Source organism: Dendrobates tinctorius, unplaced genomic scaffold (genome assembly GCF_039654945.1).
Source record: "Dendrobates tinctorius isolate UK_male_01 unplaced genomic scaffold, ASM3965494v1 ptg000058l, whole genome shotgun sequence".
Taxonomy (NCBI): domain Eukaryota; kingdom Metazoa; phylum Chordata; class Amphibia; order Anura; family Dendrobatidae; genus Dendrobates; species Dendrobates tinctorius.
The window spans coordinates 21,156,201-21,300,379 of NW_027361726.1; the positions used below are offsets into that span (position 1 = coordinate 21,156,201).

Here is a 144,179-nt window from a genome sequence, read left to right on the forward strand (position 1 = left end):
TGTAATAGTTGGGGACCCTGTTGGATGTTTTGCCTTAAGGTCTGGAAGCTTTAAATTATGCCGCTGGTAGGAAGATCACCAAGGCTTTAGATCTCACACGGGAAGGGCAAAGCATCCACGTCTTCAGGGAGGGCAGACCACAAAACTATCGTATATTGCACACATTAGGAGGGTAAATAACAGACTGCATCTGTGCAAAATGGAAAAAAAAGCAGATTGTGCAGGGAAAACAGAAATCATATAACAATTCTGCAACTTTCTAATAATTTTACTTATTACCATTTTAAGCTGTTTACATCCAGATGCTGAAAGCCCACCTTTACGTAATTGTACTCACAGCTGAGGATTTGTTACAATTGTATTCAGCCTAGGCAATCCACTGTGAGAAAAGCAGTTTGCAGCGACAGATGCGGTTTGTATGGAGTCAGGGAGTCACATAGGTTTGTATTAGTACTGTATACATAAAACCACAATACCTTTTTGCTTCACTTCGTATTTTAGATGTATGGGAACAATGAGAACTCAGCTTTCCTGGAATCAGACAGGACTAGCAATACTTAAATCTAATGGTTTTCTTTATGTTCATGTTTTCCGAATATAGATTGTAAAACAAACACTAAAACGAAGTGTCAAAGATAACAAGATAACACTGGAGAGATCATGTAGATCCCACTGCTGCCACCAGTTTGTCAGGAAATGAGTTGAAACTCCGCTGCCTCCAATCGTCAGGGAAATCATGCCATACAGTGAGCATATGGTATATACACCTCTGATTCCACCTCATGGAATATATATATACCCCGATACGGTCACTGCTAACTCCACAGTAACAAAAAGAACTACTCACTGCCGCCAAAAATTGTTTATACAGGCCTATTCAGGTAGCATATGGCTTCAGGGGTGCGGTGTATAGAACAAGAGGAACAGAGCTATTACATTTTATATATTTAACCCCAAAAGGTAGGCAGTGTTTATACAAAATATACAAAGATGTTACAAAATGGGGAAAAAACAATATGGTGTATATAATTACATAAAATAAAAAGGATAGCAAAAGATAAAGTACTAAACATGATGTCACGGAAATGTCTCAGAGCTTAGCGGAGAAAGGTACTACAAGGAAAACAGACAGAACCCACAGCTGTCACGATGTCTGGGATTCTGTGATGGACAGCTCTGTCATCGTATCCTGCGCTGGGGCGTGCTGGGCTGTTGGTGGTTTGATTGACAGCTCGGTTGACCTATCTGACTGGAAGGTGCAGAGATTTCCACAGGTGCTCCATGTTCTTGGTAATTGATCTGTTATTTAGGTGAGCTGTCTGACCCAGATCACTGCCAGTCAAAGCTTGTTCTAAGCCTGTGCGCTCTGGTGCTCGCCTGTACCCTGTGCTGTAAGTTCGAATCGGCTTCTGCTGCTGACCTTTGGACCGTGTTTAAACTACCCGTTTGTCATTGCCTCTTTGCATCTGATATTCTTCTGCTGACCTTTGGACCGTGTTCAGACTACCCGTTTGCTATTGCCCCTTTGCATCTGATATTCTGTTGCTGACCTTTGGACCGTGTTTGCTATTGCCCCTTTGCATCTGATATTCTGCTGCTGACCTTTGGACCGCGTTCAGACTACCCGTTTGCTATTGCCCCTTTGCATCTAATATTCCGTTGCTGACCTTTGGACCGTGTTCAGACTACCTGTTTGCTATTGCCCCTTTGCATCTGATATTCCGTTGCTGACCTTTGGACCGTGTTTGCTATTGCCCCTTTGCATCTGATATTCTGCTGCTGACCTTTGGACCGTGTTCAGACTACCAGTTTGCTATTGCCCCTTTGCATCTGATATTCCATTGCTGACCTTTGGACCATGTTCAGACTACCCGTTTGTTATTGCCCATCTGCTATTTCTCTGGTATTCTGAACCTGGCATGTGACCTGACCTACCACTTTGTATTTTCCCTTGGTTTACTACGTGATCTTTTGGTATTGACCCCGGAACGTCTGACACTGCTGATTCACGGCCTAGCCGTGGGTTGTGACTAGCGTCACAACAGAAAGCTGCAACATCAGGACTGACAAAATATTAAAAACTAAATTCTGCTTTATATTAGATCAAGGTTACGTCCTCATACCTCCCCTTGGTGAGCTCATATGTGGGATGATTGTGGGATGCGCTGTCTCTTCGAATTTTATGAGATCCTTGACCTTTAGGATATCTTCGCTCTTGGAGGTCCCAGGTGGTAGATATTGTTGTCAGGTTTCCTAATGCGATGAAACATGGCATATATAGCATCATCCATCAGGTCTATATTAAGTTGGAGGGGTTAGAATAGCCTTTCGGTGATGTGAGTGAATGCTTCATGTCCGTTCCTTTACTATGATGCCAAAAATATATCTCCCATAAATATTGAATCAATGCAAACCCCAATATTTATTGCTGACCACTGGTTCCAAAAGGTCTGCGAACAGCCTCTGAGTAAACAAATCCGCATCTTGGTGGCTGGTTCTCAGAGCAGCTCTCCCGTTGTAATTACCTATTCACTGCAGTGGGTCCCTGCTTCAATGGAAGTTGTAGCGTCAGCTCTTTCTCAATTCACCAGTTATAATTAATCCCATGTTTAATGTGAGGGTGATATGTCCAGTCTCAAATGTCTTTTTGTATTTTAATTTTTCTCTGACATGAAGCAAAATGAAAACGAATCAGTCTGTGAAGACTGCGTGTGCGATCGAGAAGGACGTGTAATTTATGAGAGATAATGAGGATGTCGCCTGCAGAACATTTGCCTGGTAAATTATATAATTAGATCACACGGTGTAACATTGGATTTACCACCATGACAACATGCAGAAGGTGGTGGGGGGGTAATACATGTGATGTGCCGCAGCTTCATCACACCTGCCCAACTCAATTCATCTAATTCACTGTGTAGAGAAGAAACCGCCAAGATCTGCTTATACAGGGCTCGGAAATTATGCTTAGACCAAGGTCACACGTAGCAGATTGTGCTGGGCTTTTCCTTGAGGTTTTTATAGCTTTTCTTTTCTAAATAAATGCTTCTAACAAATATTCGCTGTAACTCACCCCCTGCCCACTTGTCTCCTCCAAAAGACTCCTCTATTTCCTGTCCCAGGATCTTCTGTCTCCCTTTTCACCTCCATACCTTTTTAACCCTTCTAGATTTTTTTTTTTCTGCCACTTTCCTCCGCTGCACAGCACCTCTCCTCTTCTGATACTTTCCTCGGTTGCGCGCCGTTTCTCCTGGTACTTTCCTTTCCTCCGCAGCACCTCCTATTCTGATTCTTTTCTTGGCACCGACCATCAAAGGCTCCATGTTTATTGTATTCGCTAGTAAATACAGTGGGAGCGGAGCTGCTGCCAGCAATAATCAGCAGAGAGTTCTGGGAGGATGTCTATTGGCGGATCACCAGCCTGATGGTCTGAGAACCAACGGGTCGCGGGGATCCGCGGACTGCCAATGCACTTATTATCTGTCTATAAATAAAAATGTAAAAGTATTTGCGCTAGTGATACCCACAAGAATAATGTTTCTCACTCATAAAAACCGGCTAGTGGTCATTTGCCAAATGTGAATAGTGTCTCTCCCTAAGGATTGTAGAGTGATTGACAGACAACTAAATAAAATAATGTTACTGACCTCCCTTATTATCTGAGAGGGTATAATAAAAAAAAATGCGCTAGTGATGCAAATAAACAAATAGAATAAATAAAATAACTAACTACAAGGAAGTGAGTAACTGTCTATAAGATATAACCGCTCCCTTAGGCACACATGAATATACTTCTCACTAAAAAGCAGAGAGAGTGATACTAACCGTCCAAGTAACTGTTCATACTATGCGCGGTATCATCGGTCTTGGATTCCGCACATGTAGACTTTTCTCCTGATTCACTTTCATATAGTCCAATGCTGGTGTGTTTCTCAATGCCGAAAGTAGTGTGGATGAAAAAAAGTCACGGGCAAAATTGGGTAAATTCCAGGAGAATCCAGGTTGATCACCTCTGATGTTGTCCAAGTGATGGCGGGCGATGCTCCGGCCGGTAGCAATCGCCCTGTTCACAGTCCTGTCAGTTTTTTCCAAGCCGATCACGTGTCTCAACACGTGACTGTGACGTCACGCAAGGTCCTGGTTCCTTGCCGGCTCCAACCGTGTCTCCCACTGCTTGCCCCTCCAATAACGGGCGGGTGAACAGGGCGATTGCTACCGGCCGGAGCATCGCCCGCCATCACTTGGACAACCCAATTTTGCCCGTGACTTTTTTTCATCCACGCTACTTTCAGCATTGAGAAACACACCAGCATTGGACTATATGAAAGTGAATCAGGAGAAAAGTCTACATGTGCGGAATCCAAGGCCGATGATACCGCGCATAGTATGAACAGTTACTTGGACGGTTAGTATCACTCTCTCTGCTTTTTTGTGAGAAGTATATTCATGTGTGCCTAATTTTACATACCTATAGGAGAGGGAGCGGTTATATCTTATAGACAGTTACTCACTTCCTTGTAGTTAGTTATTTTATTTATTCTATTTGTTTATTTGCATCACTAGCGCATTTTTTTTATTATACCCTCTCAGATAATAAGGGAGGTCAGTAACATTATTTTATTTAGTTGTCTGTCAATCACTCTACAATCCTTAGGGAGAGACACTATTCACATTTGGCAAATGACCACTAGCCGGTTTTTATGAGTGAGAAACATTATTCTTGTGGGTATCACTAGCGCAAATACTTTTACATTTTTAATTGTTTTATTATTCAGACAAAAAGGTGGTATTGTCTGTTAATTTGCAGCTGTTATACCCCTACGCAGCGCCACTGGTTTTTATATAAATCTGTCTTTTTTATTGACTAGTGAATCTCAATCAGTAACTCACAGAGACACATAGCAGAATAATACCAACATACATCACAGTACCTAATCCTCTCCTGTGTGATACTGTCTGCTGAGCTATGTATCTAATCCTATCCTGTGTGATACTGTCTGCTGAGCTATGTATCTAATCCTATCCTGTGTGATACTGTCTGCTGAGCTATGTATCTAATCCTATCCTGTGTGATACTGTCTGCTGAGCTGTGCATCTAATCCTATCCTGTGTGATACTGTCTGCTGAGCCATGTATCTAATCCTATCCTGTGTGATACTGTCTGCTGAGCTATGTATCTAATCCTATCCTATGTGATAGTCTGCTGAGCCGTGTATCTAATCCTATCCCGTGTGACACTGTCTGCTGAGCTAAGTATCTAATCCTATCCTGTGTGATACTGTCTGCTGAGCCGTGTATCTAATCCTCTCCTGTGTGATACTGTCTGCTGAGCTAAGTATCTAATCCTATCCTGTGTGATACTGTCTGCTGAGCCGTGTATCTAATCCTATCCTGTGTGATACTGTCTGCTGAGCCGTGTATCTAATCCTCTCCTGTGTGATACTGTCTGCTGAGCTAAGTATCCAATCCTATCCTGTGTGATACTGTCTGCTGAGCCGTGTATCTAATCCTATCCTGTGTGATACTGTCTGCTGAGTCGTGTATCTAATCTTATCCTGTGTGATACTGACTGCTGAGCCGTGTTTCTAATCCTATCCTGCTGTGTGATACTGTCTGCTGAGTTGTGTATCTAATCTTATCCTGTGTGATACTGACTGCTGAGCCGTGTATCTAATCCTATCCTGTGTGATACTGTCTGCTGAGTTGTGTATCTAATCTTATCCTGTGTGATACTGACTGCTGAGCCGTGTATCTAATCCTATCCTGTGATACTGTCTGCTGAGCCGTGTATCTAATCCTATCCTGTGTGATACTGTCTGCTGAGCTGTGTATCTAATCCTCTCCTGTGTGATACTGTCTGCTGAGCTGTGCATCTAATCCTATCCTGTGTGATACTGTCTGCTGAGCTAAGTATCTAATCCTATCCTGTGTGATACTGTCTGCTGAGCCGTGTATCTAATCCTATCCTGTGTGATACTGTCTGCTGAGCTGTTTATCTAATCCTATCCTGTGTAATGTCTGCTGAGCTGTGTATCTAATCCTATCCTGTGTGATACTGATTGCTGAGCCGTGTATCTAATAGTATCATGTGTGATACTGACTGATGAGCTGTGTATCTAATCCTATCCTGTGTGATACTGTCTGCTGAGCCATGTATCTAATCCTATCCTGTGTGATACTGTCTGCTGAGCCATGTATCTAATCCTATCCTGTGTGATACTGTCTGCTGAGCCGTGTATCTAATAGTATTATGTGTGATACTGTCTGCTGAGCCGTGTATCTAATCGTATCATGTGTGATACTGACTGCTGAGCTGTGTATCTAATCCTATCCTGAGTGATACTGACTGCTGAGCTGTGTATCTAATCATCTCCTGTGTGATACTGTCTGCTGAGCCGTGTATATAATAGTATCATGTGTGATATTGTCTGCTGAGCTGTGTGTCTAATCCTCTCCTGTGTGATACTGACTGCTGAGCCGTGTATCTAATCCTCTCCTGTGTGATACTGTCTGCTGAGCCGTGTATCTAATCCTATCCTGTGTGATACTGTCTGCTGAGCCGTGTATCTAATAGTATCATGTGTGATACTGTCTGCTGAGCCGTGTATCTAATCCTATCCTGTGTGATACTGTCTGCTGAGCCGTGTATCTAATCCTATCCTGTGTGATACTGTCTGCTGAGCCGTGTATCTAATGCTATCCTGTGTGATACTGACTGCTGAGCCGTGTATCTAATCCTATCCTGTGTGATACCGACTGCTGAGCCGTGCATCTAATCCTATACTGTGTGATACTGTCTGCTGAGCCGTGTATCTAATCCTATCCTGTGTGATACTGACTGCTGAGCCGTGTATCTAATCCTATCCTGTGTGATACTGTCTGCTGAGCTGTGTATCTAATCCTCTCCTGTGTGATACTGTCTGCTGAGCTGTGCATCTAATCCTATCCTGTGTGATACTGTCTGCTGAGCTAAGTATCTAATCCTATCCTGTGTGATACTGTCTGCTGAGCCGTGTATCTAATCCTATCCTGTGTGATACTGTCTGCTGAGCTGTTTATCTAATCCTATCCTGTGTAATGTCTGCTGAGCTGTGTATCTAATCCTATCCTGTGTGATACTGATTGCTGAGCCGTGTATCTAATAGTATCATGTGTGATACTGACTGATGAGCTGTGTATCTAATCCTATCCTGTGTGATACTGTCTGCTGAGCCATGTATCTAATCCTATCCTGTGTGATACTGTCTGCTGAGCCGTGTATCTAATAGTATTATGTGTGATACTGTCTGCTGAGCCGTGTATCTAATCGTATCATGTGTGATACTGACTGCTGAGCTGTGTATCTAATCCTATCCTGAGTGATACTGACTGCTGAGCTGTGTATCTAATCATCTCCTGTGTGATACTGTCTGCTGAGCCGTGTATATAATAGTATCATGTGTGATATTGTCTGCTGAGCTGTGTGTCTAATCCTATCCTGTGTGATACTGACTGCTGAGCCGTGTATCTAATCCTCTCCTGTGTGATACTGTCTGCTGAGCCGTGTATCTAATCCTATCCTGTGTGATACTGTCTGCTGAGCCGTGTATCTAATAGTATCATGTGTGATACTGTCTGCTGAGCCGTGTATCTAATCCTATCCTGTGTGATACTGTCTGCTGAGCCGTGTATCTAATCCTATCCTGTGTGATACTGTCTGCTGAGCCGTGTATCTAATGCTATCCTGTGTGATACTGACTGCTGAGCCGTGTATCTAATCCTATCCTGTGTGATACCGACTGCTGAGCCGTGCATCTAATCCTATACTGTGTGATACTGTCTGCTGAGCCGTGTATCTAATCCTATCCTGTGTGATACTGACTGCTGAGCCGTGTATTTAATCCTATCCTGTGTGATACCACTTAAGAAAACGATAACCGTAATAATCCCTTAGAGACAGAGATGAGACGAGTGTGGATGAGATACATATAATTGGGGCTGCGGTACATACACTATAGTGAATATGGCCTATACAGTTCTCTGACATTAGATCTCTTCCCGCAGTGATCTCCTGGATCCTCCACATTAGATCCGCGGTGATCCTTCACCTTCCGTCTTGTATGATGTCATCGTGCTGTGTCACTGGTGACCGTGGCTGTTCTCCCTCTAGTGTTTCGGCTGCTCTGGGAGGTGGCACAGAATCCACGCTGCCGGGGACAAGAGGCCGAGGGACAAAACTGAAAACCCCACAATGGTTTCCTGCAAGAACAAGAGCAGATGTTTTTCATACGTAGTAATGAGCGTGCGAGCGATCACTGGGTCTGCGGACAGGCCGGAGCGAGCGGTGCTGGGAGTCACTCACACGTTAGCAGCCATAGTAACCTCACCGGCTAATTTTAACTTTTTTTTTTTTTTAATATTCACTGACAGAAAGCAGAATGTTTCCCATCACTAAAGAGTTATTGCATAAAGTCTAAGAAAAAGTGTAAGAGCCTTTCATGTGTCTATGGACGGTCAGAGATTGTGGAGTACAGCGCATCACAATCTCCACTAGCCTCATAGACATGAAGACAGCAGCCATGGACAGATTTATTTTCGTCAGCATTCTACCAGCACAATAGGTGCTGAAACTGAATTCCCTTTCTAGCATGCATTGCTCCTGCCACTGTCCAGTGGCTTGCCTGCTACTAACTGAAAGCTGCCTCTTTTTGCCTTTTCTGTATGCAGTATGACAGACAGGAGATCAAGGGCAGGAAGATCAACACCTGCCCATTTCCTATAGAGAAAGCCTGGCCATAACTTTCTGCAGGACAAACCCCTCCCCTACTTCCTGTACACTAGAGAAACAAAGTCCCGCACTTTACTCCTTATACAGAGGAAGTCCCGCCCCAATCTCCTTATAAAGAGGAAGTCCTGCCCCATCTCCTTATACAGAGGAAGTCCTGCCCCATCTCCTTATACAGAGGAAGTCCTGCCCCATCTCCTTATAAAGAGGAAGTTTCGCCCCATCTCCTTATACAGAGGAAGTCCTGCCCCATCTCCTTATACAGAGGAAGTCCTGCCCCATCTTCTTATAAAGAGGAAGTTTCGCCCCATCTCCTTATACAGAGGAAGTCCTGCCCCATCTCCTTATAAAGAAGTTTCGCCCCATCTCCTTATACAGAGGAAGTCCTGCCCCATCTCCGTATACAGAGGAAGTCCTGCCCCATCTCCTTATACAGAGGAAGTCCTGCCCCATCTTATAAAGAGGAAGTTTCGCCCCATCTCCTTATACAGAGGAAGTCCTGCCCCATCTCCGTATACAGAGGAAGTCCTGCCCCATCTTCTTATAAAGAGGAAGTTTCGCCCCATCTCCTTATACAGAGGAAGTCCTGCCCCATCTCCTTATACAGAGGAAGTCCTGCCCCATCTTCTTATAAAGAGGAAGTTTCGCCCCATCTCCTTATACAGAGGAAGTCCTGCCCAATCTTCTTATAAAGAGGAAGTTTCGCCCCATCTCCTTATACAGAGGAAGTCCTGCCCCAACTCCTTTATAAAGAGGCAAAGTCCTGCCCCCTACTCATTATTACTATGAAGTCCAGCCCCTTCTCCTTATACAGAATCAAAGTCCCACCCGTACTCTTTATACAGAGAAAGTCTGGCCCCTAATCCTAGAACAGAGGAAAAAATTACGCCCCACTCCTTATACACAGGAAAAATTCCAGCCGCAATTCCTTACACAGGAAAAAACTCCTATCCTTTCTCCTTATACAGAAAACAAAAAGTCAGGCCCCTACTCCTTACGCAGACAAAAGGTCCAGCCTCTTCTCCTTACCCCAGGTGAAAAGGCCTGCCACCACGCCTTATACTCCAAAGCCCCGCCTAATAGTGACAAAGCCCCGTATCCTGTAATCCATCTTTGTGTCTCAGCTGCAGCAACATCACTCTAAACTACACAGAAGAGCGACACCTAGTGGTTGACACTTTGGAGGGATTTTTATTCTTCGATGCCTCCGCTGTGAGCTAATCTGGATAGTTTAAAACCATTGATCAATGACCATTGAAGACATAGTGAATTTCTGGGGGAGTCTCTAGAAATATCATTTGCATCCTGCGACAAGATGACAATTTCAGCCACATTTTACAGAAAAATCACAGATTACATCACCCCCACCAGAGAAATCCTAAAATACGGGAATTTCCACTAGAAAAAAGAAACGCAAATGTCTTGCATAACAAAGACTGTGTATATCACAGGAGTGCAGGTATATACAGTGGGGCAAAAAAGTATTTAGTCAGTCAGCAATAGTGCAAGTTCCACCACTTAAAAAGATGAGAGGCGTCTGTAATTTACATCATAGGTAGACCTCAACTATGGGAGACAAACTGAGAAAAAAAAATCCACAAAATCACATTGTCTGTTTTTTTTTCATTTTATTTGCATATTATGGTGGAAAATAAGTATTTGGTCAGAAACAAAATTTCATCTCAATACTTTGTGATATATCCTTTGTTGGCAATGACAGAGGTCAAACGTTTTCTGTAAGTCTTCACAAGGTTGCCACACACTGTTGTTGGTATGTTGGCCCATTCCTCCATGCAGATCTCCTCTAGAGCAGTGATGTTTTTGGCTTTTCGCTTGGCAACATGGACTTTCAACTCCCTCCAAAGGTTTTCTATAGGGTTGAGATCTGGAGACTGGCTAGGCCACTCCAGGACCTTGAAATGCTTCTTACGAAGCCACTCCTTCGTTGCCCTGGCGGTGTGCTTTGGATCATTGTCATGTTGAAAGACCCAGCCACGTTTCATCTTCAATGCCCTTGCTGATGGAAGGAGGTTTGCACTCAAAATCTCACGATACATGGCCCCATTCATTCTTTCATGTACCCGGATCAGTCGTCCTGGCCCCTTTGCAGAGAAACAGCCCCAAAGCATGATGTTTCCACCACCATGCTTTACAGTAGGTATGGTGTTTGATGGATGCAACTCAGTATTCTTTTTCCTCCAAACACGACAAGTTGTGTTTCTACCAAACAGTTCCAGTTTGGTTTCCTCAGACCATAAGACATTCTCCCAAAACTCCTCTGGATCATCCAAATGCTCTCTAGCAAACTTCAGACGGGCCCGGACATGTACAGGCTTAAGCAGTGGGACACGTCTGGCACTGCAGGATCTGAGTCCATGGTGGCGTAGTGTGTTACTTATGGTAGGCCTTGTTACATTGGTCCCAGCTCTCTGCAGTTCATTCACTAGGTCCCCCCGCGTGGTTCTGGGATTTTTGCTCACCGTTCTTGTGATCATTCTGACCCCACGGGGTGGGATTTTGCGTGGAGCATCAGATCGAGGGAGATTATCAGTGGTCTTGTATGTCTTCCATATTCTAATTATTGCTCCCACAGTTGATTTCTTCACTCCAAGCTGGTTGGCTATTGCAGATTCAGTCTTCCCAGCCTGGTGCAGGGCTACAATTTTGTTTCTGGTGTCCTTTGACAGCTCTTTGGTCTTCACCATAGTGGAGTTTGGAGTCAGACTGTTTGAGGGTGTGCACAGGTGTCTTTTTATACTGATAACAAGTTTAAACAGGTGCCATTACTGCAGGTAATGAGTGGAGGAAAGAGGAGACTCTTAAAGAAGAAGTTACAGGTCTGTGAGAGCCAGAAATCTTGATTGCTTGTTTCTGACCAAATACTTATTTTCCACCATAATATGCAAATAAAATGAAAAAAAAACAGACAATGTGATTTTGTGGATTTTTTTTTCTCAGTTTGTCTCCCATAGTTGAGGTCTACCTATGATGTAAATTACAGACGCCTCTCATCTTTTTAAGTGGTGGAACTTGCACTATTGCTGACTGACTAAATATTTTTTTGCCCCACTGTAGCTATATGTAGCAGGGCCTGTGTATATTCATAGGTGTGTGGGAATATAACTATACAGCTCTGGCAAAAATTACGAGACCACTGCAAAATCTTCAGTTTGATTTTCCTCTTTATAGGTATATTTTTGAGTAAAATGTAAATTGCTCTTTTATTCTATAAACTGCTGACAACATGTCTTTGAATTTCCAAGCACTAAATTTTGTATTTGTTTTCTGAAAATGAGAAATGGTTAAAATAACAAAAAATGCAGTGCTGGCAGACCTCAAATAATGCTAAGAAAACAAGTTCATAATCAATTAGAAACAACAATACTAATGTTTTAACTCAGGAAGAGTTCATAAATCAATATTTTGTGGAATAACCATGATATTTAATCACAGCTTTCATGCGTCTTGGCATGCTTTCCACCAGTCTTTCATACAGCAGTTCTTTGTTTGATGGCTTGTGACTATCCATCTTCCTCTTGATTACATTCCAGAGGTTTTCAATGGGGTTCAGGTCTGGAGATTGGGCTGGCCATGACGGGGATTTGATGTTGTGGTCCTTCATCCACACATTGACTGACCTAGCTGTGTGGCATGGCGCATTGACCTGCTGGAAAAACCAGTCCTCAGAGCTGGGGAACATTGCCTGAGCAGAAGGAATCAACTGTTTTCCAGGATAACCTTGTATGCGGCTTGATTCATACGTCCTTCGCAAAGATTAACCTGCTCAATTCCAGCCTTGCTGAAGCATCCCCAGATTGTCACTGATCCTCCATCAAATTTCACAGTGGATGCAAGACACTGTGGTTTGTACACCTCTCCAGGTCTCTGTCTAACCGTTATACAACCAGGTGTTGGGTAAAGCTGAAAATTATATTCATCAGAGAAGATTACCTTACTTCAGTCCTCTATGGTCCAATCCTTATGGTCTCTGGCAAACTTCAGCCTGGCTCTCCTTTGCTTCTCATTGATGAAAGGCTTTTTTCTAGCTTTACATGAGCCGGTTACGAACTGTTCTTGCCGTGCACTTCACCCCAGCTGCCATTTGCCATTCCTTTTGTAGGTCACTTGATGTCATCCTGCAGTTGCTGAGTGACATTCGAATAAGATGACAGTCATCCCAGTCAATGGAGAATTGTTTTTGCTATCTTCCGTTCTGTAGCATTGTTGTCCCCAATGTCTACTGCTTGACCTTGTTGTAATGGACTGCCGTCTTTGGCTAGTTTCACATTAGCGGTTTTTTTGCGCAGCGCATTGGGCGCATAAAAAACGCAAAGAAAACGCAAAACAAATGCGTGTTTTTTTAACGTCATGCGCACGCTGATGCGTCAAAAAAACGCAGCGTTGCTTGCGTTTTACATGCGTTTTTGCATGCGTTTGCGTTTTTTATGCACATGCGTTTTTAGGTGTGACATTTTTTCCATTGTCTAGAGAACATTCTAGACTTGTTTCACTCAAAAACGCATGCGCAAAAAAACGCAACCGTGCGCAAGACCATGCGCACGCATGCTTTCCCATAGACTTCAATGTGTTGTTTTTGCGCATTCCGTGCGCAAGCGTTTTTTTGCCGAGACAGGGCGCACCAAAAAATGCAACATGTTGCGCCTGGCGCGAAAGACAAAAAAACGCATGCGCACAAAAACGCACGTGTGCGCAAGACCATGCGCACGTCATGTTAAACATAGGTGCGCACGATGCGCTGCGCACAAAAGCGCAAATGTGAAACCAGCCTTAGAAATTTTAAGGATGGAGGCAACATGACGCTCACTGTATCCCTCTGCTAGTAAAGCCAGAATTGAGCCCTTCTTTTCCTCACTCAAGACTTTTTTTTTCAGCTCCTGTGGCATGGTTAAAAGTTATTTTTTCATTCCTATTACTTTTGGGATATTACTAGCACATGTTTTGCCATCCAGCTTGTCCTATTGCAAGAGGATTGTGAACAAAATAAGACTTGGTTCAGGTGATCACCGAAAGTAGCATGAGGTGTACTCTGGTTGGAATTCAACTGACACTGGAATGGAATGGCTGTCAGACATGTAGAGAAGCTGATTTTTAAAAAACTGTGCAGTGGTCTCTTAATTTTTGCCAGAACTGTATGTAGCAGAGCCGGTGTATATCACAGGAGTGTGGGAATACAAATATTTGTAGCAGAGCTGGTGTATATCACAGGTGTGCGGGTATATAACTATATGTAGTAGAGCCGGGGCCGGTGTACAGTATATCACAGGTATGTGGGTATATATTGTAGGGATTCGACTCGCTCAGGTGCAGCGGGAGACAGTCAAGAGGCAGGTTCCTTTAAAATTCATGCGGTTTATTTGTGTCATAAACCATAAATCAGCATATCACAAAAATAGCCTCTAGCTTAGGCAAAAAAGAACATAAAAATGTCCATTACTTCAGGCTCAGTCCTGGAGCCTCAGCAAACACAGGAGGCTTATCCCTCCTCACATACAGCCAATATACACAGGCCTCACCGGGTCAGCAGCCTCAGCACATGGTCTTCAGGAAGGTAGCACACCTTCCTCCACAGAGGCCGGCCGGGACCTTCCACATGTGACCGGACCTCAGGTACCTTATATGGTCCATAACCACACCCACAGGTGATCACATGGCTATGACCTCACTAAAGGTTCTATTACACACACAGCCACACACAGGCTTCCCTGACACATTGTAACGGAAACGTCAGCAGTACCTCTGCTGATCAATACACATATTCAAGCTTCCATCACAAGGCCACCTATGGTCTTGGGATACATAATGGTCATTCAGCATCCTATACCCATTACCACAATGGATATGCCTGTAGACCCGTCCTGGGACACCCACACAGCGCCCCCTAGCGGACATAGTGGTCACTACACCACAATATCTATATGTAGCAGGGCCGGTGTATATCACAGGTGTGCGGGTAGATAACTATATGTAGTAGAGCCGTTGTATATCACGTGTGTGGGAATATAACGATATGTAGCAGGGCCGGTGTATATCACAGGTGTGTGGGTATATAACTATATGTAGTAGAGCCAGGGCCGGTATATATCACAGGTGTGTGGGTATATAACTATATGTAGCAGAGCCGGTGTATATCACAGGTGTGTGGGTATATAACTACATGTAGCAGGGCCAGTGTATATCGCATGTGTGTGGGTATATAACTTTATGTAGCAGGGCCGAGTTTGTCAGTCTCATATCTCAAAGTGTCACCTGTGCTTTTACAGAGGACTGCAAGCAAGCCTGAAGAAACTTATGGATGTGTCAAGCAGTAATGTCAAGCAGCAATTTCAGCTCTGCTACACCTATAAAGAATATGGAGAGATACTCACAAATAGTCCGACCTCCTTCTTGGGGGGCTTGGTGTGGTACCTGCCAGGAGTCTTTGGAGAGATGGACGACCACCATGGCCCCCTCAGGATGGCCCTGTAGACCCCGGTGGACATGGTGCTGTCACTGGTGGCGGGTCCCTGTGTGATGTGACTTCCTAGAGATGTGGGAAATAGAAGGAAGGAGCAGAAGCTCGGCCCCTCCTCGCCAGACCCCACTGACCGGAGACTTTGATCATCCGGTGATTGACACTAATAATAATCTCATTCATTATGTCATTGTGCGATGCTGGAGAGGAGATAAAAGCCCTCTGTGCCGGGGGGCAGCAGCTGCCCCCAACGTGGATATTAATTAAACGGCCGCTGCAGTCCTATGTAAATCTCCATGTAACTTCTCAAACTGACTTTGCCAAACCTTGTGGTATTAAGCGTTACCAAGTAATAATTGTGCAGTTATCAATGAGGAAAACAGCGAATGTTCATCAGGACGACGGATTCACAGTAATGATCCCAGAGATTCTCCGCGTCTGAAAGAAGAGATGTGTGACACTGCGCGGTTTCCAACACCGCTGCTTGCTGACAATGGCCAGCACCTGACCCAGCGGCAGTTTTCGTATATTCGGGGATGACGTACTAAGCCCTGCAAGTATTAGGAGGCATGAATTTTACTCTAGAGCGCAAAACTTATCAGGGGGCTCTGATATTTGATGCTGATGGTTAGCGATGTATTTACATGGTTTTTTGTGTTCATTTTTCTCCAAAGTTTTATGCATCACAGGACAGGGGATTAATGTGGGGTCCAACGTCTAGAAACCCCAGTGATCGTGAGGACGGAGGTCCCAAAGTCGTGAGACCCCCTGCTCCAGTAGTTGCTTCTCCAGCCTCCCAAAAGAAGGGACTTTGGGACCCCCGTTCTTGGGATTGGTGGGGACTCAATAAGTCAGACTCTTATCACTTATGCTGTGTATACTATATACTGGGTATGTACTGCCTCTATGTACCAGACTGGACATATGCTGCCCCTATATACTGGACTGGGCATGTGCTGCCCCATAGGAAGTCGCCCAATCTACGGCAGGCTAGAGGGGCACAGAACGAGGTCCTGGGGGCAGCTAGGACTTAATAGCACCTAGCAGCGGACCCCCATTAGACGACACATTGCATACAAACGATCTGTGCAGCCGACTCTAAATATGATTATTTACAAGAAATGGAAGCAGCTGTTTGGCAGCGATCGCTTTCCATGACCTCGGACGCGTTACCAGATGGAGCCGAGATGGGGAACATTCTGCACATTTCTGGTCCCTTCATGTAACCACAATGGGCAAGAGAACAGACTGAGCGATGCGCTGCTCCAACTCTGCTACATGCCGTCCCACACAATGTCTTAAAGGGCCACGTACCCTATAGCCGGCACTGACAGGGTATGATCCTGTCACATATGATGTAATGTCTCAGCCCCACAGATATGAGACATAAAGCACTGATTATGGGGGGAATAATTGATCTGTAATAGGAACACTGCTTTTCTCCTGAAATGGCTGATAACAGAGAACAACAGACACAGCAAACTGTCTTGCACTGTAAAGACCCTGAGCAGATTTATCCATTGCCTGGTGTCCGATCAAACTCCCATAGCTCAAAAGGTTATGATGGGAGTGATAATCCCACAATTGAACAAAGTGAATTCATAGAGGAATATTAAGGGAGCGACACCTGGTGGACAATAACTAAACCACAGCATCAAAGGATTAGATACACGGCTTAGCAGACAGTATCACATAGGAGATTATTAGCTATACAGCTCAGTAGACAGTATATAACACAGAGTAGGATTAGATACACGGCTCAGCAGACAGTATCACACAAGATAGGATTAGATACACGGCTCAGCAGACAGTATCACACAGGAGAGGATTAGCTACACGGCTCAGCAGTCAGTATCACACAGGATAGGATTAGATACAGAGCTCAGCAGAAAGTATCACACAAGAGAGGATTAGATACACGGCTCAGCAGACAGTATCACACAGGATAGGATTAGATACATGGCTCAGCAGACAGTATCACACAGGATAGGATTAGATACACGGCTCAGCAGTCAGTATCACACAGGATAGGATTAGATACACAGCTCAGCAGTCTGTATCACACAGGATAGGATTAGATACACGGCTCAGCAGACAGTATCACACAGGATAAAATTAGATACATGGCTCAGCAGACAGTATCACACAGGATAGGATTAGATACACGGCTCAGCAGACAATATCACACAAGAGAGGATTAGATACACGGCTCAGCACACAGTATCACACAGGATAGGATTAGATACACGGCTCAGCAGTCAGTATCACACAGGATAGGATTAGATACACGGCTCAGCAGACTGTATCACACAAGAGAGGATTAGATACACGGCTCAGCACACAGTATCACACAGGATAGGATTAGATACACTGCTCAGCAGTCAGTATCACACAGGATAGGATTAGATACACGGCGTCAGTGGACAATATCACACAGGAGAGGATTAGATACACGGCTCAGCAGTCAGTATCACACAGGATAGGATTAGATACACAGCTCAGCAGACAGTATCACACTGGATAGGATTAGATACACGGCTCAGCAGACAGTATCACACAGGAGTGGATTAGATACACGGCTCAGAAGACAGTATCACACAGGATAGGAATAGATACACTGCTCAGCAGTCAGTATCACACAGGATAGGATTAGATACACAGCTCAGCAGACAGTATCACACAGGAGAGGATTAGATACACGGCTCAGCAGTCAGTATCACACAGGATAGAATTAGATACACGGCTCAGTGGACAATATCACACAGGAGAGGATTAGATACAAGGTTCAGCAGACATTATCATACAGGATAGGATTAGATACACTGCTCAGCAGACAGTATCACACGGGATAGGATTAGATACACGGCTCAGCACACAGTATCACACAGGAGAGGATTAGATACACGGCTCAACAGACATCACACAGGATAGGATTAGATACACAGCTCAGCAGAAAGTATCACACAAGAGAGGATTAGATACACGGCTCAGCAGACAGTATCACACAGGATAGGATTAGATACACGGCTCAACAGACATCACACAGGATAGGATTAGATACACGGCTCAGCAGACTGTATCACACAAGATAGGATTAGATACACAGCTCAGCAGAAAGTATCACACAAGAGGATTAGATACACGGCTCAGCAGACAGTATCACACAGGAGAGGATTAGATACACGGCTCAGCACACAGTATCACACAGGATAGGATTAGATACACGGCTCAGCAATCAGTATCACACAGGATAGGATTAGATACACGGCTCAGCACACAGTATCACACAGGATAGGATTAGATACACAGCTCAGCAGTCAGTATCACACAGGATAGGATTAGATACACAGCTCAGCAGTCAGTATCACACAGGATAAGATTAGATACACAGCTCATCAGACAGTATCACACAGGATAGGATTAGATACACAGCTCATCAGACAGTATCACACAGGATAGGATTAGATACACAGCTCATCAGACAGTATCACACAGGATAGGATTAGATACACAGCTCATCAGACAGTATCACACAGGATAGGGCTAGATTGATACTCTGCGTTCCATAGATCTGTCCGGAGACGCACAGGTGACGTCACGCTGTGTCACGTGTTTCCTTGGCTGGTGACGTTGTAGAGGGAGGGGGAAGAGACAAGATGGCGGCGGCGGGGCTCTGAGGCGGAGTGGGAGTTCCGGGCCGCTATCACTGGGATAATGGCTCTGACAGAGCTTAGGAGACCAACGGGAGAAGTCGGGAGCTGCTGAGCCAGCAGGAGGTGAGTGTCTAAGGCGGAGGCCAGGCTGGGGCTGGAGGAACAGGTGAAGGAATGAGGGAGGCCTGTGTGAGGGGATCTGTCACCGACTGCGGTCCTGAGGCGAAGAGACCCGGAACACTGCTGTGTGTACTGTAGACTACACCCTCTGTGTGTATATACTGCTCCCCCACCCATGTATATTGTTCCCACTGTTACTGTACACTGAACCACACACACACACACACACACACACACACACACACACACACACACACACACACACACACACGTGTGTACCGTCCTCCCTCCCACCCCACACGTGTATATCGTGTGCCGCCGGCCCCCCCCTGCGCGTGGATATCGTGTGCCGCCGGCCCCCCCCCTGCGCGTGGATATCGTGTGCCGCCGGCCCCCCCCTGCGCGTGGATATCGTGTGCCGCCGCCCCCCCCCCTGCGCGTGGATATCGTGTGCCGCCGGCCCCCCCCTGCGCGTGGATATCGTGTGCCGCCGGCCCCCCCCTGCGCGTGGATATCGTGTGCCGCCGGCCCCCCCCTGCGCGTGGATATCGTGTGCCGCCGGCCCCCCCCTGCGCGTGGATATCGTGTGCCGCCGGCCCCCCCCTGCGCGTGGATATCGTGTGCCGCCGGCCCCCCCCTGCGCGTGGATATCGTGTGCCGCCGGCCCCCCCCTGCGCGTGGATATCGTGTGCCGCCGGCCCCCCCCTGCGCGTGGATATCGTGTGCCGCCGGCCCCCCCCCTGCGCGTGGATATCGTGTGCCGCCGGCCCCCCCCCTGCGCGTGGATATCGTGTGCCGCCGGCCCCCCCCTGCGCGTGGATATCGTGTGCCGCCGGCCCCCCCCTGCGCGTGGATATCGTGTGCCGCCGGCCCCCCCCCTGCGCGTGGATATCGTGTGCCGCCCCGCCCGCCCCCCCCCCCCCCCCCGTGTATACTGTATGCTTCTGATGGAAATGCTCAACATGTGCTCATGCTCCTGCATAGGTTTGGGGATCCGTGCTGGAAGCGAAGTAGTAATAATCTTCCATTTAAAGGAATTGTGCTGTATCCACATGGGGCGTAATTGCAACAAAATCTATTGCAGGTTTGCAGCCAAGTCTTCTTATGTTACTTGCAGATTTTGCTGCAGATTCCTTCCTGCTCATAACAGGAAGGTTCACATGTCGCGCATTTAGTGCAGAATTTTCTGCATTACTTGTTTTTCTGCAGATTGTGTGCAGATTCTCTGTAGATTTCACCCTTTGTCACAGCAAAGGTTAAAATCTGCAATGTATTTGGCACATATAGGGGTTGGACAAAATAATGGAAGCATCAACAAAAGTTAGTTTAATATGGTGTAGGTCCACCTTTTGCGGCGATTACAGCCTCCATTCTCCGAGGTATAGATTCATACAAGATGTGAATTGTTTCCAAAGGAACTGTAGCCCATTCTTCAGTTAAAACACCCTCCAGTTCTTTGAGCGACGATGGCGGCGGAAATCGACGTCTAACGAATCTCTAAAATCAACCATTAATGCTCAATAATGTTGAGGTCTGGGGATTGTGGGGGCCAGATGAGATGCTCAACTTCATTACAATGTTCCTCGTGCCATGCTTTAATGATTCTAGCTGTATGAATTGGTGCATTATCTCCCTGAAAGATGGCGTTCCCCTCCGGGAACAGTGCTTGAACCATAGGATTCAATTGGTCACCCAAAATGCCTAAATAATCTCGGCTGTTAATTCTTCCATGAAGGGATATCATTGGCCCGGTGGATCAACATGAAATAGCACCCCAGATCATCACAGAACCTCTGCCATGTTTTACGGTTGGGAGAAGGCAGTCTGGATGGAATGCTTCTTTCGGCTGTCTCCAAACGTACACACGGCCGGAGGTCGGAAATAGGTTAAACGATGATTCGTCTGAGAATATCACATGTTTCCACTGCTCGAGGGACCAATTCTGGAGGTTTCTACACCACTCTAAACGCTTGGAAACATTTGTCATTGAGAGCAGCGGTTTTCTAATTGCAGCTCTTCCGTGGAATCCTGATTTGTGCAGCTCCCGACGAACAGTTTTCGTGGAAACTAGGTTCTGTAGGTGTTCATTGAGCTCAGCAGTGATTTTCGGAGCCGTGGTCTTGCGTTTCTCTCTCACAATTCGCTTTAGAGTCCGACGTTCTCGGTCAACTTCGACTTTTGGCCGGACCTACGGACGTTTTTCCTTCTCTTTCAAACGCTGTCATTACTTTGGAGACAGTACCTCTTGACACGCCAAGCATTCGGGCACTTTCTGTTACACTAGCGCCTGCCATACGAGCACCAACAATTTGGCCTCTTTGAAAATCCGAGAGGTCTGCCATTGGTATCAGGTTCTCATCAATGTTCTTACAATTCTGCAAAACAAACAGTTAATTTACATACACATATCACATAACACAAATAATCAACTACAAAACATTACCATATGTCACGGTTTGCATGTTTATAACATGTTCGTAGATTATGATGCCAAAACGTTAGGTCTTTCCATTATTTTGTCCAACCCCTGTAGAATTGACAGTGTAGAAGATAAAATATCTGCACCACAGGTCATTCATTCTCTGCACAATTTGTTGCATCGATGAAGTGTAGTGGTTGTATTCACTCTTTTCTGGTCATTTTGCTACAAATTTCCATCTATGTGAAACTGGGAAAAGGTCCCTGTCTGATGTTTACTGCCCCCAATACTGGCTCCGCTCATAGTGTTAAGGTACTGTCATACTTAGCGATGTACCAGCGATCCCGACCAGCGATATGACGTGGTCAGGATCGCTGGTACATCGCTAAGTGGTCGCTAGTGAGCTGCCACACAGGCAGATCTCACCAGCGACATCGCTGGGGACGGTGGTCGCTACTTACCTGTCAGACGCGGCGATCCTGCGTCCTCCCGCCCGGCTCCATGCGTCGCTCAACGTCACAGCAGGAAGCTGACGACGAGAAACGGTCCAGGATGTTCTCGCGCGATCAGCGATAACCAGCGGGGGAGCGGTCGGAGGTAAGTATCAGACACAGCGATATCGCTAGCAATATTGCTATAACGTCACAAGTTATAGCGATATTGCTAGCGATATCGCTTAGTGTGACAGTACCTTTAGGATAAGGTGTAATCTCTCCATAAATGTGGAGTGCAACAGATGTCACTGTCGGTCTTTTTCCATTGTTACTTCCTCACTGATCGGAAACAAATGATCCAGAATTATTGCTTCATTTACCGAGACATGACTGTGCCGTATTGTTTATGGGTAATGCTTTTCTTATAGATTTGCATTTGTAATAATCAGTGTACATCATCTATGTCAGTGAGGTGCCAGCGCCAAATCTGGAGGACGCTGGGTACTGTCAATTACCATGGACCTTCACCTCAACATATGATATCCTATTTTTGTAAATTAAAGAAGCAGATGTTTATCATCAGTCACATATATTTCTGATCCTGAGTTATATCCTGTATTATACTCCAGAGCTGCACTCACTCTTCTGCTGGTGCAGTCACTGTGTATATACATTACTGATCCTGTACTGATCCTGATTTACATCCTGTATTATACTCCAGAGCTGGACTCACTATTCTGCTGGTGCAGTCACTGTGTACATACATTACATTACTGATCCTGAGTTACATCCTATATAAGGGTATGTGTCCACGGTCCGGATATGCAGCGCTATGGACGCAGCGGAAACCCGGCTTCACCCAAAGCTCTGCCCCCTGTTGTACGTGCAGTGATTCTGCATGTGCTCATTGAACACATGCGGAATTAACACATCCTATTCATAGACTGTTATTTATCTTGCGGAGACAGAGCGTCTCTGCAAGATAGACATGCTGCGGTCTATAAAAACGCGCCGCATGTCCGGTTACGCAGGTCTGCCACCTGCGTGTTTGCACGCATAGTGGAGATGGGATTTCATAAAATCCCATCCACTATGATGTAACATCTGGACGCTGCGGATTGGACGCTGCAGCTGAATACTGAAGGAATACCCTTAGGGTACCGTTACACATAGCGATGCACCAGCGATCCCGACAACGATATGGATCGCTGGTGCATCGCTAAGTGGTCACTAATAAGCTGCCACACAGGCAGATCTCACCAGCGACATCGCTGGGGTCGGGGGTCGCTACTTACCTGTCAGACGCGGCGATCCTGACGTTCTCCCGCCCGCGTCCATGCCTCGCTCGTCGGCGACACAGGAAGTGGCCGACGAGAAATGATCCAGGACCTTCTCGCGCTACCAACGATGAGCTGCGGGGAAGCCGGTCGGAGGTAAGTATCACATGCAGCGATATCGCTAGCAATATCGCTGCAACGTCACAAAATCGGTGACTTTACAGCGATATTGCTAGCGATATCGCAGTGTGCAACGGGGGCTTTAGGGTATGTTTCCACTGTCAGGATTGGCTCAGTATTTGCTCAGGATTTGATGCAGGTGAAATCTGCATCTGAGGTCACTTGCAGGTCACCTGTGTTTTTTATGCGGATTTTCATTCTTTTTTTTTTCATGCGGATTTGTATGTGTTGTTGTAAGCTAAATGAAGATATAAAAAAAAAAATTGTGATGTAATTTCCTTGTCCAACGTCTTCTTTTACATAGTCCATTGAAGAATAATGTTACACACACAGATATATAGATGGATGATAGATAATAGATCGATAGATAATACCAAGCTCGATATTTAGTAGCAAACATAATAAAATGGTACATAGAGTTAGGCCGGGATCACACATGTGAGAAATGCGGACAAGTCTTGCATCTTAATACTCGGCACTGCCGCCGGTACTAAGGAGCGGAGCGTGCGGCTGCATGTATCTCTATACAGCTGAACGCTCCGGTCCGAGTGCCGGGTATTGAGGTGCAAGACTTGCGTTAGTTTCTTGCAAGTGTGATCCCGGCCTTAAATGTAATATCTGTTTTATTTAAAAAAAAAAAAATGTCGTGGGCTCCCGTGCAATTTTCGGCACCAGACAGAAAGCCGGCGACTGGGGGACAATGTTTATAGCCTGGGAATCTGGTAATACCCATGGATCTTCCCAGGCTATGAATATCAGCCTGCAGCTGTATACTTTGCCTTTACTGGCTATTAAATTAGGAGGGGCCCCAAAAATTATGTAGCATCCCCCTATAACTAATAGCCAGAAAAGGCTATGCAGACAGCTGCAGGCTGATATTAATAGCCTTGGAAGGGGCCATGGATATTGGCTGCCCCCTGGCTACAAATACCAGCCTGCAGCCACCCCAGAAATGGTGCATCTCTAAGATATGCCAATTCCGGCACTTAGCCTCTCTTCCCACTGCCGTGTAGCGGTGGCGTATGGGGTAATAAGGGGTTAATGTCACCTTGCTATTGTAAGGCGACATTAAGCCCAGTTAGTAATGGAGAGGCATCAATAAGACACCTTTCCATTACTAATCCTAAAGTTTGTAAAGGGTTAAATAAACACACGCATGCAGAATAAAGTATTTTAATGAAACAAAACACCACACAGTTTTCCCATTTTATTATACTCTTAATCCATGCGAAGCCCTCGATCTCCTGAAAAAAAAATAAGCACAAATATTTCCTGTTCCGACGTAGTCCTTAATAATGAGTGTCCCAAGACAAGTCCAGCTCTGCTACATCTCGATGCATTACATCCAGACATATAGCAGACCTTGTAGATGTCCACTGGAGATCTCTGGTGATCACCTACACTCTGGTTCTTGTGGTCAGCTGACCGTGAGAACTAGCCCAGTGTGACCAGAGATAACCCCCTGGTCACGTGCATGGCAATTCTTATGTAAATTAGTAGACATGCGTAGTAAGCTGAGTTTTCGCAGTTATTACGCATGTGACTAATCATTAGATGCGGTTTTACCCTCCACTATGTTATAACATCTGGACGCTGCGGGTTTGACGATGTGGATGTACGCAGTGTCAAACCTGCAGCGTTTACTGACCGTGGAAACACAGTCTTATACTCCAGAGCTGCACTTACTGTTCTGTTGGTGCAGTCGCTGTGTACATACATTACATTACTCATCCTGAGTTACATCCTGTATTATACCCCAGAGCTGCACTCACTATTCTGCTGGTACGATTACTGTGTACATGCATTACTGATCAAGAGTTACATCCTGTATTATACTCCAGAGCTGCACTCACTATTCTGCTGGTGCAGTCACTGTGTACATACATTACATTACTGATCCTGAGTTACATCCTGTATTATACTCCAGAGCTGCACTCACTATTCTGCTGGTGCAGTCACTGTGTACATACATTACATTACTGATCCTGAGTTACATCCTGTATTATACTCCAGAGCTGCACTCACTATTCTGCTGGTGTAGTCACTGTGTACATGCATTACATTACTGATCCTGAGTTACATCCTGTATTATACTCCAGAGCTGCTCTCACTATTCTGCTGGTGCAGTCACTGTGTACATACATTACTGATCCTGAGTTACATCCTGTATTATACTCCAGAGCTGCACTCACTATTCTGGTGGTGCAGTCACTGTGTACATACATTACATTACTGATCCTGAGTTACATCCTGTATTATACCCCAGAGCTGCACTCACTATTCTGCTGGTACGGTTACTGTGTACATGCATTACTGATCCTGAGTTACATCCTGTATTATACTCCAGAGCTGCACTCACTATTCTGCTCAGATATGTTGAGATCTGGTTATGTGCAGGGTATTGTTTTTTCACTTTTTGCATGTTCTTTTCTTGCTCAGGTGATATCACTCATAGTGAAAATAACAGCATGGTCACATTTGGTCCCTAAGTAATTTTTACTCCTGGATTGGGGCGGTTGTGACCCGGCAATTTGACATCTTGGCTGCATCTTGTATCTTCGGTTTCCTGTTTACATGAGATAAGATGAACGATGCGCAGTCAGGAATGTAATGGAGGAGAGGTGCCGGACGCTGCATTGTCATGTGATACCTGGTGTGGGGTCACTGTGTGCGGTGGATGAATCTGCTGCTGATCTGCATGTCGCCAGCTGAATGTACTTTCGCATGTTCCCCTTTATATATGAACTAGCTGAAAAGCCGGGCATAGTAACTAACTACCAGGCTGTGGAGTCGGTAAGCCAAACCTGTGACTCCGACTCCTCAATTTCCCTTACACCGACTCCACGACTCCGACTCCCACATATATTGCTTATATTTAAGTGAAAAATTTATTGTAGTACAATGTGAACATCAGACATTTAATCATTTCTATGATCCAATAATCAAGATATTTAGAACATAATATCTATTTATTGGAATACAAGTTTAGAACACAAAACTGTAATAAATTGTAAATATGTAATACACTGTATACATTTACATGTATACGGTACAGACCAAAGTTTGGACACAACTTCTCATTCAAAGAGTTTTCTTTATTTTCATGACTATGAAAATTGTAGATTCATTCTGAAGGCATCAAAACAATGAATTAACACATGTGGAATTATATAATTATAGTGTGAAACCACTGAAAATATGTCTTATATTCTAGATTCTTCAAAGTAGCCACCTTTTGCTTTGATTACTGCTTTGCACACTCTTGGCATTCTCTTGATGAGCTTCAAGTGGTAGTCACCAGAAATGGTCTTCCAACAGTCTTGAAGGAGTTCCCAGAGATGCTTAGCACTTGTTGGCCCTTTTGCCTTCTCTCTGCGATCCAGCTCACCCCAAACCATCTCGATTGGGTTCAGGTCTGGTGACTGTGGAGGCCAGGTCATCTGGCGTAGCACCCCATCACTCTCCTTCTTGGTCAAATAGCCCTTACACAGCCTGGAGGTGTGTTTGAGGCCCATTGTCCTGTTGAAAAATAAATGATGGTCCAACTAAACACAAACCGGATGGAATAGCATGCCGCTGCAAGATGCTGTGGTAGCCATGCTGGTTCAGTATGCCTTCAATTTTGAACAAATCCCCAACAGTGTCACCAGCAAAGCACCCCCACACCATCACACCTCCTCCTCCATGCTTCACGGTGGGAACCAGGCATGTAGAGTCCATCCGTTCACCTTTTCTGCGTCGCGCAAAGACGTGGTTGGAACCAAAGATCTCAAATTTGGACTCATCAGACCAAAGCACAGATTTCCACTGGTCTAATGTCCATTCCTTGTGTTCTCTAGCCCAAACAAGTCTCTTCTGCTTGTTGCCTGTCCTTAGCAGTGGTTTCCTAGCAGCTATTTTACCATGAAGGCCTGCTGCACAAAGTCTTCTCTTAACAGTTGTTGTAGAGATGTGTCTGCTGCTAGAACTCTGTGTGGCATTGACCTGGTCTCTAATCTGAGCTGCTGTTAACCTGAGATTTCTGAGGCTGGTGACTAGGATGAATTTATCCTCCGCAGCAGAGGTGACTCTTGGTCTTCCTTTCCTGGGGCGGTCCTCATGTGAGACAGTTTCTTTGTAGCGCTTGATGGTTTTTGCCACTGCACTTGGGGACACTTTCAAAGTTTTCCCAATTTTTCAGACTGACTAACCTTCATTTCTTAAAGTAATGATGGCCACTAGTTTTTCTTTACACAGCTGCTTTGTTCTTGACATAATACAAATTCTAACAGTCTATTCAGTAGGACTATCACCTGTGTATCCACCAGACTTCTGCACAACACAACTGATGGTCCCAACCTCATTTATAAGGCAAGAAATCCCACTTATTAAACCTGACAGGGCACACCTGTGAAGTGAAAACCATTTCCGGTGACTACCTCTTGAAGCTCATCAAGAGAATGCCAAGAGTGTGCAAAGCAGAAATCAAAGCAAAAGGTGGCTACTTTGAAGAACCTAGAATATAAGACATACAGTATTTTCAGTTGTTTCACACTTTTTTGTTAATTATATAATTCCACATGTGTTAATTCATAGTTTTGATGCCTTCAGAGTGAATCTACAATTTTCATAGTCATGAAAATAAAGAAAACGCTTTGATTGAGAAGGTGTGTCCAAACTTTTGGTCTGTACTGTGTGTGTGTGTATGTGTGTATATATATATATATATATATATATATATATATATATATATATACACACACTATGACTTATCTCAGCTAAGATAAAGCCTAGATCCTCAGGCTACATTCACACTATGGGTGTAGCCGGGATCAAACCTGGGGGGGCAGAATTTCATACTGCACACCTCAGCTGCTGCAGAACCTCATACTTCACACCCCTACACTTGAAAATAAAGCCTGCACCTTAAGAAGATGTGGTGATGAATGCAGTCTATTTATTCCAACTATCAGTTGATGCTGATATTACTGAAGACGAGTAATGCCTGTCCTGGGCGTCCTTTTGGGCAGCTATGAGGTGTACCTGACTGGTGCTAAAAAAAGAGTGTTAGTCTGTGTGCTATCTGGCTTTCATTCTTTTTGGTATAGATATGATATGGTTAGACAGATATGGATATATAGATAGAGCAGATTTCTAATCTGCTCTGCTATTGAAAGCATTATCTATGAGCTCAAAAACCTTTCAGGTGATGCGGTTTTTTAAAAAGCTGATCTGCTTTTGCAACTGAAAAACATATCCTCAAAAAACGCAGGAAAAACGCTGTGTGTGAATGTAGCCTTAGATCAGGAATAGAACAGTCATTTATAGGACATTTCATAACTTTCCCAAATTCCTATGAAAAAATATTCAGCATATTCTGCATTGAACTACTGTACCCAATTTATTATATATTTTAGGAGTCGGTCCATTTTATACCGACACCGACTCCAACTCCACGACTCCGACTCCATAACCCTGCTAACTACGGTTTGTTATAACAATTTATCAAATTATAATACCATATTTTTCGGACCATAAAACGCACCCCAATTTTCAGAAGGAAAATAGGTAAAAAAATAATATTTCAAATGGGGTCCGTCTTACAGTCCGAATTCAGCTTACCTGGGAAGGGATTCGGCACAGGTGGAGGAGTGGTCACCAGGGCTGTGGAGTCGGTAAGCCAAACCTGTGACTCCGACTCCTCAATTTCCCTTACACCGACTCCGACTCCGACTCCCACACATATTGCTTATATTTAAGTGAAAAATTTATTGTAGTACAATGTGAACCTCAGACATTTAATCATTTTTATGATCCAATAATCAAGATATTTAGATAGAACAGAATATATATTGGTGTACTACCCGGTTTTCATTCTTTTTGGTACAGATACGATATGGATAGACAGATATGGATAAATGGATAGATAGAGCAGATTTCTAATCTGCTTTTGCTATTGAAAACATTATCTATGAGCTCAAAAACCTTTCAGGTGATGCAGTTTTTTAAAAAGATGATCAGCTTTTGCAGCTGAAAAACGTATCCTCAAAAAACACAGGAAAAACGCTGTGTGTGAATGTAGCCTTAGATCAGGAATATAACAGCCATTTATAGGACATTTCATAACTTTCCCGAACTCCTATGAAAAAATATTCAGCACATCCTGCATTGAATTACTGTACTCAATTTATTATATATTTTAGGAGTCGGAGTCGGTCCATTTTATACCGACTCCAACTCCAACTCCGACTCCACCAAAATGAGCACCGACTCCGACTCCACAGCCCTGGTGGTCACAGGGGTCATTCAGTGGTCCAGGCTCGTGCGGTGGCGGCTCTGTGCTGGGGCAGGTTGGCTGTGCTGGAGCAACTGGGCTGGGGCAGCTGTGCTGGGGCTGGAGCACCTGAGCTTGGGGCAGGTGAGCTCTGTGGGGTGAGGGTGGCGGCTCTCTGTGCTCCAGTGCATGGGCGGCGGCTCCGCCGCCATTTCCTCCAAGCCCAGAGGCCCCCGCACATCCCTTGCTGGCCGCCGCCATGTTGCGGTGGCCTCCGGGAACATGGACGCCGGGAAGACGCTAGAAAGTGATGTCCCCCAACCCCGCCCCCCCCCCCCCCCCAGGACAATAAAATAAAGTACTAAAAATAATTTATAAAAAATCCCTTTTTGGGAAAAAAACCCAAAAAAAATCAATAAGGCTGTGTACCCACGTTGCAGAGATGCTGCGAAAATTTCCGTAGCATTTCCGCAACTCCCGCCGCGGGAAAAACGCATGCAAATTCACATGCGTTTTTCACGCAATTTTCGCATGCGGAATTCAAGCGCATTCCAAGTTATTTGAAGCATCGCTTGGAATGTGATTGACAGGTTGGTCACACTTGTCAAACATAGTATTTGACTATTGTGACCAACTTTTTACTATTGAGGCTGCCTATGCGGCATCAATAGTAAAAGATAGAATGTTAAAAAAAAAAAAATTGTGATATTCTCACACGCAGCGTTCCCGATCCTCGCGATGCTCTCGTTCCCAGCGATGCCTTGCAAGAACTTTGAAGACGTAGCGGTCTCGCGAGACCGCTACGTCATCACAGGTTCTTGCTGCAAGGCATTACTGGGAACGGGAGTTGGTGGGAGCATCAGTAAAGGGGGTTTTACACTAAGCGATATCGCTAGCAATATCGCTATGTGTGATACTTACCAGCGACCGGCTCCCCCGCTGTCCATCGCTGATCGCGCGAGAATGTCCGGCTCCATTTCTCGTCGGGCGCTTCCTGCTGAGACTTCCTGCTGTGACGACGAGCGACGCTGGACGCGGGCGGGAGGACGCAGGATCGCTGTGTGTGAATGGTAAGTATCGTGCGCTGCGTCGCTGCTGCATCGCTGTGAGATCTTTCTGTATGAAAGCTCACTAGCGATCATTTAGCGATGCACCAGCGATCCTGACCGGGTCGGATCGCTGGTTGGATCGCTGGTGCATCGCTAAATGTAAAAGGCTGCGCGGGACGCCGGAAGGTGAATATAACCTGATTTTAATTCTTTTTTTTTTTTTTCTACAGGGATATGGTACCCAGGGCCTGGAGGACAGTCTCCTCTCCTCCGGACCGTGGGTACCATCTGCACATGATCTGCTCACTTTGCGCATAGTGGGCGTAGCCACATGTGGAAAGTAAGTGGATCAGTGCATTCCTATGGGTGCGGAATCGCCGCGATTCAGCAAAAAGAATGAGCATACTGCGTTTTTTTCTGTAATGCGATTCTGCCGCGGAAAAAAAACGCAGCATTAGCACAGCATGTGCGGAATGCATGGGGTGCGTTCTGTATGTGTTTTTGCAGAGAAAAACGCATATAATCCGCAACGTGTGTACACAACCTAAAAGTACACCTATTTTGTATCGCCGCGTCCGTAACGACCCACCCTACAAAAATGTCCCACTAGTTAACCCCTTTAGTGAACCCCTTAAAAAATAAAAAACAAAGAAAAAAACAATGCTTTCTCATCATACCGCCGAACAAAGTGGAATAACACGCGATCAAAAAGACATACCGTATATACTCGTGTATAAGCCGAGATTTTCAGCCCATTTTTTTGGGGCTGAAAGTCCCTCTCTCGGCTTATACACGAGTCATATACCGGGGGGGGGGAGCGGGGGTGTAAGATCATACTCATCCTTCTCTGCAGCTCCCCTGCTTGTTCCATGTTGTCAGCCCTGCTCTCTTTCTGCTTCAGCGGTCAAATGGTACCCACTCATTAAATATGCCTATATTTAATGAGCGGGTACCACGTGACCGCTGAAGCAGGAAGAGAGCAGCGCTGACAACATGGAACAAGCAGGGGAGCTGCAGAGACAAGCGCCAGGAACGCTGTCTTGCGTCCTCTGCAGTGACATTCAGGTCAGAGGGCGCGATCGCGCCCTCTGCCTGCACAGTCACTGCAGAGCCCGCAACGCTGATGAGCAGGGGGCAGCGACGGAGGTGAGTATACAGGGTTTTCTTTTTGTTTTTTTTTGTAACGGAGGCAGCGGCAGCAGAAGCAACATGATGGGGCCACTCACTGTGCACCCTTGGCTTAAGGTACTGTCACACTTAGCGATGCACCAGCGATCCCAACCAGCGGTATGACGCGGTCAGGATCGCTGGTGCATCGCCAAGTGGTCGCTAGTGAGCTGCCACACAGGCAGATCTCACCAGCGACATAGCAGGGGTCGGGGGTCGCTACTTACCTGTCAGACGAGGCGATCCTGACGTCCTCCCGCCCGCGTCGCTCGTCGGCGCCACAGGAAGCTGACGACGAGAAACGGTCCAGGTAAGTATCAGACATAGCGATATCGCTAGCAATATCACTATAACGTCACAAAGCCAGTGACGTTATAGCGATATTGCTAGCGATATCGCTTAGTGTGACAGGCCCTTTATACGCGAGTCAATAAGTTTTCCTAGTTTTTTGTGACAAAATTAGGGGGGTCGGCTTATACAGGCATATATACGGTATATAAATAAACGTGGTACCTCTGAAAACGGCATCTTGTCCCGCAAAAAACGAGCCATCATACAGCATCATCAGCAAAAAAATAAAAAAGTTATAGTTCGCAGAATAAAGCGATGCAAAAATATTTTTTTAGATAAAATTGTTTTCATGGCATAAAAGCGCCAGAACATAGAAAAAACGACACAAATGAGGTATCACTGTAATCGTACTGAACCGAAGAATAAAACCGCTTTATCAATTTTACCACATGCGGAATGGTGTAAACACACCCCCCAAAAGAAATTCATGAAATTATGGTTTTTGTTCATTCTGCGTCCCAAAAATCGGAATAAAAAGCGATTAAAAAAAAAAGTCACATGCCCGAAAATGGTACCAATAAAAAACATCAACTTGTCAGTTGTCACGCAAAAAATAAGACCTCACATGACTCGGTGGGTCAAAATATGGAAAAATTATAGCTCTCAAATGTGGTGATGCAAAAATTATTTTTACAATAAAAAGCGTCTTTTAGCGTTTGGCATCTGCCAAACCTAAAAACCCGCTAAAAATAGTAAATCTAACCCCCCTTTATCACCCTAAGTTAGGGAAAAATATTAAAATTAAAAAAAAATGTATTTATTTCCGTTTTCCCATTAGGGGTGTTGGGGTTAGGGTTGGAGTTAGAATTGGGGGGTTTCCACTGTTTAGGCACATCAGGGGTTCTCCAAATGCAACATGGTGTCTGATCTCAATTCCAGCCAATTCTGGGTCGAAAAAGTCAAATGGTGCTCCTTCCCTTCCAAGCTCTGCCATGCGCCCAAACAATGTTTTACCCCCACATATGGGGTATCAGCCTACTCAGGATAAATTCCACAACTTTTGGGGTCCAATTTCTCCTGTTACCCTTGGAAATATAAAAAATTGGGGCAAAAAAAAATAATTTTTGTGGAAAAAAATGATTTTTTAATGGGTCTACGCTATAAACTTCTGTGAAGCACTTGGGGGTTCAAAGTGCACACCACACATCTAGATAAGTTCCTTGGGGGCGTCTAGTTTCCAAAATGGGGTCACTTGTGGGGGGGGTTTCCACAGTTTAGGCACATCAGGGGCTCTCCAAAGGCAACATGACACCTGCAGACCATTCCATCAAAGTCTGCATTCCAAAACGTCACTACACTGTGTTCCAAATTATTATGCAAATGATATTTTTCTCTGATTTTCCTAAATAGTCGGTACAAATGACAGTCAGTCTAATAAAAGTCATCACCCGTTAGAGTATGCATAGAATTTTATTGAAGAAACCTCCCAATGATAACAGTATAATCTCCAAAATGAATAAAAACTCAAATTGCACTGTTCCAAATTATTATGCACAGTAGAATTTCTAAACATTTGATATGTTTTAAGGAACTGAAAATGCTCATTTGTGGAATTTGCAGCATTAGGAGGTCACATTGACCGAACAAAAAAGCTATATAACTCCAAAACATCCTAACAGGCCAAGTTACATGTTGACATAGGAACCCTTCTTTGATATCACCTTCACAATTCTTGCATCCATTGAACTTGTGAATTTTTTGGAGAGTTTCTGCTTGTATTTCTTTGCATGAAGTCAGAATAGCCTCCCAGAGCTGCTGTTTTGATGTGAACTGCCTTCCACCCTCATAGATCTTTTGCTTGATGATACTCCAAAGGTTCTCTATAGGGTTGAGGTCAGGGAAAGATGGTGGCCACACCATGAGTTTATCTCCTTTTATGCCCATAGCAGTCAATGACTCAGAGGTATTCTTTGCAGCATGACATGGTGCAGTGTCATGCATGAAGAGGATTTTGCTCCTGAAGGCACATTTCTGCTTTTTATACCATGGAAGACAGCTGTCAGTCAGAAACTCTATATACTTTGCAGAGGTCATATTCACACCTTCAGGAACCTTAAAGAGCCCTACCAGCTGTTTCCCCATGATTCAGGCCCAAAACATGACTCCTCCACCTCCTTGCTGACGTCGCAGCATTGTTGGGACATAGTGGCCATCCACCAACCATCCACTACTCCATCCATCTGGACCATCCAGGGTTGCTCGACACTCATCAGTAAACAAGACGGTTTGAAAATTAGTCTTCATGTATGTCTGGGCCCACTGCAACCATTTCTGCTTGTGAACACTGTTTAGGAGTGGCCGAATAGTAGGTTTATGCAGCACAGCAAGCCTTTGAAGGATCTTACACCTTGAGGTTCGAGGGACTCCAGAGGCACCAGCAGCTTCAAATATCTGTTTGCTGGTTTGTAATGGCTTTTTAGCAGCTGCTCTCTTAATCCGATGAACTTGCCTGGCAGAAACCTTCCTCATTCTGCCTTTATCAGCACAAACATGTCTGTGCTCAGAATCAGCCACAAATCTCTTAACAGTACGATGATCACATTTAAGTTTTTGGGAAATATCTAATGTTTTCATCTCATGACCAAGGCATTGCACTATTTGATGCTTTTCAGCAGCAGAGAGATCCGTTTTCTTTCCTAAATTCCTTGAAACCTGTGCCCTGCTTAATAATGTGGAACATCATTCTTAAGTAGTTTTCCTTTAATTGAGCTCATCTTGTAAACTAATTATCACAGGCATTTGAGATTGATTTCAGTGATCCAAAGAGCCCTGATACATAATAGCATCTAAGTTTATTTGAAAAACAAAAAATTACATCTTTATGACACTTAAATCCAGTTTGCATAATAATTTGGAACGCAGTGTACTTCCCTTCCGAGCCCCGACGTGTGCCCATACAGTAGTTTTCTACCACATATGGGATATCAGCGTACTGTGAACAAATTGGACAACCACTTTTGGGGTCCAATTTCTCCTGCTACCCTTGGGAAAATAAAAAAATTGGGGACTAAAAGATTGTTTGTTTAAAATATATGATTTTTTAATTTTACGGGTGTACATTATAAACTTCTGTGAAGCCTTTGGGGGTTCAAAGTTCTCACTACATATCTAGATAAGTTCCTTGGGGGGGTCTAGTTTCCAAAATGGGGTCACTTGTGGGGGGTTACCACTGTTTAGGCCATCAGGGGCTCTCCAAATGTGACATGGCGTCAGATGTGAATTCCAGCCAATTTTGCGTTGAAAAAGTCAAACGGCGCTCCTTCCCTTCCGAGCTCTGCCATGCGCCCAAACAGTGGTTCCCCCCCACATATCAGGTATCGGCGTACTCAGGACAAATTGCACAATAACTTTTGCAGTCCAATTTCTCCTGCTACCCTTGGTAAAATAAAAAAAATTGGACCTAAAGTAATTTTTTTGTGAAAAAGTTAAATGCTCATTTTTTTTAAGCATCCAAAAAATTCCTGTGAAGCACCTGAAGGGTTAATTAACTTCTTGAATGTGGTTTTGAGCACCTTGAGGGCTGCAGTTTTTAGAATGGTGTCACTTTTGGGTATTTTCTATCATATAGACCCCTCAAAGTGACTTCAAATGTGATGTGGTCCCTAAATAAGTGTAAAAATGAGAAATCACTGGTCAACTTTTAACCCTTATAACTTCCTAAAAAAAAAAAAAAAGAAAAAATTTTTTGGTTCCAAAGTTGTGCTGATGTAAAGTAAACATGTGGGAGATATGTTACTTAAGTTTTTTTGTGTGCCATATCTCTATGATTTAAGGGCATAAAAATTCAAAGTTGGAAAACTGCGAAATTTTCTCCAAATTTCCGTTTGTTTTTTACACAAATAAACACCAGTTATATGAATGAAATTTTTTTCACTAACATGAAGTACAATATGTCACGAGAAAACAGTGTCAGAATCACCGGGATCCATGGAAGCGTTCCAGAGTTATTACCTCATAAAGGGACAGTGGTCAGAATTGGAAAAATTGGCCCTATCATTAACGTGAAAACCACCCTTGGTGGTAAAGGGGTTAAGAGGGGCCTGGGGTTAGAACCAGAGTGCTGAGTGGAATTGCCCTAACTTCCATACCGGGGATCCCTTTAAGAGAGCCTGGGAACAGAGCCAGAGTGCTGAGTGGATTTGCCCTGACTTGCATACCAATGATCATTTTAAGAGAGACCTGAGGACAGTACCAGAGCACTTGAAGGAAATTGCCCTAACTTCTATGCTGGGGATTCCTTTAAGAGAGGCCTGGTGTCAGGGCAAATCCATCCAGCGCTTTGGTTCTGATTTCCATACCAATGATCCCTTTAATATAATCCTGGGGTCAGAACCAGAGCGCTGAGGCATTTGCCCTAACTTCCATACCGGAGATCCCTTTAAGAGAGGCCTGGGGTCAGTATCAAAGCACAGAGTGGATTTGCCCTCACTTCCGTACCAGGGATCCCTTTAAGAGGGGCCTGGGATCAGAACCAGAGCGCTTAGTGGAATTGCCCTAACTTCCATACCAATGATCCCTTTTAAGGCTAATTTTCACATTAGCGATTTTTTTTTTTTTTTGGCGAAGCACATAGTGCGCAATAGAAACGCATGCAAAAAAAACGCATCATGCGTTTTTGCATGCGTTTGCATTTTTATGCGCATTCGTTCTCTAGGGGTTAAAACCAGTGTCTAAACATTTTTACGCCACAAACGCATGTCCATGCGCACGCCTGCATTCCCATAGACTGTAATGCGTTATTTTGTCGCATTCCGTGTGCAAGCAGGTTGCGTCTAGCTTGTCTAGGCGCACACCTTTAAAAAAAAACGCATGCACACGAAAACGCATGCAAATGCGTGCAAACGCAAGACCATGCGCACGCCATGTCAAACATAGGAATGCATGCGCATGGACGCGCAAGATGCTCTGCTCAAAAAAATGCTAATGTGAAACCAGCCTCAGAGACCCTGGGGTCAGAACCACAGAGCTGAGTGGAACGGTCCTAACTTCCATAACGGGGTTCCTTTTAAGAGAGGCTTGGGGTCAAAACCAAAGCGCTGGATAGCATAGTAACATAGTTATTAAGGTTGAAGGGAGACTTTAAGTCCATCTAGTTCAACCCATATCCTATCCTAACTTGCCCTAACATGTTGATGCAGAGGAAGGCAAAAAAAACCCATGTGGCAAACAGTAAGCTTCACATTGGGGAAAAAATTCCTTCCTGACTCCACATACGGCAATCAGACTTGCTCCCTGGATCAACGCAATATTAAGGAAACTAGTGTATATACCCTGTAATATTATACTTTTCAAGAAAGGCATCCAGTCCCTTGTTAAATTTTAGTAGGGAATCACTCATTACAACATCATATGGCAGAGAGTTCCATAGTCTCACTGCTCTTACAGTAAAGAATCCGCGTCTGTGAGTATGCTTAAACCTTCCTTCCTCCAGACGTAGAGGATGCCCCCTTGTCCCCGTCACAGGTCTAAGAGTAAAAAGATCATTAGAAAGCTCTTGGTATTGTCCCCGCATATATTTATACATTGTAATAAGATCACCCCTAAGGCCTCTTTCACACATCAGGTTTTCGCCTTCAGGCGCGATCCGGCGCTTTTGACAGAAACCGGATCCGGCGAAATGCAATGCCGGATCCGGTTTCCCCCCCATTGACTTGCATTTGCGCCGGATCGCGCCGGATGGCCATGAGTTTCATCCGGTTTTCGCCGGATCCGGCAATGTGTCGCAATGTGTCGCGATCCGGCGTCTGGAAAAAACGTCTACTGTAACGTTTTTTGTCTCCGGCGAAAAAGCCGTACCCGCCGGATCCGGCGCGTCCGGCTTTTCCACACAATGAAAGCCTATGAGCGCCGCAATGCGCCGGATCCGGCGAAAGCCGGATCCGGTTTTTTTGGTCTGAGCATGCTCAGTAGCTCTGCCCACAAGACATATATAAAAGCAAGACAGTGGGACCCACAGCCACACCCAACATGCCACCCAAGACAGCAACCAGGCGCAGGAGAAGGCAGCAGACATCTGCAGCAGGAGCACCATCAGCACCACCCCAAATGGAGCAGCATGCTGAACGGGAGGGGAGTCCAGAAGCAGATGAGAGACGGTAATTATCAAATCCCCCATTCCTCCAAACTAGGGCCATGGAATATCAAGATATTCATTGGCCCTTTGTTTCTCTTTATTCAACAGCCGCCAAACAGATGCAGCAGCAGCAGAAATGGCATCACTGGCAGCAGCAATACCCACAGCCATGGAGTCTGGCCATCAACAGGACAGCACATCTTCTTCTGGGAGCCCTCCCTCGCATCGTCAGCGTTTGACGGTAAGTTTTTATTTCCAAAATCCATCATCTCTGTAATATATGTCTATTCATTGCCTTTTATTTCAAAACAGGAATCACAAGATGAAGAGGAGCTCCCAGAAGAAGAAGGAAGGGGTGGACAGACACCTGGAGTGGGCTCACAATTGGTAAGTTTTTTGCATCAAACGCAGAAACACAACATCACACTACACACAACACATAGAAAACAATGTTCTGCAGACCACACACAGCAAACAAATGCCTACATCCAAAGACATAACATTTTTTGTTTTCTTCTCTAGTCTTCCCAATCTGGTGCTCGGCCAAGAGGTCCTCGCAGTGCCTCCCAGGGTCGTCGGCGACAGCAACGCGGCGGTCACCAGCGTGTAAGTATAAATATTTTTGCTTTGTTTTTTTGCACTTTTTATTTCATTTCTTTTGTGGAGGCTAATTATGTTATTTTTGTCTTTTTCTTTAACAGCCTTCACAGCGTGCTCCCGACTCTGACGGTGAGGATGGAGGGATTGATGTGGACCGCCTCATCGATCTCGTCAGAGAAAGGGAGCCGCTCTGGAATATGGCTGACCGCCGCCACGCTGACCTGATCATTACCCGACGACTCTGGGAGGAAATCTGTTCTCTCCTTGTGGGCCGCTGGGAGGACCTCGAAGCTCGGGCCCAGATTAAAGAGCGTAAGTATATACAGTAACGGTTGCTTGATGTAACCAGTGTTTCCCGAACTACAGTCCTCGTGGTCCCCACGGATCATGTGTTCAGGATTTCTATTTACTATGGAAATCCTGAAAACATGACCCCTGGGGACCATGAGGACTGGAGTTTGTGAAACACTGATGTTGTATACTAACCACTCCTTTCTCGTTTCAGGGAACAGAATTGTGAATCGGTGGCGGTCTGTGAGGGATCGTTTCAAGAAGGAGTTCAATAAAGAGATGCGGGCCCCGAGTGGATCTGGAGGACGCAGGAGCAAGTACAAGTACGCACAAGCCCTGTCGTTCCTCCGGGAAACAATGCTCACCAGAAGGTAAATATTACACACCACATGTGAAAAAAATGTTAGATGTAACTTTTTTTTTTCAGCCAGGGCCATACCATGTCAGTATTTTAATTGTTTTTTTTTCTCTTTATTACACAGCACGGTGAGCAGCACTCGGGAGCCTGCACGATTGGACCCTTCTGAGGCGATCCCTGAGGAGACCGGCACCGAGGGACACTTCGACCGCCCCGGTACATCTGCACCTTCCCAGCCTTCCCACACATTCGACCCATCTGTCCCATCCACCAGCACAGGAGCATCGTGGCCGTCTACATTACATGAAGCTGCTGTTGAGGAGATCGCTTTCCCTTTACCCCACCCTTCTGCCCCTGCCGCCTCTAGTACACCTGCGGGTAATGGGCGGCAGCGGGAGAGGGGTCAGGAAAAGAGTTATGCGCAAGAGTTATTGCATCTGAATGCATCTTTCCAGAACTGTCTCAAAGTCTTGTCAGAGCAAATCTCCGCAGGCTTTCAGCAGATCAACTCCAGCATTCTGGAGGTGAAGACACTTCTGCAAACCATGCATTCAGAAGCAAGATCTTCGCCAAACCACACCTTTTTCAGGTCTGTTGTGGAGCGCAAGGCAACACTATCTCCTACCCAGCAGATGCATGTAATGCATTCGTGCCACGGTGCTCTACAGCAGGTTACCTCCCAACCTCCACCTCCCACCACTGTAGTTCCTCCACCTGCACCCCCTCCAGCCACTTTCCATCCTCCCCCTCCTATTACATCTGCACCCCCTCCAGCCACTTTCCATCCTCCCCCTCCTATTACATCTGCACCCCCTCCAGCCACTTTCCATCCTCCCCCTCCTATTACATACCAGCAACCTCCCCAGTACCAGTCATCTCCCCTCTCCCAGCAACCTGCCCCGTATGAAACTCCTTCCCCGTACCAAACTCCTTCCCCGTACCAAACTCCTTCCCCGTACCAAACTCCTTCCCCACACAACTTTCCATCAACATCATCTGCTCCTACAGTCCCTGCCCAACCCTCCACTCCACCGACCACCACCTCTTCTGCCTCCCACATGTCCACCCATTCTGTAGCTTTTTCCACACCTTCACCTCTAACTGTTCCTTCCCCACCACGATCCCAGTCCTCTCTCCACACACCCAGTGTCGAAGTGTCCCGCAGCCCCTCCAGCAGTATTTCCACCCCACAGTACACAGATTTGTAATCTTTTTTTGTTGTAATAAAAATGCCCATTGGGTTTAAAACCTTTATTAAAAAAGTTTTTTGCACTTTAAAAACATAAAAAAAAAAAAAATTTAAATAAAAGTTAAATTATCGTTTCACAATGGTTGTCTGTCATTTCTTTCTGCGGCGAACTATGTTTTAAAAAAAGGTTAAATACAGGGTATTTCAAAGGTAAAAAGGTATTCAAAACCAGGTATATAACTGTGGGTAAATTTTAGCTTTTTGCCACAGTTGTGTTCCTGGTTGTGTTTGAAGCAAAGTATTTCACCTAAAAAGTTGTGTTTATTGTTGGTGATTTCCTAACAATGTACACAACTTTTGTTAAAAGGTGAAATACTTTGCATAAAACACAACCAGGTACACACCTGTGGCCTAAAGCTAAAATTAGTAAGACCATGACAAGATAGCCAACTTTGGTTGGCAAAGGTATATACTGTTGGTCCAGAAGGTACACAAGTTTAGGGCACAAATCTTTCACACTCTGTCATCCCAGTGTACTCTTCCTTGAGGTGACATAAAGTATAGTGGAAAATTGTCCCTGAAACCGTCACAGAACTTCTAGTGGTAATATTTCCAATGACAACATCCATCTTCGCCAGTAACTTGCTCTTCTCTCCAACCTGCACTTTCTTCTCTACAACCTGTCAAAGAAGGGCTGTAGGAACATGCTATATCTAGTTTTCCAGTAGCCAATCCCGTTCGGAAGGCCACAAGGGTCAATTTTAAAAACCGGATCCGGCGTAATCCGTCGAAAAACGGATAGAAAAACGGATGAACCGGATGAGACGGATCCGGTTTTGTCTGTCAAGAAAAAGACGGATCCGGCAGAAAACCGGATCCGGCACATCAGGTTTTACTAAACATTTGCCGGATCCGGCGTTCCGGCACGACGCCGGATCGCGCCTGACGCCGAAAACCTGATGTGTGAAAGTAGCCTAAGCCTTCGATTCTCCAAACTAAATAACCCCAAATGTAATAACCTGTCTTGGTATTGCACACCCCCTAGTTCCCTAATAACCTTGGTCGCTCTTCTCTGCACCCGCTCCAGTTCAGCTACGTCTTTCTTATACACCGGAGACCAGAACTGTACACAGTATTCTAAGTGTGGTCGCACTAGTGACTTATATAGAGGTAAAATTATGTTCTCCTCATGAGCATCTATGCCTCTTTTAATGCATCCCATTATTTTATTGCCTTTGCAGCAGCTGCCTGACACTGGCCGCTAAATGTGAGTTTGTCGTCCACCCATACACCCAGGTCTTTTTCAGTGACTGTTTTGCCCAGTGTTTTATAATTAAGCACATAATTATACATCTTGTTCGTTCTACCCAAGTGCCTGACCTTACATTTATCCCCATTAAAGCTCATTTGCCATTTATCAGCCCAAGCTTCTATACATAAATCCTCCTGTAATATAAAATTGTCCTAGTGTCATCTGCAAATATTGAAATTCCACTTGCTATGCCCCCTACAAGGTCATTAATAAATATGTTAAAAAGAAGCGGGCCCAAAACTGACCCCTGTGGTACCCCACTGCTAACCGTGACCCAGTCTGAGTGTGCTCCATTAATAACCACCCTTTGTTTCCTATCCCTGAGCCAGCTCTTAACCCACCTACACATATTTTCCCCTATCCCCATTGTTCTCATTTTATTATTATTATTATTATTATTATTATTATTATTTATTGTTATAGCGCCATTTATTCCATGGCGCTTTACATGTACGGAGGAGTATACATAAAAACAAGTACAATAATCTTAAACAATACAAGTCATAACTGGTACAGTAGGAGAGAGGACCCTGCCCGCGAGGGCTCACAATCTTCAAGGGATGGGTGATAATACAGTAGGTGAGGGTAGAGCTGGTCGTGCAGCGGTTTGGTCGATCGGTGGTTACTGCAGGTTGTAGGCTTGTCGGAAGAGGTGGGTCTTCAGGCTCTTTTTGAAGGTTTCGATGGTAGGTGAGAGTCTGATATGTTGTGGTAGAGAGTTCCAGAGTAGGGGTGATGCGCACGAGAAATCTTGTATGCGATTGTGGGAAGAGGAGATAAGAGGGGAGTAGAGAAGGAGATCTTGTGAGGATCGGAGGTTGCGTGCAGGAAAGTACCGGGAGACGAGGTCACATGTATGGAGGAGACAGGTTGTGGATGGCTTTGTATGTCATGGTTAGGGTTTTGTAATGGAGTCTCTGGGCAATTGGGAGCCAGTGAAGGGATTGACAGAGGGGAGAAGCTGGGGAATAGCGGGGGGACAGGTGGATTAGTCGGGCAGCAGAGTTTAGAATAGATTGGAGGGGTGCGAGAGTGTTTGAGGGGAGGCCACAGAGCATGAGGTTGCAGTAGTCAAGGCGAGAGATGATGAGGGCATGGACTAGGGTTTTTGCAGATTCTTGGGTGAGGAATGAACGGATTCGTGAAATATTTTTGAGTTGAAGTCGGCAGGAAGTGGAAAGGGCTTGGATATGTGGTTTGAAGGAGAGATCAGCGTCAAGGATTACTCCGAGGCAGCGAGCTTGTGGGACTGGGGAGAGTGGGCAGTCATTTACTGTAATTGATAGGTTCGTAGGGGGGTCACGTGAGATGGGGGAAAGATGATGAATTCTGTTTTGTCCATGTTGAGTTTCAGAAATCTAGCGGAGAAGAAGGATGAAATAGTGGACAGACATTGAGGGATTCTGTTTAGTAGGGAGGTGATATCTGGTCCAGAGATGTAGATCTGTGTGTCATCAGCGTAAAGATGATACTGAAAGCCATGAGATTCGATGACCTGTCCCAGGCCAAAGGTGTAAATAGAGAACAGCAGGGGCCTAAGGACTGAACCTTGTGGGACTCCGACAGATAGGGGGCGAGGTGAGGAGGTGGTGTGTGAGTGGGAGACGCTGAATGTCCGGTCTGTTAGGTATGATGAGATCCAGGATAGGGCCAAGTCTGTGATGCCGAGGGATGAGAGGGTCTGTAATAATAGGGAATGGTCCACTGTGTCAAAGGCAGCCGACAGGTCCAGGAGGAGGAGGACAGAGTAGTGTCGCTTGCTCTTGGCGGTTAAGAGGTCATTGGTGACCTTAGTAAGGGCAGTTTCAGTGGAGTGGTGTGACCGGAAGCCAGATTGTAAGCGGTCGAAGAGGGAGCAAGAAGAGAGATGGGAGGACAGTTCAAGGTAGACGTGTTGTTCCAGTAGCTTGGAGGCGTAGGGGAGAAGTGATATAGGGCGATAGCTAGATACAGAGGATGGGTCAAGAGAGGGCTTTTTGAGGATAGGTGTGATGGAGGCATGTTTAAAGCTTGAGGGGAAAACACCAGTTGTTAGTGATAGGTTGAAGAGATGGGTTAGGGTTGGGATGAAGACTGTGGTGAGGTTTGGTATGAAGTGGGATCGGATTGGGTCGAGTGCACAGGTGGTGAGATGTGATCTTGAGAGTAGAGTGGAGAGTCGATCTTCTGTAATGGTGGAGAAGTTGGTTTTGAAGGTGGAGGGCTGGGAAGTCAGGAGGAAGGGCTCTGGGGGGTTGTTGACCAAAACTGTCCCTGATATCAATTTTCTGCTTGAAAAATGAGGCAAAGTCTTCAGCTGAGATGAGTGGGGAGGGAGGAGGTGCTGGGGGGGCGGAGGAGAGAATTGAAGGTGTTGAATAACTGTTTAGGGTTGTGAGACAGGGAGGATATGAGAGATGAGAAGTAGGTTTGTTTAGCTGTGGCGAGTGTGGTCTTGAAAGTAGTGAGGGACTGTTTGAATGCGATGAAGTGCTCGTTGGAGTGGGATCTTTTCCATCTGCGCTCAGCAGCCCTGGAAGCTCGCCTCAGCTCTTTGGTCAGGCTGGTGTGCCAGGGCTGTCTGTTGATTTTGCGAGTTTTGGTATGTGTAAGTGGGGCAGCGGATTCCAAAGCTACAGCTATTGTGGTGTTATATAGAGCAGCAGCGTCATCTGCATTGTGTAAGGAACTTATATCTGTGAGAGGGAGGAGGGATTCAGAGAATGAGTGTAGGTCAAGGTGTTTAAGATTCCTGCGAGGGTGTGAAAGTTTGTGGGGTGGGGATTGTAGACATGGAGTGAAGAGGGAAGAGAATGTGAGCAGGTTGTGGTCAGAGAGAGGAAGAGGTGAGTTAGAGAGGTTAGATAGGGAGCAGAGGCGGGTGAAGATGAGGTCCAGTGTGTGGCCATCTTTATGGGTGGATGTAGAAGACCATTGAGTGAGGCCGAAGGAGGAAGTGAGAGATAGAAGTTTAGTGGCAGCTGAGAGGGAAGTGTCAATGGGGATGTTGAAGTCGCCCATGATGATAGTAGGGATGTCCGCGGAAAGGAAATGAAGTAACCAGGTGGTGAAGTGGTCAAAGAAGGTGGTGGCTCGCCCTGGGGGGCGGTAGATGATAGCCAGTTGGAGGGGGAGTAGATGCGCACAGAGTGCACCTCAAAGGAAGGGAGGGTAACAGAGGGTGGCAGTGGGATTGGGGTGAAGGAGCAGGTATCTGACAGGAGAAAACCAACTCCTCCGCCATGTTTGCTGCAGGGGCGGGGGGTGTGAGAAAGGTGGAAGCCGCCATACGAAAGTGCAGCAGGAGAGGCTGTGTCAGAAGGGGTGAGCCAGGTTTCGGTGATGGCGAGGAAGGAAAGTTTGGTAGTGACAAAAAGATCATGGATGTAGGAAAGCTTGTTGCAGACAGAGCGAGCGTTCCACAGAGCTCCTGTTAGTGGGACTGGGGAAGCGGGGGCTGGGTGAATGGGTATAAGGTTGGAGAGGTTACGGAAGGTTGTGAGAGAGCGTGGATGGGAGGTAGAAATGACTGTGGGAATGTGGTGAGGAGGACCAGGATTTGGAGAGATATCACCAGCAGTGAGAAGGAGCAGAGAAAGTGTTAGCAGGTGGGAGCAGGAGAGGGCATGAGGGGGCTGTCTGTGTTTGGAGACAGAGGATTGTATGTTAAGGAACAGTTTTGAGGCGGAGGTGAGGTGGATGGGGAGGATTGAAGAAGAGATGAACAGTTCCTTACTAGGAGTAGGGATTAGGGGAATTAGCAGAAAGTGAAGGATTATTGGGGTGAAAATGAAAACAAACAGAAACATTGTTTACAGTGACTGTACAGTTACCTTCAGTTCCCTTCTGGTTCAATTCTGGTTTTAATTCTTAAATTAATCTTCACACTTCTAGAACACACTTATAGGAAATCACACTGCAGACTGAAGTCTTTATGCAGACTTGTGCTCTGCAATATAATATATATTTTATGTATCAACCTTTTGTGTGGCACCGTATCAAAAGCTTTTGAAAAGTCCATGTACACCACGTCCACTGCATTGGATAGATTTGCCCTGACTTCCATACCGGAGATCCCTTTAAGAGGGAAGATGTGCCTATGGGATGGAGGATGTGTGATGTGTATGTGGGCATGGGATGGGGGGATTCATTTCTGTCATGTGTTCTCTGCAACTTTCTGGGGCAGACAATGGCTGGAGCTTATGTTCTCGGGGATGCTAGATTTCTCCCAGTGTCTGCAGAGGTGTTGTCGTGGAGAGGGAAACTGTTGTTCATAGCAACCAATCACAGCTCAGCTTCTTTTAAATGGCTCTGGTGCAATGAAAGATGCTTAGGGATTGGTTGCAAGGAAAACTGTTGCTCATAGCAACCAATCACAGCTTAGCTTCTTTTAAACAGCTCTGGTGAAATGAAAGATGCTTCGTGATTGGTTGGTGATACACACATACATACACATATACATTTTTATATATATAGATGACTTACATGAGCTGTAGGAGAGGAGCCTCGTGGCGTTAGCGGCCATCTTTATCACCCTACCGATATAATAATTTACAAGATCATGGACTGGGCCTGTTTGCGGTGTCCCTTGTTCAGGGCTGTGGAGTCGGAGTCGGTATAAAATGGACAGACGCCGACTCCTAAAATATATAATAAATTGGGTACAGTAGTTCAATGAAGAATGTGCTGAATATTTTTTCATAGGAATTTGGGAAAGTTATGAAATGTCCTGTAAATGGCAGTTCTATTCCTGATCTAAGGCTACATTCACACACAGCAAATGTGAGGATACGTTTTTCAGCTGCAAAAGGAGATCAGCTTTTTAAAAACCGCATCACCTGAAAGGTTTTTGAGCTCATAGATAATGTTTTCAGTAGCAAAAGCAGATTAGAAAAACGCCACACAAACTGACATGCTCATTCAGCCCAAAAACGGATCCTCACAAAACAATGTGTCTGAATGTCATATCTTGAAACCCATTGACTTTGCTGGATGCCCAGAGTTACTCCATTTTACTGCAAAAAACGGATCCGCAAAAACGCTGTGTGAATCATGGCCGTAGTCAGGGAGGGCAGGGGGGGCAGATGCCCCCCCCCCCAGAAGCAGGGGCACGCACCTATCAAAACTCGTATGCTGCAGTGCTCCCGTCCTGCACCGGCTCCAGACTGCAGGGGGCAATCTCCTCTTCTCTGTCCTGTCTTCTGCTGTCTTCACCAGAGAGAGGAGGGGGAGGGGTGCCTGCCCTGCACAGGATCCGATTCCTGTGCCCCGAGCTGGAGAAAGTGAGAAAGTTGTGCACACGCTGCAGCTGGCAATAAGAGATAGTCTGCAAGAGGGACATGCTGGAAATCTGATTGGAAAAGTGAGGAAATTGGTTATTGCTGCCAGAACCCCTAAAATTGATTCCATCTTGAAGAGATGTGCTGGGAAAGGGGCAATTGTCGATCAAGCCACTCGGTGGGGCAGCACTTATTTAATGATTGAGCGATTGCTTGAATTAAAACCATTTCTTATCGATATGGCGAATCCTCAGGTAACCCTAAATGAAGGTCAATGGACACAGGTGGCTGAATTGAAGGAATTGCTTAATCACCAATTTACCATGACTAAAAAATTACAAGCTGAGGATTTAACTCCTGGCATTTTCATAAGTGAGTGGAAGAACTTGCTATTTTGCCTGTCCCAAAGAGGAGATTTAATCACAGATGGCATTTCTGCTTCAATGAAACGGAGAGAGACACAGCTATTGGAAAATAAAAATTTTCTGGCAGCTGTTTATGTGGACCCAAGTCATCGTATACTGCTTGATGATCAACAGCTTACTAAAGGAAAAGAAGCTCTGACTGAGGTAGCAGTTAGGATGAGTGGCCTACAGGAGGACTGCCAGGCGCAAGAGGACTTGGGTCCTGACAGTGCTACTGCTGCCATATCTTCATCCTCATCAGATGAGGAGTTTGATTTTGACAAGTATTTGGATGACATGGAGCAGGCAAAGCGTTGACGCAAGGAAAAAGATTTCACTCCGTCTCATAGCAAGCAGATTGACCATATTTCAGCAAAATGTTTCACTTGCTCTCAAAGAAAGAGAAAAATTCAAGCGTTCATCAAAACTGACTGTGCATGAGGCAATTCCTTTATACCCGGAAATTGTTAGAGATGTTCCCATGTGGTTACGGCTTTGCCTCCAACCCAAGTTGGTGTAGAGAGGGTGTTCCCTAGCCTTAAAGGGGTTGTCTACTAATTTTTATTAACCCCCCCCCATTGTATCCCCCCGGGGCCCCTAATGAATATTGTCATTACCTTGTGCTGCCAATACTGCCTGTGAGCGGCGCTATGCAGGCAGCTGAGTCCGGGTCACGTGACCCCCCCCCCCCCCAGGCTGCAGCAGCTGCTCATATCCGCCGACGTCACGTCAAATTGCCGACTCTGAAAACTGTCGTGACGTCAATAGCTGGCGTGCCCCAGCCTCTGCACACTGCTGTCACTCATCAATAGTGACAGCAGTCTGTGGGCGGAGCTGCACCGCACGTCACAGGCAGCCCCGTCGCTCTGTCTGCACTCTGCAGCATCTCTCCTCTCTGCATCCAGAGTGATGGGGCTGTGTGCCGGGGGCTGTGTGTTTGTGGGCTGTTTGCGGGGGAGCTGTGCTGTCTGCGAGGGGGGGGGGGCTCTGCTGGTGTGTGTGTGTGTGTGTCTGTATGCAGGCATCGTCTGATGGGACTATAAGTCACATCGGGCTATGCCTGCTACCTTGACAGTGAGTGACACATTAGCCAATGATGGGACAGTAGTAGTCCCATCATCCGGCTAATGTGTTGAATGTAAAAAAAAAAAACACATATAGAACATACATATAACATATACAGAACATGCATAACATATACAGAACATGCATAACATATACAGAACATGCATAACATATACAGAACATGCATAACATATACAGAACATGCATGACATATACAGAACATGCATGACATATACAGAACATGCATGACATATACAGAACATGCATGACATATACAGAACATGCATGACATATACAGAACATGCATAACATATACAGAACATGCATAACATATACAGAACATGCATAACATATACAGAACATATACAGACCATACATATAACATACCGAACATACAGACCATACATATAACATACAGAACATATACATATAACATACAGAACATGCATAACATACATATAACATACAGAACATATACAGAACATGCATAACATACAGACCACACATATAACATACATATCACATACAACAAACAGAACATAAGACGCACTATGATGGCCACAAAGTAAGCTCTCCATAAAGAAGCGAACCACAAAATTATATGAAAATTGTTTTTATTAGCAAAATCATATACATTAAAAGGGCCACATACCCATAATTACAAAAATACCCCAAAGAGGGGACTACAGCATTATTTTACTAATATATTGCACAGGTAAAAAAAAATGTTGATATTCTGAGGGTATGTCCCATATCAATCCATAGCACAACACCATATATTCATATGTAAAATCTCGGCTTATATTCGAGTAATGAATAATGATGACGTGCCAGACAGTAGCAAGCAGCAATGGACCCGGATAGGCGAGTATCGCTATACTTACCGGTCCTGGCACGGTCTCTGCAGCCCCCAGCTTCTCCCCGATCTCCCTTCCTGCCTTCAGCGGTCACGTGGTACCGCTCATTACACCTCATGAGTATGTGCATATTCATGAGTGTAATGAGAGGTACCATGTGGCCGCTGAAGGAAGGAAGGGAGATCGCAGAGAAGCTGGGGGCTGCAGAGACCGTGCCAGGATGGGTAAGTATGACCTAACACCCCCGCCCCCCTGGTGTATATGGCTCGAATATAAGCCGAGAGGGGGGGGGGCAAACGATACATGAAGACTGACTTCCAAACTGATTTGTTCACCGATGAGTGCCGTGCAACGCTCGATGGTCCAGATGGATGGAGTGGAGGATGTCTGGTTGATGGACACCCCATGAAAACACAGCTAAGGCGCCAACAAGGAGGAGGTGGAGTAATGTTTTGGGCTGGAATCATGGGGAGAGAGATTGTCGGCCCCTTTAGGATCCCTGAAGGGGTAAAGATGAACTCCATAATGTATGTGGAGTTTCTAAAACAGCACTTCCTGCCATGGTTCAAGAGGAAGAACCGTGCTTTCCGCAGCAAGATCATTTTCATGCATGATAATGCACCGTCTCATGCTGCAAATAACACATCTGCATCTCTGGCTGCAATGGGCATGAAAGAGGACAAACTTATGGTGTGGCCACCATCTTCCCCTGACCTCAACCCCATTGAGAACCTCTGGAGCATCATCAAAAGGAGTGTCTATGATGGCGGGAGGCCGTTCACATCTAAGCAACAGCTCTGGGAGGGTATTCTGTCCACATGCAAAACAATTGAAGCACAAACCATCCAAAAACTGACAAATTCAATGGACGAGAGAGTTCAGAAGCTTCTTTCCAACAAGGGGTCCTATGTGCAAATGTAACATCACCTAGAATAAAGTTTTGACTTGAAAACTGTTTGATTTCATTTTGTAATAAGTTGATAATGCTTATAATTTCACAATTGACCATTTTTTGTTCAAAATAAAAATAAAAAGGTTGAAAACTCTGCTGTGCATAATAATTTGGAACATGCATTTTGAGTGTTTCTTATTTTTAAAAATATACTGTTTTCATAGGCAGTTTGTTCAAAAACAATGCAATTATACTAGAATAGTAGATGACTGGAAAATAACAATGACTGCATGCAATTCATATAGGTAATTTAGAGAAAATATGAGGAAATATTTTTTGCATAATATATATATATTGTAATCGATATTACATAGTGTATTACATATTTACAATTTTAGTTTTGTGTTCTAAAGTTGTATTCCAATAAATATATATTATGGTGTATCTAAATATCATGATTATTGTATCATAAAAATGATTAAATATCTGATGTTCACATTGCACTACAATACATTTTTAACTTAAATATAAGTAATATCGGACCCAAAGAGTGGTCGTAAATGGCTGCATATCCAGTTGGAAGAATGTCTCAAGTGGGGTACCACAGAGCTCTGTCCTGGGCCCTGTATTGTTCAACATCTTTATCAATGATTTAGATGAAGGAATTGAGGGTAAACTGATTAAATTTGCTGATGACACAAAGCTAGGAGGGATAGCTAATACTAGAGAAGAGAGAGAGAGGATTCAAAAAGATATAAATAAACTGGGCAGTGGGCAGCAACTAACAGAATAGTTTTTAACAGGGAAAAATGTAAAGTACTACATCTGGGCAATAAAAATGAAAAAAGCATATACAGAATGGGAGGAATAGGGCTAAGCAACAGCACATGTGAAAAAGACTTGGGTATACTAATAGATCACAGACTGAATATGAGTCAACAGTGTGATGCAGCAGCAAAAAAGGCAAATGCAATTCTAGGATGTATTAACAGAAGCATACAGTCTAGATCACGTGAAGTCATTATTTCCCTCTACTCCTCTTTGGTCAGACCTCATCTGGAATATTGTGTCCAGTTTTGGGCACCACATTTTAAAAAAGACATCAACAAACTGGAGCAAGTTCAGAAAAGAGCGACCAGAATGGTGACCGGTCTGCAAACCCTGTCTTATGAGGAAAGGTTGCAGGATTTGCGATTGTTTAGTTTGCAAAAGAGAAGACTGAGAGGAGACTTAATAGCTGTCTACAAATATCTAAAGGGCTGTCACATTGTAGAAGGATCAACTTTATTCTCATTTGCACAAGGAAAGACTAGAAGCAATGGGATGAAACTGAATGGGAGTAGACACAGATTAGATATTAGAAAAAACTTTTTGACAGTTAGTGATCAATGAGTGGAACAAGCTGCCACGAGAAGTGGTGAGTTCTCCTTCAATGGAAGTCTTCAAACAGAGGCTGGACAGACATCTGACTGGGATGATTTAGCGAATCCTGCTTTGAGCAGGGGGTTGGACCAGATGGCCCAGGAGGTCCCTTCCAACTCTAAAATTCTATGATTCAATATATGTCGGAGTCGTGGAGATGGAGTCGGAGTCTGTGTAAGGGAAATTGAGGAGTCGGAGTCGCAGGTTTGGCTTACCGACTCCACAGCCCTGTCCTTGTTGTCCTGTAATTTCGCAGCGTCCAACCCACAGCATCCAAATGTTACAGCATAGTAGATGGCATTTCAAGAAATCCCATGCCCAGTATGTGTGCACTGACGCTGCGGCGCGTTTTTCCAGACCACAGCATGTCAATTTACCTTGCGGATGCTTCTTCTCTGCTTCACTAGGTCACATCAATTGTTCTTGTAAAGGGAATCTGTCACCCATTTTTTCGAGTATCGGCATCGCCATCAGGGGCTTATCTACAGCATTCTGTAATGCTGTAGATAAGCCCCTGATGTAACCTGAAAGAGAAGAAAAATGAGTTATATTATACTCATCCAGGGGTGGTCCGGGACCGGTTTTTGTCCGATGGGTGTCACGGTCCTGTCCGGCGCCTCCCATCTTCTAACGGTGACGTCCTCTTCCTTCCTTCCCGTCGTGGCTCCTGCGCAGGCGTACTTTATCCTGCCCTATTGAGGGCAGAGCAGAGTCCTGCAATGCGCAGGCGCCAGACCTCTCCCGGCGCCTGCGCACTGCAGTACTCTGCCCTCAACAGGGCAGAGCAGTGCCCCTGTGCATGAGCCACAACGGGAAGGAAGAGGACGTCACCGTTAGAAGATGGGAGGCGCCAGACCGCGACACCCATTGGACCAAAACCGGACCCGAACCGCCCCTGGGTGAGTATAATCTAACTCACTTTTCTTATCTTTCAGGTTACATCGGGGGCTTATCTACAGCATTACAGAATGCTGTAGGTAAGCCCCTGATGGCGGTGCTGGCAGCTGATACTCGAAAAAAATGGGTGACAGATTCCCTTTAAATGGAGTTTGTAGTTGATTTATTCCTGTGTCCTATTTCGTCAGAGGCCCAAGAGCTGCTTTCTCACCCATGCTCTACACTGCAGCTCTGCTTGTTCAGGATGACTGATGTGCAGAAGCTCAGTAGGGAAAAAATAGTAAAGAATTTGTGCCGGTCATGATTCATAAGTTACACACTGAAGTGGAGACAGAAGGCCCCAGATGTCCCACCATGCTTAGTTTGGAGTGATGGCACTTATAGTGTTAAAGCGAGGTCCATCAGGCATATATATCACATTGGTGGTGAGAAGCTGATGAGTCCGTGATGTTTCCGGTAGTGAGAAATGAGACTGTGGATAAGCGGCAACAGATGAGTCTTGCGGGTGCTCGTCTCTCGTCCCTTAGGGAATGTTCCCACGGTCAGTAAACGCTGCGGGTTGGATGCTGTGCACATCCGCAGCATCCAGATGTTACAGCATAAGTGGATGGGATTTCAAGAAATCCCATCTCCACTATGCGTGCTCTGACACCCTCAGCTTCCCTGTGGAGACGGACATGAGGCGCATCTTTTTAGACTGCAGCATGTCTTTTTATCTTGCGGAGACACGATAAATATTACCCGTACAATGCTTTGGACACGGTGATTCCTCACGGTTCAATGAACACATGCAGAATCGCCTGCGATCATAAACCGGCAGCGCTTTGGACACAGCGGTCATGTGCTGCGTCCAAAGCTCCGCTGGTTACTGTCGTGTGGATGTAGCCTTAAATTATGAATATGATTGTGCAGCCAACGAGGGAGCAGCTCAGAATAAACCAGCTGCCCAGAGTGGACGCCATCTACTCTGTTCACATCTAAAGCACATGTTGGGTTACCAGTGAGCAGTGCATCGTGGGTACTCATTGAGACCTCAGGCTTTGGCCAACCAGCAGAATTCTGAATGCAGCTCTGGATGTAACTAGAGACTGCAGGTTGGAAAAGATTTGCCAGGTTTCGTGGTCTGGAAGCTGGAGATTAATCGGTCTGAGAGTTGTATGTAATTAGCTTTTTGTGAGTTATCGCAGCTTCTCTTGCCAGATTTAAAGGGATTTGTTAATTTTAAAAAAAGGGGGAAAATAAGTAAGAAATGTCCAACTTACGCTATGTGCCCACGTAGCGATTTTTAAGCGTTTTTGCCGCGATTTTCGGCGCGAAAACGCTTAAAAATCGTGTACAGAACGCCCCCCATGCATTCCTATGGCATTCCGCACATGCTGTGCTAATACTGCGCTTTTCTCCGCGGCGGAATCGCATCGCGGAAAAAATCGCAGCATGCTCATTCTTTTGTGCGGAATCGCAAAGAATTGCCGCGATTCCGCACCCATAGGAATGCATGAGAATCGCTTACTTCCCGCATGTGGCTATGCCCACCATGCGGGAAGTTAAGCGTCTCATGTGCGGTTGGTACCCACGGTGTGGAGGAGAGGAGACTGTCCTCCAGGCCCTGGGTACCATACCCCTGTAAAAAAAAAGAATAAAAAATAAAAAATCGGGATATATTTACCTTCCGATGTCCCGCGCTGCATTCCCGGCCTAGCGTTCCCAGTAATGCTTCAAATTGCTTGGAAAGTGCTTGAATATCGCACGCGAAAATCGCGGCAAAATCGCGATCATAATCGCGGTGAAATCGCGCGGAAAAAACGCACGATTTCTGGGAAGGAGTCCGGTTTTTAGTGAGCGTTTAAAAACGCTACGTGGGCACATAGCCTTAAAGGGTCGTTTGTATCTTAGTAAATGTTAGCATGCTGCTGGGATATGCTCACATAGTCGCTGATGGTTTGACTTCTGAGACTTCCAAAGTTCCAGAGAATGAAGGGGCCACAGCTCATCTGGAGATCTTATAAATCAGATTCCCAGCAATCAATGCTTTAAATCGCTTGGAAAGTGCTTGAATATCGCACACGAAAATCGCGGTAAAGCCACGCGATTTATGGGAAGGAGTCCTGTTTTCAGTATCCGGATTTAAACGCAACGTGGACACATAGCCTAATAGTGAATTTTGGAGAATATTTTTTGTACTTCATGTTAAGTTTTCAGATCTCTGCTTACTGTTAGTGAATATGGAGAAATTTATTACGTTCTGAGACCGGTTGTAATCTATTACTTCCTACAGCTGGGAATTTGTTGCATGTGATGAACGTGCTTGAATAAGAGATTCTGAGCATGCTCAGGTGCTAGCCGAGTGTCTTCAGCGTGCTTGAAAAATACGTTAAGCGTCCCTGCGACTGCACGTCTTTGAGCTGTTCGACAGCCGCATCACATGCAAGGATGTCCTGTTTGTTAGGCAATGCCTGCATGTGTTGCGGCCATCGAACAATCGTGAGATGTGCAACTGTGGGGACGCGAACATATTTTTCAAGCACGCCGAACACATTCGAGCATGCTCAGATAACACCTTATCCAATCATGTTCGTTCATCACTATGTGCTACATATTCGTTTAATCCAAGCAAATGTCTCACCGACCTGATCGCCCGCCCCTCTGCTTACCTATTTTATTAAGCTTAAATTGCTCACATGAAAGCAGCAGCCACTTGCCTTTCTTAGATCGCCTGCAGCGGTCACACATGTTCTGTGGACACAATCACATCAAGATAACAGCAGGACTACAGAAGTATGTTTGTTTGTTTTTTTTTTGTTTTTTTTTCTCCTTTCCCCCTTCTCTCTTTGCGCAGTTCCCTTTATTCTGAATCTTGGAAAACCTTAAAGCTCAGGATATATTTGCTAGACGCTGAATATTTTCTCTGAGATCTATAGCAGACGTGTAGAATTGGAGCTGTGCACGTTTGTTTTTTCTTTCTTGTGTTCTTTCATATGTTCTCCAGATGCTCTGAAAGTTTAAGTACGGAGACTCTTTTCAGCTAATTATTGTTTTGGGATGTCTGTTTAGACTCTGTTCACATCTGTGCTGGAGGAACTTTTGCATAATCCACCTGAGTTGCAGGACAATCTTGTGCAGCGTGCTGATTATTCTCATAACAGAAAGTTGTCCGGTGCCATTCGGTGGGGTCTGTCTGAAGCCCCCTGGTGACTGATCAGGCTCTGGCAGTTCACACGGGGTGGTAATAAGACTTGTTTCTTTTTCTTAAAGGGCCCTTTCACTTCTGGACTAAGGCCCCTTTATATTTAGCGATGCACCAGCGATCCCGACCACGATATGACCTGGTCAGGATCGCTGGTGCATCGCTAAATGGTCGCTAGTGAGCTGCCACACAGGCAGATCTCACAGCGATGCAGCAGCGGTCGTTACTTACCTTTAAGACGCGGCGATCCTGACGTCCTCCCGCCTGCGTCCACGCGTTGCCCGACGAGAAATGGAGCTGCGCGATCAGCGACAGACAGCGGGGGAGCCGGTCGGAGGTAAGTATCACACATAGCGATATCGCTAGCAATATCGCTAGCAATATCGCTGCTGCGTCACAAAATCGGTGGTGCTTTAGCGATATTGCTAGCGATATTGCTATGTGTAAAACCCCCTTAAGTGCACACGGCACATTTCACCCTTTGCATCCAGGTCAGATTATGCCGCTAATTTGTTTTGCAGCGGCGCATACCTAAGATTAATCCTTCCTCTGTAACATTCTGCAGAGTCTGTCTGAGTACTCTGTGTGCATATACCTTTAATATCTAGAGCTTCAAATAAATGAACAATGAGGAGGAAAGTAACAAACCGGCACATCCTGCTCCGCAACTAGACAATGCTCGCATTCATGCGGAGTCAGACCAGAGCCGTGATGAGTATCTATAAAAGCTCCAATGCATCCAGCGTTTTAGCTCCGATGAGTCTGTCTCCAGTGTGTCCGGCGTCTGTCTCCAATATGTCAAAAGAAAAAAGAAATCTGTGTTGCAAACCCCTCCTGTATCGTATCCACAGGCCATATTTAGAACAATGCAGATCATGCAGTCTGATCACACAGGCATAAGACACTCTGTAATATATGTGTGCAGTCATTACTCTGAATAGGAGCTGTTGACACAAAATGGAATGATTTTGTAAATATTAATTTCAAATTTTAGTTGCAGAAGTATTCACACCCCCTATTGCATAGCATTTTGTTTAAATTAGATAATTTCAATGGCGGCCATCTGATAGTTACGGGGGCATACTGACTCTTGGATGAGCTTATTCTTATGTGGGGTGGGGGGATGTGAGTCAAGAGAGCTGCCAAACTAGCCTTTCCCAGTAATGGGGGGTCCTAATGCCCCTTGTGGGCAGTCGATCATACTACTGCTCCACTCACAAAGGACTTTCGGGGGCCCCATCAATCGTACCTGTAGTGGTGATAGGATTATTAACTATCCTGTGATTGTCAGGTCCTACCTGTGGGGGCCCCAATTAATCCTTAAAATTGAGGCACCTCAGCTTTCATGCTTCCTCTTCGGAGCAGCTCCAGACCTCCTTGTTGTGCAGAAATCTGTATCCGACCCCACTCCCTGCACAATGTTTGACCTTAACACCATTATACAGGGAAATTCTAGCGCTAAATCCCTTTTTGTCAGGACCTGTAGGGGGTCAGTGAGGTCCTAGCAATGTGCTATCACTTCTCAATCTGAGAAGACCCCTTTGCCCTTGCAGATGTGATTTTGTTCTCATAGTTGTTTTTTCTTTCCAGACATGGATCATCATCTCACAAGAGAACCTGGGATTCAGAATTACACAGCGATGTGGGATAAAACTTTGGATAGCGGTCAGGCAAGATGTCTGAGTGACTGACGACATGGGTGTGAATGCTTCAAGCTACCCCCACTCGTGTTCCCCGAGGGTAGGGGGAAACTCGCAGACACAGCAGACCTTTATAGGTAAAGTATTGCCAGACTATTCTATTACTTACAACTGCTATCCTGTGTGGGGAGTGTGATTCTCCCTGTATGATGCCAGGGCTTGAAATTTCTGAAGTTTTTACTTAAATGTGTAAAAATCTGCACTTGAATTACTGCTTTTACAACACAAAAGGCTTAACACAAAAATGTCCAGAAAATGACATAAATGGCACTTCAAAGTCAAATGTAATCACACCTTTTGGTACCACATAATATCAAAATCGTGAGATCCATAGGAAAATATTAAAATAATGAAACTTTATTGCTAATACATTAAAAAAATTGTTAAAATACAGCAAAGTGCCTCATAGGGGAGGTCCACAATAATAAATAGGCTAGATTAACTACGGAACCGTATGTCACTATAGATCAGGTAAAATGAAAGTGCAGAGGACTATGAAAGGTGAGGAATTCAAAAGGATGCAAATCCACATAACGGGGGAAGGAGAAATGAAGCAAAGCCTAAAACTTCTCACCATAAATAATCCCAAATACCAGCCATCAAAACCTCAAACAAAGTCATAACGCTGCCAAATAGATGTCAATCCCCACAGCTAAAAGTATCAATTCAGTCATGGTGGGAGTATAAAAATATCAGACAAATGGTGCCAAAGTACAATACCTGAGATAAGTAGAAACGTGGACTCTTCACATCTCGACGCGCGCTTCGCTGCTATCTTCTTCCGCTCCCAGACTGAATTGATAACAGTGACAAATAGATGTCAAAAGTATCAATTCAGTCTGGGGGCGAAAGAAGTCAGCGGCGAAACGCGTGTCGAGGTGTGAGGAGTCCACGCTTCTACTTATCTCAGGTATTGTACAGTCATAACGCTGCCAAATAGATGTCAATCCCCACAGCCAAAAGTATCAATTCAGTCATGGTGGGAATATAAAAATATCAGACAAATGGTGCCAGTTTGAGGTTTTGATGGCTATTATTTGGGATTATTTATAGTGAGGAGTTTTAGGATTTGTTCCATGTCTCCTCCCCCCCCTCTTATGTGGATGTGCATCCTTTTGAATTCCTCACCATTCATAGACCTCTGCACTTTCATTTTACCTGATCTATAGTGACATATGGTTCCCTAGTTATTTTAGTCTATTTATTTTATTGTGGACCTCCCCTACGAGGCACACTGCTGGATTTTAACAAGTTTTTAATGTATTATCAATAAAGTTTCATTACCTTAATAATTTCCTATGGATCGCTTCATGATTTTGGTATATGTGGTACCAAAAGGTGTGATTACTTTAAAAGGGTTGTCACAAACTAGCCAGTGATGATCACTGGGTGTCCGACCGATTCCAAGAACTGGGCTATGTCTGAACAGGGGCATGTTTGTCTACTTCGGCTGAGCCAGCGCCCACTTCTCAGCTTCAGAGTATGAGGGTCCTGTGCATAGCTGATAACTTGCAAAGTTAATATAGACTTTTTTTTTTTTTGTTGTTGCTATTGTTTTTTTTTTTTCCTCTCTGCTGCTTCTCGTTTATTTTATTCACCTTCTTGTGAGTGGGTTTTTCGTGACTAATCACTTTCACATCGGGAGGCCTGTGGGACCAATGATAATGCATCTCCTTATATCCGGCCAAGACACATCTGTCGTATTCATAAACTTATTCCATGTGTATACGTCCCGGTTGATATGTGAGGATGTGATGTCATCGGCACCACCCATTGGGGCATCGCCGATTATATTGGGATGTGCCGTAATAACTGGGAAGTGCAGCAAACACCCTTTAAAGCGACTGTCCATAAAATACAGCACATATACATCATCTACACAGAGAATTCTAGAAGCAATATGCAGTATAATGGGGGCAAAATAAGACTGCCTTCAAAACATCTTACTAATGTCTCCTCCTTTCCCTTTTTTTCTTAGGAACTTCCTCTTACTCTCACCAAGGTTATGGCTACGATTCCAAGTTATACAGCCTTGAACATGGCCATGAAAAGCCACAAGACAAGAAAAAGAAAACCTCTGGCCTCGCCACACTCAAAAAGAAATTCATCAAGCGGCGGAAGTCGAGTAGGTCGGCAGATCACGCCAAGCAGATGAGAGAACTGCTGTCCGGCTGGGACGTCCGAGATGTCAACGCTCTCGTGGAGGAATATGAGGGGACGGCTGCCTTAAAGGAACTCTCTCTGCAAGCTAACGTGTCCCGTCCAGAGACTCGGACTTTACAGAAAGATATGGCCGACTTGTATGAGTACAAGTATTGTACGGATGTGGATCTGATATTCCAGGATACTTGCTTTCCTGTGCACCGTGCCATACTGGCAGCCAGGTGTCCTTTCTTTAAGAAGCTGCTGTCGTCGTCTCCGGAGTACGGGGCGGAAATCATCATGGATATCAATACCGCGGGTATCGACATGTTGATGTTCTCCGCCCTTTTACACTATCTGTATACAGGGGAGTTTGGCATTGAGGACTCCAGGTTCCAGAATGTGGATATTCTCGTACAACTCAGTGAGGAATTCGGTACCCCAAACTCGCTGGACTTTGACATGCGTGGGCTCTTTGACTACATGTGCTACTATGATGCGGTGCTCAGCTTCTCCTCTGACTCCGAGCTGGTGGAACAGTATGGGGCTCAGAGCTGCTTGGAGGAGGAGCTGCAAGCCCACAAAGCCATCCTTTCTGCGCGTTCTCCGTTCTTCCGCAACCTACTGCAAAGGCGAATACGGACTGGGGAGGAGATTACCGACCGTACATTAAGGACTCCAACCAGAATCATTCTAGATGAATCCATAATACCAAAAAAATATGCAAAAGTCATTTTGCATTGCATGTACACAGACGTTGTGGATCTGTCCTACGTCTTGCACTGTAGCCCATCCATCGGGAGCCTGAGCGAAGTGCAGGCTCTGGTAGCAGGAAAGCCAAATATGACCCGGCAAGAGGAAGCAATGGAGCTCTACCACATAGCACTGTTCCTGGAGTTTAATATGCTCGCACAAGGTGGGTACATGAGAACAGCTGTTCACAAAATGATCGGCTACCGAGCGTACACATGGTGTGATGCAAAAAGCCAAATCTACCCCAGAAAGTTGCTAATGTATAACCTAAAATGAATCAATGCATATGTCTGCAGCGCAAAACATAAAGTGCCAGATTGACTATGGCCCAGCTATAGTGATGGATTAATAGTGAGTTCTGCTCTGAAGTGTAATGCAGGATGTAACTCAGGATCAGTAATGTATGTAAACAGTGACTGCACCAGCAGAATAGTGAGTGCAGCTCTGGAGTATAATACAGGATGCAACTTAGGATCCATACGCCGTAGCTCTGCCATATACTAAGGATCCATGGTATTGCAATGATAATACGGAAGCGTTCTGAAGACCCTGCTGGGCGCCGGCTCTTTCTCCGGGGTCTGTACAGGCGGTGAGCACATATGGGACTGATTAACTTGTAATAGACAGACCACAGAAGGAGACGGACAAATAAACAGATGTCTGCTTCTGAATTCTTGTATGTTCGGTCTGGGCTTTTCTTGTGTTTTTAGCTCATTCAGTATTTCCTATGTCCTCCTGAAAATCCTCCTGTTGCACGTTCACTATAAACATCCAGCTTTCCATGTATAACCCTGACTATGCTCCTTTTATGATGTTTATGTTCTTTCAGATCTTTATTTTTCTGGTTTTTTTGCTTTTTCTCTGCACATATTCAGGGGCTGAAACTCTGATGTAGGTGATATAACACAATTACAGCTCATAACCAGTCTGAAAATTCAGAGGCTAGTGCAATGAACCTGGTCTCATAAGTGTTTAAATGCAGCAAGCTGAGATCCGGGCTCCTGTTCGCGGCTCACGTTTCGAGCCTGCGTCCTGACTGCTGCAGTCTGTACTAAGATTGTGTCTTCCCTTGTACCGATCGGTGTTGATTGATCTCCTGCTCTGCAGCTGAGGGTGAAGCATCAAGTAACTGGTTATTTGTGGGGCCTAGGGGGACGATGGGAAAATACTGGGGGCCTAAGGGGGGGAGTGACAGGGAGATTCTCTGGGCCTTTGGGGGGATACGGGGGAGACTCTTTGGGGGGGAGGGGGATTGTCTTGGGGGGGGCAGTGGGGCGAGATTCTGAGGGCCTAAGGGGAGGAAACTGGAGTTTCTATGGGCCTGGGGTGGGGCAGCAATGGGGAGATTCATATGGCCTAAGGGGGTGACGGGAGAGATTCTGATGTCCTAAAGGGGAGAGACTGGGAGATTCTCAAGGCCTGGGGAGGGGGCGATGGGGAGATTCTCGGGGCCTAGGGGGATAACAGGAAGATTCTGTGGGCTTAGGAGGGCGACAATGAAATTCTTAGGTCCTATGGAGAGACAGCAAGATTCTGGTGGTCTATGACGGCGAAGAGGATATTCTCTGTGCCTAGGTGGGGGACTGGGATATTCTGGGGTCCTTAGGGGCCGATGGCAAGATTATCTGTGCCTGGGGGGTGACTATGAGATTCTCAGGGCTTAGGGGTCGACGAGGAGATTCTGGGGTCCTGGGGGGACAACTGAGAGATTCTGAGGGCTTAGGGGGTGATAGGGAATTGATGGCTGCAGGGGGGGGGGGATGATGTGGGCATTTTGGCCGTAGGGGAAGGCGCAGGAGCAAGTGAGAGCAACTGAGGCATTCTAGGGGCAGGGGAGGATGGCGGGGGGAGAGTCTCGGGGCAGAGGAGGGTGATACAGACATTTTGAGGTCAGGGAAAGGCGATTGGAGGATTCTGAAGCCAGGGCAGGGTGATGCAGGGATTTGGGGTCAAAGGAGGGTGACGGGGCATTGTGGGAGTAGAAGACAGTAGGTTAGTCTGGCCACAGGTTATTGTACTTTCCCTCTCCAGAAGACATGCATGTTCAGCCATATTGAGCGTCCTTGAGTATGGGGAAGTCGGTAGAGGGTGGTGTAAGTCACGATTGTGGTTCCGGATGAAGTTTGGCCATTTGTCTTCTGTATTATGGGACACTATTACCTTGATTGACCCATCAGTCTTTCACCTATCTTTCAGGCTGCGAAGATATCATAGCGGAAAGCGTCTCTCTAGACAACTTAATTGCCATCTTGAAGTGGAGCTCGCAGCCCTACGGCTCCCGCTGGGTATACCGCCAGGCGCTGCACTTCCTGTGTGAGGAGTTCAGCCAAGTCATGACCTCAGACGTCTTCTACGAGCTGAATAAGGAGCACCTGCTGAGCGTCATCCAGTCCGACTATCTGCAGGTACCGCTGCTGCCCTGTGACAGTCCGATATCAAGCTGACAATTCAGATGCTGCTTAAAAGGGTTGTACCATACATGCGAGTGAGCACTCAGTCATAGGATAGAGGATGACCTGCTGACCCACACCTACCCAGAGAACGGGGTCTCCAGCAGTCGGCCATCCTCACCAGTCCTGCAAGATGTTCTGCTGAATTTCTGCTAATATATTGCAAGCGATTCCAGCAGAGCGTTCATTGTAAGTCGCTTATTACTGTGACCCTTCTGACAGCTTTTTATTTTGTTTAATTTGTGTTTTGAAGTCAAGTGAGCAAGATATTCTGAAATATCTCATCAAGTGGGGAGAATATCAGCTAATGAAGAGGATAGCGGATCGAGGTAAGATCACAAAAAAAACACAAGCGCTTCATAAAACCTTCCTACACGGAGACATTTTGTTGCAAGAGATTGCATTTATAGCGGTACACCCAATATTGCAGGTTATCACCTACCCCAAGACCTGCATTCTGTGAGCCCCCCCTTCCCCGGAGATCAGAAAGTCATCAATCATCCTGTGAATCGGTGATAACTTGTAATGTTGGGACTAACATGAGATATATCCGTGCATCCATGCTGGGGTCTGCAAGTGTGGAGGGGGGCTCAGGAGCTGCGTTCTCTCCACACGTGACAGATGCCGCCTTCCGGGAGTGCAAGGGTTAACAATTTAGCTTCACCTTGTCTTTTTATGTATTATTTTTGGTTAATCTATCATGATTTTTGTATGAGGTATTTTTAGAATTTTAATGCCCTCCTTAATGCACGTGACAGATGCCGCCTTCCGGGAGTGCAAGGGTTAACAATTTAGCTTCACCTTGTCTTTTTATGTATTATTTTTGGTTAATCTATGATGATTTTTGTATGAGGTATTTTTAGAATTTTAAAGCCCTCCTTAATGCATTAAGAAAAAATTGTTCCTTTAATTTCAGAGCCAAATCTGCTTAGTGGCACGGCGCACAGTGTGAACAAGCGCGGAGTGAAGCGCAGGGATCTGGATGTGGAGGAGCTGAGGGAGATCTTGTCACCTCTGCTGCCGTTCGTCCGCATTGAGCACATCTTGCCCATGAACAGCGACGTGTTGAGCGACCCCGTGAGTATCTTACATGAGCTTAGTTTTAGTAGTTCGGTTATTTGCAGAATTTTTCAGAAAATTGCTCAGAACTGGGTGTCACACCCACCAAAGCGCATGTCCTGTGCAGAATTAAGTACACCTCTAACATCTTGCACTAGACGCCACCTTAGTGGGAGCTTTATTTTGTCGTCACCCATGAGAGCAGCTCAAGAATTTATTTTAGGGGAGACAACATTTAATATGTGAATTTGTAACTTGAGCTTTTGCGTTTGTAGATGAAGCGGGGTCTGATCAGCACTCCTCCTGCAGATATGTTACCAACATCTGAGAGCGGCAAGTCAAACTCTTGGTTACGCCAAAAGAATGCCGGCATTTACGTCAGGCCCAGACTGTTCTCGCCATATGTGGAGGAAGCGAAGGTAACACCGGGGCTCACATAGCCCTGACCCTCATTTATGGCTTGTCAGCTGCTTGGGCTGGCAGCCCCCCAAGGGATAAGCCATTCATTGTGAAGACCTTGAGAACCCTTTTTATTGGGAAAAAGCCTTTAATCTGTGCAGAAAAAATAAATCTTCTTTCCTCATTTTTTTTTTTCTTCCTCCTCTCAGTCCGTGCTGGATGAAATGATGGTGGAGCAGACAGATCTGGTTCGTTTGAGGATGGTGCGAATGTCCAACGTTCCCGACACATTGTACATGGTGAACAATGCCGTGCCGCAGTGCTGTCACATGATCAACCACCAGCAAATGAGCAGCAGCCAAGCGAGTCCTCCCACCGTCGTAGCAAATGAAATACCAGGTGATTGATGCTCTTATAATGGGGTTTTTTGGGATGTCTTTATGTTCTCTTTACGTTTTCCCATTCCCATAAACAAAGTGGTGGATTAATTGGTTTGTATGTAAAGGGTTACTCCTTTACAAAAGAAAAAAAAAATCAAGCTTTCTCCTGTCCACAAATTTGGGGACAGCTTGAAGGTCCAACACCTGGACTCTTGCCGATCTTCAGATCAGGGTTCTCTACAGCACCATACTAAGACATGTGCGCCCTCTGTTCCATTCATTGTCCATGGTGCTGCAGAGCACAGCACTTTGCTATTTCCATCAGTCCCATAGACAGTGAATGGTGTGGAGGCTGCGCATGGGCACCTCTGTTCCATTCAGGATTGGGCTGCAGAGCCCTGTTCTAAAGATCATTGGGGTTCCAGTTGTCGCCTTCCCCTAGCGATCAGCGAGAATTATCCTCTTCATAGCAAAAAAAACTTCTAAGATAGAAGAAACACACAATATTCAGGACTGACAGATTCTGCTTGATGATTGGCTAGTTCCTCCTCTGCTGGTGGTGAAGGAGATGATCCGACGGCTGCAGGAACTTCGCCACACGGAGCAAGTCCAGCGCGCGTACGCCTTAAACTGCGGAGAAGGTGCTACTGTCAGCTACGAGATCCAGATTCGAGTCTTGAGGGAGTTCGGGTTGTCAGATTCTGCAGCCGAGCTGTTACAGGTAAGTGACTTTGGATGGCATTTGTATTTTGCGCTGTATGACTTTTCCTGTGTCCCTGGCTTCTGAATATTTACAGTATTTACAGTCCATATTCTCCTTTTTTTTTTCTTTACAGAATCCTCACAAGTTCTTCCCAGATGAAAGGTTTGGTGATGAAAGCCCACTTCTGACCCTGCGCCAGTCTGGAAGATGTAGGATCAACAGCACCCCCGCTACGGAAACCATGTTTACAGACATAGACTCTTATGTGGCCTTCCATCCTCCGTTGCCCCCTCCGCCGCCCCCTTATCACCCGCCAGCTACACCCATTCACAATCAATTCAAGGTGGGCTGGAAGCACAGAGTGCCTAGCCAACACCCTGCCCGCTCCTTCTCCTACCCCTGCAACCACACAGTGTTCCACTCCAGGACCATCCCTAAAGCCACCCCACCTTCCTACCTACCTGGTGTCAAAACTGTTCCCCCTGATTGCACTAACAATACTGGATTTGGAAGACAGACGGTAGCAGCAGCTGCAGCAGCCGCCCTGGCAGCGGAGCAGCAAGCGGTGAGTCCATGTTATCTGGGCATTATTCAGTGGTTCCTCCCTCTTGTGTATTATTGGGTGCTTTTTTTTTTGTTTTGTTTTTGGATATACTTTTTAAAAATATATATTTTTTGGAGACTCCATCTATGCAACTACAGTGAGCAGTTTTAATAGAGCGACTGTAGAGCATGAGCGACACCACATTATATGGAGGTCTTGGAAACAGGCAGTCGCTGCAAGTTGTGCAGATGAGGGGGTACGGTGGGCTGAAAACCCCAATTGTAATGATCAGTCGGTACCAGTGATGAGGACGTCACCTGTCCTGTGCATAAATGTCTGTCATTTATCAGAAAGCCTCTTATAGATTGTCTTATTATATTATTTTATACAAAAGAGCCAAAAATGATACTTTTCAGACCACTGCTGTCTCGCTGCATCACTGCCTGTGTCCCCCACCAATGTCCTACCTTTCTTCGATCAGGGGATAACCCATGACTCCTGCAGCCATGAATGCAGACCGGGCAGTGGTGCGGTGGAACTGCTTGATCCCATATCAACTTTTTCTTTTTTGTATGTAGACCTAAAATTCCAGTCAGTAGGGACCAAGGCAGCTCCCAACTTGCATAAAGTCAAAATGTGCATTTGAGAGATTGCAGCTGAAGTCATCTTGCAAACGGCCCAATGTTAGAATTAATTCTATCTGTAATCAGCTTTATTTCTTCTCTTTAGCAGTGCGGTGAACCGGTTCTAAATGAATTCATGCCAGATATAGCAATGGGTGTCTCCTCCATGTCCCTGAAGGATCGGAGGATGCCGGAGGTGACCATGGACGCCCAGCTGAGCCAGCAAGTAACGGACATGATGCCGCTTCACCCCCAGCACCACGCCTGCATCCCCAGCCGACACGTGCACACATCACGCAAGAAACAGACTGCAGAACAGAAAATAGATTCCCGCGAAAGTCAACCGGAGTACCCCGACTTCTACAACTTCTCCAACTCCGCCTGCCGGCCGTCCACTCCGGTCCCCAGCAGACATTCCCCTTTGGCCACACAGGGCGTTTATTTCGGCCCGGATTTGTACAGTCACAGCAAACCACCTCCAAGTGGATTAAAACCCTCCTATCTCTCGAACCAGATGTCTCCAAAAAAGCAAGACGACTCCAGGAGAGATTACCTATTCTCCCAGGACAGTCACCCGCACAGGCAAAAGAATGAACCTTTACACCTTGATGTCTTAGAACAGCCTCCTCAAAGACTTGACCTTGCCCTCGCCGCCCAGGAGGGCACCAGCCACGGTTCTCACCACAGCCGGGGGCGTACAAAAATGGAATCGGACCTGACCTACGGCCTGACCTCTAGCAGACCCTCACACTCTGCCTACAGCTCCGACCGACAGGACGAGCGCGTGTTCAGGAGGACCGCAGACAGCGACCAGAGGGGCGCCGACCTAGAGCGAGAGGACACCATGGGCAGGGAGCGACGGTCTCCCAATAAGCCGGACTTTCTCTACAAGAAATCTGCTCTCTGAGGAAAACCTAAAAAGAAAAAAAAAAAAAAAAAAAAAAAAAATGAAATCACCTCTCAACATAATCTCTGTGCCTAAAACTTGTGGAGTACAACATTTTTCTGAGCCGTGTGAATCTATGCTTTACTGGGGACATAACCCGGCCGGCGTTGTTTTTCTGCGCTGTGCCACGGCGGCTGCATGGTCCATGGTGGCTTCTTTTTATATACATTGAACGTTTCTCTTTTGTTTGCACCTTGCTTTTATTTGCAGTTTTTTTGCACCTGAATATGTTCTTTGCCTCTTCTAATTTGCAGCGCGCCGGTTACTTACGGGAACAAGTTTTTGTATGATTTTTTTTTTAATTTCTTGTCTTGGGTTCAGTGGATTTCACTAACGATATTTTAATACGAGACAGAAAAGCATTTATTTTGTAGTAATGAAGCGATCCAAAGAAGCACACGTAGGGTTCTGTGTCTTCGTGCCGAGGGTGAGATACGTTCTGATGTCTTCCTTTTTTGGCGTTAGAATCGCATTTTGTCCCTTTGCTCACGTCTTCATCTTTTGTCACGTCTGAGCAGGAAGCCATTCCTGTTGGCATACATGGAGTAGCAGGGCTGAGGTTGTCATTTGCTTCTCCAATATTGGGTTATTTTTGTACATGGACATTTCTTGACCTCCTGATACAAACAATAGTTATTTTACCTGGTTGGACGGTCCTTTTTGTAGATTGTAATCCCACAAACTCTTGATACTTGCTACAATTCAATTCTGTGTCCTAAAATCCCAGCGCCCAATGACAATGTTAGCTCTGCTACATCTGCACAGTACTTTGTCCTAACCGATAGGATATAGGGTTTGCAGATGTGTAGTGGCAGCATATAACATGCATTTTTTTTTTTTACAGTATTGACAGTAAATTTCAAGCATTATCAATTTATTACAAACCATATGGTGCTACTGTGGCATCAGTAACCTCTGTAGCCAAGTCCTCTGATTGTAGAGAATGGGTCGATTGCTTTCATACAAGGCGCTGCTGGGCTCTTTGGTAGCGTGGACGGACGTCCAGGATTTGAAGATTTGATTTCTTTGTTGCAGGCTTATGCCATGTTGATCCTTGGGGGTGAGGATTTCTAGAAGGGGGTGTCCTCGTCTGGTTCAGCTGAAGTTTTGGTGACTTTTTACAGCAGCGATTTGTGCAGTATGCCGGGGTCGCAATACTCGTTGGAAATTCTGTTCCTTAGAGGCGGTCAGGACTGATTGCTGAGGCCACAGGATGCTACTTTGGCAGGAGTGGTGCAGATGTATCGGATCAGCTGTAGGTGCTTTAAAGAGATTGTTCAGTCTTTTTCTGCAGCTTTCTCATACACCTACTCCTTTTACCAAGATCTCTGCTTGCAAATTTTTTTATTTTTTTTTTTCTCATCCAGAGGCACCAAAACTGCACTGAAAATCCAGTGTGTGTGAATTCACCCCTACAGAGATCACACTTCTTGCTGCAATTACGATTGTATCCGGTCCAGACAATCCTCTGTGAGCTGAAGTCATCGTCTGCACAAATCTCTCCTGATTTTACTCCCGATGCAATGTACAAGCCCAGACTTCTGTTTTTCCTTCTACTTAGATGGTATACAATTTGCGGCAAATCCTCCTCTGTGAGAAGTATTATATCTATAAGCGCTTTCTGGATATTCGCAAGAATTACAGTCACTGTCGGCAAGCGGAGATCTTGGTGGGGAACGAACCGTAACACAAGGGGCAGATTTATTAAGTTGGAACTTTTCTACAATTGTAATAGTATTGATGAAGACAGAAAATGCAACGATCAGGAGATTTGCACCAAAAGTGTTAATGTTTTTAGCATAAAGTTTTTTTTCAATATCTGCGTTGTCAGCTGCACCTCTTCCCTGATGATTTGCAACCACTTTTTTTTTTTTTTGTCGTAAAGTGCTGGATAAATGTAACCCATGTTAAAGTTTCAGGAGCTGTCGGCTGTGTTGCGATATTGCTCTTGGACCAGGGGCAGGCGACTCTTCTAGTAACACAGTGGCCATTGCCACACCCCTCCAGATCGCCATCTGTTAAACATCTATGTTGCATGTGTCCTAGGGGCCCCGTCATCCCATGGGATCCCCCCATATTGGCAGCAGCTGCCGCATTTCCTACCTCCGATGAGCTGTAAGGGTACAGTCTGTTTTCTGTATATTCTTTGTTATCCAAGGACAAGCTGGGGGAGGTCAGACCCCTCGGCTCCCGTAGCAATACGATTCGGGAAAGTAGCAGCCGCCTCTTGTATGTAGTCCTGTCCCTGGACCAGATCCACAGCTCCCACATGTCCATCACCTGCCTCAGTACTGATCGAGATATACCTCAGTGTCAGCTCCTGCGACCTGTTAGCAGAGCAGGGGTCTCTATCCGGGGGGGGATACGGTAACCTTAATTGTGGTCCATGCCGCCTCCTGGAGCGATGGCCACAGTGCATGTGTATGTATGCAGCCTGTTGATAATTCCCAGTGTGCCTGCCTGTCTAAACCAGTGCACGTATTCCGCCTCATGACAGGGTCTTCTATGAGTTATTGGGTCATCAAGCAGGATCTATGGACGTCTTATGGTAGGACGAGGGTCTTGGGTTGACTAAGTTGGGGTGAAGCAAACGTTCCCTATCTGGAGATTATATATGATTTCCCCTCATTCCAAAAGTCTTTTTTTTTTTTCTTTTTTTTTTTACATGCCATTTTAAAGGGGCAGCTGGTCACCTCTTCTCTGCCAGGAGGGACGTGTGCCCCTGACCTGTCATTAGTTGTCTTTAGTAAATACTTGCATGAAATCGCAATTCATGTTTTCTTAGAACTATGCATCATGTCCGTCCCTCTGTTCCTCCTGGAAATATATGAATTTCCAGCAGGAATAACAGAGGAACAGTTCCAGCATTGATATTTCATGAGATATTAAAACTATTTACTAAATCGGACATGTCAGGAGATCCGACAGGAGTCTAATGAGGAGCTCTTGTGGAATAATAGAAGTTTCTCAGTGTTGGAGGATTTGTTACATCCGAGCAAAGTCGTGTATAATCAGTTGGGCCTTGTTCACACATAGCTGTACGCTTTCTCCCCTGTATGGACCAAATCCAGTGTCCAGAGCGAGTGCATCCTAGGCTGCCAATCCATGTGGCTTTAGTGGCTCCTGTCCATGATGCAAGACCCAGATGTACACCCCTCCTGTTCCCGCTCCGTGTGGTGCTCCTCTAAGGGTACGTGCACACGCTGCGGAATCCGCTGCGGATTAATCCGCACGGATTTTGCAAAAACCGCAGATAATCCGCAGGTCAAACGACCTGCGGTTTTGCCTGCGGTTTGGTCCTGCGGATTCACCATCTCCACAATGGTGGAGATAGGAACCCGCAGCGGTTTCCGCAGAAAGAATTGACATGTCAATTCTTTCTGCGGATTCAAAACCGCAGCAAATCCGTACGAATTTTTCCGCTACGTCTACACAGCGGTTTTTTAATACCATTCATTTGAATGGTACTGTACACCGCAGCTAAAGCTGCTGCGGGTCCGCAGCGGCCAAAACCGCTGCGGAAACGCAGCGGAATCCGCAGTGTGTGCACGTACCCTTAGGCTGCGTGCACACGCTGCGGATTCCGCTGCATTTCCGCAGCGGCTTTGGCCGCTGCGGACCCGCAGCAGTTTTAGCTGCGGTGTACAGTACCATTCAAATGAATGGTATTACAAAACCGCTGTGTAGACGTAGCAGAAAAATCCGCGCGGATTTGCTGCGGTTTTGAATCCGCAGAAAGAATTGACATGTCAATTCTTTCTGCGGAAACCGCTGCGGGTTCCTATCTCCACCATTGTGGAGATGGTGAATCCGCAGGTAAAACCGCAGATAATCCGCAGGTCTTTTGACCTGCGGATTATCTGCGGTTTTTGCAAAATCCGTGCGGATTAATCCGCAGCGGATTCCGCAGCGTGTGCACGTACCCTTATAGCAGAGTTGCGGATCTTCTCTGTGACACTGTCACGACAAGTCTGCTGTGCTTCATACCAGATCAGAACATTTTCCTCCAAGGTGCTAACATTCCTGCATTGCCTTCACTATTCCTGCTGCTGCAAGGGTTTATAGGGCTCCCATGCGTCCTCCCAGGTAAAAAGTATCTGTCTGCTCACCTACTTTGACGCTCCTTTAATGTACATTTGTCACCCTGAGAGAGACCCCATAAAGAGCTTGATCTGTACTGGACTCCAGCAAAATGGCAGCTTCTCCAACCGTATTCAGTTCTGGTACAGTAACATGAAGAATTATATACCGTAATTTTTTTTTGCTATCTTTCATGTTTGCTTTATCTAGTATTGATCCATTTGTGGCATTTGTCGTGTGTGTCTTGTGACCTGGTGCTGTATATGAACAGTGATTTTAAATGTATTTTTTTGTGCCTGTCCCTTTTTAAAAAAAAAAAACAAAAAAAACCCTGGCTTGTTTTGGTTTTGCAATGTTGCCTCCCTCCAAGAGGGGGCAGTATGGACTCTCCCCATGACAATCAGGTCCTCCTGACAATCGTAGGCTGTTTTTGGACTGTTGTAATCTCGTTGATAGGATTGTGCGTGTTTAGAGATGTGATGATGTATATTTCCTTTTGGAAACGGGGAGGGACAAAAAGCTTAAATTATTGTGTACATTTTCTCCTCCCCCGGTAATGGGCTGTGATGTAATGCACGTGGTATGGTGTTTGAAGTTTACCCGGAAGTGAAGCGCATGCTTGTCGAGGGACACGAGGACGTATTCTCATTTCACCGCATTAATTCTCCTTTCATTGCTCCCTCCTCCTCCGGTTATTACGGTTCTTGGCTTTTTTTTTTTTTTTTGCACTTCAGCGCAAGCTCGCATACTAAAGAAACCTCCCAAAAAAAACATTCCAATGAACCGATGTGTAATTTGCACAGTTTTTTTTTGTTCTTGGCGGACAGCTGGACGCGCCCTAGAAGATAGTCCGTGTAAAAAAAAAAAAAAAAAAAATAGTGGTTTTTTTTTGTACCAAATAATTCAAAGTAGCAGCACGTGACTAACACATTAAAAACGCCTTTATCTTTTAACTTTAGCGCCTATTTAGAGCGATATTGTATGACCCATTAAAGTCGCTCACAACTCTTAACACCTGTGAAAATATTTTTGACATGGAAAACAAAAAATCCTGTAAGAATTTGCTGAAAAAACAAACAAACTGAAAAAAGACAAACATTACAATAATGAATTGTTCTTTTATGCATCATTTCTAACTATTGTCAATACTACTTCTGCTTGCTGTCGGTGAATTAGGAAATTCATGTTTCACTCCAGAGGGTCAAAAACCAAGATTTCTGTTACTGAAGTGTTTTGTCTACACTGGGTACAGCGGTGGCCGAACCTTCAGCTGTCGCTCAGGATTTGGTTTATGGATGTGAACCAGGAGGTCCCACTTTTCTGAAAGCAATCGGAGATTTTAAAAAGTTCATTACAAAGTTACAGAATTTTTAACATCTAAGCGAAAAATAATTTAGATCCATGTAGATTTTGGTGTTTTAATTGTTCTTTTGTTGTTGCACATTTTAACCCTTCATCTCCAGCTTCTTAAAGGGGCGTTTCTTGTAAAAGTTGACACATTTGCAACCACTAAATAATGGAAGCTGTTTATCTTTGGTAATAACTTTTTGCCCCTATATATCTACTGTGCACATAGTTTTAATGAACTATTTCCAATCATTTTCATTCTACAGCAGCTGTGTAAACCTATGTGTCTCCATGGTAACAGACAAACACACCCTGTTGCAGTCAGATCCCGCAGTCACATTTTCTTCCCATTTTTTTAACCTCTACGTACGTATTCCTAGAATGCACAGATATATTGGCAAGGAGTAAGGAGTGGCTAGAAGGAAGTCGGACTATGCAGGATGTGTGGTTTGTTACCATGGAGAGACACAGGTCTGCACAGCAACTGTAGACACAAAACGGGAGGGGTTTTAAACAAAAAGTAAATAAATGGTTAATGGTTCAGATCTGAAGATTTTGGGGTGTCGTCGTTCTGATGTTGCAGCATTTTATAGGGGAACAAAACATTTACCTTAAGGCAGCCTATATACCCATGTCATAGATTACATGGTCTGCCATTATTATACATGGTGGCAGCTTGGAAATTAACTTTCCCGATTTTACCTATTCTTTCTGTGACTCTCAGTCTTTTATAGAATTGAAAATCGATCAGATGATATCTGTACCTGCGTCTTTATAAATGGGACAAGTCCTGTATCGAAGCAGTTGGGGGATATTTTTGCTCCTTTTTGGACACATTTACAGTTGTGATTAATAATCCAGTTATGATTTGGCACTGTCCCTTTAATTGTGTGCAGCGCCTGCATTTCCTTTGTTCACCTCTTTCTAGTATGTGTTTCATAACACGAGCGCACGGCGTCCGTCTGCCTCTGCGGAGTCTCCCGGGTGGTGGTCTGATCTGTCTACATTCTGTTATCTGCCACCCCCGGTCTCTGCGGGATGTTCCTGCGTGTCTCCAATGTGAATGTCTGTGACGATCCGCAGTTTTTGTAAATCTCATTAACGAAGAAAAAAAAACTAAACTAAAAGTTAAGTGCCTTCACTGCTAAAGGCTCAAACTGCAATCTACCGCGCAGCGAACGTCAGACTCCACGTCCTATGCAAGTGTTTTCTACGACCTGCATAACCCGTAACTTTGTACGCTTTGTTTGACTCTTGTACATAGCGGGGTTTTTAACGAATAGTATTTTTATTTAGGTACCTCCAGACTTGAATCCGTGTCTCATGTGACGACTATGATGATACGCAGTATGACGCCTCTTCTCTCTTTCATTGCTGTTGTACAAAGGTTTTCTCACTTGTTCTATTTTTCTACAGTTACGGACAAGCATGTAACGACGTACTTTATCCTACATTATATTTGGCATTTCATAAATAAATGGCTTGTATAGAAAATACTGTCTCCGCGCTTCTTTCCAGAACAGCTCTAGAATCCTCCCCTGCCCCTGTGGGGAGCACCCCCCCAGACTCTGCCCCTCTTGCCTGATTTACATTGCACTGTAATGGCCATCATCCTGCTCATGACGCAACTTCCTACTGCATTTATTTCTTCTGAACAAGGAGCTGCAGTGTAAAGTATTGAGGACTGCCGCTCCTTGATCCTCTGAGACGGGAGGAGAACGTTTGACAGCTTTATGATCCAGGAGAGCTGCAAGCAGGGCTGGAGTCCTAGAACATTGCTGTGCCTTAATGGGACAAAGCTGCCATGTAAACCATGGCAGATCAGCAACTTTAAAGGAAGTTACACCTATAAGACTTTACTAGGGCAATAATCCCCTATAAAAATGAAAATGTTCTAATTTATATTTGCTCAGTTTTTCAGGAAATGTGTTTCATATCTTATACAAATGCGGCAGGTTTGGTTCATCCCTGACATGGCCAAAGGCTCAGCGCGCCGGTTGCCCGCTGTCGCCATACTGCGCACGTCTTGCGTTAATTTGACAGTGCTCGCCCAAAGTAAATTCCTGGCCCTGCATGTTTGCACCTGACCCTGCGGGAGCCCAGCGAGCAGGTGCACGTGGACTCCACGTGGTTGTGCACATGATCTGTGTGGGTGCACTCTTCATGCCTCACCTTTCTGTGTAGCAAATGACTGCTGGAGGCAGAAGAGGAATGAGAGCGCACTTGGAGCCTGGGATTTATTTCTGGTAGTGCACACTATGGGCAAGCGTGCGCTGTCAAGCAACATAAGGTGTGCGCAGCATGGTGCCTGAGGCGGTGGACTGGTGCACTCAAGGGCAAAACGAATAGATGCAGAGGTTGCAACCACTCCCGGAGCCTGTGGGACCCAAAAGGCCCCTTTAACCCATATAAATTGACCATCACTATTAAATGTGTGAAATATTTAGGGGCCCGGTTGCATTGGGGCCCACAGGATTCATATCACCACTTCCTGTGCTGGGCCCTTGGTGATGTCACAGATGCACTGAGGACCCTAATTTGCTTAAATAAAATGCTTGGTTGAGCAGCTTTGACCCGCGTGACCCGGACCAGGGCTCGTTCCCCTGTAGGACTGAACAAGCGGTTTACACAAGTGTGGGGGTGACAACCGTCCCCTAAGGGTATGTTTCCACGGTCTGTAAACGCTGTGTGGGAACGCAGCTTACTATGCATGTGAACTAATTTACATAACATCTTGCCTTGTGCCACAGTGGGAAGTTTATGTCCACTGCAGTTGGATGAGCTGACAGCGAGAACTGCAGTGCAGGTGACCGCCTGGGACCGAGTTATCTCCGGTCATCATCTACAAGCTCCACTGTGTCTGGATGTCAGACTGAGTGGTGGCATAATACCACTGTTCAGCCAAAGGCATCCCGATGTAGCAGTGCTCGACTCGTTGTGGGACAGGATGTGTATCTTCTCAGCAGACAGTTACGGTATACTGTTGCTTTTTTATTTTATTTCTCTTACAGGAGATCGAGGGCGGTGGTGGAATAGGTGATGCAGTAAGTATGGTTTAATTGAGATTATTAAAGGAGTCTGTGTGATTATTTCAATTAAAGGACTTATATTCGGGCTGTGTCTTTATTTACCATATAACTATAGGATTAGTCATGGAGAGGTTTCTTATAGACGCTTCTCTATTACTAAGCCGTGGGCTTGATGTCACCTGACAATACAAAGGTGACATCAACTCAACAAATATTATCCCACTTGCCACTGCTACAGGGCAAGTGGGAAGAGCCGGGTAAAGTGCTACAATTGGCGCATCTTTGGATGCACCAATTGTAGGGTGGCTGTGAACTGCTATTTTTAGGCTGGTGAGGGCCAAAATCCATGGGCCTCGCCAGCCTGCAGCTGTCTTTTTTTTTTTTTTTTTTTTTTTTTTTCTTGGCTGGTTAACAAAACTAGGAGGACCCCAATGGCTCCTCTAAAACTCATCTGACAAACGGTGGACACTGGGTCAGTGTAGGAGAGACACTGTACAGCGCCTGCCTCCATAATTTAGCCCTGGTCAGTTTGACCCACACACTCCTTCCTGAAATTGCAGGACTACATTCTCTCTGCTGCCCCCATTGGGCTCCTCTAAAAGTACAGGCACATATAGCCTTACTTTCACACAAATCTATTCCTCACAGCAGTCAGGCTGATGAAGGTCCAACTGGGACCGAAAAGTCCTGATATTGTGACTGCTTATTAAAATTTTCTGGACTTCCTTACCATAAGTTGAGTGCCAAGTTCTTTATTACTACAGTCAGTATGTGTGAATCCTCACATCGTGTGCGCTGTGAGGATTCTCTGACGCCGGGAACAGGTGCTCTTGTGACTAGACTGCTTCTGGCCTTGCTCAATACAGTTGCATTAGGCTGTGCAAGTCTAGTCGGCATGAGACCGCATGTATGCAAATCACACACTTGCAGTCACACACCCGCCGAATAACCACAGCACTGCGAGCAATGTGAGGATTCACAAGTCTGCAGTCACACAGAATGACATGCACACACACCACAGTTCTTGAACCTGCGCTAGCAGTAAAACACCTTGCCCAATACTCCCTTCCCTCCTCTCCCCTTGTCAGGCCATGTAATCTTCAGCTCCTATGTGACTCACTACTCACCATTCCCGCCATCCGCTGCCAATACAGTCCCTCCATAACACCAGTATACAGTTCTCACAGAAAGTTCAAGCAGCTATAAATAAATCAACGGTAACCACAAGACAGAATCCAGACATCTCCTCACTGTGCACAAACCTTCGGCCCCACTGGAATATGAGGACTCCAGGGGTGAGGAAGCCTTTCCCTACAGTCAGAGTAACAGCATTACTGCACCTGTAATGGGGAGATCTGCAGTAATGTCTGACAGCTGGCATAATACACTCTTACCACCCAGGATGCAGAAGCAGACAGGAAGGAGCCCACCTGCAAGCAGTGCAGGAACTGCATGCCTTGGGCAGCAGAAGGCATCCAGCAGCTTGAGGAGTGGAGCTGTCATACTCCTCCTCCAAGAAGCGGCAGCAGGAACAGAGCTGGAAGTTTCCCACCAGAAACACCGCTGCGGCTGCCTGGCTGGCGGCAGCAAAAAGAAAGGGGCTGCGGTGGCCCAATTTACCTACAGCCTCTTGCCAGTCTGGGCCTGCTTATACTGCGGCAGCCTGCATGTTGGGCGGGATGACGCGACCCCGCAGTACAGGAGTGCTATGAATTAAAATCACTGCCGATCCTTCGGCCCTGTGCGGCCGCTTAGACACCGGCCGGGGGCCATATGCGTTCCTGCCACATGGCCCAGACCGCCCCTGATGCTGCAGGTTGGACATTGCGGATGTACACAGCGCCCAACCCGCAGCATTTACTGACCGTGGGAACATACCCCAATATATCTGCAAAGAGGAAACCACTGTTCTTTTTCCTTCCCTGAAGCCAACTTTCAATTAGCTTTATTTCAAGTGCCGAAAAAACGCATCAAAAACGCAGGTGACCTCAGATGCAGATTTCACCTGCGTCATATCCTGACCATGGGCACATACCCCAAGTTGCTTATTGTGACCGTATGTTTTCTGGTCTATGATTTATGTATCTGACTACCTGATACGTAAAAAGTCATTGTTTGTTTTTTTTAAACTGCCCCAATGTGCAGACGATGGAAAGCGGCATTGGTGGTGAAGGCCGCATGGTGGTCGGAGCGGGCCCCGATTCTGGCCATGTAACTGCATCCCGGAGCCGGTGACCACATAACTTATTAACCCCTTAATGACCATCAATACTTCTTTTAACTGACCTGAGATATAAGAGAATAGCATCCCCATACAGGTGACAATCCAGCAGGTGTCGGCTGTACACCATAGCTGACAACTTGCTGTATCACAAACGATCAGTGTTATCACCGTCCATATCTGTTTAACCCCTTAGATTCTGATGTCAATAGCGACTATATCATATAAATGTTTTAAAGAGTGTGGTTTCTCCCTCTTTATCCCTATCGGCACCCTGAGATCATGATTGTGTGGTCCTGATGTTTGTCATGGCAATTCATGAGCAAATTGCGGCCTTAGAGTCTGCCGGCTACACTGACCTGTTCAAAAGTCAGCGACATTTAGATGGTAAAAATCAACTTTTTTATTCCTATCATGCCATTTTGTATTAATTCCTGAAAAGCACCTGAAGGGTTAATAAACTACGTGACAGCAGTTTTCAATAAGTCAAGGGGTGCTGTTTTTAACCCCTTAACCCCCAAGGGTGGTTTGCACGTTCATGACTGAGCCAATTTTTACAATTCTGACCACTGTCCCTTTATGAGGTAATAACTCTGGAACGCTTCCATGGATCACGGTGATTCTGACATTGTTTTCTCGTGACATATTGTACTTCATGTTAGTGGTAAAATTTCATTCATATATCTTGAGTTTATTTGTGGAAAAAAATGGAAATTTGGCTAAAATTTTGAAAATTTCACAATTTTCCAACTTTGAATTTTTATGCCCTTAAATCACAGAGGTACAGCACACAAAAAACTTAATAAATAACATTTCCCACGTGTTTACTTTACATCAGCACAATTTTGGAACCAACATTTTTTTGTTATGAAGTTATAAGGGGTAAAAGTTGACCAGCGATTTCTCATTTTTACAACACCATTTTTTTTTACGGACCACATCACATTTGAAGCCACTTTGAGGGGTCTATATGACAGAAAATACCCAAAAGTAACACCATTCTAAAAACTGCACCCCTCAAGGTGCTCAAAACCACATTCAAGAAGTTAATTAACCCTTCAGGTGCTTCACAGGAATTTTTTGATTGTTTAAAAAAAATGAATATTTAACTTTTCTCACAAAAAAATTACTTCAGGTCCAAATTTTTTTATTTTACCAAGGGTAACAGGAGAAATTGTACTGCAAGAGTTATTGTGCAATTTGTCCTGAGTACGCCAATACCTGATATGTGGGGGGGGAACCACTGTTTCGGTGCATGGCAGAGCTCAGAAGGGAAGGAGCGCCGTTTGACTTTTTCAATGCAAAATTGGCTGGAATTCAGATCGGACACCATGTCACGTTTGGAGAGCCCCTGATGTACATAAACAGTGGAAGCCCCCCACAAGTGACCCCATTTTGGAAACTAGACCCCCCCTAAGGAACTTACAGTTGTGGCCAAAAGTATTGACACCCCTGCAATTCTGTCAAGAATATAACTACTATAATACTGCCCCCTATGTACAAGAATAAAATTACTATAATACTGCTCCTATGTACAAGAATATAACTACTATAATCCTGTCCCATGTACAAGAATATAACTGCTATACTACTGCCCCTATGTACAAGAATATAACTAGTATAATATCCCCCATGTCAAGAATACAACTACTACAAGAATATAGCTACTATAATACTGCCTCCTATGTACAAGAATATAACTAATATAATACTGCTTCTATGTACAAGAAAATAACTACTATAATTCTGCCCCTATTTACAAGAATATAACAACTATAACACTGCCCCTGTAAACACGAATATAACTACTATAATGCTGCCCCTATGTACAAGAATATAACTACTATAATACTGCCCCTATGTACAAAAATATAACTACTATAATACTGCTCCTATGTACAAGAATATAACTACTATAATACTGCCCCTACAGTTGTGGCCAAAAGTATTGACACCCCTGCAATTCTGTCAGATAATACTCAGTTTCTTCCTGAAAATGATTGCAAACACAAATTCTTTGGTATTATTATCTTCATTTAATTTGTCTTAAATAAAAAAAAACACAAAAGAGAATGAAGCAAAAAGCAAAACATTGATCATTTCACACAAAACTTCAAAAATGGGCCAGACAAAAGTATTGGCACCCTCAGCCTAATACTTGGTTACACAACCTTTAGCCAAAATAACTGCGACCAACCGCTTCCAGTAACCATCAATGAGTTTCTTACAATGCTCTGCTGGAATTTTAGACCATTCTTCTTTGGCAAACTGCTCCAGGTCCCTGATATTTGAAGGGTGCCTTCTCTAAACTGCCATTTTTAGATCTCTCCACAGGTGTTCTATGGGATTCAGGTCTGGACTCATTGCTGGCCACCTTAGAAGTCTCCAGTGCTTTCTCTCAAACCATTTTCTAGTGCTTTTTGAAGTGTGTTTTGGGTCATTGTCCTGCTGGAAGACCCATGACCTCTGAGGGAGACCCAGCTTTCTCACACTGGGCCCTACATTATGCTGCAAAATTTGTTGGTAGTCTTCAGACTTCATAATGCCATGCACACGGTCAAGCAGTCCAGTGCCAGAGGCAGCAAAGCAACCCCAAAACATCAGGGAACCTCCGCCATGTTTGACTGTAGGAACCGTGTTTTTTTCTTTGCCTCTTTTTTTCTCCTGTAAACTCTATGTTGATGCCTTTGCCCAAAAAGCTCTACTTTTGTCTCATCTGACCAGAGAACATTCTTAAAAAACGTTTTAGGCTTTTTCAGGTAAGTTTTGGCAAACTCCAGCCTGGCTTTTTTATGTCTCGGGGTAAGAAGTGGGGTCTTCCTGGGTCTCCTACCATACAGTCCCTTTTCATTCAGATGACGACGGACAGTACGGGTTGACACTGTTGTACCCTCGGACTGCAGGGCAGCTTGAACTTGTTTGGATGTTAGTCGAGGTTCTTTATCCAACATCCGCACAATCTTGCGTTGAAATCTCTTGTCAATTTTTCTTTTCCGTCCACATCTAGGGAGGTTAGCCACAGTGCCATGGGCTTTAAACTTCTTGATGACACTGCGCACGGTAGACACAGGAACATTCAGGTCTTTGGAGATGGACTTGTAGCCTTGAGATTGCTCATGCTTCCTCACAATTTGGTTTCTCAAGTCCTCAGACAGTTCTTTGGTCTTCTTTCTTTTCTCCATGCTCAATGTGGTACACACAAGGACACAGGACAGAGGTTGAGTCAACTTTAATCCATGTCAACTGGCTGCAAGTGTGATTTAGTTATTGCCAACACCTGTTAGGTGCCACAGGTAAGTTACAGGTGCTGTTAGTTACACAAATTAGAGAAGCATCACATGATTTTTCAAACAGTGCCAATACTTTTGTCCACCCTCTTTTTTATGTTTGGTGTGGAATTATATCCAATTTGGCTTTAGAACAATTCTTTTTGTGTTTTTTAATTTAAGACAAATTAAATGAAGATAATAATACCAAAGAATTTGTGTTTGCAATCATTTTCAGGAAGAAACTGAGTATTATCTGACAGAATTGCAGGGGTGTCAATACTTTTGGCCACAACTGTATCTAGATGTGTGGTGAGCACTTTGAACCCCCCAGTGCTTCACAGAAGTTTATAACGAACGGGCGTGAAAATTAAAAAATCATATTTTTTCCACAAACATGATCTTTTAGTCCCCAATTTTTTTATTTTCCCAAGGGTAACAGGAGAAATTGGACCCCAAAAGTTGTTGTCCAATTTGTCTTGAGTACGCTGATACCCCATATGTGGGAGAAAACTACTGTATGGGCACACATCGGGGCTCGGAAGGGAAGTAGTGACGTTTTGGAATGCAGACTTTGATGGAATGGTCTGCTGGTGTCATGTGCGTTTGGAGAGCCTCTGATGTGCTTAAACTGTTGAAACTCCCCACAAGTGAGCCCATTTTGGACACTAGACCCCCCACGGAACTTATCTAGATGTGTGGTGAGCACTTTGAACCCCCAAGGGCTATCACTTTTGGGATTTTTCCAATATATACGACCCCCAAAGTCACTTCAAACCTGGAGAGGAGGTCCCTAAATTATTTTGTAAATTTCCATGGAAAAATTGCTGCTACATGTTTCAACCTAAAATGCTAACAAAATAAAATAACATTTTTCAAATGGTGCTGACGTAGAGCAGACATGTGGGAAATGTGATTTATGAAAGTTTTGCTATGGTATGACTATCTGAATTAGGCCGGAGTCACACTGGCGATTAAATCGGACGAATGTAATGCGATAAAAAATTGCATTGCATTCGTCCCAATGTTATTCTATGGTGCTGCTCCCATCATGCGTTTTTTGATCGGATCCGATCCTCGGACCGAGACAATCGCAGCATGCTGTGATTGTCACCGATTTTCGGATCGGATTCAACAATACAAGTCTATGGGGGCGAGAAAAAATGGGACTAAAACGGACCCGATGTGTGAGCTGCGATAAAAATCGCACCAAAAGCCGTCAATTTTTTTTTTTTCAAATACAATAAAATCACAGTGACCGGTTAAATAAAGAAACGAATTAATAGATCTAGACATATATATATATATATATATATATATATATATTTTATACATGTCATAGAGACACATTTATACATTTATTTCTAATTCATACAGTTCATCAAAGCAGAATAGCCGCAGAAACATTTGCCGGCTTTTCTATAATCATTCTCCTGCCCGACATGAAATGACACATGGTTTACATATAGTTAACCATTTCATTTCATGGTTTTTTTTAATGTCTATCACTAGTAATTATATGAGGGTTTGTGGGTAAAATTTTGGACTTGTAGGGGTTCATTTAAGGGGTTAACTCGTTGTATTAAATTGCGGGGACTCCCTGCAGCCTCAGTGACGTCAGCGGGAGTCCCAGCAATTTAATACAATGAATTAACCCCTTAAATGAACCCCTACAACTCCAAAATTTTACCCACAAACCCTCATATAATTAATAGTGATAGACATAACCATTTCATTTCATGTTTTTTTTTTTTTTAACTATATGTAAACCATGTGTCATTTCATGTCGGGCAGGAGAATAATTATACAAAAGCCGGCAAATGTTTATGCGGCTATTCTGCAATGATGAACTGTATGAACTAGAAATATATATATAAATGTGTCTCTGACATGTATAAAATATATATATATGTGTGTCTAGATCTATTCTTTCGTTTGTGTGCGGAAACCTGTCATTGGGCTCCATTATATGTCCATTTAACTATCCTGCGAGAAAATCTCACCATACGGATGTCAGACGGATCCTTACATGCGACTAAAATCGCATCGATGAAGAAAAATCGCATCAAAAACGCATCACTGGTTAAGATACCTTTGTGCGATTTCGGGCCGTTAAAATGGGACCCTTTTTTTAATCATTGTGTGTGACTCCAGCCTTAAAGGGATAATCATTCAAAGTTTGAAAATTGCTAATTTAAAAAAAAAATGTCAAATTTCTGATATTTTTATAAACACAAAACATGTGAACCTAAATTTACCATTATCATAAAGTATAATGTGTCACGAAAAAACAGTCTCAAAATCACTGGATTTTGTCAAAGCGTTCCAGAGTTATTACCACATAAAGTGACACCGGTCAGATTTTTAAAACTTGGCTCCGTCACTAACGGGTTAATTCTAAACTGGTCGTGAAACAATAGTTATTTCCAGCAGTATGTCCCAATTAACGCCCCCGCCCACTCGCCAGCCTTATTGGGGGAGTGCGGACGTGTAGCTATTGGATTCGTCAGCGCTGAGAAATTCCGCAGTGAAATGACATGCAAATTAGCGCAAAAGTGCATTGGGGGCGTGATCAAACTATGACTGTACAGGACGCGCCCCAATGCACTTGCGGGTCACTTTGTGTAGTTTTACAGCTGGATTTCTCCACTTGGTACATGTAAGGCATCAGTTTTATGCTCATGCTTCCGGCAGTTTCCCTTTAACCATGTGATCTGCGGCCGCTGTACACAGACGTGCTGGGACTTGTAGTTGCAGATCTCTTACATTATCCTGACCTCTCCCGTTGCTGCCTGTACTTAAGGATTCTAAGTTCCATACAATGCCAGAACTAGATACCAGGCAGCACACGTGGCTTCCGCCGCACACGCTCAGTGCTCGGCCAATGATAATCGCCTATAGCTAGACATCTAATAGGATAAGGCAGCTGTCAATCTTTGGAGGCGGTGTCAGCTGCCCGTCACTAGAGGCCACAGTGCGGCGGCCATATTTGTAGAAGAGCAAGGCTAAATGCAGCGCAGGCGCACTACTGTAGAAGTGGAGACATTTTATGGTTGAGGCGTCTGCAGGAAGTGACCTACTATAAGACCGGAAGTGACGAACTTCGCTCTCTTTCCCTCGTTGCAGAATGGCGGTGATGTGTCTCTGGCTCCATCCTCCTCCATCTGCCCGGTCATGGTGTGTATACTGCTGGTATTAGCGATCCTGGGGTGGGCTGCGCTGCTGGTATTAGCGGTCCTGGGGGGTGGGCTGCGCTGCTGGTATTAGCGGTCCTGGGGGGGGTCTGCGCTGCTGGTATTAGCGGTCCTGGGGGGGGGGGTCTGCGCTGCTGGTATTAGCGGTCCTGGGGGGGTTCTGCGCTGCTGGTATTAGCGGTCCTGGGGGGGCGGTTCTGCGCTGCTGGTATTAGCGGTCCTGGGGGGGGGGGTCTGCGCTGCTGGTATTAGCGGTCCTGGGGGGGGGGTCTGCGCTGCTGGTATTAGCGGTCCTGGGGGGGGGGGGTCTGCGCTGCTGGTATTAGCGGTCCTGGGGGGGGGGTCTGCGCTGCTGGTATTAGCGGTCCTGGGGGGGGGGGGGTCTGCGCTGCTGGTATTAGCGGTCCTGGGGTGCTGCACTGCTGGTATTAGCGGTCCTGGGGGGTGGGCTGCGCTGCTGGTATTAGCGGTCCTGGGGGGGGGTGGGCTGTGCTGCTGGTATTAGCGGTCCTGGGGGGGGGGGTGGGCTGCGCTGCTGGTATTAGCGGTCCTGGGGGGTGGGCTGCGCTGCTGGTATTAGCGGTCCTGGGGGGTGGGCTGCGCTGCTGGTATTAGCGGTCCTGGGGGGTGGGCTGCGCTGCTGGTATTAGCGGTCCTGGGGGGGGGGTCTGCGCTGCTGGTATTAGCGGTCCTGGGGGGGGTCTGCGCTGCTGGTATTAGCGGTCCTGGGGGGGGGTCTGCGCTGCTGGTATTAGCGGTCCTGGGGGGGGGTCTGCGCTGCTGGTATTAGCGGTCCTGGGGGGGGGTCTGCGCTGCTGGTATTAGCGGTCCTGGGGGGGGGGGTCTGCGCTGCTGGTGTTAGCGGTCCTGGGGGGGGGGTCTGCGCTGCTGGTATTAGCGGTCCTGGGGGGGGGGGGTCTGCGCTGCTGGTATTAGCGGTCCTGGGGTGCTGCACTGCTGGTATTAGCGGTCCTGGGGGGTGGGCTGCGCTGCTGGTGTTAGCGGTCCTGGGGGGGGGGTCTGCGCTGCTGGTATTAGCGGTCCTGGGGGGGGTCTGCGCTGCTGGTATTAGCGGTCCTGGGGGGGGTCTGCGCTGCTGGTATTAGCGGTCCTGGGGTGCTGCACTGCTGGTATTAGCGGTCCTGGGGGGTGGGCTGCGCTGCTGGTATTAGCGGTCCTGGGGGGGGGGGTGGGCTGCGCTGCTGGTATTAGCGGTCCTGGGGGGTGGGCTGCGCTGCTGGTATTAGCGGTCCTGGGGGGTGGGCTGCGCTGCTGGTATTAGCGGTCCTGGGGGGTGGGCTGCGCTGCTGGTATTAGCGGTCCTGGGGGGTGGGCTGCGCTGCTGGTATTAGCGGTCCTGGGGGGTGGGCTGCGCTGCTGGTATTAGCGGTCCTGGGGGGTGGGCTGCGCTGCTGGTATTAGCGGTCCTGGGGGGTGGGCTGCGCTGCTGGTATTAGCGGTCCTGGGGGGTGGGCTGCGCTGCTGGTATTAGCGGTCCTGGGGGGGGGGGGGTCTGCGCTGCTGGTATTAGCGGTCCTGGGGGGGGGGGTCTGCGCTGCTGGTATTAGCGGTCCTGGGGGGGGGGGTCTGCGCTGCTGGTATTGGCGGTCCTGGGGGGGGGTCTGCGCTGCTGGTATTAGCGGTCCTGGGGGGGGGGGGTCTGCGCTGCTGGTATTAGCGGTCCTGGGGGGGGGGGTCTGCGCTGCTGGTATTAGCGGTCCTGGGGGGGGGGGGTCTGCGCTGCTGGTATTAGCGGTCCCGGGGGGGGGTCTGCGCTGCTGGTATTAGCGGTCCCGGGGGGGGGGTCTGCGCTGCTGGTATTAGCGGTCCCGGGGGGGGAGCTACGCTGCTGGTATTAGCGGTCCTGGGGGGGGGTCTGCGCTGCTGGTATTAGCGGTCCTGGGGTGCTGCACTGCTGGCATTAGCGGTCCTGGGGGGTGGGCTTCGCTGCTGGTATTAGCGGTCCTGGGGGGGGGTCTGCGCTGCTGGTATTAGCGGTCCTGGGGTGCTGCGCTGCTGGTATTAGCGGTCCTGGGGTGCTGCACTGCTGGTATTAGCGGTCCTGGGGGGGGGGTCTGCGCTGCTGGTATTAGCGGTCCTGGGGTGCTGCGCTGCTGGTATTAGCGGTCCTGGGGTGCTGCGCTGCTGGTATTAGCGGTCCTGGGGTGCTGCACTGCTGGTATTAGCGGTCCTGGGGGGTGGGCTGCGCTTCTGGTATTAGCGGTCCTGTGGGGGGGGATGATGCTTTACTTTGGACTTTCTGCATGTTATGTTTCGGGGTCCTCCCACAAAGGCGTGCCTGCAGACCGTTGTGAGCCGGCGCGTAAGACTCGGAGGAAGAGCATATTGGAGCAGAATCTTGCTAGCGGCATCTCGCTGTGAAGATGTGCGCGCCGATTCTCCTCCTATATCCCAGAGCGGCCACCATCATGTCAGGGTCACTTACTTGGACCATTTTTCTACGTGTAATGACTTAAATGTTTTTTTTTTCCATGCAGGTCTCCACCATGAATATGAAAGTTGCCTCATGGGTTAAAATGATCAAAAACCTTCAAACTGTAATGACGAATCTGGACCCAGAACTTCAATAAAACAGCAGCTGTGAGCAAAGCTGTCAATCTACCTGCAGCTCTGCCCACCCCGAGCTGCTCACATCATAAGCATTAGGTATGTCATGAATTCTCAGGAGCCCCTTATTGTGTCCCCCTCCCACAAAGGCGTGCCTGCTGTATACTATGAGCAGGTGCGTAAGAACTGGAGGCAGAGAAACAAACGGAGGATTTGTGATGCTGCCGGTGACACATGAGCAGTGTGCAGAAGTCTCCCGTCTGACAGCTTTATATAGAGGGATATAGTAATTGGACCAGCAGAATAGTGAGTGCAGCTCTGGAGTATAATACAAGATGTATAAGTGACTTACTCTTCTATGATGGTTATTCGCCTTGTGAAATTCTGATTATTTTGTTTTTTCAGGTTTTTCTACACTGCTCAAAATACTGTAATAAAGGGAACACTTAAACAGCAGAATATAACTCCAAGTAAATCAAAGTTCTGTGAAATCAAACTGTCCACTTAGGAAGCAACACTGTTTGACAATCAGTTTCACATGCTGTTGTCCAAATGGAATAGACAACAGATGGAATTTATTGGCAATTATCAAGACACACTCAATAAAGGAGTGGTTCTGCAGGTGGGGACCACAGACCACATCTCAGTACCAATGCTTTCTGGCCGATGTTTTGGTCACTTTTGAATGTTGGTTGTGCTTTCACACTTGTGGTAGCATGAGACGGGCGCTACAACCCACACAAGTAGCTCAGGTAGAGCAGCTCATCCAGGATGGCACATCAATGCGAGCTGTGGCAAGAAGGTTTGCTGTGACTGTCAGCGTATTGTCCAGAGCCTGGAGGCGCTACCAGGAGACTTGGAGGGGGCCGTAGGAGGGCAATAACCAAGCAGTAGCAATGCTACCACTGCCTTTGTGTAAGGAGGTATACAAATAGGGAGGAGACACAAAAGCGCAATAGGGTCTTACCTCCCGTTACATAGGGCACACCCACTAAGAGAACTCACCTGGTGAGGTCGATAAAAAGACATATAGTAATGGCGGCTGTTGCGGATCCACAGGTCAGTGTATGACCTGGTAGAAGTATATAGTTAGTAGGAGAAAAGGCTCATCACCGTGCTGCCGCAAGAAGAATTCCAGGAATAGTAAAGGTTCAACGTAGTTTATTCAACGCATTTCAGGTGACCCCTTCGTCAGCACATGCCACTTACAATGTACAGGAATCAGAGAAGTACAGGGTTTAAATACATACATTTGAAAAAAAAGAAGCCAACAGATCAGATGACACTCGGTGTCAGAGTTCAGGGTCATAAGAAAGTTCATTTGTGAAAATCCGTTTTTATCAAAAGAAATTTGGGCAAATATCTAACCTGGAGATTAGCTTATTATTATTCACAGAAAATCAAATTGAAAAATTATTTAAAAAAAAAAAAAATGAAAGAGGAAAGAGAACAGACTTCTCCTAGGAGATAGATGCTGGGACCGAACTCACAGTAAAAAAGAGTTTGAAGTTCAAAGGCGAAATTGTATGCTTAGAGCCATCGTATGAACTGATGAAATCTCTTCAGAAACAAGAACATCTGACGTTGAAGTATTAAAAAAACTATTTTTATTAACAATAAATATTAAAAAAAAAATTTGTGTCAAGATGTTAAAAAGTCACACACCCCAAATACATTTTATAAAGACTAGGTAGGGAACAAGACAATGAAGCCTAAATGGGGAAACTATGATTAAATTAAAAGTGGGACTCCAGAGACAGAGATTCGAGGGAACGGTGTAGGCGCTAATGTAGGAGTCAATCCAATGATTATATGTACAAATTGTTAATGTATACCATGAGGCAATGAAACAAGAGAATGGGCTACCAGGAAAAAAAGCAGGCGCTGACAAAGGGTGATATCGAGAGCGCTGTCCAGATGCGGCTTTCAGACCGAGAGGATGTCTGGGGTGAACCGCTGAGTCCAAAAAATGTATGAAGCAATCATTATTAAACATGACAAGGAAAAAAGTGTATTAGAGAACGGAATCCCGAAAGGGAAAGGCTCCCACAGAAGTGGAAGCTAACGCGCAGGCACAAAGCGGCTACAGAACGAGATGCCGATCGTGAAAAGCAGAGTGAATATAATCCATAACAAATATTAGGGGGTGTAATGTCAAAAAGATAAATTGAAATGGCTGGGAAGCACGGATGATCCCCCGATCATAAGATATACCGTATTTTTCGGACCATAAGATGCACTTTTTCCCCCCAAAATTTTGGGGGAAAGTGGGGGGGTGCGTCTTATGGTCGCAATGCACGGTACCTGGTGCGGTGGTGGCAGCGGGCGAGGCTCTGCGGTGTGGTGGTGGCAGCGGGCTGCGGTGGTGGCAGCGGGCTGTGCTCCGGTGCAGGGGCGGCGGCTCCACCGGCATTTCGTCGCAGCCCGGAGGCCCCCGCACACCCCTTGCTGGGCGCCGCCATGTTGCGGTGGCCTGCGGGAGCATGGACGCCGGCAAGATGGACGCCGGTCCGGGGACGGCGCATGCGCAGCTTCAGATCTCGTGCCGAGATCTCGGGGGACGAGATCTGAAGCTGCGCATGCGCCGTCCCCGGATATGTATAGAGACCAGTATGAAAAATGAGGATGAAAAAAACAATTTAGACATGCATATATTGAAATTGTATAAATAAATATATATATAGGCACAAAATTATCAAGGTTATGAAAGGTCTAGTGAAGCACACCTCTCTAGTAGAACCAATCCACCATGGAGACACTGTAAATTATAGGTTCTAGCTATAAAAATAAAACACACTTGTTTTTTCTTTCGAACCACCTGGATGAAAGATTTTTAGAAAAACTGCACACATCCACTCGTCAATTAGATTAAATTATAAAATATGTACTCTATATATAGAAAAAAATATATATACCGTATATACTCGCGTATAAGCCGAGATTTTCAACCCATTTTTGGGGGGCTGAAAGTCCCCCCCCCCCCCCCCCCCCCCGGCTTATACGCGAGTCATATACTGGGGGGCAGGGGGTGTCAGGTCATACTTACCCCCTCCTGGCGTGGTCTCTGCAGCCCCCCTGCTCCCGGTCTCAGGCTCCTTCCTTCAGCGGTCATGTGGTACCGCTCATTAAAGTCATGAATATGTGCATATTTATGACTTTAATGAGCGGTACCACGTGACCGCTGAAGGATGGAGCCTGAGACCGGGAGAAGCGGGGCTGCAGAGACCGCGCCAGGAGGGGCTAAGTATAAGCTATATTCACCTGTCCCGGGTCCATCATTGCGCTTCTCTGTCCTCTGCATTCTCTGTCCGTGTTCAGGTCAGAGGGCGCGGTGATGTAGTGTGCGCCTCTGCCTGAATGTCACTGACAGGACGCGGAGGAGAGGACAGAGCGACGCCAGCCACGGAGCGAGGAAATGTAAATATTACCAGTGCCGGGGTCCTGAGCCAGCGGTGACATCAGAATCTGTCACCGCCTGCTCAGGACACCGGCATCGGGCCCCCAGCGACGAGAGGTTAGTATGTAATTTTTTATTTGCAGCGGCATTAGCAGCAATATATGGGGGCATAATCTATAGAGCAGCATATGGGGGCGTAATCTATGGAGCATCTTATGGGGCCATAACCTATATGGGGCATTAACCTTTGTGCAGCATTATATGAGGTGTATTTTATATGGGGCTCCTGATTCAATATGGATATTCAAAAACATTTAACCTCATGTCTCAATTAGTTTTACTTTTATTGGTATCTACTTTTATTTTTGAAATTTACCAGTAGCTGCTGCATTTTCCACCCTAGGCTTATACGCGGGTTAATAAGTTTCCCAGTTTTTTTGTGGCAAATTTAGGGGATTCGGCTTATATACGAGTATATACGGTGTGTGTATGTATGTATATATATATATATATATAATCCTAGTACATAAAAACCAAGGGACCACAAATGCCAAATAAAAACCTCAGTAATTTGCCTTGTGGTTTTAGGCTACTAAGTTTATTGATCCAATAAACCTTTTCTATTCAACTTCATAATTCTATTTGGTGCATGTGCTAGGATATGATCTATGGGACTAATTTTTAAGGCTTTAAAATTTTTATTATGTACTAAAGTGTAATGTGTAGAAAGACCATGAATAAGGAGACCTTTTTTGATATGCCGATGTGAGTTCAGCCGGAGATGCAATGCTTGGGTGTTCTCCCAACATATTGTTTCCCACACGGACACTCAACGACATATATCACAAATTCAGAGTTACAGTTCAGGAAGAATGGAATCGTAAAGCTTACTTTAGTAGTATATGAAATATTATTAGTTCTATGATTAATATCAGAACAGCATAAACAATTTTTAGTACCACTCTTAAAAACCCCTTTAATTGAGGTGGTGATACTATTGTCAATAGTATTAAAATTTTTTAAACGACTGGGGGCTATTAAATCTCTAATAGTGGGAGCTCTCCGAAATGTAATTGCGGGATTTCTTGGGAGGATTTTATATAGTACAGGATCATTAAGTAGGATGTACCAATTTTTCAGGAGAACGTCACGGATTTTGTGTTCATTAGAATATTGCGTCAGCATATGTTTATTATACACCAAAGTTTTTTCTTTATGTTCAAGTAATGCACTCTGATTAAGTTTTATAAGCATTCTTGATTAAATAGGGAGGATAATTTTGATCAAGAAATTTTTCTTTTAGTAAATTAGATTGTTCTCTATAGTCACTATCAGATGTACAGTTTTTTCTGATATGGCGGAATTGATTACTAAGAATATTTTTGAACCATTTAATATAATTCCCACTACTGAAGTGGATGTAACCATTAGTATCAACTTTTAAAACAAAAAACGTTTTACTAAAAATTTTTCCATTTTCAATAAATAAGGTAACGTCTAAAAAATGAATAGGGAGGTTATTATAAAAAAAACGTAAAAGAAAGGTATGAGACAAACTCAACAGCTCACACAAGTGGCTTAGGTAGTGCAGCTCATCCAGGATGGCACATCAACGCGAGCTGTGGCAAGAAGGTTTGCTGTGTCTGTCAGCGTAGTGTCCAGATCCTGGAGGCGCTACCAGGAAATAGGCCAGTACACCAGGAGACGTGGAGGGGGCCATAGGAGGGCAACAACCCAGCAGCAGGACTGCTACCTCTGCCTTTGTGTAAGGAGGAGCACTGCCAGAGCCCTGCAAAATGACCTCCAGCAGGCCACAAACGTGCATGTGTCTGCATAAACTGTTAGAAACCGACTCCATGAGGATGGTCTAAGGGCCCGACGTCCACAGATGGGGGTTGTGCTTACAGTCCAACATCGTGCAGGATGCTTGGCATTTGCCACAGAACAGGATTGGCAAATTCGCCACTGGTGCCCTGTGCTCTTCACAGATGAAAGCAGGTTCACACTGAGCATGTGACAGTCTGGAGACGCAATGGAGAGCCATCTGCTGCCTGCAACATCCTTCTGCATGACCCGTTTGGCAGTGGGTCAGTAATGGTGTGGGGTGGCATTTCTTTGGAGGGCCACACAGCCCTCCATGTGCTCACCAGAGGTAGCCTGACTGCCATTAGGTACCGAGATGAGATCCTCAGACCCCTTCTGATACCATATGCTGGTGTGGTTTGCCCTGGGTTCCTCCTAATTCAGGACAATGCCAGACCTCATGTGGCTGGAGTGTGTCAGCAGTTTCTGCAAGATGAAGGCATTGAAGCTATGGACTGGCCCGCCTGTTACCCAGACCTGAATCCGATTAAGCACATCTAGGACATCATGTCTAACTCCATCCACCAACGTTACGTTGCACCACAAACTGTCCAGGAGTTGGCGGATGCTTTAGTCCAGGTCTGGGAGGAGATCCCTCAGGAGACCATCCGCAACCTCATCAGGAGCATGCCCAGTCGTAGGGAGGTCATACAGGCACGTTGAGGCCACACAATACTGAGCATCATTTTGCCTTGTGGTTAAGGACATTACATTCCACTTTAATTTTGTGTGGGACTCCAAATCCAGGCCTCCATTGGTTAATAAATTTGATATCCACTGATGATTTTGTGATTTTGTTGACAGCACATTCAACTTTGTACAGAACAAAGTATTCAATGAGAATATTTCATTCAGATCTAGGATGTTATTTGAGTGTTCCCTTTATTTTTTTGAGCAGTGTATAAATGAATCGGGAAAAAGATTTGTTCCAGATGCGTAAAATCATTTCTTCTTTATTTCATCAATTTAAAATACAGAAACTCTCCATATATGCCATAACCATGGACACGGCAACACGTTTCGATCAGAACGATCTTTCTCAAAGCCATGAGAAAATTCACCCTTAGATTTACTTATAAAGCGGAGTTTCTCCAATGACATTGCGATATATGGTCACATGACATGTCAGTAAGGTCCTTTGTTACTAAAAACAGCGAATAATAGAAACATTTATCTAAAAAAGACAATTGCTCTTTGAATTTAATGAGACTAATTCGGAATGAAGAAACAAAAATCAAGGATATCCAACAGGAAATGGAATCGATAAATTCATCCATGTTGGAGTACAAAACACTAATACAATTTGATTCTTCCATTGCAAAAATGAATGAAAATATCACAGCATTGGAGGAGCAAATTATGGTCCATAAAAAGAAAAAATTTGCAAGAGATTTAAACGATTACTAATAAAGTTTATGAATGGGGAAATTGGGACAATATTAAGACTCCCAAATCTATCCTCAAACAAAGCCATGCTCACAACAAACACAAATATTATAAATCTAGAGTAACCAAACCGCATGTATATTTTACTTAATCGGATCCAGACTCCTCCGACAATCATTTAAGTGCTTCTGATACATCATTGAATGAAAGTACAGGAAGTATTCCAAAAAAGGACTATCATCATGTAAAAAACGCAAGAGGCGCAGGGGCAGAAAGCACCGCAAATGCTCTGGGGATTACCACCCGCAAGAAAAAATATCAGATCAAATAAAGAATGTGTTGAATTTATCGTCCAGAGATTTAACAACAGTTACAAGTTTTATCTCTGGGTTTGAGCTTTTTCCAGACCAGGATTTTGATCTATTTGCCACCATACAGGACGTTAACAAATTCATGCGTAATCTGACTATTAAAAAGCATTTTTTGGATGATTCGAATATGGACATGGAATATGAAGTGGCACCAGAGAATACCTTAAAGCAGATCCACAACGAATTTTCGCATATGAACTTTCAAGAGCAAGTGTCATTAGTGACCTTACAAGAATTGGACACAGATTGTGATAAAAAAATGGACCTTAATAATCAGTCATGTAGGTTTTCCACGAAAAATCCTTATTTTTATCCGATCCAAATGAGATCTGATTGCATGGATTGCTTTCAGGATTTCGTCAAAAAAGAGTTGCAGGTCTTATTTAACCAGAATATTAGCAGACCTAGTAGTCGTAAAAATTTGTCAAAAAATCAATCTCTTGCTTTAAAGGAACTAAGTTTAATGACAGATTTAGTCATAAAAATGTCAGAAAGGTGGAGTGGTAGTAGTCCTTAATTCTGAAGACTATTATAATAAAATGATGGAATTATTATCAGACCAAACAACGTATAAAAAATTAAAATATAATCCTCTTCAGAATTTTAGGGACAAAACTAGCAGGATCATAGAAGAGGGTTTAAGATTGGGAGTCCTCACGAAAACAACAGGCGGAATTCCTAGAAATAGACAAGGTGGATGGCATTCCCCCCATGCGACCAACTGTATCGGGCATTGGTTCTGCAAATGAGCACCTCTGCCAGTGGGTGGATTCATTGTTGCAACCCCTTGTACAAAAAACACCTGGGTATATCAAGGATTCCAAACAGGTTTTAGAATTTTTTCACAAAAAAGTGGTCTTCTACTCATACTTGGCTATGTTGTGATGTGTCATTATATACTTGCATCCCTCACAAATTGGCAATCCAGGCATTGCAATTTCACTTAGAAAGGTTTAGTGATTACTCTACAGATTTGATTAATTATATCTTGCAGGTGGTGGTTTTCTTGTTGTCACATAATTTTTTTTCTTTCAATGAGGAATATTATTTGCAACAAAAAGGAGTAGCAATGGGGGCCAAATTCTCACCTTCCCTTGCTAATTTGGTAATGTCTTATTGGGAATTTGAACATATTTTTTCCACTTCTAATCCATTTTTGAGTCAGATAATGTGGTGTGGTAGATACATTGATGATACCCTAATTATATAGGGTGGAGATTTATCTATCATACCTAATTTTATTCAATATCTGAATTCCAATAGTTATAATATTAAATTTACATATAGGTTGGATGTAGCCAATATATCTTTTTTGGATTTAGATTTAAGAGGTGTTGATGGAGAAATTATTTCCACAAAACCGCATCACAAACCATTTAGTGGGAACACTATTCTACATGCCACCAGTAGTCATAACAAGCATACCATCACATCAATACCGGTGGATGAATTTACAAGGGTTAAACGTAACTGCAGTAATGATGAGGATTTACATAGTGAACTAGAATATGTTTCCGAAAAATTAAAAAAATCGCAAGTACCCACAATGGACCTTGAACAGAGCGCAAAAAATAGTTGAGAAGAAAAGCCGTGCAGAAATAATTAGTACTATCAATATAAATAAAAAATAATTCACCAATCAATAATAATCCATATATATGTTTTCAATTTAGTCCACAATTTTCAAGCATCAAAAAAATTATTAAAAAATATTTGCCCATTTTATACGAGGACACTAAATTGGCAGAAATTTTAGCGCCAGGTGTCAACATAGTTTCAAGGAGGGCTCCTACATTGGGTAACAAACTATCACCTAGTTTATTTTTCTTAAATTAAAAACCTAAAAAAACCTGGCTTACATGTGCGGGATTCTTCAAATGTAGAACCGCTAACTGTAAGACCTGTAGACATGCACATGTTACCAAGACTTTTTCTAATGCTGATGATACAACAAAATTTAAAATTAAACAATATATTAATTGTAATTCATCAAACATAATATATAAGATTGCAAAAGTTGTTAATTGTCATACATTGGTTGCGCCTCAAGAAAAATGAAAGTGCGTATTAGAGACCATTTGTATGACATTTGCAATTCTAACAATAGGAATCGTAGTGTATCGGCTGCATCTCAGCATTTTATAACACACCATGCTCGTAATATTGCTAGTTTTCAAGCGCAAGGAATTGAGCAGGTCGATACACCCTTTCGTGGGGGGGATTCCAAACGACGTCTTCTAACTAGAGAGGCTTTTTGGATTTATCATCTTAATACTCGTTTCCCTAATGGTTTAAACAAACGTAATGACCTTATGCTTCATTATTGTTAAAAGGAAATTCTATTGTTAAAAGAAAATCTCATTTGCTTTTTTAGATAAATGTTTCTATTATTCATTGTTTTTAGTAACAAAGGACCTTACTGACATGTCATGTGACCATATATCGCAATGTCATTGGAGAAACTCCACTTTATAAGTAAATCTAAGGGTGAATTTTCTCATGGCTTTGAGAAAGATCGTTCTGATCAAAACGCGTTGCCGTGTCCATGGTTATGGCATATATGGAGAGTTTCTGTATTTTAAATTGATGAAATAAAGAAAAAATGATTTTACGCAGCTGGAACAAATCTTTTTCCTGATTCCTCCCCACGCCTGTCTATACGGAGTTCCGAGGTCTGCAGTGGTTACTGGTGAGCTGGCTTTTGTTTTCTATATATTGTTCGTCGAGTGTATAAAAGAAACCTAGATGACAGTCGAAACAACATTGTCAGTAATGAAGGTCATGGTAGTTTCATTCCTTCCATTCATCGCAAGTGAAAATCTCATCTGGGTCTTTTCCTCTGCACAGTTTATAGTGGAGTAAAGCTTATGTCCAGGTAACATCTCGACCCCCCCCCCCCCCCCGATCCGTTTCGGACTTATACTGGTATATGACAAGACTATGGGTACAAATCCCAACCCGACTGTCTCCTGATTCCAGATTCCTTTTGTTTGATCATCATTGTAATTTATCCCGCTGTATGACCCCAAACTGGTGGAATAATGTAATGTTGCATCAGTCTGGAGATGGTGTATCTGCTTGACCCTCGCTGTTCCTCTGCCTATTTTCCCCTCCTTGCAGGTTGTCATTAATTGAGAACTTATCTCTCCAGTTAAAATGAAACTTTGTGGTAGCAGCAGCCACATGGCCTCGCTACGATTAGACAGTGGGGGTCTCGTAGTCCAGTATGGAGTGCCTAATTTTATTATATCACCGTAGTTACAGTGGGGAAAAAAAGTATTTAGTCAGTCAGCAATAGTGCAAGTTCCACCACTTAAAAAGATGAGAGGCATCTGTAATTTACATCATAGGTAGACCTCAACTATGGGAGACAAACTGAGAAAAAAAAATCCAGAAAATCACATTGTCTGTTTTTTTTTTCATTTTATTTGCATATTATGGTGGAAAATAAGTATTTGGTCAGAAACAAAATTTCATCTCAATACTTTGTGATATATCCTTTGTTGGCAATGACAGAGGTCAAACGTTTTCTGTAAGTCTTCACAAGGTTGCCACACACTGTTATTGGTATGTTGGCCCATTCCTCCATGCAGATCTCCTCTAGAGCAGTGATGTTTTTGGCTTTTCGCTTGGCAACACGGACTTTCAACTCCCTCCAAAGGTTTTCTATAGGGTTGAGATCTGGAGACTGGCTAGGCCACTCCAGGACCTTGAAATGCTTCTTACGAAGCCACTCCTTCGTTGCCCTGGCGGTGTGCTTTGGATCATTGTCATGTTGAAAGACCCAGCCACGTTTCATCTTCAATGCTCTTGCTGATGGAAGGAGGTTTGCACTCAAAATCTCACGATACATGGCCCCATTCATTCTTTCATGTACCCGGATCAGTCGTCCTGGCCCCTTTGCAGAGAAACAGCCCCAAAGCATGATGTTTCCACCACCATGCTTTACAGTAGGTATGGTGTTTGATGGATGCAACTCAGTATTCTTTTTCCTCCAAACACGACAAGTTGGGTTTCTACCAAACAGTTCCAGTTTGGTTTCATCAGACCATAGGACATTCTCCCAAAACTCCTCTGGATCATCCAAATGCTCTCTAGCAAACTTCAGACGGGCCCGGACATGTACAGGCTTAAGCAGTGGGACACGTCTGGCACTGCAGGATCTGAGTCCATGGTGGCGTAGTGTGTTACTTATGGTAGGCCTTGTTACATTGGTCCCAGCTCTCTGCAGTTCATTCACTAGGTCCCCCCGCGTGGTTCTGGGATTTTTGCTCACCGTTCTTGTGATCATTCTGACCCCACGGGGTGGGATTTTGCGTGGAGCACCAGATCGAGGGAGATTATCAGTGGTCTTGTATGTCTTCCATTTTCTAATTATTGCTCCCACAGTTGATTTCTTCACTCCAAGCTGGTTGGCTATTGCAGATTCAGTCTTCCCAGCCTGGTGCAGGGCTACAATTTTGTTTCTGGTGTCCATTGACAGCTCTTTGGTCTTCACCATAGTGGAGTTTGGAGTCAGACTGTTTGAGGGTGTGCACAGGTGTCTTTTTATACTGATAACAAGTTTAAACAGGTGCCATTACTACAGGTAATGAGTGGAGGAAAGAGGAGACTCTTAAAGAAGAAGTTACAGGTCTGTGAGAGCCAGAAATCTTGATTGCTTGTTTCTGACCAAATACTTATTTTCCACCATAATATGCAAATAAAATGAAAAAAAAACAGACAATGTGATTTTCTGGATTTTTTTTTCTCAGTTTGTCTCCCATAGTTGAGGTCTACCTATGATGTAAATTACAGACGCCTCTCATCTTTTTAAGTGGTGGAACTTGCACTATTGCTGACTGACTAAATACTTTTTTTCCCCACTGTATATAATAAAATATTGTAGTGGACAGTCTCAGTAAGAAATCTGCAATAAGGGAGACCAGTCTTCTTCCAGCATGTTAATGTCTGCAGGTTTCTTTTCCTGAGAACGTGGACCGTGCTTCTTACCAATGTACAAGAGACCCTCTGATATCTTAAACCTCCATCGTTGTGTTGATGTTGGGTCAGGCCTGTTGGATAATTTTGTTTTTGTTCTTTTTTTAGGTTGAAGTTTGAGAAATCTGAAGATAAAACTCGAGAAACTTTTCTACAAGAAAGCAAATTGTTTGAACGTCTTGTAAAACTGCTCAGGAAATATATAGCTCTGGCAAAAATTAAGAGACCACTGCACAGTTTTATAAAAATCAGCTTCTCTATATGTCTGACAACCATTCCATTCCAGTGTCAGTTGAATTCCAACCAGAGTACACCTCATTCTACTTACTGTGCTTCTGATTAGGTGATCACCTGAAGGAAGGTATAAACAACCCTGCTGTGGTGTTCAAAATCCTCTTGCAATAGGATAAACTGGATGGCAAAACAAGTGCTAGTAATATCCAATAGTAATAGGAATGAAAAAATAACTTTTAACCATGGCAAATGAGTTGAAAAGAAAAGTCTTGAGTGAAAAAAAGAAGGGCTCAGTTCTGGCTTTACTAGCAGAGGGATACGGTCAGTGTTATGTTGCCTCCATCCTTAAAATTTCTAAGACAGCAGTCCATTACAACGAGGTCAAGCAGCAGATATTGGGGACAACAAAGCTACAGACCGGCAGAGGGTGAAAACGACTCCACTGACCAGGATGACTGTCATCTTATTCAAATGTCACTCCGGTTCCAAAGGTAAACAGCGGGTAACCAAGAGCCGTGGCTCCCGGATACCCAATGTTTACATGAGAAACCAGCTTGCACGCTGGTCCTGATCGCTGGACGGGCTGTCTACATGACAGTTCACCAGTGATCAGCCTAACGATGTCCCAGCGATCCCATCCATGTCGGATCATTGGTGGGATCGCTGGGACATCGTTATGTGTAACGGGGCCTTAAGTCTTTTCTTTCAGCTTTATTTAGAAAACTTATTTTTAAAATGATACAACATCAATTAGGACACCTCAGACAACATTGCAATATGAACTAGGGGGTGATGTATGAAGAGAACCATACGCGTTTCGAACAAAAAAGTTCTTGAACACTGGTTATAATTCAGGGTGCCCCACTAAAGATTTAAGTATATTCCTACTTACAGTAATTGTTAAAATAAGAAACACATAAGAAATGGTGATAAAACTAAAAACACAGAAACTTCACAAGAAATGCTTCAGAAACATCGCAGAGATATAGGTGGGTCAAAGTATTGCAAAAACCAAACTGACAAGATTTGCATACATATTAAAAGCATACTTGGATAGAAAGTAAATATAAATGTGTTACAAAAAAGGAAAATGTATACAAACTGGCGAGTCTGCTGAGATTAAATTCTTATAAGTATATATATAAGACTATTATCACGTCTTATATGTGAAAGCGTGTCTATAGTAAATGTTCGGATGTAGTTAAAAAAATTAAGAAAACCTCTTATGCGGACTATGCTGACATTGCTCTTTCTATCTGTGAACAAACTTAAACATATGATAGTAAATATGTCAGGAACACCGCACTGCACTTGCTGACTGAGCCAGTGCGCATGTCCTGAGAACAAAAGATACCTGTGGAGCGGGGCAGCAGTGGTGAAGATGCGTGCTTCAGACCAACAGGACCGGAAGCACGTGATTGCTCTGTGGCCTAAGCTCCACAGAGCTAGGAGCTGCAGGGAACCCCTAGAAAGGTAACTAAGGGACAAGTTACCAAGGGGCATAGGTAGAGACGTAAACGAGATTAAGCCGGGGTCAAAGCACGAGATAGCACGACAATACCAAAGGGTTAGACCAAGCGGATAATCAGGACGTAGCAATAGATCAGAAAACCAGAATGGGCAATAGACGGTACAATAGGGACAAACTAACGGAATAACGATAGCTAAGCCAGGAGGTCAGAACCGGAGAAGACGATAGTACCAAAGCGTGAGACAGAACAGAGTGAGGGGACAGACCGAGTCATACACGGGAAGCAAACAAGCAACACAGTATACATGCACACCAGGCGTCAGACACAGCCAGAATAACAGTATAGCTGACAGGGAATCCTAGTCTGGAGTGAGTATAAATATCCAAAGAGAGGCCGGCAAAAGTTAACCCTGCGAGAACAGGATATTAACCATGTCCTAACCATCACAGTACCCCCCTCTTAATGGCCGGCTACTGGACCCCCAGGTTTCTCAGGGTATCTGGCATGAAAAGCCCGCACCAGTCGATCAGCGTGCACCGAACTGGCCGGAACCCATGACCGATCCTCAAGGGAACATCCCTTCCAATGAATAAGGTACTGAAGTCTCCGGCGCACCCACCGTGAATCAATGATGCGCCCTACCTCGTACTCCTGTTGACCCTCTACCAACACTGGTGGAGCCACAGATGAGGGATCTTCTCTAACTGTCCCCACAGGTTTTAATAGGGGCCTGTGGAAGACATTAGATATTTTGAAGGAGGTGGGCAACTGTAATCTGTATGCCACCGGGTTGATCACCTCTACAATCTTGTATGGGCCAAGAAATTTGGGGCCCAACTTCATAGAGGGTATTTTAAGTTTGATGTTACGGGTGGACAACCAGACTTTTTTCCCACACAGCACCTAACCCCCTCCTCCTGTCCGCAAAATGTTTGTACTTCTTCTGGGCTTTGGAGATGTTCCCCTGCACCTCCCTCCAGAGGGTTTTTAACTGTTGTACCATCCCCTCGGCACCAGGGCTATCCGAATCCATACGGGAAAATTCCCCAAACTGCGGAACAAACCCATAATTGACCTGAAAGGGAGACTTTCCGGTAGACTGATTAATACGACAGTTGAATGCAAATTCTGCCATGGGCAATACCTCACACCAGTCTTCCTGTCTGGAGGAGGCCAGGCATCTCAGAATCTGCTCCAACGACTGGTTGGTGCGTTCAGTCTGTCCATTGGATTCCGGGTGATAGGCAGAGGAGAATGACAACGTGACCCCCAACTTCATACAAAACGCTCTCCAAAACCTGGCCACAAATTGCACACCCCTGTCCAACACCACGTTCACAGGCACTCCATGCAATCGAACAATGTGCTGTATAAACAAGCGGGCCAAGGTTTCAGCAGATGGTAACGCAGGTAATGGCACAAAGTGGGCTTGCTTAGAAAATCTATCAACCACTACCCATACCACTGAATTGCCCTTGGAAGATGGAAGGTTAGTGATAAAGTCCATGGACAGGTATGTCCATGGTTTATCCGGAATTGGTAAAGGCACCAATTCCCCGGCCGGCTGGACCTGAGAGCTTTTAGAGCGAGCGCACACCCCACAAGTATTTACAAACCTTTTTATATCAGTACCCATAGAGGGCCACCAAAAACCCCTAGCTACTGCCCCCCGGGTAGCTGCAATACAAGGGTGTGCACTTAACACAGAATCATGAAATTCTTGAAGGAGCCTGAGATGGAATTTTTCAGGTACAAATAATTTACCTGGGGGTTTATTCCTGGGAGCTTGAGCTTGTGCTTCCAGAATCTCTCTCTGTAACTCAGTGGAGATTTTGGCTACAACCACTCCCGGTTGAAGAATGGAGGAAGGAGGTTCTGGAGGGGACACAGAATCAAAACTTCGGGATAAGGCATCCGCCTTTATATTTTTAGACCCTGGTCAGAACGTGATGGTAAAATGAAATCGAGAAAAAAAATGCCCACCGAGCCTGTTTGGGGGTCAACCTCTTAGCAGACTCGATATAGGCCAGGTTTTTATGATCAGTGATGATCGTAATGGGATGAGCGGCCCCCTCCAAAAAATGCCTCCATTCTTCGAAGGCCAATTTAACCGCTAACAATTCCCTGTTACCGACATCATAGTTTCTCTCGGCCGAAGAGAATTTCTTAGAGAAAAAGGCACAGGGTTTGAGGTTAGTCAGGGTAGAGGGGCCCTGTGACAATACTGCCCCCACCTCCGAAGCGTCGACCTCGACGATAAAAGGTTTTGACGAATCGGGTTGTACCAACACAGGGGCTGTAGTAAAACACTTTGTTAGCGTGGCGCTAGGCAGGACGGGTTTCTCGGAGTGGACCCTCTGGACTGTGGCACCAAGGGGCCCCGGACGAGCAACCTGGTGGGACCGAGCCCTATACAGGGACCAGGGGTTCGAATGCCACGGCAGCCGGAACCAAGAGGGGCGGCTCGGAATGGACTGGAGTGAGACAGCCACGGGAAGGCAGGACCAGAGTAGGACTGCAGGAATCAGGCACGGGTAGGCAGGACCGGAGTAGGACTGCAGGAACAGACACGGGTTAGCAGGACCGGAGTAGGACAGCAGGAATCAGGCACGGGTTGGCAGGACCGGAGTAGGACTGCAGGAACAGACACGGGTTGGAAGGACCGGAGTAGGACAGCAGGAGCAGACAAGGGAAGGCAGGACCGGGATAGGACTTCAGGAATCAGGCACGGGCAGGCAAGAGCGGAGCAGGAACACATACAGGACCGAGCAGCACTGAAAGGAAGCACAGGGACAGGGTGAGGATGGAGACCGTGCCCAGGGAAGGGCACGGGAGCCTAGTGTGCGATAATGCAACAATGATCAGGTGCCTCCATTTTGGGAGGGTGGCCTGATATAGCCGAGAACCTGCCCCAATTGGTCTGGCGGTGCTACCGGGTCAGGGCACCGCCGGAGTATAAGAACTGGCTGGGAGGGCTGGCCACGGCCTATAGCGCATGTGCAGAAGTCGCAGTGACATCACAGGCCGCAGGCCGGTCAGAGGAGGACCCTGCCGCTGCCGCCAGAGGAGGGAGAGAGGCTGCGGTGCAGGGTAAGTATTAGCATGCGCGACGGGGTCCATGGCAGGGCGCACGACAGGGATGGGGGCGTGACAGTACCCTCCCCCTTAAGCCGCTCCCTGCTGCGATTGGCAAAAAATCTGAGGATGCAGGGAGCGTTGATGCTCTCCCGGGGTTCCCAGGATCTTTCCTCAGGACCGAAACCCTTCCAGTCAATAAGGAAAAAGGTCCTCCCTCTGACTCTTTTCATGGCGAGAATATCTTTTACCTCAAAGGTGTTGTCGGAACCCACCGGCCGAGGAGCAGGACAGGGAGAGGGATGGAACTGATTTAGAACCACGGGTTTCAGGAGAGAGACATGGAAGGTGTTCGGGATACGGAGTGAAGCAGGCAACCTCAACTTGTAGGCGACTTCATTGACGCATTCCAAGATCTCAAAGGGGCCGATGTACCGGGGGCCCAGCTTGTAAGAGGGTAATTTCAACCGGATATACTTGGATGAGAGCCAGACTTTATCCCCGATGTGAAACGACGGAGGATCTAACCACCTCTTGCCTGCGTGATTCTTCATCCGTTCACTGGCTTTCTTGAGTGCCGTGTTGGTTTCGGACCAGATTTCAGAAAATTCTTGGGACAAGGAGTTGGCTGCAGGCACCTTGGAGACCGGAGCTATAGGGAGAGGTATGCTGGGATGTCTGCCAAACACCACGAAGAACGGCGACTTGGTTGAGGACTCGCCGGCATGATGGTTGTAGGCGAACTCCGCCCAGGGAAGCAGGTCAACCCAGTCATTCTGGTGGGCATTGGAGAAATGACGAAGATATCCAGTCAACGTCTGGTTAGTTGGTTTTACTTGACCGTTGGTCTGCGGGTGGTAGGCCGAGGAGAAATCCAGGGATATATCCAGAAGTCTGCAAAGCGCTCTTCAAAATTTGGAAGTAAACTGGACTCCTCGGTCAGATACTATACGTCGAGGTAGGCCGTGAAGCCTAAAAATTTGATGGATGAAGATCTTGACTAATCCGGGCGCGGAGGGGAGGCCGCTCAGAGGAATAAAATGTGCCATTTTGGAAAAGCGGTTCACTACCACTAGAATCACCGTACAACCGGAAGAGTGGGGCAAATAGGTGATAAAGTCCATGGCAATATTCTCCCAAGGTGACGTAGGAGCCGGCAATGGAAGCAGCAGACCAAACGGAGACGAGGTATTTTGTTCCTAGCGCAGGAGGGGCAAGAGGCAACGAAGTCGGTCACATCTTGGCGGAGATTTGGCCACCAATAGTGCCGAGATATGAGGGCAAGAGTCTTCTGAACTCCGGCATGACCGGCAAACTTGGAGGAATGCCCCCAAAGCAGAACTCTTCTCTTGGCGCTCTCTGGCACGAGAGTCTTGCCTGGGGGTGGCGAAAGCAAACTCAGCGGTGCCACGGTGATAATCCTCGTGGCCTCGATGATGTGAGATGGTTCCTCCCCAGCTTCGGACGGTTGGAAGACTCTGGATAGGGCATCAGCTTTGGTGTTTCTGTCCTCAGGGCAAAAGTGGAGCTCGAAATCAAAGCGAACGAAAAACAAGGACCACCTGGCCTGCCGAGGATTAAGTCTCTGGGCGGACTGAAGGTAGGCCAGGTTCTTGTGGTCCGAGTAAATAACAAACGGGTGGATAGCTCCCTCCAGAAGATGACGCCACTCCTCCAATGCCAGTTTGATGGCCAAGAGTTCACGATCGCCAATCGAGTAATTGCACTCGGATGGGGAGAAGTCTTTGGAGAAGAATCCACAAGGGTGTAGGCGACCAGAGGCGGTTTTCTGAGATAATACAGCCCCGGCACCTGTCGAGGATGCGTCCACCTCCAGCACGAAGGGTTTGCTGCTCTCGGGACGGGACAACACAGGGGCCGTGGAAAATGCCAGTTTTAGTGACTGGAAGGCCTCTTCAGCCTCTGGCGTCCAGGAGTTTGAACTCGTCCCCTTACGGGTAAGGGCGGAGCTCGGCTTGGTAAGAGACAAGAAGTGCGGAATAAACTGCCTGTAATAGTTGGCGAATCCGAGAAAATGTTGGCTAGCTCTTATGCCGACGGGGCGGGGCCATTTGAGAATGGTGGACAGTTTCTCGGGATCCATCTGCAGCCCGGCGTCGGAGATGATGTAGCCCAGAAATGGTAGTGAGGTTTGCTCGAACAGGCATTTTTCCATCTTGGCGTACAAACAATTCTCTCGAAGACGCTGAAGAACCAGACGGACAGTCCTCCTATGAGACAGAAGGTATGGGTAGAAAACAAGGATGTCATCCAGGTACACTACCACACAGGAGTACAGAAGGTCCCGGAAGATCTCATTGACGAACTCCTGAAACACAGCCGGAGCATTGCACAGACCAAAGGGCATAACCAGGTACTCATAATGACCGTCACAGGTGTTAAAAGCGGTCTTCCATTCATCACTGGCCCGGATGCGGATGAGATTGTAAGCTCCTCTGAGATCCAACTTGGAGAAGATCCGCGCTCCTCTGAGGCGATCAAACAACTCCAGGATGAGTGGAAGGGGGTCCCGGTTCTTAATGGTGATGTTGTTTAAACCCCTGTAGTCAATGCAAGGGCGCAGTGAATCGTCCTTCTTTTTAACGAAGAAGAAACCGGCTCCTGCGGGGTAGGAAGAATTCCGAATGAATCCTTTGACGAGGTTCTCTTGGATGTACTCGGATATGGCTGTGGTCTCTGCGGGAGACAGTGGATAAATCCTACCCCTAGGAGGGGTGGACCCGGGGATTAACTCGATTGGACAGTCGAAAGTCCGGTGCGGGGGAAGGATCTCCGCTTTCTTCTTGTCAAAGACGTCTGCATAGGACCAATAGGCCGAGGGAAGCCCCGAGAGCTCTGGAGGTGGGCATGCGGGAACAGCAGGACGAATGACGTTTAGACACCGACCGTGACACGAGTGTCCCCAGCGCAATACTTCCCCGGATGACCAGTCGAGAACCGGCTGATGAATCCGTAGCCACGGAAGACCAAGCAGGATGGCATGAGACAAATCGGGCAGCACGTAGAAGGCCACTCTTTCCCGGTGGAGAGCGCCGACTTGCAAAACAACCTCCTCAGTGACCAGGGTGATGGGTTCCTGAAGCGGTTTGCCGTCAACTGAAGCTATTAGTCGAGGATTCTTTAGGGTAACCACGGGAATCCGGTACTTGTCCACCTCTTCACGCCGGATGAAGTTACCTGCCAAGCCCGAATCCACGTAAGCCACCTCGGAGCCACGCCTCTCCCCAGAAAGCAAAAGAACAGATATCGTGAGGGCTTGAGAGGAATCATTAACACCTAGGGAGGCCTCTCTTACCTGGCCTAGGTGGAAGAGTTTCCCGGTCTCTCAGGACAAGAATGGATGAAATGCGACGCTCCTCCACAATAGAGACATAGACCTTGCGCCCGTCTCTCTCTCTGGTGAGACTCAGCCAATTTGACACGGTCAACCTGCATGGGCTCGGGAGGAGAAGTGTGGGGGGACCCAGCTGGACATGGCCTAAAGGACCGATTAGCGGAAGAGACAGGCCTGGCGGGTCTTCTGTCCCTAGCTGACTCCCGCGCGCGCTCCTGAAACCGGAGGTCTATGCGGGTGGCTAGGGAGATGAGGTCCTTGAGAGTGGTGGGAGTATCCTGACCCGCCAATTCATCCTTTATCCTGCCCGATAACCCACTCCAAAAGACTCCTACTAGTGCCGCATGATTCCAACCCAATTCCGAAGACAACGTACGGAACCAGATGGCATACTGACCAACACTCAGAGCGCCCTGGTGGAGGTTGAAAAGGGACTCGGTAAGAGAGGCTACCCGTCCTGGCTCATCAAACACCTTACGAAAGGTATCCAAGAAGACCGGAATATTAGAAACTACAGGATCATCCCTCTCCCAGAGAGGATTTAGCCAGGACAGGGCCTCCCCCTCCAGATGGGACATGATAAAGGCCACTTTGGCCCTATCGGAGGGATACTGGTGGGGTAGAAGCTTGAAGTGAAGACTACATTGGTTTAAGAACCCTCTACAATGTTTGGGATCACCACTGTACCGGGGTGGTTTGGCAAGGCGAGGAGAGGGAAACGAAGAGGGACCGGGAGGAGCGGCAGAAGCCGCAGCGGTGGACTGGAGAGCCACCAAACCGTTATCTACGGAAGCCATATAAGTCAGAATATGGGACTGGGCGTAACGCTGCTGGCCCAGCTCCTGCTGGAGACTGGCCAATTGGGCAGCATTCCCAGGATCGGCGACCTGAAGAGCTGACAGGCATGACTCCATGGACTTCATTACGGACATGATGCGCCCCTGGTTCTCCCGCAGAAAGAGCAACTCCTTTTGAGCGGGAGCAGAAGCACCGGCGGGATCCATGGCCTGATCATACTGTTAGCGTGGCGCTAGGCAGGACGGGTTTCCTGGAGTGGACCCTCTGGACCGTAGCACCAAGGGGCCCAGGACGAGCATCCTGGTGGGAACGACTCCTACACAGGGACCGTTAGGAGCAGGCCCAGGGGTTCAAATGCCATGGCAGCCGGAACTAAGAGGGGCGGCTCGGAATGGACTGGAGTGAGAGAGCCACGGGAAGGCAGGACCAGAGTAGGACTGCAGGAATCTGGCACGGGTAGGCAGGACCGGAGTAGGACTGCAGGAACAGACACGGGTTAGCAGGACCGGAGTAGGACAGCAGGAAGCAGGCACGGGTAGGCAGGACCGGAGTAGGACTGCAGGAACAGACACGGGTTGACAGGACCAGAGTAGGACAACAGGAGCAGACACGGGAAGGCAGGACCGGGATAGGACTTCAGGAATCAGGCACGGACAGGCAGGAGCGGAGCAGGAACACATACAGGACCGAGCAGCACTGAAAGGAAGCACAGGGACAGAGTGAGGACGGAGATCGTGCACAGGGAAGGGCACGGGAGCCTAGTGTGTGATAATGCAACAATGATCAGGCGCCTTCATTTTGGGAGGGCGGCCTGATATAACAGAGAACCTGCCCCCATTGGTCCGGCAGTGCCACCGGGTCAGGGCACCGCCGGAGTATAAGAACTGGCTGGGAGGGCCGGCCACGGTCTATGGCGCATGCGCAGAAGTCGCAGCGATGTCACAGGCCGCGGGCCGGTCAGAGGAGGACCCCGCCGCTGCCGACGGAGGAGGGAGAGAGGCTGCGCGCAGGGTAAGTATTAGCGCGCGCGACGGGGGCCATGGCAGGGTGCACGACAGGGACGGGGCCGTGACACACTTCTTTAATGTAAGGAAGGAATTTTTTACGGCCACGGACCAATTTTTTACATCTGCCCCTTTAAGAGTGAGGTCCGTCAAGGGTTTCACCACCTGCGAGAACCCTTTAATGAACTTCCTATAATAATTTGCGAAGCCCAGAAATCGCTGCAACCCCTTCAGGTCATGAGGCTGCACCCAATCTGTAATGGCCTGAACCTTCCCTGGATCCATGCGGAATCCCTCCCCGGATACAATTACACCCAGAAAAGATAGTTCTTACATAAAAAATGAGCACTTCCCCAGCTTAGCATACAAATGGCTGTCCCAAAGTCTCATAAGAACCGTACGTAGATGGTGTAAGTGTGACTGACTGTCCTCAGAGTATATCAAGATGTCATCCAGGTAAATGACTACATAACGTCCAATCAAGTCAGAAAAAACAACATTAATGAAGTTCTGAAAAACAGCAGGAGCGTTAGTGTGGCCGAAGGGCATAACCAGGTTTTCAAACAGCCCCTCAGTTGTCAGGTACGCTGTTTTCCATTCGTCCCCCTCCCAGATCCTTATAAAGTTATAAGCCCCTCGTAGATCGAGCTTAGAAAACCATTTGGCCCCCGTGAGTTGACTGCAAAGATCAGGAATCAACGGGAGAGGGTACGTGTTCTTATCAGTAATTTTGTTCAGTTCCTGAAAGTCGAGACACGGTCGCAACCCACCATCTTTTTTCTTTACAAAGAAAAACCCCGCTGCTACGGGTGAGACCGAGGGCCGAATATGCCCCTTGCGAAGGCTTTCTTTGATGTACTCTTTCATAGCTTGGCGCTCAGGCCCGGACAAATTAAACAAACGAGCCTTGGGTAATTTGGCACCAGGTACTAAATCGATAGCACAATCATGTGGTCTATGTGGTGGGAGCACCTCAGCCTCGCTTTTGGAAAACACGTCTTCAAAGTCTCTCAGGTGCTCCGGAATACCCTCCAGACCGACAGACGACACAGATAAAGATTTTATCGGATTGACAAAAGGAACAGGGTTACCACACAGACCATTATCATTACATCCCTATCGGGTGATCTCCCCTTTCACCCAAGCAATGAGAGGATTGTGGCGTTGCAACCAGGGCATCCCCAATACCAGTCCTGCAGGCAGATTATTCATAATGAAACAGCTTAATTTTTCCACATGAGTGGAACCCACTTTCATAGAAAAAACTTCAGACATAAAGCAAATTCCATCCCGGGTAAGAGAGGATGAATCCACAGCCACAATTTTAACAGGGTCTTTTAACCTGACTGTCCCTATCGTATTAAGAGTCACAACTTGGGCATCAATCAGATTAATGGAGGAACCACAGTCAACAAAGGCGGTGGTCATAACAGGACCGCCAGCAAGTTCCACTTCAACCTGGAGCACCATCTTTGTACGTGAGAAAAAATGTACCTGGGAGTCTGGACAACCTCCTCGATTGTTGCCCAGACTCAGTCGTTTCTCTGATGGTTTTTCTGAAGAAGGACAGGAGGGGCAATTCCTTTTCCAATGTCCCGAGGCTCCACAGTAACAGAATAGTAGATTGTCTCTACAGTGCCTTCTCTCTTTCTCCTTAATCGAGACTGACCCAATCTCCATGGGCTCAGATACAGGTGCAGTGTCACACAATTTGGGGTACAAGGCAGACTTTTGTTGCATCATTCCTCTAGCACGGAGTTTCCGGTCCATACGGACCGCCTGCATCATGGCGTCCTCCAGGGTATCAGGAGAAGGATGTAATGCCAGAGCGTCTTGCAGACGGTTAGACAGGCCCCTGTGGAACAACCCCTTCAGGGCGGCGTCATTCCAGGATACTTCGGCGGTCCATCATCTAAACTCTGAGCAGAACCATTCAGCAGAGTGCCTCCCCTGTGTCACACTCATCACCATATCCTCTGCCAGACACTCTATCAGGCTCATCATAAATGTGCCCCAGAGCCTCAAAGAACAAATTCACAGACATATGTTCAGGAGCAGAGGAAGAGAGAGAGAAAGCCCATGCCTGTGGAGCCCCCCGAAGTAGGGAAATGACGACCCCCACCCTCTGGAACTCGTCCCGGGAGGAGCGGGGCCTCAGAGAAAAAAAAAGCTTGCATCCTTCACTGAATGACCTGAACTCCCTTTTATCCCCTGAGAAAGGGTCTGGCAATTTCACCAGAGATTCGGGGGATGCCAATGACATATATCTATCCCCAGCACTAGGAGCCCCTGTAGCGACAGCCCCCTGCACAGTACCCACCAACTGTTGCTGGGTATAGGCCATCGTGTGCTGTTCCACATTAGGTTTGTGGAACATTTGGGTCAGGTGCTTGACCTGATCAGCCAAAGCTTGCATGGAATCCATGAAGATAACTTTTTTTTTTTTTTCCTCAGAGAGAAAAAACCCCTGAAATGATCAGCTATAATGTCAGGAACACCGCACTGCACTTGCTCACTGAGCCAGTGCGCATGTCCTGAGTACAAAAGATACTTGTGGAGTGGGGCAGCAGTGGTGAAGATGCGTGCTTCAGACTAACAGGGCCTGAAGCACGTGATTGCTGGGGGCGTGGCCTAAGCTCCACAGAGCTAGGAGCTGAAGGAAAACTCCTAGAAAGGTAACTACGGGACAAGTTACCAAGGGGCATAGGCAGAGACGTAAGCCAGATTAAGCCGGGGTCAAAGAACCAGATAGCACGACAATACCAAAGGGTTAGACAGAGCGTATAATCAGGATGTAGCAATAGATCAGAAAACCAGAACGGGCAATAGACGGTACAATAGGGACAAACTAACGGAGTAACGATAGCCAAGCCAGGAGGTCAGAACCAGAGAAGACGATAGTACCAAAAGGTGAGACAGAGAATAGAGAGAGGGGACAGACCAGGTCATACATGGGAAGCAAACAAGCAACGCAGTATACATGCACACCAGGCGTCAGACACACAGCCAGGATAACAGTATAGCTGACAGGGAATCCTCGTCTGGAGTGAGTATAAATACCCGTCCCAGATCCAAAGAGAGGCCGGCAAAAGTTAACCCTGCGAGAACAGGACTTTAACCATGTCCTAACCATGACAAAATATATACAAAGAGACCTGTTTTCTTGTATAGTCTCTATAATACAGTGGGGAAAAAAAGTATTTAGTCAGTCAGCAATAGTGCAAGTTCCACCACTTAAAAAGATGAGAGGCGTCTGTAATTTACATCATAGGTAGACCTCAACTATGGGAGACAAACTGAGAAAAAAAAATCCAGAAAATCACATTGTCTGTTTTTTTTCATTTTATTTGCATATTATGGTGGAAAATAAGTATTTGGTCAGAAACAAAATTTCATCTCAATACTTTGTGATATATCCTTTGTTGGCAATGACAGAGGTCAAACGTTTTCTGTAAGTCTTCACAAGGTTGCCACACACTGTTATTGGTATGTTGGCCCATTCCTCCATGCAGATCTCCTCTAGAGCAGTGATGTTTTTGGCTTTTCACTTGGCAACACGGACTTTCAACTCCCTCCAAAGGTTTTCTATAGGGTTGAGATCTGGAGACTGGCTAGGCCACTCCAGGACCTTGAAATGCTTCTTACGAAGCCACTCCTTCGTTGCCCTGGCGGTGTGCTTTGGATCATTGTCATGTTGAAAGACCCAACCATGTTTCATCTTCAATGCCCTTGCTGATGGAAGGAGGTTTGCACTCAAAATCTCACGATACATGGCCCCATTCATTCTTTCATGTACCCAGATCAGTCGTCCTGGCCCCTTTGCAGAGAAACAGCCCCAAAGCATGATGTTTCCACCACCATGCTTTACAGTAGGTATGGTGTTTGATGGATGCAACTCAGTATTCTTTTTCCTCCAAACACGACAAGTTGTGTTTCTACCAAACAGTTCCAGTTAGGTTTCATCAGACCATAGGACATTCTCCCAAAACTCCTCTGGATCATCCAAATGCTCTCTAGCAAACTTCAGACGGGCCCGGACATGTACAGGCTTAAGCAGTGGGACACGTCTGGCACTGCAGGATCTGAGTCCATGGTGGCGTAGTGTGTTACTTATGGTAGGCCTTGTTACATTGGTCCCAGCTCTCTGCAGTTCATTCACTAGGTCCCCCCGCGTGGTTCTGGGATTTTTGCTCACCGTTCTTGTGATCATTCTGACCCCACGGGGTGGGATTTTGCGTGGAGCACCAGATCGAGGGAGATTATCAGTGGTCTTGTATGTCTTCCATTTTCTAATTATTGCTCCCACAGTTGATTTCTTCACTCCAAGCTGGTTGGCTATTGCAGATTCAGTCTTCCCAGCCTGGTGCAGGGCTACTATTTTGTTTCTGGTGTCCTTTGACAGCTCTTTGGTCTTCACCATAGTGGAGTTTGGAGTCAGACTGTTTGAGGGTGTGCACAGGTGTCTTTTTATACTGATAACAAGTTTAAACAGGTGCCATTACTACAGGTAATGAGTGGAGGAAAGAGGAGACTCTTAAAGAAGAAGTTAAAGGTCTGTGAGAGCCAGAAATCTTGATTGCTTGTTTCTGACCAAATACTTATTTTCCACCATAATATGCAAATAAAATGAAAAAAAAACAGACAATGTGATTTTCTGGATTTTTTTTTCTCAGTTTGTCTCCCATAGTTGAGGTCTACCTATGATGTAAATTACAGACGCCTCTCATCTTTTTAAGTGGTGGAACTTGCACTATTGCTGACTGACTAAATACTTTTTTTCCCCACTGTATAGGGTAGGCCATTTATATGGATACACCCAAATAAAATGGGAATGGTTGGTGATATCAACTTCCTGTTTGTTGCACATTAGTATATGGGAGGGGGGAAACTTTTCAAGATGGGTGGTGACCATGGCGGCCATTTTGTATTGTCATGTGACACATCAATCTTATTGAGAATTTCACATGAAAAACAATGGTGTGCTTGGATTTAATGTAACTTTATTCTATCATGAGTTATTTACAAGTTTATGACCACTTATAAAATGTGTTCAAGGTGCTGCTCATTGTGTTTGATTGTCAATGCAACCCTCTTCTCCCACTCTTGACTCTTGGCGGTATCCAAGTCTTCAAAGAGGTCAGCCATTCCTTTTGAGGATTCTGGTATTATAAGAGACCCTCTGGATGAATAGCAGAAGGGTATCGGACACACATGGGAGGCAGGGGGTGGAAACCGGCAATTGCAGGAACCTGTGCCCCTCATTCCCTAATGATTTGGCTACAGCAGTTGGAGCAACTGAAGGATGACCCCAAGGGATCAGATTTTAGCTAACCTATAATTAATGCAAGGAGGGGCAGCATTTTTAGCAGATGCAGATACTGCTCGGTTGGCAGTCAGTTCCGCAGGCTGGTCGAATGTGGCTAGACGGGCGATGTGACTTAAAGGGAAGGTGCCACCAGTTTTCTTGTAGTTTGTTTTTTTGTGAAATTAAGCTTAAAATAGTAATTAAGATGTATTAATGCAATGTTTGCAAACATTTCTATAAGAAAAATATATCTTTTTACAAATACTGTATATACTCGTGTATAAGCCGAAATTTTCAGCCCATTTTTTTTATTTTTTGGGCTGAAAGTCCCTCTCTCGGCTTATGCATGAATCATATACCTGGAGGTCGGCAGGGGAGGGGGAGCGGGGGGTGTCAGAGATCATACTTATCCCCCCTTGCGCGGTCTCTGCAGCCCCCCTGCTTCTCCACGGTCTCCCTTCCTGCCCTCACTGGTCACATGGTACCGCTCATTAAACTCATGAATATGCACATATTCATGAGTGTAATGAGCGGTACCACGTGACCAGTGAGGGCAGGAAGGGAGACCGTGGAGGAGCAGGGCTGCAGAGACTGCGCCAGGAGGGGTTAAGTATAGCGATATTCACCTGTCCGGGGTCCATCGCTGCTCACCGCTGTCTGCTGCGTCCTCTGTCTGTGACATTTAGGCAGCAGAGGGTGCGATGACGTGGTTAGTGCGCACTGTGCCCTCTGCTGGCTGAACAGTCACTGACACAGTAAGCGGCAGACAGCGGTGAGCAGCAATGGACCCTGGACAGGTGAATATCTCAGGTGCCGGGTCCTGAGCAGGAGAGGAGAGTATGGCATTTTTTTTGCAGCAGCATATGGGGGCATAATATATGGAGCATCTTATAGGGGCAGCATATGGGGGCATATTCTATGGAGCAGCATGTGAGGGCATATTCTATGGAGCAGCATATGGGGGCATATTCTATGGGGCAGCATATGGGGGCATATTCTATGGGGCAGCATATGGGGGCATATTCTATGGGGCAGCATATTGGGGCATAGTCTATGGAGCAGCATATGGTGGCATATTCTATGGAGCAGCATATGGGGGCAAAGTCTATGGAGCAGCATATGGGGCATATTCTATGTAACAACATATGGGGGCATATTCTATGGAGCAGCATAGGGGGGCATATTCTATGGAGCAGCATATGGGGCATAATCTATGAAGCATCTTTTTGGGGCATAATCTATGGAGCATCTTATGGGGGAATAATCTATGGAGCATCTTATGGTGCCATAACCTTTATGGAGCATTATATGGGGCATATTATTCTGTGGAGCATCTTATGGGGGCATTATTAACCTTTGTGCAGCATTATATGGAGTGTATTTTGTATGGAGCATCTTATGTGGCCCATCATGAACTGTATGGAGCATTATATGGGGCTCCTGATTCAATATGGATATTCAAACACATTTAACCTACTCATGTCTCAATTAATTTTACTTTTATTGGTATTTATTTTTATTTTTGAAATTTACCAGTAGCTGCTGCATTTTCCACCCTAGGCTTATACGCGAGACAATAAGTTTTCCCAGTTTTTTGTGGCAAAATTAGGGGGGTCGGCTTATACTCGGGTCAGCTTATACACGAGTATATACGGTGTATATATAATTATCACTAGGGAGAGCATTTTCCATTTTAGACCTCAAGCAGCTATAGTGAGGGTATGTGTACACGTTGCGGATTTGCCTGTGGAATTTTCTGCGCAGATTCTGCATCTCTTGGCAGAAAACGCAGTTAAAAATCCAAAGGTTTTTGATGCGGATTTGTATGCGTTTTTGTAAGCTAAATATATCTTATTTAGCAAAAAAAAAAAGGAATTGTGATGTAATTTTCTTGTCCAACCTCTTCTTTTACATACTCCATTGAAGAGTAATATTTACACACATAGATAGATATACTACCGTTCAAAAGTTTGGGGTCACCAAGACAATTTTATGTTTTCCATGAAAACTCATACTTTTATTAATCAAATGAGTTGCCAAATGAATCTAAAATCTAGTCCAGACATTGACACGGTTCAAAAAAAAGATTTTTATTTGAAATAATAATTTTCTCCTTCAAACTTTGCTTTCGTCAAAGAATGCTCCCTTTGCAGCAATTACAGCATTGGACTTACAGAAAACGTTTGACCTCTGTCATTGCCAACAAAGGATATATCACAAAGTATTGAGATGAAATTTTGTTTCTGACCAAATACTTATTTTCCACCATAATATGCAAATAAAATGAAAAAAAAACAGACAATGTGATTTTCTGGTTTTTTTTTTCTCAGTTTGTCTCCCATAGTTGAGGTCTACCTATGATGTAAATTACAGACGCCTCTCATCTTTTTAAGTGGTGGAACTTGCACTATTGCTGACTGACTAAATACTTTTTTTCCCCACTGTAGTTCTTACATAATTTGGAGGTGTGCTTTGGGTCATTGTCCTGTTGTAGGATGAAATTGGCTCCAATCAAGCGCTGTCCACAGGGTATGGCATGGCGTTGCAAAATGGAGTGATAACCTTCCTTATTCAAAATCCCTTTTACCTTGTACAAATCTCCCACTTTACCAGCACCAAAGCAACCCCAAACCAACACATTACCTCCACCATGCTTGACAGATGGCGTCAGGCACTCTTCCAGCATCTTTTCAGTTGTTCTGTGTCTCACAAATGTTCTTCTGTGTGATCCAAACACCTCAAACTTGGATTCGTCTGTCCATAACACTTTTTTCCAATCTTCTTCTGTCCAATCTCTGTGTTCTTTTGCCCATATTAATATTTTCCTTTTATTAGCCAGTCTCAGATATGGCTTTTTCTTTGCCACTCTGCCCTAAAGGCCAGCATCCCGGAGTCGCCTTTTTATTGTAGACGTTGACACATGTTTTGCGTGTACTATTTAATGAAGAAAGACACTAAAATATCTCAAGGCAGGGTGCACATATGCAGTATGTGGTATAAAATCACAGTCCATAACAAAATAATAACACCACCATATGTGCACTCATGAACAATATGAAGGACAAATCGGGAATAAACCAAACACACAGAAGAAAAAAATTAAAAGTGTCCAATAGTACAAAAATTAAATCCATTATTGATAATATAAAATAATATATATAAAAGAAGAGGGTGGGGAAATAATAGGGCACAGCACAGGGGACACCAATAATATCAAGGTATTGCAACCCAGCAGAAAAAAGTGGCTATTATCAATATGACATAAATAAGCTTGTCAATACCATAGAAGTACCGCTACAATGGGTACGTAAAGTGCAATACAAAAAAGTGACATGTGCAGAGTAAGGTGCTAAATAGAAGACATAGTGCAAATTGCAAAAATAATCCAAGAGGGTCCAAAAAGGTACAAATGCAAAATTGAAAATGATGTGGACCACAATGTTGGTATAGGTATAGCTATAATTAGTGCCTTTGGATAAATTACCTTAATGTGCACACAGAGCAAGTGTCCCCTGGATGTGCCAAGCCCCGAAGCGCGTTTCGGCGCCAGCCTTCGTCAGGGGGGTGGTTGCCCATTGTAGCGGTACTGCTATGGTATCGACAAGCTTATTTATGTCATATTGATAATAACCACTTTTTTTCTGCTGGGTTGAAATACCTTGATATTATTGGTGTCCCCTGTGTTGTGCCCTATTGTTTCCCCTCCCTCGTCTTTCATATATATTATTTTATATTATCAATAAAGGATTTAATTTTGTACTATTGGACACTTTTCCTTTTTTTTCTTCTGTGTGTTTTATTTAATGAAGCTGCCAGTTGAGAGCCTGTGAGGCGTCAATTTCTCAAACTACAGTACCTAATGTACTTGTCTTGTTGCTCAGTTGTGCAGCTGGGCCTCCCGCTTAAGAGCAAGAATAGACTGTCGATTTTCACATGAAAGTTCTTTTTTTCTGGCCATTTTGAGAGTTTAATGGAACCAACAAATGTAATGCTCCTGATTCTCAACTAGCTCAAAGGAAGGTTGTTTTTATAGCTTCTCTAATCAGCCAAACTGTTTTCAGCTGTGCTAACATACTTGCACAAGGGTTTTCAAGGGTATTCTAACCATCCTTTAGCCTTCTTACACAGTTAGCAAACACAAAGTACCATAAGAACGCTGTAGTGATGGTTGTTGGAAATGTGCCTCAATACAAATATGAAGATATTGCATTACAAACCAGACGTTTGCAGCTAGAATAGTCATTTACCACATTAACAATGTATAGAGTGTATTTCTGAATCATTTGATGTCAGCTTCATTGGAAAAAACTGCTTTTCTTTCAAAAATAAGGACATTTCTAAGCGACGCTAAATTTTTGAACGGTAGTGTACATCTATTGATAGATAGATATATCTATAGATAGATGGATATATCTATAGATAGCAAATACCAAGCCAGATGTTTAGTAATAAACAATAAAATGGTACATAACGAGTTAAAGACACACACACAAAATCTGTGTTAGGCCGGGTTCACACTTACGAGAAACTCACCTGAATCTCACACTTCAGTACCCGGCACTTGGACCAGAGCGTTCGCTGAATAGAAATACATGCAGCTGCACACTCCGGTCCCGAGTGGCATGTACTGAGATGCGAGACTCGTGCGAGTTTCCTGCCAGTATGACCCCGGCCTTACGCAATCTGTTTAATAAAAAAAAAAAAATGGCGTGGGCTCCCATGCAATTTTCTGCACCAGAGAGGGAAAGCCAGTGACTGGGGGCTGATGTTTATAGCCTAGGAAGGGGTTAATACCCATGGAGCTTCCCAGGCTATGAATATCAGCCCGCAGCTGTATATTTAGCCTTTACTGGCTATTAAAATAGGGGAACCCCCCAAAAAAACAAACGACGTGGGGTCCCCCTATAATTATTAGCCTGTGAAGGCTATGCAGACAGCTACAGGCTGATATTAATAGCCTAGGAAGGGGTCATGGATATTGGGCCCTCCACCGGCTACAAACACCAGCTCACAGCTGCCCCAGAAATGGCGCATCTTTAAGATGCGGCAATTCCGGCACTTAGCCTCTCTTCTCACTGCCCTGTAGCGGTGGCATATGGGGTAATAGTTGTGGGGTTGATGTCACCTTTGTATTGTAAGGTGACATCAAGCCCGGCTTAGTAATGGAGAGGCGTCAATAAGATACCTATCCATTACTAATCCTATAGTTGGTAAAGGGTTAAATAAACAGACAGCCAGAATAAAGTATTTTAATGAAATAAAACACTACACAGCTTCCCATCTTTATGGTACTCCTAATTCCTGCGACTCCCTCGATCACCTGTAAAAAAAAAAATAAACCAACAGTATACTCCCTGTTCCGACGTAATCCTTTTAATAATGAGTGCCCCACGATGATCTCCCCTATAGAGCTGTCACATCATGAGATGTGACCTCTCTACAGGGCCTCCAGTGACACACTGACCGGAGATAATGGCTCCTGCAGTGTTATCACTGAGGGTTCACTGGAGTTCATGCTCTCACTTTACGGCACTGCTGCACGATAATTTTCCCACAGAAATTTCACGGACCACTCCCGGCACTTTAACCCCCGGAACACTGCGATCAAACATTATCGCAGCGTTCCGGGAGCAGGCATAGGGCTGTCAGCTGTGACAGCCCCTCTGCCTTTGGATCGGAGACCCCAGGGCATGACGTGGGGTCCCGATCGCTGCCATGGAGACCCGATGTTGTCATCACGACATCTGGGTCTCCAGGCTTGAGAGACGTCCTCTCTTGCGCAGTGCATGTCAGGAAGTCTCACAGGTCAGTGCATAGAAGCTGGAGCACTGACAGCTTCTATAGCATGCAGCTCTGCATGCTATAGCAGTGATCAGGCTGCACAAAATGAGTGTCCCATAGTGGGACAAAGTCTAAAAGTACGAATGAAAGTTAAAAAAAAATAATAATTGTAAAAAAATATTTAAAAAAATAATAATAAAAAAATCAATATTTATTCCAGCAATTAATAAATATTTAAATAAAAAAATCTAAACAATGAAAGTACACATATTTAGTATCACCGCGTCCGTAACGACCTGACCTATAAAACGTTCCCACTAGTTAACCCCTTTAGTGAAGACCATTAAAAAAAGGCAAAAAAACTGCTTTATCATCATACCGCCGAACAAAAAGTGGAATAACACGCGATCAAAAAGACGGATATAAATAAACGTGGTACCGCTGAAAACGTCATCTTGTCCCGCAAAAAACAAGCTGCCATATACTGTAGCTCCATCACCAGAAAAATAAAAAAGTTATAGCTCGCAGTATAAAGGGATGCAAAAATATTTATTTTTTTTTTAAATAAAATAGTTTGTATTGTTTAAAAGCGCCAAAACATAAAAAAATTATATAAATGAGGCATCGCTGTCATCATACTAACCCGAAGAATAAGACTGCTTTATCTATTTTACCACACACAGAACGGTATTAACCCCCCCCAAAGACCAAAGAAATACATGAATTGCTGGTTTTTGCTCATCCTGCCTCCCACAAATCGGAATAAGAATCGAATAAAACAGTCATGCGCCTGAAAATGGTACCAATAAAAATGTCAACTCCTCCCGCGAAAAAACAAGACCTCACATGACTGTGTGGGCCAAAACATGGAAAAATTATAGCTCTCAAAATGTGGTGATGCAAAAACATTTTTGCAATAAAAAGCGTCTTTTAGTGTGACAGCTGCCAAACACAAAAACCCGCTATAAATAGTAAATCAAACCTCCCGTTATCACCCCCTTAGTTAGGGAAAAATAATAAAATTAAAAAAAAGTATTTATTTCCATTTTCCCATTAGGGTTAGGGTTAGGGTTGGGGCTTTAGTTAGGGTTGGGGCTAAAGTTAGGGTTGGCGCTAAAGTTTGGATTACGGTTGGGGTTAGGCGTGTTTTAGGGTTAGGTTTGTGGTTAGGGTGGGGATTAGGATTAGGGGTGTGTTGGGGTTAGGGTTGGAGTTAGAATTGTGTGGTTTCCACTGTTTAGGCACATCAGGGGCTCTCCAAACGCGACATGGAGTCTGATCTCAATGCCAGCCAATTTTGCATTAAAAAGTCAAACAGCATTCCTTCCCAATCCGAGCTCTGCCATGCGCCCAAACAGTGGTTTATCCCCACATATAGGGTATCAGCATACTCAGGACAAATTGCACAACAACTTTTGGGGTCCAATTTCTCCTGTTAACGTTGGGAAAATAAAAAATTGGGGCTAAAAGATCATTTTTTGTGAAAAAAATTATGATTTTTTATTTTTACAGCTCTACGTTATAAACTTCTGTGAAGCACTTGGAGGTTCAAAGTGCTCACCACACATCTAGATATAAGTTCCTTAGGCCTCTTTCACACTTCAGTTTTTTGCATCAGTCATAATCCGCCAAAAGGACGGATGGCGGATCCGTTGTAGTACTGATGACAACGGATGCCACCCGTCCGTTTTTTTGACGGATCCGACAAATGAAGAATTTTAAAGGAATCGCAGCCTGGAAAAGGAGAGAGAGAGAGAGAATGAATTTTTTTTGTCCGGCACCCAGAAAGAATTTCGGGTTAAATGAGTGTGTGGAGGATCCGCCAGAGAAAAAAAACGTTGCAAGCTCCGTTTTGAAATCTTTGAGGATGGTGACGGACAGCAACTTTTGGCGGATCCTCAAAAAAAACGGATGCAACGGACGGCAATCCGTCACAATCCGCCATTAATGGAAGTCAATGGGGAAAAAAAACGGATCCTCAAAAGAAAATTGAGGATCCGTTTTTTTCAAAACCTGGCGGATTGTGACTGATTGTAAAAAACTGAAGTGTGAAAGAGGCCTTAGGGGGGTCTACTTTCCAAAATGGTGTCAGTGTGAGGGGTTTCCACTGTTTAGGCACATCAGGGGCTCTCCAATCACGACATGGTGTCCGATCTCAATTCCAGCCAATTTTGCACTGAAAAGTCAAACAGCGCTCCTTCCCTTCGGAGCTCTGCCATTCGCCGAAACAGTGGTTTACCTGCATATGTGGGGTATCAGCGTACTCAGGACAAATTGAACAACAACTTTTGGGGTCCAATTTCTCCTGTTAGTAGCATAAAACAAATTGGATCTGAAGTAATTTTTTTTTAAGCATTCCAAAAATTCCTGTGAGGCACCTGAAGGGTTAATAAACTGCTTGAATGTGGTTTTGAGCACCTTGAGGGGTGCAGTTTTTAGAATGGTGTCACTTTTGAGTATTTTCTATCACACAGACCCCTCAAAGTGACTTCAAATGTGATGTGGTCCCTAAAAAAATGGTTTTGTAAATTTTGTGGTAAACGAGAAATCGCTGGTCAACTTTTAACCCTTATAACTTCCTAACAAAAAAATGTTGGTTTCAAAATTGTGCTGATGTAAACATGTGGGAAATGTTACTTAATAAGAATTTTGTGTGACATACAGTTAGGTCCATATATATTTGGACAGAGGCAACATTTTTCTAATTTTGGTTCTAGACATTACCACAATGCATTTTAAACAAAACAATTCAGATGCAGTTGAAGTTCAGACTTTCAGCTTTCATTTGAGGGTATCCACATTAAAATTGGATGAAGGGTTTAGGAGTTTCAGCTCCTTAACATGTGCCACCCTGTTTTTAAAGGGACCAAAAGTAATTGGACAATTGACTCCAAGGCTATTTCATGGACAGGTGTGGGCAATCCCTTCGTTATGTCATTCTCAATTAAGCAGATAAAAGGCCTGGAGTTGATTTGAAGTGTGGTGCTTGTATTTGGAAGGTTTTGCTTTGAAGGAAACATGCGGTCAAAGGAGCTCTCCATGCAGGTGAAACAAGCCATCCTTAAAGGGAAGGTGCCGTGTTTTTTCATAATTTAATCTAAAAATGAAAATAGTATAAAAAGATATTGTCCCCTAAGCTTGACTCAGTGGTGTGTATGGATTTTTTTTTTCTGTAGTAATGCAGCCACTGGGGGCTGCCATCTTACCTCTCTGGCTGCTGAATGACACTTTCCATGCTCATTTACGGCAGTCCCTGGGCATAAGAGACAATAGTCGGCTACCGACCCTATCTCTTTCATTGCAGCTGCATCAGGAATGAACTGGCCACGCCTCTGTGGGCAGCTCAATTCACAGGTGTAGGTGTGGCCAGGCGCCATCATATGAGAGCCCAGTGCTTTTCTTTTAGCTTCATTTACACTCTATTGCAAGCCCTGGATGCTGTACTGTTCCAGCATAACGGCTTGGATGTTCACTCTGCACATACCAGCTGCAGGAGAGGAATCAGGATGAGCTCCTGGACACCAAGCTGCTCTTTCCAAAACACACGGCCAGCTGCTGCCCCTGCTCTTGCAAAGCATAGGAGGAGCTGCTCCCTGCTGTTTCAAAACACTTGGCAATCTGCTGGACATCTAATCCTCTCCTGTGTGATACTGACTGCTGAGCCCTGTATCTAATCCTATCCTGTGTGATACTGTGTGCTGAGCCCTGTATCTAATCCTCTCCTGTGTGATACTGACTGCTGAGCCCTGTATCTAATCCTCTCCTGTGTGATACTGTGTGCTGAGCCGTGTATCTAATCCTATCCTGTGTGATACTGCCTGCTGAGCCGTGTATCTAATCTTCTCCTGTGTGATACTATGTGCTGAGCCGTGTATCTAATCCTATCCTGTGTGATACTGTCTGCTGAGCCATGTGTCTAATCCTCTCGTGTGTGATACTGTCTGCTGAGCCGTGTATCTAATCCTCTCCTGTGTGATACTGTCTGCTGAGCCGTGTATCTAATCCTATCCTGTGTGATACTGTCTGCTGAGCCGTGTGTCTAATCCTCTCGTGTGTGATACTGTCTGCCGAGCTATGTATCTAATCCTATCCTGTGTGATACTGCCTGCTGAGCCGTGTATCTAATCCTCTCCTGTGTGATACTGTGTGCTGAGCCGTGTATCTAATCCTATCCTGTGTGATACTGTCTGCTGAGCCATGTATCTAATCCTCTCCTGTGTGATACTGTCTGCTGAGCCGTGAATCTAATCCTCTCCTGTGTGATACTGACTGCTGAGCCGTGTATCTAATCCTATTCTGTGTGATACTGTCTGCTGAGCCGTGTGTCTAATCCTCTCGTGTGTGATACTGTCTGCTGAGCTATGTATCTAATCCTATCCTGTGTGATACTGTCTGCTGAGCCGTGTATCTAATCCTATCCTGTGTGATACTGGCCGCTGAGCTGTGTATCTAATCCTATCCTGTGTGATACTGACTGCTGAGCCATGTGTCTAATCTTCTGTGTTCTACTGACTGCTGAGCCGTGTATCTAATCCTATCCTGTGTGATACTGACTGCTGAGCCATGTATCTAATCCTATCCCGTGTGATACTGCTCTCCTGAAATACTCTGTGCTGCTGTCACCCTGCTCCTCCGCCATATACCTCCCACTGTGCCCCCCCATAGACCAGCACACTGCTCTCCTGAAATACTCTGTGCTGCTGTCACCCTACTCCCAGAATCCTTGCTGCCTGCCATCCTCGGTGACCGAAGACCCCATTCCTCTCCTCAGATCCCGTCCTGGCGCTGTGTGAAAGCAAGGCGACAGGGGCCTGATATATGGTGGAAGGAGCAGGGCGACAGCAGCACAGAGTATTTCAGGAGAGCAGTGTGCTGGTCTATGGGGGGGCCATGTTCGGTGCCAGGGATTGTACATAGAACGCTGTGATTTATACACATGGATGGACCACCTGCTTGTCTGCTCCACAGAAATCCAGGACACATTTCTGCTGATTGATGACCTGTCCTGATCCAGACTTTGCATGCAAAGACAGTCAGTAACTTTGCAGGCCCCATGAAAATGGCTGCTCACTGTGTTCCTAAATGTCATCCTCTCTTTTCCCTTAGCAAACACCCAGAAGGGGAGGAGAGGAGTGACATCACACCCATGTCAGCAGATTCCGCCCATAATTACTGCAGGGCAGTAATGTGAGCTAGTTGTACACTAGGTTTTTGTGCCAAATTTCAGTAGCTGCTGCCCCTAGTGTTAACAAGTGGAAATGCCAAACTTTTTAAAATTATTTTTCATATTTTACTAAATTAAAAACATGATAATATTTTTTAAGAAAATGTAAACATTAATTCTTCACATTTTTTCAATTGCTGAAAAAAAATTTTTTGGATGACACCTTCCCTTTAAGCTGCAAAAACAGAAAAAAGTCTGAACTTCAACTGCATCTGAATTGTTTTGTTTAAAATTCATTGTGGTAACGTCTAGAACCAAAATTAGAAAAATGTTGTCTCTGTCCAAATATATATGGACCTAACCTAACTGTATCTTTGTGATTTAAGGGCATAAAAATTCAAAATTGGAAAATTGCGAAATTTTCAAAATTTTTGCCAAATTTCCGTTTTTTTTTTCACAAATAAACGCAAGTCATATCAAAGAAATTTTACCCCTATCATGAAGTACAATATGTCACGAGAAAACAATGACATAATCACCAGGATCCATGGAAGCGTTCCAGAGTTATTACCTCATAAAGGGACAGTGGTCAGAATTGTAAAAATTGGCCTGGTCATTAACATGCAAACCACCCATGGGGGTAAAGGCTGTCTGGGAGACTTACAATCAAAAATAAAGTCTGCTTTAACCCATGCCATGGCCAATTTTTATTTGGAAGGAAACTGGATGACATTTAAGAAAAAAACATGGTGATAAAAAAAAGGATTTCCCAGTTTGTTTGTTTTTTTGCAGCAGATACAATGAGAAGCTCCTTATGGAGGAAGAGATATAATAGAGGAAGTCCTCCGGGAGAGAGAAGAAAATGGGACCAGTATGGAACTCTCAAGTGAGGGGCCTACATCTAAAAGCCTGGAGTTTGGAAGGGCACTGTTGGGTCAGAATGAATTTTCTCCAGCGTTAGTTGGAAAAGAAAAAGAAACATTTATGGAAGACGTTTTTGGAGTTTTCAGGGGAAACTTTAGGAAGGAAGGTTTCGATAAGTTCCATCCTAGAATTTCTCCTGAGGGGGTATGAGCTAGGGTGAGCTAGCAGTACCCTTAGGCCTGCATCACACAAATGCGAGAAACACGGCCGAGTCTTGCATGCTAATACCTGGCACTGCTGCCGGCACTCGGGAGCAGAGCGTGTGGCCGCATAGCAATACATGGAGCTGCACCCTCTGCTCCTGAGTGCCGGCGGCAGTGCCGGGTATTAACATGCGAGACCGGCACTCGGGAGCGGAGCGTGCGGCCTCATAGCAATACATGGAGCTGCACCCTCCGCTCCTGAGTGCCGGCGGCAGTGCCGGGTATTAACATGCGAGACCGGCACTCGGGAGCGGAGCGTGCGGCCTCATAGCAATACATGGAGCTGCACCCTCCGCTCCTGAGTGCCGGCGGCAGTGCCGGGTATTAACATGCGAGACCGGCACTCGGGAGCGGAGCGTGCGGCCGCATAGCAATACATGGAGCTGCACCCTCCGCTCCTGAGTGCCGGCGGCAGTGCCGGGTATTAACATGCGAGACCGGCACTCGGGAGCGGAGCGTGCGGCCGCATAGCAATACATGGAGCTGCACCCTCCGCTCCTGAGTGCCGGCGGCAGTGCCGGGTATTAACATGCGAGACCGGCACTCGGGAGCGGAGCGTGCGGCCTCATAGCAATACATGGAGCTGCACCCTCCGCTCCTGAGTGCCGGCGGCAGTGCCGGGTATTAACATGCGAGACCGGCACCCGGGAGCGGAGCGTGCGGCCGCATAGCAATACATGCAGCTGCACCCTCTGCTCCTGAGTGCCGGCGGCAGTGCCGGGTATTAACATGGTGCAGCAAGCGCCTGTGCTTGGTCTGAACAGTCGTCCTGTGCAGACAGAGGCCCTTTAAACACACAGAGCAATGATCGGGCTCAGTTCTGTATACTATCTGGCTGGTACTCAGATGATGGTGTGTGGCCCTTTATTGAGTTTTTTTCTGCACTGTCACACACAGACGCCAAATGTGACAGGGTCCCCACCGTCTGAAAGCAGCGATCGCCGTTCAGTGTCGCCCCTGTCACAGTCTGGGCCGAGATCTACTGTTCTCTGCTGGGATGTAGTAGGTGGAACATTACTACACGAGAAGGATTCCAGTCACGGACTGACAGCAGAGATCTGGGAAATGGCTATAAATTAATGTGTTTGAAAGTTACACAACTTTGTTTCCTGTGGTTTCACAGTTACTTATGTGACCAGAGTATGAAATAACAGAAGGGGCGAAGTGACCCCACTCACTGCTTTTCTAGGATTAGGAAATGTCCCACCGGGAAGTTTTGCAAAACCTGAAGTGCAAAATAAATGCTCAAAATATTGAAGATGTGAATGTGGTGTCACAGAGTGTTTGAGGCTTCACTGTGGGTCGGGGGCCTTTGTGCACCTATAGGTCCCATTCACCGTATAGAAGCCAGATATGGGGCAAGATGGCCGTTACATGGGAAGCCCATGGTGATAGGGGGCCCAGTCTGCCCCAGCTGTGTATGGTGCAGGCTCAGGTGTTACACAGCCGGCACCAGAGCCATAGTGTTGCGAGCGGCGCGAGATCTGATTCCTGCTGTTTAACCTCTTAGGTACCACAGTCCATTATGACTTCGACATTGAAAAGGAGACAAGACGTCGCTTCTGATGTCCATCCGACCCCTCTATCATGATTACGAGGGGCCAAATGGCAGTGTCCTAGCAGTGAGGGGACTACGATCCTGTCTGTGAGGGGTCCACCATCCTGGCTGTGAGGGGGCCACGGTCCTGGCTGTAAGAGGACCACGGTCCTCGCTGTAAGAGAGCCATCGTCCTGGCTGTGAGGGGCCACGGTCCTGGCTGTAAGAGGACCACGGTCGTTGCTGTAAGAGAGCCACCGTCCTAGCTGTGAGGGGCCACGGTCCTGTGTGTCAGGGGACCACCATCCTGGCTGTGAGGGATCCATCATCCTGGCAGTGAGGGGTCCACCATCCTGGCTGTGAGGGGGCCGCGGTCCTGGCTGTAAGAGGACCACCGTCCTGGCTGTGAGGGGCCACTGTCCTGTGTGTCAGGGGACCACCATCCTGGCTGTGAGAGGGCCACGGTCCTAGCTGTGAGGGGGCTACGGTCCTGACTATGAGGGGGCCACGGTCCTAGCTATCAGGGGGCCACCGTCCTGGCTGTGAGGGGGCCACCGTCCTGGCTGTGAGGGGACCACGGCTCTGGCTGTGAGGGGACCATGGCTCTGGCTGTGAGGGGACCACGGTCCTCGTGAGGGGGCTCCTGCCGGCTTTGTCTGCAGTCACTGTCCAATGCCCTATTACACTGATGACACAAACTGAATCTCGTAATGAATAAAAACAAGTCCCGATTCAGAGACAGAAATATAAAAAAAGTTATGAGGAAAAGTTGGAATCTGCCTCCCAAGCTGCATGGACCTGGATCTGGCCCTGACCATAACCCACAGCTATAGATGTATCAATTCATACAGAGCCATCACATCGTCTGATCTTCAGGATATTAGTGAACAATGTGAATGAGAAATGGAGAATCCTGAACAATCCCGATTATAAGGCCACTTGCCCACAACAAAGATGGCGGCGACGTATGAACTTGACGATGATTATAATCCTGCGTGCACATCCGGCACTGGATTGGTTGGACTGAGTGACGTCACGGCACTGGCTGCGCGGCAACGTTCGAAACCGGTGGGCGGGGAGCCTGTTATATTCCGGGGCCGCCGGTGAGTGACTACGGGCGCTATGGAAGGCGGGGCAGAGCGGTAATGGGGGTGCTGCTGTGCTCTGGTGGTCAGTCCTCCTGGAGGTGCGGGGTCCCCGCCGATTTTGACGTTTCCATCTTTCCGTTTCTCCCCGTTCAGCGCAGATAACGACCAGAGTGCGGAGGACGCCATGTCTACCGTCATGTTGGAGGACGATCAGGGCCTGCACACCCTCATGCAGGATTTCCGTGCACGCTTCGTCAGTCCGAGCAGTGAGGAGCCGTCTCTGCAGGAAATCCGTGACTCGTACCGGGAGATGCTGCGGAACGTCACTGGTGCGCGCGGATCCGCGGGGGCGGGGTGGAAAGGGAGCAGAGATGGTAATGCTTCATGTCTCCCCCAGATTCCTGTACCGCCAAACAGCGAGAGGGAGAACGGATGATTGAGAGGGTCCAGGAGCTGCGGGCAGGTGAGCAGGCCGATAATCCGGCATGTCTGATAATCCAGCGGGTCATAGAGCTGTGAGGAGGCTGATAATCCAGAGAGTCATAGAGCTGTGAGGAGGCTGATAATCCAGAGAGTCATAGAGTTGAGTGCAGGTGAGCAGGCCGATAATCCGGCATGTCTGATAATCCAGCGGGTCATAGAGCTGTGAGGAGGCTGATAATCCAGAGAGTCATAGAGTTGAGTGCAGGTGAGCAGGCCGATAATCCAGCGGGTTATAGAGCTGTGATGAGGCTGATAATCTGGCATGTCTGATAATCCAGCGGGTTATAGAGCTGTGATGAGGCTGATAATCTGGCATGTCTGATAATCCATCGGGTCATAGAGTTGAGTGCAGATGAGCAGGCCGATAATCCGGCATGTCTGATAATCCAGCGGGTTATAGAGCTGTGATGAGGCTGATAATCTGGCATGTCTGATAATCCAGCGGGTCATAGAGCTGTGAGGAGGCTGATAATCTGGCATGTCTGATAATCCAGCGGGTCATAGAGCTGTGAGGAGGCTGATAATCTGGCATGTCTGATAATCCATCGGGTCATAGAGTTGAGTGCAGATGAGCAGGCCGATAATCTGGCATGTCTGATAATCCAGCGGGTTATAGAGCTGTGATGAGGCTGATAATCTGGCATGTCTGATAATCCAGCGGGTCATAGAGCTGTGAGGAGGCTGATAATCTGGCATGTCTGATAATCCATCGGGTCATAGAGTTGAGTGCAGATGAGCAGGCCGATAATCCGGCATGTCTGATAATCCAGAGGGTCCTGCAGCTTAGAGCCACGTTTTCACCCTGCTCACCTGCCCTAAGTGATATTAATTTAGCACATTCAATAATCTGGCACCAGGTCCTGATAATCCAGAATATTGAATAATTCATCTGCAGAATATTTGATAATTCGGCTAACAGTCCTAATAATTTAGAATACTTTGACGTGATGAACCGGCAAAAAGACTTAATGATACGGAATATCTGATAATACAGAACCAGGTCCAGATTATCTATGAAATTGTGTAATCTGGCATTGTGTCTTGATAAACTAAGAAAATGTCTAGATAATCCAGATCCTCTGATAATCCAGAATACCTGATGATCTCTGTGATGTATGGAGGACCACGGGGCGGTGATACACGGAGCTGCAGGTCCCTGTAGTTAACCCCTCCCATGCTGTAGTCAGCCCTTCCCCGCTGTGATGGCTGTTGCTCCACCGCTCTCTCCTCTCCTCTGATTCTTTCCTCCCGTCGCCTCCGCAGAGATTGAGGACCAGAACCGGCGCATTGAGGAGAAGCAGGACGCCATCCTCCAGGAGATCGCCAAGATGAAGGAGAACAAGCAGCTGAGCACGGAGCTGTCCAGTCACATCCACCAGCTGCGGGAGGAAATCACGCACAAAAGGGAACGTAAGAGCCGCCCGATCGCTGCCCGGGTGATGTGTGGCCGCAGTGACTGGATGATGGGTGCTCTCCTCTTTTGCAGTTGCTTTGGCAAACAGGAAAGCAAATAAAGAGAAGCTGAAGGAGCTGCAGCAGTCGGCCATGTTGTTCAAGGAGCGTCTGGGGCTGGAGATCCGGAAGCTACAGGGTAAGTGCAGACTGTGCGGGGGGCTCTGAGGATTGTCAGGGGTCTTTGTTACAGGATCTGGGTTGAGAGAAATTTGTGATTGGTCTTTACAGCGTTTCTCTCCAGCGCTGATGTCTATGGACTGAAGCATCAGAGTTTATGGGAGTGACAGGAGGAGTAATGGAGGGACGGAGATGACGTCCCCTGCAGAGTTGTAACCGCCGCCCTCCTCTCTTCCAGGTGATCGGCTGCAGTTTGTCTTCAGATGCATTAACCCCAAAGAACTGGAGGAGCCGTACTCCTGCATCATCTATTTTAACGAAGACGGGGAATACCAGCGTAAGTTGCCTGGAGCGGTCATGGGAAATCTAGAAAACACCGTGCGGATCGGTGCGAAGTGTCCTTCACAGCTGGTTAACCCTCTCCTGCCAGCTGCCACTCCTGTGCGGTGCGTGTTGGGAGCAGGATGCTGTCTGTGTGATGTAGACGGCAGTGTGCGGAGCTGTGTGATGCAGACGGCAGTGTGCGGAGCTGTGTGATGCAGACGGCAGTGTGCGGAGCTGTGTGATGCAGACGGCAGTGTGCGGAGCTGTGTGATAGACTGGCAGCAGCACGTAAGGGGTCGAACAGTGGTGTTTATGGCGGCAGGGTACAGCAGCACAACATGGCAGGCACCTGGAGGTCGTGTCGCGGGTGAGCTAAGAGTCGACGGAAACATTTAAGTTTGAAGAAGGGGGAAACTAAGCTTGGCTGCAGCGAGTAAAAGATATTGCAGTGATAAATATATAAAAGAAAACAACCCGGTGTGCTCGCCTAGTATACTGACAGAGCGGTGCTCGGGGTCTCCATCTGCCCTTCATAAGTGTCCTTCCTCTTTACAGTGAGCAACTGCGATCCTCCGCTGGACTGCATCGCCGAGTACGAGAGGAAAGTACGAGAAACCAAGAACTTCTCCTCGCTGCTCACCAACCTGCGGAAATCCTTTGCTGCCTTGTGCACACAAGTGAAATGATCGCTCCCCATCTACTGTATGTATTGCTGTAATAAATGACGCTTTCCTTCTACCTGGTGACGTGTGGCTGCACTGTCCATAAGCCAGCGGCGCCAGATTGTGCTGTATCGGCCTACCATTACTCACAGGAAATAGATTCAGAAGTCATGGCTTGCTGGGAGTTGTAGTTTCCCAACAGCTGCACACAGGAAAGAAGATGAATTTTGAAGAACACTGTCCCCTTTCCCTAGTCATGATGAAGTGCCCCCCAAAAATTCATCATAATTTGTGTCAGAAGTGGATTATAATCGCGGACAAAAGCTAAAATACACGCCGAGTGCATTAGAAGGTACCTTGTCCTGGACAGATCAACAATACGGCTGGAGGAATTTATGTTTGCTGAGCAGTAACATCATGAGTCTTCTCTTAGTAATATAGTAACAGTTAGTAAGGCTGAAAAAGACATTTGTCCATCCAGTTCAGCCTATATTCTTTCAGTATATATCCCCAGATCTACGTCCTTCTAAAGAACCTAATAACTAAGATAAGATACAATATTGTTACGCTCCAGGAAGACATCCAGGCCTCTCTTGAACCCTTCGACTGAGTTCGCCATCACCACCTCCTCAGGCAGGGAATTCCAGATTCTCACTGCCCTAACTGTAAAGAATCCTCTTCTATGTTGGTGGAAAAACCTTCTCTCCTCCAGACGCAGAGAATGCCCCCTTGTGACCGTCACCTTCCTTGGTATAAACAGATCCTCAGAGAGATATTTGTATTGTCCCCTTATATACATATACATGGTTATTAGATCGCCACTCAGTCATCTTTTTTCTAGACTAAATAATCCTAATTTTGCTAATCTCTCTGGGTATTGTAGTTCCCCCATCCCCTTTATTAATTTTGTTGCCCTCCTTTGTACCAGCTCTAGTTCCATTATATCCTTCCTGAGCACCGGTGCCCAAAACTGTACACCGTACTCCATGTGCGGTCTAACCAGAGATTTGTACAGAGGCAGTATAATGCTCTCATCATGTGTATCCAGACCTCTTTTAATGCTCCCCATGATCCTGTTTGCCTTGGCAGCCGCTGCCTGGCACTGGCTGCTCCAAGTAAGTTTATCATTAACTAGGATCCCAAGTCCTTCTCCATGTCAGATTTACCCAGTGGTTTACCGTTCAATGTGTAATGGTGATATTGATTCCTTCTTCCCATGTGTATAACCTTACATTTATCATTGTTAAACTGCATCTGCCACCTTTCGGCCCAAGTTCCCAACTTATCCAGATCCATCTGTAGCAGAATACTATCTTCTCTTGTACTGACTGCTTTACATAGTTTTGTATCATCTGCAAATATCGATATTTTACTGTGTAAACCTGCTACCAGATCGTTAATAAATATGTTGAAGAGAATAGGTCCCAACACCGACCCCTGCGGTACCCCACTGCTCACAGTGACCCAGTTAGAGAATATCACACAAAGTACCAATGAATACAAAAAACACTTATATTTTTATTGTTAACAAAACCAGAAAAAAGGGACGACAAATGCCTATTCCTGCCGCCGGCTACCAGCTGGTAAGAATTTCAGCTAATTATATAGCTTTTAAATAGGTCGGTATAGCAGAGCCAGATATGCTCACCTTGAAAAAGACACCCTGAGTGTCGGAACGCGTGGGTCTCCTTATACCACTTTGCCGCATGGCTGCTCTCTTCCTCCTGTCTGGACTGTTTCAGGGTGATGTATTAGCTGGCCTGCTTCTATCCAGGCTACCAGCTTCCTCACTGTGTCTATATACTATTCTTCCTCCCAGCATTATTGAGCTTTACATACAGTGATGGTTGAGCTCTAATCTCATGCATTTCGCCTCATTGAGAATATGGGTTGTATTTTTGCCCCATCTCTCATTTATTGGATTATGCTAGCAGCATGTCTATGTGATATTTCTTTGTGCAATACTAATTATTAGTGGCCAGTGGTTATATAATGTCAAATATTATATTCTGAATCTTGTGGATTATATATGTCCTATCCTTTGGGATTATTTTAAACTGTTTTTAATCCGTGTGCTTTTTTTCTGGTTTTGTAAACAATAAAAATATTAAAAAAAATGTTGTATTCATTGGTACTTTGTGTGGTGATCCTCAACATATGCATGGTCTGTCTCTTTGTATTGGTTTGGTATGTTTACTACATGCATTTACGTGATCCCAGTGGGAACATTCCCCATGTTATTATCGTGATGGTGCCCACTTGACCTTCTTTACACCAGTTAGAGAATATACCATTTATAACCACCCTCTGCTTTCTATCACTAAGCCAGTTACTTATCCATTTACACACATTTTCCCCCAGACCCAGCATTCTCATTTTGTGTACCAACCTTTTATGTGGCACGGTATCAAACGCTTTGGAAAAATCAAGATATACCACATCCAATGACTCACCTTGGTCCAGTCTATAGCTTACCTCTTCATAAAAACTGATTAGATTGGTTTGACAGGAGCGATTCCTCATAAACCCATGCTGATATGGCGTTAAACAGTTATTCTCATTGAGATAATCCAGAATAACATCCCTCAGAAACCCTTCAAATATTTTACCAACAATAGAGGTTAGACTTACTGGCGTAAAATTTTATGTAAAGGAATCAGCCAGGCAGAAACATGAGCTTATTGTATTTTCTCATAAAATCCAGATTATGATTTTCTCCGCTTTCCTAATGATAAACATGAAGTGTCAGATTGAGAAAGACATATGGTTTGGACGCAGGAAGAGGCGATCAATTAAGAGGCTTGTGCTCTGTGCCTCTCGCCCTTCTCTCTGCTGCGGTGCCTGCTCTGCCCCTGCCTGTTTAACCCTCTAAATGCCACAATTACAGCATTAAGATGGCTAGGAGAGGGAGGAGGATCCCTCTCCCACCCTATTGGTAGCCCCGTGATTTGATGATGGTCTCCGATTCTCCCAGCTAGGGTGGCCTGTTACACTATACAAGGAGCAGAGTCTACAAGGCATTTTGCCACTGTAAGGCTACGTTCCCACTATGAGCTGTTTTTGATGTTGCAGATTTTCTGCACCCATTAAGTAAGTTACTTGTATTTTTTCGATAATAAGCCACTTAAACTCACCAAAAACTTATTGGGGGAACATAGTCTAATACTGACAGCTCTAATGCCTTGCAGAACATGCGAATTGCACTGCAATAGAACAGTGATCAGAGAAGTAAAAGCTGTCGTCCAAAAGAGAAACAAAGTGAAAATGTAAAACAAACTGTACAAATAGGAAAAATAATTACGCCAATAAATACGCATATTTATGTAATAAAAAAAAAAAATTGGTACTGTACTGTCCGGACGACCTGTTCTATAAAACTCACTTTATTATTTACAGCCAATAAAATGTGATCAGTCATATGTAAATGCAAATTATATCACTCAAAACATCATCTTGTCACGAAAAACATAAGCTCCATCGACAGAAATGTTATAGCCGTTAGAATAAAGCCATGCCAAAATTTTGCTCTTCTGACCTTTGCTCTGTGCCTCAAAAGTAGTTTTCCATCATAAATAGGGTAGGTGCATACTCAGGAGTAGAGCTGGACTGATCCCTGGATGTTCGGCCTAACAGTTAAAAGAAAAAAAAAGTTTGGGTACCAGAATAGTACCTGGAGTCTGGACCCAATTCATTTAAATGGGGTCCCGAATATCCAGTGTTTGCCACACTGTCATGTGCAACTCAGAGCGGCAAACAGTGCTCCTGTTCAGCAGTAAAATGACCGCCGCTCAGCCATGGTTCCTGACAGCGTGAGCCCGCGTATGTGATCGGAGGTATGAAGTTTAACCCCGGTCACTGGCGTCGCTGATGGGTTACTGCTCCCATCAGCCGATGCCTACTGCCGCTAATAACAGTGAGAGCAGGAGCGGCTGATGGGAGTATTCATCAGCCAGCTCCTTCCTGCGCTGTAAGTAAATAAAACAGCGTGGGTTCCCTTGTATTTTTGCTAACGAGCCAGACAAAACTGACAGCTGGGGACTGCAACCGTCATCTGTCAGCAAGGCTCGTTATCAAAAATAGAGGGGTCCGCATTCTGATTTTTTTAAATAACGTGTGGGGTCACCCCCCATTTTCATTTTAGATAACCAACTAAGCGAATGCAGACTACTCGGGGCTGGTATTCTCAGGCTGTTAAGAAACCATGGAAATTGCCCCCTCCCCCCCCCACCACACACACTCTCTCGAGCATAAAAGTAGTAGTCCACAGCTGGTGCTTTGCCCGGCTCACCGCTGCACCATGAGACTTTTTCTAATTGCTCTAGCAGTAATCGTTGCAGTTCAGGGGCCCGGCTGGGAATGCAGCCTCAGTGATCTGCAGTAACCTCGACTACGTCACCGCTGGTCACTGATGCTGTGAGCAGCTCATTCCTCAGTGGTTCTCAGCCTGGTCGGTCACATCTTGGCACCATTCAAGTTGAAAACTGTTTATCCCCAGACATGGATTACAGCGTGGGACAGAATGACGGACAGGTGAGGGATATGGTTGCCACCACCACAGGGCAAGTGGGAAGAGCCGGACAAAGGGCCAGAATTGGCACATTCTAATAGATGTACCAATTACTTTTCAGCCATGAAAGATTTACATCCTTTGTCCCGTAAGTTAATTCTAAAAAAAGTCTTAGTTACTCACCGGTTAACGGTATTTTTCGGAGTCCATGACAGCACCACCTGAGAGAGGGGATCCACCCCTTAGGAACAGGAAAACTACAGATACAAAAGGGTGGCACCTCTCCCACGCATCAGTTGGATTACAGAGCACAAGAGGACTTCCAAGGTTAATGCATGATTTATGTACAGTATTCTTTACAATTATAAACTTTTACCACCAGTGAGCATATACAAGAAATAGACGTGCACACCCCAATCAAACTATAAGGGAGGGAATATACGGGTGCTGTCATGGACTCCGAAAAATACCGTTAACCGGTGAGTAACTAAGACTTTATTCGGTCGTCCATGACAGCACCACCTGAGAGATTTACAGAGAGTAATATCAGCTTTAGGGAGGGACTACAGCCTGCAGCACCCTTATACCAAAAGAGAGGTCTGTGGAAGCACCCAGGTCTAGCCTATAATGACTATAAAAGGTGCTCGGAGAGGACCAAGTAGCCGCCTTACAAATCTGGTCAATGGAGACTTCTGATCTTTCGGCCCATGAGGTTGCCATGGCTCTGGTGGAATGCGCCCTCAGCTTCCCGGGTGGCGACCTGCCCTTTGAGGTGTATGCTATTGAAATCGCCTCTCTAATCCATCTGGCTAGAGTATTTTTTGATGCTCTACAACCTTTCCTGGGGCCTTGATGAGAGATAAATAGGGCATTATCTTTCTTCCAGGGATCGGTGACTGTCAGATATTCTATGAGGCCTCTCCTGACATCCAGGGTGTGTAGTTTCTTTTCCTTCTCGTTAGTTGGATTAGGGAGGAAGGATGGAAGAACTATTTCCTGTGTCCTATGGAAACTAGACACTACCTTCGGCAAGTACGCTGGGTCAGGTCTAAGTATTACCCTATCCTCTTTGAACTGTAAATAAGGAGGACACCTAGATAAAGCCTGGAGATCGCTTATTCTGCGGGCTGATGTTAGAGCTACCAGGAAGGCTACCTTGAGGGACAGGTTTTTTAGGGAAGCCGACGAGATAGGTTCGAATGGGGTCTCTGTCATAGCAGTGAGGACTAGGTTCAAGTCCCACGGCATGAACCTATCCTTCATTATTGGCCTGGATCTACCTGCCGCCTTAATGAACCTGCTTACCCAATAATTACCAGCGATGTTACAGCTAAACAGAGCCCCCAAGGCTGACACTTGTACTTTAAGGGTACTGGTAGAGAGCCCCATGTCCAGACCTTTTTGTAGGAACTCTAATATCTGCATTATAGGCGCTGAATCCCCAGCGACTACTCCTGAGTTTTGAAGGAATTTCTTCCAAATTCTGACATAAATTTTTGTGGTAATGATTTTTCTACTCTTAAGTAGGGTGTTAATTAGGTCTGCGGAGAAGCCCTTCTCTTCTAATAATGACCGTTCAAACTCCACGCCGTCAGATGAAGGCCAGCCACCTGAGGATGGAAGACTGGGCCCTGGGACAGGAGATCCGGGATGTCCGGCAGAACCCAAGGATTGGACACCGACATGGTCCTGAGGCATGAGAACCATGCTCTCCTGGGCCAAAATGGAGCGATGACTATAACCCTCGCTCTGTCTTTCCTGATTTTCCTCATCACCAGGGGTAGAAGAGATAGGGGAGGGAAGGCGTAGGCTAGTTTGAAGTCCCACTTTATCAGGAAGGCATCTACCGCCAGAGGATTCTCTCTGGGATTTAGGGAGCAGAATTGTTTCAATTGCCTGTTGTCTCTGGTGGCGAAGAGGTCTACCTCTGGATATCCCCACTTTTGAACAATCAGATTGAATATGGAGGAGTTTAGGGACCATTCCCCTTGCTTTAGCTGATTGCGGCTTAAAAAGTCTGCCGTGATGTTGTCTCTTCCTTTTATATGCAACGCTGTTAAAGATAGAAAGTATTGTTCTGCTAGATGGAACAACCGATCTGCTACAATCATCAGGGGTCTGGAACGGGTCCCGCCTTGGTGATTGATATATGCCACGGCGACCTGATTGTCGGAGAACACCCGCACGTGATGGCCCTGTAGATACACAAGGAGCTTTTTAGCCGCCTGTTCTACTGCTGTCAATTCTTTTAGGTTAGATGACATTCCTAACTGATCATGTTGCCATTGGTCCTGGACTAATATTTCACCCATATGAGCTCCCCAACCGTAAGGACTAGCATCCGTGGTGACTATGCGGGTTACGTTATACTCCCAGGGCACCCCTTTAGACAAGTTATCCTTGTCTAACCACCACTCTAGGGACTCCCTTGTGTTACGGGACAAGGTTAGCTGACCCTCCAAGTAACCCCCAAGGACCTTTTGATGTAATAAGATCTCGCTCTGTGGTTTCCTTGCATGAAACTGGGCCCACTGGACTGCCGGGATACAGGCCGAAAGAGAGCCTAGAAGGGACATGGCTTTCCTGAGGGACATGGTGGGGTTATTGGAGGCGTTCAGGATCTGATAATGGAGGCGAACAAGCTTCTCCGGAGGCAGACGGCATTCCTGTTTTTCAGAATCCAGGGTTAGGCCCAAGAATTGTTGGACTTTCATTGGTTGCAACCGAGACTTTTTGATGTTCAGCAACCATCCTAACCGTTCTAGGGCGGACATTGCGTTTTGTAGCTGTTGTAAACAATGATTCGCCGTTTTACCTACAATAAGAAAATCGTCCAGGTAGGGGATCACCAGAATGTTCGATTCACGTAGATGGGCCATGACCTCCGCTATTACTTTAGTAAACACTCGGGGAGCGATTGCCACTCCAAAAGGGAGGGCCGCATATTGGAAATGTCGAATTGACCCATCCAACTGAACCGCCACTCTGAGAAACCGCTGATGGCCTGCATGGATGGGTATATGGTAGTATGCGTCTTTCAGATCTAACACCACCATAAAGCAGTTTTGGAACAGCAATTTTATTGCAGATTTAATTGTTTCCATTTTAAAAGGACGTATGACCAAAAACTTGTTGAGGGCCTTAAGGTTTATTATTGTCCTAAAGGAGCTGTCTGGTTTGCGGACCAGGAACAGAGGGGAGTAGAATCCCTTCCCCCATTCTCCCTCTGGAACCTCTATCAGGACTTTTTTGGCGCACAGGTCATGAACCTCGGCCTCCAAGGCAGCTTGTTCTGAAGCAGACGACCTGAGTGGGGTGATTTTAAATTGATCAAGGGGAACCCTAGAAAACTCTAGTCGTAGTCCCACGGCTATTATCCCCAATATCCAGCTGCTATTAGAGATCAGAGACCAGGATGGGTAGAAGGCAGCTAGTCTCCCTCCTACCGGGGTAACTAGTCATTGGGGCGGCTTTTTCGTATCTCGAGCTGGACCTTCCTGGCGCCCCCCTCCAAACAAGAATCCTGTACCTTTCCTTTTTTTTCTCCTCCCATCTGCCCTGATCTCTGGACGGCCTTCTCCGGAAAAAACCTTTTCTGGTAAAAGGACGTCTGTACGAGTGGTTCGGGAGACTGGGAAATTTCTTTTTGTCATCTCCAGCTTTCTCTAACAATTCGTCCAAGACAGGGCCGAATAGGTACTCCCCCTCGCAGGGAATGGAACAGAGATGGGACCGGGCTTGAATATCTCCTGGCCAACATTTTAACCAGAGCGCTCTTCGCGCTGCATTAGACAGACCCGCGGCTTTAGCCGCCATTCTTGCAGAGTCTGCAGAAGCATCGGCTAAAAACGCCGCGGCATTCTGAATGATCGGCAAACTTTTCCGAATAGAAGATCTTGAAGCTCCGTTTTTTAGCTCGGAATCCAGCTGATCTAGCCAGACCATCATCGATCTGGCTGTACAGGTGGCAGCTACCGCTGGTCTTAACGCGCCTGCTGACATCTCCCATGTCCCTTTAAGAAAAGAATCCGCTTTTTTATCTAGCGGATCTTTCAAGGAGGCCATATCGTCAAATGGTATGGCAGATTTTTTAGATGCTTTGGCTACTGCTGCGTCTAGTTTCGGGGCTTTATCCCATCTGTTTACTACCGGATTATCAAAGGGGTATCTCCGCTTAAAGGCTAGTGGCATGGAGCCCCTTTTTTCCGGTCTCTTCCATTCTCTGTCAATTAGGTTCTGAACCTTATCGTTTAATGGAAAAGCTCTGCGTTTTTTGGGGTCTAGACCCCCGAACATTATGTCCTGTGCTGAGAGTTCCCGTTTTTTGTCCGCTACCCCCATGGTGGACCGTATTGCTTTCACTAATCTGTCCATCTGGTCTAAGGGGAAGCAGAACCGGCTAGAGTCTTCATCCGAGGAAGACGACGAGGAGGCCGAGGAGTCCGAGGAATTATCGCCTTTCCCAGGGGCGACTGAGGTCTCCGAGCCTGAACCACTAGCCTCTCTTCTCCTAGAAGGTTCTCTTTGAGGTAAGACTTTCATTTCTGCCCTGATCATCTCTCTCAGGTTCGAAGTGAAGTCAGGTGTCTCTTCCGCTACCTGCATAAACGGGGGAGAGTATAAGGGCCTGACAATCTACCCCTGGACTCCCTGTCTTTAATAACCCCTACCGTTTGCCGAATGCATGGTTGGCATAATTTTTTAGGGTGGCCATCTGGTAGGGGGGAACTACAGAGGGCACATTCCCTGTGCTTCTGTTTTCCCGTAGCCTTCTTCCCCTGAAAAAAAAAACATAAGGGAACACTGCATCAGGGTACATTCACGGAGATCTCTTACCCATGCAGATGAAGCAGGTACCGGATCACGGAGGGAGGCAGGGGGGTCCTTTCTGGAGGAACTTTCGCGGCTCTGGTCGCTAGTTCGTCTCTGTTTTTTCTGCTGGCCACTCGCAAACGGTTTTGTCGTGGCCTGTTTTTGCGGGCGCTCCTGCGCCTCGTCCTGCTGGTCCAAGGGGGCTTCCGTTGTATCCATTGCTGGGGCCTTCAGAAGCACCCCAGCGGCATCCCCATCTGCCTTATATGGCCTCCTGGTGTCCGGGTCAGCAGGTATCCTGCCATAGCACCACCCACCCGGCTTTCCGCACTCCCTCCCCCATGCTCCGGCCCCCCTCGCCTTACCCGGGTCGCCGCGCGACCCCCGGACGGGCATGCACCCGCGGCACGCGCCGGAGGCCGGCCGGCACCCGACTTCCGGTATCGGCGCTATCGCTCCGCCCCTTCCGCCGCGTCACTTCCGCCGCTCATCAGAGCCCTGCGGGAGCGCGCGCGAAGGAGCCGCGCAGCGCCTCCTGGCCGGAATGCCCCACTGCCCCTCTTCGCACGCCGCCATGAGCCCGCCAGGGGCCAGCACTGACCGGGAGGACCGGGCTTGGGGAAGCGCAGCAGGACCGGGGCATACATACCAGGTGCTGGCGTTTTTGGAGACGGCATCCACCGGACCCCTGCTCCACCTGCTCCGTCCACTGCCGTGGTGACCTACCCGGCCCCACCGTGGCGCCTCCAGGGACCCCGCACTGACCGAGGTAGGAGACCCCCTCGCTACCTGAGTCGGTCAGCCGGCCTGGGTACTCAACGACGACTCCATGACGGACGATCTGTAGAGAGTCCTGTCCTCTAGGAACAGGAAACCAACTGATGCGTGGGAGAGGTGCCACCCTTTTGTATCTGTAGGTTTCCTGTTCCTAAGGGGTGGATCCCCTCTCTCAGGTGGTGCTGTCATGGACGACCGAATAAATTGCATAATAAGAAGGAAGGAGAGGAATTTGGGTTGACAGCCATGGCTAAAAAGGAAACATTGACCATCTTAGAGGATTTATTGAAGGAACTGGAGTCTGACGTATAAGGTACGTTCCCAAAATCATTTCTACCCAGATCATTGACATTACCTCCTTTGTCCTTAGGGTATGTGCACACGTTGCGGATTTTTCCGCTCGGATTTTGCTAAATCCGCAGGTAAAATGACCTGCGTTTTACCTGTGGATTTAGTGCAGATTTCCTGCGGATCTCACCTGTGTATTCCTATAATGGAGCAGGTGTAAAATGCTGTGGAATCCGCACAAAGAATTGACATGCTGCAGATTCAAAACCGCAGTAAATCTGCGTGGAAAAATCCACAGCATGTGCACAGCGTTTTTGTTTTACATTGGTTAAAATGGCACTGCAGAATCCACAACGTGTGCACATACCCTTATGCCCACAGGTTGAGATTTTTACCAAATTAGTGTTAGAGGATTATAAAAAAAATCCCTAATTACATCACAGGCGCTATATGAACTAAGGGAATTAGATGACATTGTCATCAAGACGACGGACAAGGGAGGGAATGTCGTGATCTGGCCCACTGTCAAATATGAAAAGGAGGCGTCAAGGCAGCTTAATTGTAAAGACACTTATATTCGATTATCTCACTGTCCTATTGCCTCTTATAAAACAGAATTGAGTAAGATCCTACAAAAGCCATGGATCAGGCAACTATTAACAAAAAGATGGTTGGTGGAATTCCAACATTTATATCTTTTACCATAGATTCATAAAGACCCCATAAATCCTCCCCGCTGTTAGGTTCCTGTCGCTGCACAGCGGGAATACCAAGCCTTGCTTCCGGCGGTCCCCCATTCCTCTCCAGCTGCAGAGGAGCTCTGCCCAGACTAGCTCCGTGGGTTTGGTTGCTGTTGCCACCTCTGGTCCAGCTATAGCAATGCATGCTGGCCAGCAGCGAGCTACTCCAGGGACTAAGTCCTCCTTTCGGTCCACTGAGCATGCCCGTGGAACGATCTCATTGGTGATCTGAGGTCACATGCTCAGGTCTTTCTCCAGCTCTGATTGGACCATCAGAAAGGTCAGGAAGGTTCCGGAAGGACGCGGCTATAATAGGTTCGCATGGCTGCTCGGCCATGCGCTAGTATAGACTGCATTACCAGACTATGAGGAGTGAGTGTTGTATGCAAGTATGAAAGTCTCTGGTGACTGACTCATTTGAAACCCCTACCCTTGGTACGCATGTGTTGTGCAGCCTAGCCTGTTAAGTGCCCAGGCTTAGGTGTAGGTAGGACAGAGTCTGAGACTAACATCAGTGTCCACAGGTGGCTCTGCATGCCACGGTGCACGTGCTCGACACTTCACCATAGTCAGCATCCATTGATGAAGCATTGCGAAACACGTGTCGGGGCATGAGGGATGCTGCAGCAAGCACCTTTATTTATTGGTAGGTTGTAGTGACTTTTTGTCACGCTTATATAGTGGTTACATTTCTTAGTTTATAACTATGCACTGTGAAACACTGGTTTCATG

The 144,179-nt window shown here is 45.8% G+C and overlaps 2 protein-coding genes and 3 long non-coding RNA genes across 10 annotated transcripts; 4 read left to right on the top strand and 1 right to left on the bottom strand.

The window, feature by feature from the left end:
* Positions 1 to 1,341: 1,341 nt before the first annotated feature.
* Positions 1,342 to 8,170, top strand: LOC141092234 (uncharacterized). Its single transcript, XR_012232721.1, has 3 exons — positions 1,342 to 1,391; positions 2,677 to 2,778; positions 8,044 to 8,170. It is a non-coding gene; the product is annotated as an uncharacterized lncRNA (long non-coding RNA).
* LOC141092233 (uncharacterized) lies at positions 7,954 to 15,929 on the bottom strand. The gene is made up of 2 exons (XR_012232720.1): positions 15,151 to 15,929; positions 7,954 to 8,238 (listed from the first exon to the last, which is right to left on the bottom strand). It is a non-coding gene; the product is annotated as an uncharacterized lncRNA (long non-coding RNA).
* A 2,886-nt stretch (positions 15,930 to 18,815) lies between these two features.
* On the top strand, positions 18,816 to 69,458 carry BTBD7 (BTB domain containing 7). 2 transcript variants are annotated; one of them, XM_073578109.1, is made up of 11 exons: positions 18,816 to 19,012; positions 57,532 to 57,718; positions 59,620 to 60,699; positions 62,733 to 62,941; positions 63,240 to 63,315; positions 63,903 to 64,063; positions 64,321 to 64,464; positions 64,654 to 64,843; positions 65,367 to 65,545; positions 65,661 to 66,092; positions 66,804 to 69,458. In XM_073578109.1, the coding sequence occupies exons 2-11, from the start codon at positions 57,637 to 57,639 to the stop codon at positions 67,599 to 67,601; spliced, it is 3,351 nt and encodes a 1,116-aa protein (XP_073434210.1). In that variant the 5' UTR covers positions 18,816 to 19,012; positions 57,532 to 57,636; the 3' UTR covers positions 67,602 to 69,458. The 2 variants fall into 2 exon arrangements, with proteins under 2 accessions (XP_073434210.1, XP_073434208.1); XM_073578107.1 differs by having other exon boundaries at positions 18,817 to 19,012; positions 66,801 to 69,458.
* Positions 69,459 to 84,610: 15,152 nt separating this feature from the next.
* On the top strand, positions 84,611 to 88,012 carry LOC141092158 (uncharacterized). The gene is made up of 3 exons (XR_012232697.1): positions 84,611 to 84,760; positions 87,276 to 87,444; positions 87,751 to 88,012. It is a non-coding gene; the product is annotated as an uncharacterized lncRNA (long non-coding RNA).
* Positions 88,013 to 129,133: 41,121 nt separating this feature from the next.
* SPC25 (SPC25 component of NDC80 kinetochore complex) lies at positions 129,134 to 132,399 on the top strand. 5 transcript variants are annotated; one of them, XM_073578110.1, is made up of 7 exons: positions 129,134 to 129,297; positions 129,436 to 129,611; positions 129,680 to 129,745; positions 131,029 to 131,175; positions 131,252 to 131,356; positions 131,576 to 131,783; positions 132,217 to 132,399. In XM_073578110.1, the coding sequence occupies exons 1-7, from the start codon at positions 129,149 to 129,151 to the stop codon at positions 132,377 to 132,379; spliced, it is 1,014 nt and encodes a 337-aa protein (XP_073434211.1). In that variant the 5' UTR covers positions 129,134 to 129,148; the 3' UTR covers positions 132,380 to 132,399. The 5 variants fall into 5 exon arrangements, with proteins under 5 accessions (XP_073434211.1, XP_073434213.1, XP_073434214.1 ...); XM_073578112.1 differs by having other exon boundaries at positions 131,576 to 131,674; XM_073578113.1 differs by having other exon boundaries at positions 129,163 to 129,297; positions 129,441 to 129,611.
* The last annotated feature ends 11,780 nt before the right edge of the window (positions 132,400 to 144,179 follow it).

Bases quoted from the DNA above. Each gene is read 5' to 3' on its own strand.
- BTBD7 (XM_073578107.1), top strand. From the start codon at position 57,637: ATGGGTGTGAATGCTTCAAGCTACCCCCACTCGTGTTCCCCGAGGGTA. The intron at 60,700-62,732 runs GTGGGTACATGA...CCTATCTTTCAG, and splicing joins GTTTAATATGCTCGCACAAG to GCTGCGAAGATATCATAGCG. The intron at 64,064-64,320 runs GTGAGTATCTTA...TTGCGTTTGTAG, and splicing joins GCGACGTGTTGAGCGACCCC to ATGAAGCGGGGTCTGATCAG.
- SPC25 (XM_073578110.1), top strand. From the start codon at position 129,149: ATGGCGGCGACGTATGAACTTGACGATGATTATAATCCTGCGTGCACA. The intron at 129,612-129,679 runs GTGCGCGCGGAT...TGTCTCCCCCAG, and splicing joins GATGCTGCGGAACGTCACTG to ATTCCTGTACCGCCAAACAG. The intron at 131,176-131,251 runs GTAAGAGCCGCC...CCTCTTTTGCAG, and splicing joins AATCACGCACAAAAGGGAAC to TTGCTTTGGCAAACAGGAAA.